The sequence below is a fragment of the Gymnoscopelus microlampas genome, assembly GCF_963454915.1.
Source record: "Gymnoscopelus microlampas genome assembly, chromosome: 19".
Taxonomy (NCBI): Eukaryota; Metazoa; Chordata; class Actinopteri; order Myctophiformes; family Myctophidae; genus Gymnoscopelus; species Gymnoscopelus microlampas.
In genome coordinates, this window is record NC_139956.1 from 38,078,200 (window position 1) to 38,222,378 (window position 144,179).

Genomic DNA, 144,179 nt, shown 5'->3' on the forward strand with positions numbered 1-144,179 from the left:
ATACAACATCATTTTGTTGCCACCTTTATTGAATACAATGGGTCATATGTTATGACTTTTTGAATACAATGGGTCATATTTTATGACTTTTTGAATACAAGGGGTCATATCTTATGACTTCGTATGGTGACTTGAATTGGAGAACTTATTCAGCAGCTTCTTTTCCCTGTAAAAATAGGAACATCATTTTAGATATTCAACATGAATCTTAAGTGAAATCTTAGTTAGAGATAATGAACCTTCAGTTCATATTGCACATGTATTATTACCTTGGAGTCACGACTTTTAGCTCTCATCTTGTTGACCTGGCCTTCAGCGATGTCAGCACGCTCTTCAGCCTCCTCCAGCTCATGCTGAACCTTTCTGCACTTGGACAGGTGAGTATTGGCTGCTTCCTCCTACAAAATGATAGAGATGGTTCACAGCCTCAATATTAGAAAAGAGCATCTTACAATTAGTCCAAACAAGACAATTTCAGGAATGTGTGGTTGTGAATAATACAGTGGCCCATGCAGCATGTTCATGAGTGCCTCGGGACCACATGAATGAGCCTTGACAGGTTATCATTGGAACGGCACAATCAAGGTTGTGTTCTTGTTCGACACCCCAAGCCAAAAAATAAGCAGCTTATAGGCAGCAAAATCTATTGCTTTCCGTAGTCCATTCAACAAATGTACTTTTACCATTAAGCCTGAAACACACAGCCTGCATCTGCAGCATGTGTGCATTGTGGAGCTACTCGCTTTTTCCTTTCAGCACCCAAGTTACAGTAAGAGGTCAGAGTTTTCACAACACCCATGTGTGCAGTGCAGTGCAGTTCTGTGGTGCACATGCTATAGACGGATTTCCGCGCGACGTCATCAGAGAGCAGAATGCGCAATCTGCGCATGCTCGGGGGAAACGAATTGTTGCGCCGTTCACTCTGTTGTTATGTTCGGGAGTTAGATAGCCATAATTCTGCTATTATAGGCATAATAGGCATAATGCTGCTATTATATACAAACAGATCCAACTTCCGACAAATCATTTTTATTGAGTAAACAAGGTATTACAAACTGCATCATTTAATCTACTTTCATTAGACCCGGTGAAGATCATTTCTTTTATGAATGGACATTTGACCAGCGCTGCTGCGGGTAATGGCGCCCTCTATAGGCTTCCCCCTCCTCTGCGCGGTCATATCCTCTCATGTTTACTAACAGGAAACCTGTCTATACTGCAGAAGCATGGCAAGCTAGAGATTCCAGTTTTAACAAGTTAATCCTTAGTTACACTATAACAACAACACTATGCCCATGGCAACCACAACAAAAAATGCATCACTATGTATATTTGTCTTACCGCTTCCTCAGCTTGCCTCTTGTAGCCCTTCACCTTCATCTGCAGCTTGTCTACCAGATCCTGAAGCCTGCCAAGATTCTTCTTGTCCTCTTCAGTCTGAAGTGAGAGTGAATTTATAACATTAGTTGTATGTTCATGCAATCTATTCATCTTGTCAATGGCATGATGGTCATTAAAGTGAACATGATATACAGTACCTGGTATGTCAGCTCCTTCACTCTCCTCTCGTACTTGCGGACACCTTTAATAGCATCTGCTCCAGATCTCTGTGCAGAGTCGACCTCTCCCTCCAATTCACGCACCTTCACAATTGAATTATACATTATCAAATGATTTCTTCTTATTTAATTCACTATAACCCGTGTTGAAGTGAACTATATCTTACCCTAGACTCCAGTTTCTGGAGCTGCTTCTTGCCTCCCTTCATAGCCAGGTTCTCCGCCTCATCTAGACGGTGCTGCAGGTCCTTGACTGTGACCTCCAGGTTCTTCTTCATCCTCTCCAGGTGAGAACTAGTGTCCTGTTCCTTCTTCAGCTCCTCGGCCATCATAGCAGCCTGGAAAGTCATTTTTGTATTAAGATAAAATATACGTTTCCCGCAAGGAAAACACATTTTGGTATCCATGCCGCTGCCACACACTTGCCGAGAAAATCACAATATACAAACATGGTACATAGATTATATTTAACCACACAATTCACATGTTGACTGTGAGACAATAGCTCATTAATTAATAAACAGATAATAGTGTCGGCCATCTGCCTGAAGCCAGCACCTCGGAATGCTTGGTTTAGAATTTTCTTTTTCTCCCCGAGCACATATTTTTGACATAAAAACTGAAATGAATGATTATTTTTTCCCAATGATCTTCATGGCTGTTTGAATAAGACATGCATGTTTAGGATTTAGTGTGAGCCTTCTAAAATACATCCTCTGTTGTACTGTAGCCTATAGAGCAAAGGTTTTCAACATGTCATGCACATGTCATGAGCGAGGTGTATTTTTATATTAACATGTCAAAAGGATGTGTAATTGTCCTGGTATATTGTATTGTATATGTTTATATTAAGCATGCCATATGGATATCTAATTGTCCTGGTATATTGTATTGTATTGTATATGTTTATATTAAGCAAGCCATAATGATATCTAATTGTCCTGGTATATTGGACAAGGGGCGGACATCCTAACTTACATCAGTGATGGCTTTCTTGGCCTTGTCCTCAGCATTCCTTGCTTCTGAAACACTATCATCCACTTCACCTTGGACCTGGATCAGGTCACTCTCAAGTTTCTTCTTGGTGCCCAAAAGGCTTGTGTTCTAAAATAAAGATTAAGTTTAGCAATGTAAGTATGCTTGACTTGTATGTTAAATATTTGATGTTTTCCATTGACTTACCTGAGAGTGCAACAGGCCAGCACGTTCACTAGAATCCACCAGTTCTTGTTCAGCCACTTTGCGGCCTCTCTCTGTCTGTTCCAGAGCCACTCTCAGCTCCTCAATCTCCGCGAGCATGAGGCCGTTCCTACGCTCCACCATGGCAGCTTGCTCCTTCAGATCTTCTTGGGCTCTGAGAGCATCGTCAAGGTGCAGTTGGGCATCCTAAAATAAATCACATTTAAGGTGGTCATGTTAAGAGAAACATCAGAATGTGACCAGTCATTGTTCAGAGCAGCCCCGCTGTTTGGATATGTGTCTAACTACTATGTTTTTGCACCTTAAGCATTCCCTGGACGTTCCTCAGCTGCTTCTGGGCCTTAGCAGCCTGGCGGTTGGAGTGACTCAGCTGAACCTCCATCTCGTTCAAGTCTCCCTCCATCTTCTTCTTGATCCTCAGGGCATCGTTCCTGCTCCTGACCTCAGAGTCCAGATTGTTCTGCATGGAGTCAATCACCCTCTGGCTGTTCCTCTTGATCTGCTCCATCTCCTCATCCTTCTCTGCCAGCTTCCTGTCCACCTCACCCTTGATCTGGTTGAGCTCCAGCTGGACACGAAGAATCTTGGCCTCCTCGTGCTCCAGAGTACCCTAAAATGTAATACAGGATCAAAAGGTTGTAGGACCTTTTAATGTAACATTGATCATAATGCTACACTGTTTGAATATAAACATGAAAGAAATCCAAGGTAGAGACAATTTCATTCTTCATCTAGAACCTAAAGGTTTTACCTCAGCCTCATCCAGGGCTGTCTGGATCTCTGACTTCTCTGTCTCCGTCTGTTTCTTGGACTTCTCCAGCTCATGGATGCTCTTTCCAGTCTCACCGATCTGTTCAGTCAGGTCTGAGATCTCCTCTGTAGTTGATAAAAATAGGCAATGAGGAACTTTTCAATCAGCAATTGCATTTGAATTAAGTTGGTGTGGCCTAATCCACTCATTGATCTTACATTACATTACATTACATTACAGTCATTTAGCAGACGCTTTTATCCAAAGCGACTTACAATAAGTGCAATCAACAAAGGTAGGGAACGAAAGCTACTAATCACCAGAGGTTATAAGTGCATTTTCTGCAATAACAAGCAACCAAGAGCATACCTAGCGCTAAGGTAAAAGTGCAGTATATCAGCTACCTATTTCCTTAAACAGATGAGACAAAATAGCTAAGTCAAATGAGCAGGAGCTAAAAACAAATAATTGTATTGACTAAACAAGATCCAATAAACAATTCAACAATAAAACAAGCATTCGTACAACTAGTTAACAACAAGTAGGCCAGGCAAAGAGGAAGGGTAGTGTTTCCTGAAGAGGTGGGTTTTCAGCCTGCGGCGAAACCCACCTCTTTCTTACTGATCTTGAACATTTAATGAATTTCTTACTGTTATTGAAATAAATGTGTAGAGAAAAACTCACGTTGCAGGTTCTTGTTCTCACGCTTCATGGTCTCCAGGTGGTCCAGAGACTCCTCGTAGGAATTCTTCATCTTAAACATCTCAGTGCTGAGAGAACGAGCCTCTTTCTGAGCTCCTTCCAGCTCTGCCTGTCCCTCTTCATATTTCTGCTTCCATTCTGCCAAGACCTGCACACCGTTTGTAATGAAATGTGTCATTTACCTCCACTTTAAGGACCTGCACACCGTTTGTAATGACGTGTCATTTACCCCACTTTAAGGATCTGCACACCGTTTGTAATGAAATGTGTAATTTCCCTTCACTTTAACTCTTTGACTGCCATTGACGAGATTTCTCGTTTTTCTCCGCATGGCTCAGCCAGCCGTCGACGAGATTGACGAGATTTTTGAAAAAATTAAAAATTTAAAATATTTTTTTTTTTTTTTATTTTTTTTTTCAATTTTTTTTTTTTTTTATCACAAAGGAAGCAGGAGATAACGCGATACGAAGATTTTCTGCTCCATTCACTTCAATGTTAAAAAATAAACGGAGACAAAATTCACAGTTTACCTATTTTTGCAATGTTATTCTCTGGCAGGGAAGGGGGGTAGATGTGTAAATACTCTGGCAGTCTAAGGACCTGCACACTGTTACCCCACTTTAAGGAGGATTATTTCGTTTTTTAAATGATGAATGTCAAAACACCTTATCAAAGTTCCTCTGTTTCTTGTCAAGGTTGGCAGCCAAACCGTTGGCCCTCTCCACATCAATCATGAGGTCTTCCACTTCACCCTGGAGTCTCTGTTTGGTTTTCTCCAGAGAGGCGCACTTGGAGTTCACAGCCTCAATTTGCTCCTCAGCTTCCTGAAGACGCTGGGCGAGCTTCTTCCTGTTGGTCGGTTTTGAATGGAATCAAATTATATTATGGGCAGTATTTTGTATAGTGAGTGGTGTCTGATAGTGTAAAACATTAGTTTCCCCTAGGGGTCCTTGGCGGGTTCCAGGGGGGAGTCCCCAACAAAATGTGTTAATAGAGCATCACAATCAATTTAACCACTTTATCTATTTATATATTGGCTATTCAAAAATAGCAGATTTACAAGCTCACAGCGTGTTTGTGCAAGCGTTTGAATAATGAATAATGAATTAATTGAATAATCTTCTCTGCTGGGGGGTCCCTGGCACAAAACATTGAAAGACGGGGGGGTCTGCAGCCAAATATCAATTTGTGGGTCCTAGGCACAAAAAGGCTTTAGAACCACTGGTGTAAAACCTTGACCACTTACTTAGCTTCCTCCAGCTCCTCAGTGCGTTGGACAGCATCAGTCTCATACTTGCTCCTCCACTGACACACCTCAGCGTTGGCCTTGGACATTCCACGCTGCAGTTCAGCCTTGGCCTCCTGCTCCTCCTCAAACTGCTCCCTCAGAAGGTCACAGTCATGGCGAGCTGACTGCACACCATGAGCAAGTGCATTCTTTGCCTGTCAAAAGAAAACAATGACAAAATAATGTCCGCTGGTTAAAATGACAAAAAGGTACAAATTAGGCCTATTTGTGAAAAAAAAAGAAAGCTGTTCCTTACAATTACAATTACAATTTAGGCATTTAGCAGACTCTTAATCCAGGATGACTTATACAACAAATGCATAGACATGGTATTGTAGGATCATCAGTATAATATAAAGAAATATAATAATCTGTTCATTGAAACCATACAAACTATTACTATAGGATGCCAGATCAACAAATGACCCTGGCGTCTGTCTACATAACATGCCATCCAAATGACATTTTAACCTTTGCATAAGCCTGCAAGGTCATTAAGGCTATAGGGAAAGTACTACGGTCTAAGGGGGAGTCTGAAGAGGTGAGTCTTCAGATTACAGCGGAAGATTGGGAGTGACTCTGCAGTTCTAACTGCTTACCTTAACCTCCTCTTCAACATGTCTCTTCAACTCCTCAATCTGCTGGGTGAAGGCCTGCTTGCCTCTGGTGAGCTGAGAGACGAGACCTTCTTTCTCCTCAAGTTGACGACCAAACTCACCTGGTTAGAAATTTGAATATTTGTTTCAAACATTTAGATAAATCTTTGTTGAACACCTGGGATAGTTGCTGATAAAAGCATTATCTCTAATTAGGGAATTTACCGTTTTCTGTCAACAGTCTTGCTCTCTGAGCTGAAACATCATTTATCTGGCGAACATTCTCATCACTCTTGGCCTTGATTTCACCAAGTTGGTCCTCAAGGGTGCGGCACATCTTCTCAAGATTTCCCTGTTAATTAACATTGGGACATTTTCAATCACTGAAGTAACCTATCTGTTTGATCATTGTGTGTGAATTGTCATGTCGGTTCATTGTTTGTTACATGAAATGGAGAAGTGTCCTGTAAGTCCATATAGGCTGGGCTTCCTTGGAAGCATTACACTTTAATAAAGAAAATCAATCAATCATTCATGTATTCCCTAATTTTTGGAGGTTTTGCTTCATTGAACCAAGTATTTTGTATTACCTTTGCCTTAGCGACAGCTTCCATGTTGCTGGACAGGTCGTCGATCTCCATCTTGTATTCACTCTTCTCCTTCTCCAGTTTCTGCTTGACTCTCTGGAGGTTGTCGATCTGTTCACCCAGTTCAGCCACGCTGTCGGCCTGTTTCTTACGAAGACCAGAGGCAGTGGCCTCATGCTGCAGGGTGGACTCTTCAAGGTCACGACGCAGCTTCTGGAACTCAGCCTCACGCTTCTTGTTCATCTCGATCTGAGAGGCGGTGGCTCCACCAGCCTCCTCCAGCCTCTCACTGATCTCTTCAAGTTCCCTGGAGAGGTCAGCTCTCTGCTTCTCAACCTTGGCACGAGCAGCGCGTTCCGCCTCGATCTCTTCCTCCAGTTCTTCAATACGAGCCTTTCAAATTTATGATTTTAGATTAACATATTAAAATCCTAATATACATACTTATTATTAATGATTTTACAGAAAGGAAAACAAAATACCTGGAGTTCTTTGATCTTCTTCTGCAGCTGGGCCCCCAAAGATTGTTCATCCTCAATCTTACTCAGAAGTTGGCTTGTTTCGAAGTCCTTCCTGTGGAATACAGTACATCATATTTGTCATTCTACAGGTATACTTTTGGCATTTAATATTGTTTATTCATTATTATTATTATTATTAGGCAAATTATGAATGAATTATTCATATTGTGGTCCACGTTACTTCTTTATCTTCTCATCAGACTGCTGCTTTTCATTCTCCAGGTCCATGATGGATTCCTGGGTCAGTTTCAGATCACCCTCAAGCTTTCTCTTGGCTCTCTCCAGGTCCATGCGGAGCTTCTTTTCTTGCTCCAGAGAACCCTCCAACTGCACATAATAATATTATTGTTCTTATTATTCATTCATTAACAACAATAAACATACAGTGTATGTTCACTTCTATGAACTCACATCGTCGACTTGCTGTTCCAGTTTGGTCTTGGCCTTGGTCAGAGTGTTGACTTTGTCTTCCTCTGCCTGCAGGTCATCCAGGGTCTGCTGATGTGCCTCTTGGAGGGCTTTCTTCTCCTTGGTCAGCTTAGCAAGTCCTTCATCCTGAGAGGCCATCTCCTCAGTCAGGTTCTTCACCTAAATGAACCCAACATAGACAGTGTTTATACGTCCTTCATCCTGAGAGGCCATCTCCTCAGTTAGGTTCTTCACCTAATTAAGCAGAACAGAACTTGTTGTCATGGAATAGATCATTATTGCACTTGGTGTCTGTCGTGTGGAAACCTCATTATGTCCAAAACGGTTACTTTTCAGGATTCACGTCCAAAAATACCAAAAGTAGCAGATCGACAAGCCTGTAGATCTGCTACTTTTGATGCTTTTGTGTGACGCTGTAGTATGATCAAGTAGGGAGTTAATTTACCAAAAAACACAAGTTCGAATATGGAGATAGGAGGTTTCTGCCCGACAGCAACGACTACTAACTTGACAAAAACCCCAGAGAGTGTATGATCACAAACCTTGTTTTCAGTGGCGTGTTTCTCCTTCTCCACTTTGGCGAGGTGAGCTCCAGGTCATCAATGTCCTTCTTGAGCTCAGAGCATTCGTCTTCCAGCTTCCTCTTCTTGGCGGTCAGTTCCGCGTTGATCTCCTCCTCGTCCTCCAGTCTCTCGGTCGTCTCTTTGACCTTTGCCTCCAACTGGATCTTACTTTTAATAAGACCCTCACATCTCTCCTCAGCATCATTCAATGCTTCATCTCCCTGGTTGTCAATGAAAAAGATAAGTGAGGGAACTTGTTGCAGCATTTGTTCTGTGTGAGATATATGAGATTCGTTTTGCAGCTGCTTCCTGGGGGGGGGGGGGGTACATTAACACAAGGGACATTAACTGACTGAACAAGCTGGTGAAAAAGGCAGGCTCTGTCATTGTTAGACCCTGGACGGTACGACATTGAGTCAGGCCTTTGTGCTGGTAGCCATGTAGCTATACAATGATGCCAACAGCCGTTCGACCACCAGACATTCTCTGGCATGGTCTACATCTACATTCTACATTAGATAAAAGATTTTAGATAGGATGATAAACACTATGAAATATTATCAACATTTCCTGTACAAGTGTAGCTACTGTACTTACTGATGCCGCTGACTGTGCAAGGTTATTTTTCTCCTGCACCAGAGCCACCATCTTCTCCTCCAGTGTCTTTTTCGCGGCTAGGGCCGCGGCCAGGTCGACCTTCATCTTTTCGTAGTTCTCCTTCATGTTCATCAGCTCCTTCTCAGTCTCAGCGCTCTGCAGAAGAGGCTTGATCTTGAAGTACAGCGCCATCCATGGCCAGTTTTTCACATTGCAGAATGAGCGCACGTTGAACTGGATGGAGTAAATGGCCTCTCTGTGGAAAAACGGTTCAAGTGTGTCATGATTGTGGACAGTGATGGAAGAAGTATACTCACATTTGTTACTTCAGTAAAAGTATCAATACTGCAATGTGGAAATACTCAGTTACAAGTAAAAGTCTGGTATTCAAAAGAAGAAGAGGTAAAAGTATTGAATATTGGAAATACTCCAGTAAAGTAACAAAATACTTCAACATTGTACTTAAGTACTTGAGTACATGTACTTAGTTACTTTCCACCACTGATTGTGGAACACTGCCGAGCTGCAGATGGAGGGTATCCATGATATACGACTGCAGGCTGTTATTATACAGCTGTTACAATGTTGTCATTATAGTTGTTACTATTGGTGTCGTTATTATTGCTGTTGGTATTATTGTCGTTGTCCTCTTCTCCCCCCGCCAAGGTAAAGGCCAGATGGCCGCCCACCCTAGAGCCTGGTTCTGCTCCAGGTTTCTTCCCCCGTTAAAGGGGAGTTTTTCCTTGCCACCGTCACCAAAAGCTTTTATTAAAGTGATTTTACATTATAACAAATTTGTATTGAAAAGTAATGGGAAAAGTGTACTTTATACTTTACTATAATACATTATTATTATTACAAATTATACTAAATAATGAATAAATGATGTTTTCAAAGTACCGTCTCGCCATCATCTTGACAAACTCCTTCCTCATGACGTAACCTCGTGCCAGAGCCTGAGTCATTGTGACCAGAGCAAACAGCTTTTCATCTCGCATCTCCTCAAGGACACCCAGCAGACCAGCTTTGAAGAACACCTACAATACAATGTTACAATGTAATTGAACAACTGTAGAATCAACCTTTAGTCTTCTGTCGATAACGTTAAACCAGATTTGCAGTGTGTTTACCTTGGTGTGTCCAAACTTGTACTCATCCTGAGGTACGTCAATGGACCCAAGCAGCTTCTCTGAAGCTTTCTTGTTGTCCATGAACGCGCCGTCGGGACATGCGCTGGCATTCAGTACTTTGTACCTGTTTTGTAAAAGTTCATGGTCATTTTGCGTTAATGGGTTTGGAACTTAAAGCTGCTGGAAAAAGGAATGAATACCTCTGCTTGAAGTCAGCATAGGGAATTCTGCTGGGGAAGCCCTTCCTGCAAATCCTGATGCCCTCCAGCACACCATTACACCTCAGCTGATGGATGACCAGGAAGTTCTCCATCAAGCCTGTAAATATGTTGCTCTATTATTATTATTATGACAGAATAGTTACACACTGGCCAAAGTTGCATTACATGACCACCTCACAATCATTGTTTACATTTGTATGCTGTTGGGCAGAAACCAGCTAACTCCAAAATGTTCATTTTTCAGGAAATGAAATAACAAAACAAAAAGTGGAGTTAGGAGGTTTTGTATATCATTGATAAGAACAGCTGAATGGACCTCCAAGCTCAGAATGAGGTTGGAGGTCAAAAGGCGGTGGAGCCTGGAGTCAGCTAAACCAGTTAACTCCACCCCCCTTTGGTGGAGTTAGCTGATTTAGCAGAAAGTTTGAGGATCCAATGGAGTTAGCTGGTTTTGTCAGAAGTTCTTTTTGGGTGTTTAATAGCATTTATTTATGAAAAAAGAATTAAAGCTCAAAAATTGAGTTAGCTGGTTTCTGCCCGACAGAAACGATATTTATATATTTTTTTTCTTTTTCTTTTTCCTGTGTTTACCTGGAGTCTTGGACTCGTTGGGAATGAGGCAACGCACAAAGTGAGGATGAGTGCTCCTCAAGTTGGTCATCAGCAACCCCAAGTTCGCCTATTGAGACATAAAATAGCCAAGTAGGCTTATTATTAGTAAAAGTGATATTGTACCTTTTCCCCCTCTACAATTATTTGAACACTTTAGATACTAGTTACTTTACAGATTTAGATTGTTCTAAAACATACATTAATTAAGCCCTATTTTAAACTTCAGCCATTCAAAGACAGCTGCTCTACAAGCTCACAACTTGTGATACAGAAATTGTTTAATTCCAACATGAAAAGACGTGCCTATTTCTTACATGGATAATGTTGATAATAATAATGCTTCATTTTTACAGGAATATAATGTTGATAATAATGAATAAATATTCTTACCCTGAAAGCACTAGACACAGTCTGCATGGAACCACCCTTCTTCTTGCCTCCCTTTGCTCCAGCCACTGAGGAGAACCGGGCAGAACAGGTTTTTGTGACAGGTTTTGGTGACAGAGGTTTGGGGAATTATAGGAGGATTATTATATTAATAAACATACCTTCAGGCTCAGATGGGGGATAGAACACCTTATATTATATTAATAAACATACCTTCAGGCTCAGGTGGGGGATACAACACAGCCAGCAGCTTAACTGTTGACTTCTGGTACAGCTGCACCACAGAGTCGTTCAACGGGTCTTTGTTCTTCTCTAGCCAGCCTGTGATGCTGTAGTCCACAGTTCCAGCGTAGTGGACCAGGGAGAAGTGGGCCTCACCCTTGCCTTTGGCAGGTTTGGGCTTCTCAAAGGCCTTGTTCTTCCCAAGATGCGTGCCATGCAACTTGTCGTTGAAGGTTTTGTCTGAAGCCTTTGGGAACATGCACTCCTCTTCAAGGATGGAGAAGATGCCCAAGGGCTTTGTAAAGGAGACAAAAGAGACACGTCACCAAAAACAAAAACTTAGTGACAATGTCCATTAAAGCACAAAATAATTGTATCCCTTCTCAATGAGCTCAATGCAGACGGCCAAGTCCATGTACCTACCTTCTCAATGAGCTCAATGCAGACGGCCAAGTCCATGTACCTACCTTCTCAATGAGCTCAATGCAGACAGCCAAGTCCATGCCAAAGTCAATGAGATCCCAGGGGATTCCCTCTTTCTTGTATTCCTCTTGTTCAAGAACAAACATGGTGTGGTTGAAAAACTGTTGCAGTTTCTCATTGGTGAAGTTGATGCACAGCTGCTCCAGGGTGTTGAACTGTGAGTGGAAATATCATTAGTCTAATCTATTGTAATTGTGTAATTTTGACAAAAATAACTAGTTTCCCCTTTAAAAAAGTCCATGCTTACATCAAAGATTTCAAAACCAGCGATGTCCAGCACACCAATGTAGTAGTTTCTCTGCTGCTTGGTGTCCAGCATCTCGTTGATCCTAATGACCATCCACAAGAACAGCTTCTCATAGATGGACTTGGCCAAGGCACCGACTGAGTTCATTACCTAAGGAAATAGGAACATTATTAGTATGTGTTAATTACACAATTTACAATTTAGGCATTTAGCAGACGCTCTTAATCCAGAGTGATTTACAGTAAGCAAGGAAAACACAAGATAATACATCAAATGCATAACAATAGTAATCTAGGATCATAGGTAAACCAAGAAGCTATCATCAGTCTAAACATAATCTAAAAAAAATCAATAATCTGTACATTGACACTATAGGATGCCAGGTCTACAAATGAACCTGGCATCTGTCTACATAACATGCTGCTATTTAAATTACATTTTAGCCTTTGCATAAGCCTGCAAGGTCTTCAAGGCTAGGGAAAGTGCTACGGCAAGTGCTACGGGCTAAGGTGAAGTCTGAAGAGGTGAGTCTTCAGATTACGGCAGAAGATTGGGAGTGAGGGGGGGGTTGTTCCACAGTTCGTGACCAAGAAGGAAGAAGAGTCTGTCCCGGGTGTTTTAGGGAAGATTCTGACAGCTTTGGTTGGATACACAATGTGTAATGTTTTTTTCACAGGTATAACAATACTGTTAAAATAATATGTCAGAGGTGCATGGAACTGCACATGTTTCTTCAGAGTGACATTTTTTGTTTGCTCGACATATATTAAATAAATAAATAGAAATTAATTTGAATAATGTTGGAGGATCATTTTATTTACAGAAGCTGATTTAAGACTGGTTTGGACACAACTCAAAAATATATTGCTGTGTTGAGAATATAAGGTGTGTATGAAATCAGAACATGGAAATAATGTAACTTACTCACCTGTGGCACAGTCTGTCCCTTAGTGACATACTCGTTTCCGACTTTCACTCTGGGGTAGCAGTATGCCTTAAGCATCTCTGCTGAGTTCAGACCCAACAAGTAGCAAATCTTGTCAGCCTCTGAAATGTTCATACATTTTGCAATTTAGGCATTTAGCAGATGCTCTAATCCAGAGAGTGACTTACAGTAAGAAAGGCAAACACGAGGTGATTTTAAAAAAAAAGAGTGCCATTTCTTCTTAGGCCTTTCACGGCAATCAGACACTGCTTTCATGATTTGAGAAATTTTGTTCCAGAAATGTGTTTTGCTAAATTAGACCTGCTGGTGGCGCTATAACAGGCCAATGCGAAAAGGATGGCATTTCTTCCTCGGCCTAGTGGGAATGTCCATGCAAAGGTTCACGGAAATCGCATGCTTCGTTCATGATTTGAGGCATTTTGTTCAAAACGAACTAATCTTGCAAACTTTGGAAGCCAATCTTTGCCAATCAGGATGGAATATGGAAAGAGATCTGTGTTGATCACATGACTATAGAGATACTGTGTACCGATTTGGGTGATGTTTGAAGAAAATCTGTAGGAGTAATATTAAAAAAAAAATGTTAGCAAAAATCGGCCTCCTGGTGGCGCTATAACAGTCCAATCTGAAAAATTGGCATCCAGGGAGTGTGTGTGCACAGTTTCGCAGCGACCGGGCCAACGGTGGCGGAGATTAGCTGGACACACGGACGGACAGGGTGCAAAATATATAAATAAAGCTGCAGCTCACCCTCCGTGCCATCAGGCTCAGCCTGCTCCTCACGCTGCTTCTGTTTGAACTTCAAGACCCCATGATGCATCACTGCACCGGTGAACTTGTAGATGTACTGTTTCTGCTCAGCGTCGAAGCCCAGGATGTCAATAGCATCCTGATGTCAATAAGCAGAGATGTATTCAAAATATTGAGATCAACCATTAGATTAACAAACATCCTTTAAAACTGTGTACAACTCAACAGTAAACAAACCAACATACAGTATACAGTGTATGCAGGGTATCTGCACATTTCTAAAGTGACAATTTAAGGACTTTCAAGACCTTTTAATACCTATAAAATAAATAGATAAAGATAAAACAAATAAGACTATTACTATGTCAAAAGTAATCGACAAACTATACAATGCAAATTGTCAAACATAGGCAAAAATGCTTAATATTAAGAAAGAGGCAAACAATTTGAAAACATGTAGATCGGCTATTTTCACAATATTTATCTGTGGAACTGAGTCAAATGCCTCAACTGTTACAATTCCAAGTGCTTGTCAGGGTGGGGGTGGGTCCCCAGTTCAAACACTTTATACACTTTAATTCCATTGTATGAATTGAGGTTACATTCAGAGTTGGGTAGGTACTCAAGTAAAAATATTGTTACTTTAAAATAATAACTCTAGTAGATGTAAAAGTACTCTTCCAAATAATTACTTTATTAAGAGTAAGAAAGTATCTGGTAAAAGTGTGAATTATTGTTTAAATAATCACAACATTATTTAAATGTCTAAATAGAAATGAATGAACAAGAGCAAATCTGGCCAAACTATATCACTATAAACAAAACAATACACAATCAATCATTTAAATGTCCACTCATTCTTATGTGTGTGTAACCTCGGATCACGTGTGTAGCTATGTGGCACTATGTACGGAGTCATGATCCAAATGAATAGCTAACATTGTCTAATATATTTATATGACTATGAATAGCCAACATCTGTATAACATTTATATGACAATGAATAGCTGACGTCTCTAAAACATTTATATGACTCAGTATGAATAGCTAACATGTCTAATACATTAATAGGACTATGAAGGACGAATGAAGTCTCACTTACCACGAAATGGAACTCTGAACTCCTCTGCAATGAGCTCTGGGTTGGCCCGTCTCAGCCTGCTTTATATGAGGTGTTTAATGCATGATGTGCAGAAAGTAAAAGTAGGAGATGCCTTTAAAAGGTCCGTTCATTCCTATTGACATTGCAATAATATCCATGTACACTAGCCATTAAAATTTTACATTTCAAATCTATTAATAAAATTGTAAAGTTATACTTCCAACATCCACATGATACTTCTTAGCAATGTGGTTTATGTCATGCCAGTGGCTATAAAAATCATCTTTAACAAACATCCTTTAAAACTGTGTACAACTCAACAGTAAACAAACCAACATACAGTATACAGTGTATGCAGGGTATCTGCACATTTCTAAAGTGACAATTTAAGGACTTTCAAGACCTTTTAATACCTATAAAATAAATAGATAAAGATAAAACAAATAAGACTATTACTATGTCAAAAGTAATCGACAAACTATACAATGCAAATTGTCAAACATAGGCAAAAATGCTTAATATTAAGAAAGAGGCAAACAATTTGAAAACATGTAGATCGGCTATTTTCACAATATTTATCTGTGGAACTGAGTCAAATGCCTCAACTGTTACAATTCCAAGTGCTTGTCAGGGTGGGGGTGGGTCCCCAGTTCAAATATGATTATTTTGGGGGGGCACAGCCTGAAAACTTTGAGAAGCACTGCTTTAGGAAAGACATTTTGCAGAGTAACTGACTGCAGCAGCACAGTGAGTATTAGAACGATTAAATAATGTTCACTGACATCAGTAGCGTCCAGCTCCTCTTTGTCATTAATGCTGGCCACAGTGATCTGACCCATGCTGATCAACGGGAAGTCGTAGGGGTTGTTGGTGATCAAGCACATTTCTGAAAAGGGATTAAAAAAGGGTGACATTGTGTTTTTATTAATTCATTTATGTTCTTACTGTATCATCGGTAATTCCACTTACGAATAATCTCAGGTTTGTGGTCAGTCATCATCTGGAAAAAGATGTGGTAACCTCTCTCTGCAGGAAGCTGGTAGGTCACTCTGGACTTCTCCAGCAGATCTATATGGGTTGTACATAACTCATAATAATAATGATAATGATAATGATAATAATCTATATGGTTGTTAACTAACATAACTGAAAATGTAATCCTAAAATCAACACGTGTATAATGTATAATGTGTGAACTTCATACTTACATGTCTCAATATCAGCACTGGACAGTTTACCCGTTGTGTTGAAATGGATTCTGATGAATTTACCCTGTTTGATATGGCACAATTTGTTGCATCCCTCTACATTGTGGAATTATTGCAGGCATTCTCATAAAATGTCATTATTTATACTTACAAAGCGAGAGGAGTTGTCATTCCTCACAGTCTTGGCATTACCATAGGCCTCCAGCAAGGGATTGGCTGCAATGATCTGATCCTCCAGTGACCCCTAGAATGTTTTAGACGTCGCCCAATTAAGAATTTGGTCAGAATTCTTTCAAATTGAATTGTTATATTGCACATAAATGCTTTATGTTCAAAAACATGTATTTGTTGAAGTTAAAAACCTGTACATGTACTGTATATACCTTGATTTTACCGCTGTCGGCCGCTTTTTCTCCACTTGCAGAACTAGCTGTTGCAAAGTACTGGATGACACGCTTGGTGTTCACAGTCTTTCCAGCACCGGATTCTCCACTGGTTATAAATGCATACATTCAGAGAAATGCAATTAGTGAATGTGTGTACAATGTTCTTTTTTTAATGCCTAGTACAGTAGATGGGAAACTTACGTGATCAGGACAGACTGGTTCTCTTTATCTGTAAAATGTAAAGCAAACTTTTAGTCATGGATACGACACAAAACCATTATAGCTGTATATTTTTGACATTGTCCTGACTAGTACGTACCCATCAGCATGAACTGATAGGCGTTGTCAGAGACAGAGAAGATGTGGGGAGGAGCCTCAATACGCTTCTTGCCTCTGTAGGCATTTACAACCTCCTGGTCGTACACTGGGAGCCACTTGTAGGGGTTCACAGTTGCACAAAACAAGCCAGAGTAGGTCTGAAGGGGAGAAGAGAGTGAACATATTAACATCATAGAACATAGCACTGAGCATGCCACATATCTGGGACAACGGATCACTAGAGCTGGGATTACAGTCACGAGTTGCAAGTGGCATCAACTAATGAGCAAGTTAACGTCAGAACCATGAGTTTGTTTGAATTTGTTATTCTGTTTTTTCACTTGAATGATGATATAACTTGTGCTCTGTATTTTTCTTTCTTTGCTATCGACAGGTGCAATGCTGTACTGTTCTCAGCATGCAGAAAACCTTACATAGATCATCCATGCTGCATAACGCTCTTTGAGATTATACAGGACGGTGGCTTCAGTGAGGTGGGTCATCATGGCCATGTCCTCAATTTTGTCATACTTGGGAGGGTTCATAGGGGTGACATCAGCCTCAGGTACAGTTCTTTCCTACAAAAGAAAAAAAAGCACAACTCCAGAATGTATTGTGATTACAGTTGTACTGTTCCGCTATTTGATCTTAGATACACCTCTACCTACCATCTTATCCAAGAGCGTTTCCACAGTGACTTTGTCACCGTCCTTCTTTATAATTTTACACTTGAGGTACAGCTCAGCCTTATCGGCCACATATGCAGCAGTTTTGGCATCAAAGGGCGAACTTTGAGCCTCCATTCTCTCCTTCTCTGGCTTACGGAGGTAAATGGCGGCCTTGCCGTACTGCTCCATCTCTGCGTCCGTACTCATGGTGGCGGTTTTCTGTAGACGGACAAATAGATAGTGTTGATGCCTTTGCTGACTTGAGATCTGAGCAGATAACTGTAGGACTATGTAGGACTATTCTTATGGTTATAGCTTATTGTAGGTTTAATAGTAACATTTTCAACACTCACTTTTCCCCTCTACCAGTAGCAGTGAAACCTTGTGTGCAACCCCTAAGTGTGGGGAAAAAAACACATGATTTTGAGCACATTAACATGGGTTATACACTGCTATTTATAATCACAAATTAAATTAGATTATATGAATCCTATAATGTTCATTCTCGCCACACACCACTTCGTAAGAGAGACCTTTTTTTTTATTTCTCATTAGTTCCACATCTAAAAAGAATGATCCATTTTAATATTATTTAAATAAAATTATACTTTCCAACTCTGTTTTGTTTGGTTTGTTTGTTTGTTTGTTTGTTTGTTTGTTTTTAGGGTTTTGCTTATGCTTAATTTACTCAAATTATTCTTTCTTTTTTCCCCCATTACAGCCATGTTTCTTGTTTTTTGAATTAGTTGTGAAGCAATGCTAGATGTTTTTTCTTATACACTTTAATTCCATTGTATGAATTGAGGTTACATTCAGAGTTGGGTAGGTACTCAAGTAAAAATATTGTTACTTTAAAATAATAACTCTAGTAGATGTAAAAGTACTCTTCCAAATAATTACTTTATTAAGAGTAAGAAAGTATCTGGTAAAAGTGTGAATTATTGTTTAAATAATCACAACATTATTTAAATGTCTAAATAGAAATGAATGAACAAGAGCAAATCTGGCCAAACTATATCACTATAAACAAAACAATACACAATCAATCATTTAAATGTCCACTCATTCTTATGTGTGTGTAACCTCGGATCACGTGTGTAGCTATGTGGCACTATGTACGGAGTCATGATCCAAATGAATAGCTAACATTGTCTAATATATTTATATGACTATGAATAGCCAACATCTGTATAACATTTATATGACAATGAATAGCTGACGTCTCTAAAACATTTATATGACTCAGTATGAATAGCTAACATGTCTAATACATTAATAGGACTATGAAGGACGAATGAAGTCTCACTTACCACGAAATGGAACTCTGAACTCCTCTGCAATGAGCTCTGGGTTGGCCCGTCTCAGCCTGCTTTATATGAGGTGTTTAATGCATGATGTGCAGAAAGTAAAAGTAGGAGATGCCTTTAAAAGGTCCGTTCATTCCTATTGACATTGCAATAATATCCATGTACACTAGCCATTAAAATTTTACATTTCAAATCTATTAATAAAATTGTAAAGTTATACTTCCAACATCCACATGATACTTCTTAGCAATGTGGTTTATGTCATGCCAGTGGCTATAAAAATCATCTTTAATTGGCAGGGTGGTGGGGTGCTCCTGGGTTAAATTCATTTGGCCATTACAGCATATCTTGTCAGATAAATTATTTGGAACATGTTAATATTCCTTATATTTCTTATATAATTATAAGTAAATAAGTAAATTCACTCAAATACCACACTTGAGTATAACTTTGAGGACTTTTTACTTGAGTATGTCCATTGTATGCTACTTCCTACCTCCACTCCACCCTGTTTTTTCCCTAAATTTGACAGCTTTAGTTTTGATGTTTGATGGAGTGTCACAGGTCAGATGTCTATGACAGTGGTTCTCAAACTTGTCAGGCCGCGAGCCCGCGACCCACCAAAATAATCATATTTGAACTGGGGACCCCCCACACTGACAAGCACTTGGAATTGTAGGAGTTGAGGCATTGAATCTTGTTTGACTTTTTGATAAAAATAGTGAAAATAGCAGATCTACAAGCTATTTTCACACCTCGATCTTTCTTATATTATTTGACAATATGGCCAATGTTTGACCAGTTTTTATAGGATAGTTTGTTTATTACTTTTGATGCAGCAATTTTTCTTTCTTTTTTCTTCTTTTTTAGGTAGGCCTATTAAAAATGTCTTAAATGTTTTTAAGACAATTTAAGGTCTTATAAGTCCTTAAATTGTCTTCTTCACTGTCATCTGGGTCCCGACCCACTGTCACCCCTGTTGAACAGTGCCAACAAATAGCCTGGCACTGGCTTTATCCCTGACCTTAATAAAATGGTCTCGCCTAACGGTTATTTCCATTCCCTGTACACATCGCATATCATTTCAGCGTTATACATTTCACCATAAATGCATTCATTAAGAGACTATGTAATTGCACACACAGCTTCTCTCACACAGATGATACAGTCCAAGGTAGTGGTCACATCCAATCAAGCAGATACAAAGTAGCCTAAAACCCAAATCTAGTGGGTTTAATGAATAGACTATAGTCAGGGCTGAGCCCAGAACTACAGCTGAGCCGCTAAAAAGGTGCAAAGTGAATGAGCCCTAGTACTGCCAAGGGGTAGTTCACCCCCCAAAAATATTAGTTTTTAATCAATTACTCAGCCCATGCAGCCTTGAATTCAAGGAGATGTTTGTGTTTTTGTCGCATTCCTGATCCAATTGAAGTAAATAGGAGGCCAGGGCAGAACTATATAAAACTGCACAACTCCAAAACAACTCTCTCTAATCACTGGGAGGCCTAAACTACTGTCAGGTTATGAGCACATATTTTAAATATAGTATTGCGCTAGTTAAGATTGGCCTCTTATTTACCTATAAATAATGATAAATATGGGAAAATTGTATCAGGAACGCGGATTTACGACGCAAATTGTGAGCTTGTAGATCAGCTATTTTCAAAGATTACATAATGATACCTTGTGAAATGGGACATATTCTGCATAACTTACTTTTGGTACTTTAAGTAGGCCTACATTTTGATACCAATACTTTTATATTTTTACCCAAGTAAGTTTCGAATTCCAGACTTTTACTTGTAACAAAGTATTTCTACATTGCAGTATTGATACTTTTACTTAAGTAAAAAATGTCCACCACTGGTAAAAGCTGCATTCATGTTTTGGAGAGGGCACTTTTTGTAGACGTTAAAAGGGCAGGGACTTGAGCCCCCCCTTTGAGCCCCCTTCTACACTGTATGTGTGCACGTGCCTACCTGGTTAGAGCCAGAAACAAGGACATGGACAATGTGAAAAAAGAGGTGGAAAAACGTGTCGGCACTAGTCTGAACTGTAGTTATTCCTGTGCAGATAACACATGGTGCCTACAGGAAAATTAAAGATATGAAAAAGAGGTAGCAAGGTTGTTTTTAATTATACTGTATATTTATAACCTGGCAATACTTGCCCTTTGAGAGAGACTAACTGGCTAAACATGGATGGCTTTATAAGAGGCAAGAGCTGGTAGGAGCTGTTACGTGTGTGTGTGTGTGTGTGTGTGTGTGTGTGTGTGTGTGTGTGTGTGTGTGTGTGTGTGTGTGTGTGTGTGTGTGTGTGTGTGTGTGTGTGTGTGTGTGTGTGTGTGTGTACCAACAGCATTCCGGAGTGAGGTAAGGTAGTGGATACTAAAGTGGTGATGAGCATTATTGATCGATTGACCAGTAATAGTCAGTAATATATCATTGTGGTCTTAAATGTTATGCCCGCGACTCGCCCCAGCCCTGCTCGCCCCCCTGGGGCGAGGTCTATATGAGTTGGTAACAGTGCCAACAAATAGCCTGGCACTGGCTTAATGGGACTGGCTTTACTTCACACCTTATTTCCATTCCCTGTACTCATCGCATTTCATGTCGGCGTTACATTTCACCATAAATGCATTAAATAACAGACTACGTAATGTATAATTGCACACACAGCCTCTCTCACACAGCTGATACAGTCCAAGGTAGTGGTCACAGCTGGCCCATCCAATCAAGCAGATACAAAGTAGCCTAAAACCCAAATCTAGTGGGTTTAATAGACTATAGTCAGGGCTGAGCCCAGAAGTATAGCTGACCCCAGCTCACCCCAGCTCACCCCAGCCCTGCTTCTCAGCACTTCGCCTATAAAGTGTAAGTAAACTTACACTTTATAGGCGAAGTGCTGAGAAGCAGGGCTAAGTAAGTACATGTTATTTGTAGAGCACATTTCACAGACACCAGAGTCACAAGGTGCTTCACAACAATAAAAGCAAAATAAAACATAAAACATTCGGCATTTAACCAATCAGTCGGTGAAAATCAAGTAATCAAGAAATCAATACAGGATTGTGTTACAACACAACATCTGTAATCATAAAAGGCTATGTAAAGGCCTGTTTGAATAGGTGAGTCTTTAAAAGTTTTTTTTTAAAAGGTCCACATGAGGCCACAGTTTTTAGGTGGAAGGGGAGATCATTCCATAGCCTGGGGGCAAAACTAGCAACGACTCGATCACCTTTAGTTTTTAGTTGAATTTGTGGGAGGAACAACCAAGCAGGACTTATGGGATGAGGATCTCAGAGACCTTCTGGGCACATAAGGTTGGAGCAGGTCACATAGATATGGAGGTCCCCAGTTCAAATATGTTATTTTGGGGAAGATTCAAAAGTAAGCCTATTAAAAATGTCTTAAAAGTGTTATAAAGGGGAGACCACTAATTTTCAACATTGAACTATGTCTTTAATACACCTTAGAGCCGTTGTGTGGAAATAAGACCCCCCCCCATTCTGTGTTGTATTTCCACACAACAGCTCTAAGGTGTATTAAAGACATAGTTCAATGTTGAAAATGAGTGGTCTTTCCCTTTAAGACAATTTAAGGTCTTAAAAGTCCTTAAATTATCACTTCACTGTCATCTGGATCCCGACCCACAGTTTGAGAACCGACTGGTCTATGAGTTGGTACTGTAAAGGCCCCTGCATGCTACCAAATGAGGTGATCACCCTATCACCTAAAGGTGATAGCATGCAGGGGCCTTTACAGCGCCAACAAATAGCCTGGCACTGGCTTAATGGGACTGGCTTCACTTCACACGTTATTTTCATTCCCTGTACTCATCGCATTTCATTTCAGCGTTACATTTCACCATAAATGTTTCACCTTTATGTGAGCTAGTAGATCAGCTATTTTCAAAAGTTTGCATACGATACCTTGTGAAATGGGACATTCTGCATGATGAGTACTTACTTTTGGTACTTTAAGTACATTTTGATACCAATACTCTTACATTTTTACCACAGAGGCCACAGTTTTTAGGTGGAAGGGGAGATCATTCCATAGCCTGGGGGCAAAACTAGCAAAGGCTCGATCACCTTTAGTTTTTAGTGTTGTGGGAGGAACAACCAGGCAGGGCTTATGGGATGAGGATCTCAGAGACCTTCTGGGAACACAAGGTTGGAGTAGGTCACATATATGGAGGTGCCTGGCCATGGAGGGTTCTGTGTGTGATTACAAGACGAGTCTTAAAATGTATTCTATAGCCTCCCCCTGGCCAGCCGGGGCGCCTGATGGAGGGGAAGGGAACTGGTTGGAATAACGTGTCCTTCCACGCGCTACGTTCAACCAGGGAAACTCTCCCCTGTCAGGTGACAAGAAGGTCAGTTGGCTCTCATGCATTGAAGGAGGCAGGAGCTTGGCCCTGGCCTCCCTAGGTTGGCAGAGGGAAGGTAGTGCCCAGGATTACATAGACAATTGGCACTGGGTGTAAAAAATAGGGTTACAAAATCGTGGGATAAAAAATGTAAGTAAAAAAAATGTATTCTATAATTAACTGGGAGCCAGTGCAAAGTGCGATCCACTGGACTAGCAACAGACAGGTTGGGAGTTAGGAAAGGGTCGCATCCATTTGTAACAGCAGCACATGGTATTAGGCCATAGTATAGGCCTTGTACTGTTATCCCCGGAACTACTTGACAGTTAGCCTCGATCTCCAGGCTTTTATTGTTTAGTTTTGCTAAAAAATGAAAGCCTGGATCAGCGCGTCGGTGTACCCGATATAGGAAGTGTTTCATTTCCCCAACCAACCAGAGTGCAGTGGGCGTCGCTCGTAATGTTGTGTTGACGGGGCGGGGGCTGACGGACAGATCGGTGAACCAATGGGATCACACGGATTCTCTTGCCGGAGATATTAAACACGCCCCTTTAGGTCAGAAAACAGGAGCGCTGGTGCAGCCTGCTTGACAGTTGACACAAGTGGCAGCAGCCCTATGAGCAGTTCCACTACAGCCTCTAGAGGGAGGTAGGGAGCCCAAGAGCCCAGTAGCCCAGAGCTCTGCTGTAGCCAATAATGTAGTCTGGCAGTTGTTTTCTTTGGCAGGGTATACCGGGTATATACCCTGTATACCTGTATACCCTGTATACCCTGTATACGTGTATACAGGGTAGCACATTTCCAAAGTGACAATTTAAGGACTTTTAAAGGAATAGTTTACTCGAAAAACAACATATTTTCGATCAATTACACATTTGATGACCGGCTGTATTTCCGGTAGGAGACGTCTTCTACCGGATACATTAGCGTCTTTCCGCCGGTAATCAAATTATTGGCTCAGGAATGTGACAAAAACAAAAAAATATCCATGTATTCAAGGCTTCATTCATGGGGTGTGTAATTGATAGAGAATAAGTCATTTTTTTGGGTGAACTACTCCTTTAAGACCTTTTTAATACCTCTAAAATGAAAAATACAATTTAAAAAACGAATAAGACCATTACTACGTCAAAAGTAACCAACACACTATATTATAAAACATTGTCAAATATTACGTAAGAAAGAGGCAAACATTTTGAAAATAGCCGATCATAACACCGGCCTCACATTGCGAGGCGTTGTAAGCTTGTAGATCAGCTATTTTCACAATATCTGTGGCACTGAGAAACTAAATGTAATGCCTCAACTCCTAAAATTCCAAGTGCTTGTCAGGGTGGGGGGTCCCCAGTTCAAATATGGTTATTTTGGGGGGTCACAGCCTGAAAAGTTTGTGAACCCATAACCCATATTCCTGGGTATAACTGAGATCACCTTCCCAGACCAGACATAAAGATCCTGTACCTGATGGCAAGGAGGTAAATTAATATGTATTTAGAGGATGTATGGGGGATACAGTGTTTGAGTTGATAAAATGTTTAAAAAAATGTTGCGTTGAACTACAAGCGTTGGGCTTGTAGATCAGCTATTTTCAAATAGCCTATATATATATAGTATTAAAGTGGTTAACAGATTTTTATTTATTTTTAAATGGGTTTATTAGACAAACAAACACCCACTTGAAATTCCTCAACCAGTAGAATGAGGCAGATTCCAGTCTCATACAGTAAAATGTACTTTTGTACACATGTTTTTCTCATACTTGCAAATAAATTATAATTACTTATCAGGTTTTTTGGTTCCAAAATGAATTTTATTTTCATGACAAATTTCATGGTAGTGTAGTAGTACTAGTAGAGTAGGTGTCACACAAACGGTGGATATTTAATTTGGAAAAAAATCTCCAAACTGTCATCCTGTGTCGTCTTCATACACATTGGTCGCTGGGCAGGTGTTTATGGTCAGGATTCCAGGTATTGTTGCCGAAGCACTCTGCAGCCTTCCTGTCACACTCGCAGATAAACATCTCACATTCGTTGTTTTTGCCTGAGGATGGAAAAGTAAAATCCTCTGTTAATTCAGAATATAGAAATGTGGTCAATATACAGTACAGTATATATATATATACGTATATATAATATCACTCATAGCACCTTTAACCAAAACAATATCACTTACAGCACCTAAAAGAATCCGAACAGTTGCTCAGACAGACAGGTAAACATATATTTCACACTATGAGCCAGGGCCAATCTTTAAACAGTGGTTAGTTTACCCTCCACTACCTTTCTGGGAGGCAGTTTATCATAGATAGGGAATTATAAATTAACTGTAGAGCGATACGCTGGGGTCGACAGAGACCATGGATTTCAAAAGTAGTATGTCACTGTCACTGAGGATATCATCTAGTCAGTGTCTGTGGCAACACTTTAATGTTCAAGAAATGTATACAGTAAAGGCCCATTTATACTCCTGTTCACATTTAGTGTATTTACTTTTCATAACTTGGAAAGTTATGAAAATAAAGTTTTCCAAGGACACAATAAACTTTGTTTTGGTGTGTGAAACCTTGCACATACGCTCTTACCTTGCCATAGGAAAAACTAAATTGCGAACGGTAATATATCCATGGAACTTTAGGTTAATAATGTAAACAAGACCAGTCTCAACCTTTTCTGGATCAGGGCCCACTTGGAAATCTTGAAAGTGTTCCTGGCCCACCCATCTGACCACTAACACGGCTGTCGTGTTAAGTGGTCAGATGGGTGGGCCGCGAGCATTTTCAGTGTTTATGTTGATGGTCAATCAATCAATTGAGTTGAAAAATGGAAACACATTTTTCAAGATTTTAAAGAAAAAATATCATGACATTTTGTTACATGAAGCATAGCGTTAGTTCATGCAGGACACGGAAGTCGTGCACGCCAAAGCTGTAACCAGCAGTCAGTCAGCTGATGTGAACATCAGCTTTCTATTCCCCATTCACAGCCCAGCTGGTCATTACATCACACACTCATTATCCAATCACAGCTCATGCTTGAGCAAAGAGGTTCCTATAAATATGGCTTCATATTCTCTAGGTCTTTCTTGGTTGCTGAACCAATGCATTTTGCTAGCTGCTGCGAGCTTCATCTGCTGCTCATCTGCTGCTCATCTACTGCTTTGTGCGCTGCTCTATGATATTTTGGTGCTATATGAGATGAGTCTGCTTATGATGCTGACTTTACCACTGCTACAGCAGCAATGCTTCTTCTATTATTGCTGCCAAACACTAATGTGCTCATAGCTTAAGCGAATAGCATGCTTGCTGCCATGTAGAAATTAGGAATTGTTTGTAGCACAAAGCTAATACAGCATGCTTGCTGCCCAGACAGTAGAAGCTTGATTTGTTTGTAGGCTACTCTCTTCACCATGTGGTAAGTTGAATTGTTTGTAGCTTAAAGCTAACATAGCATGCTGCTGCATTTAGAAGTTTGTTTGTTATACAGCACTGCACAGTTAACATGGCATGCTTGCTTCCCATGTGGAAAGCTTCAATTGTTTGTAGCTTAAAGCTAACATAGCATGCTGCTGCATTTAGAAGCTTGGTTGTTATACAGCACTGCACAGTTAACATAGCATGCTTGCTTCCCATGTGGAAAGCTTCAATTGTTTGTAGCTTAAAGCTAACATAGCATGCATGCTGCCATGTGTTTAGAAGCTGTGTTGTTATACAGCAATGCTCAGTTAACATAGCTTGCTTCCCATGTGGAAAGCTTCAATTATTTGTAGCTAAAAGCTAACATAGCATGCTGCTGCATGTAGAATATTTGTTGTTATACAGAACTGCACAGTTAACATGGCATGCTTCCTTCCCATGTGGAAGCTTGAATTGTTTGTAGCTAAAGCTAACATAACATGTGGAAAGCTTGAATTGTTTATAGCTTAAAGGTAACATAGCATGTGGAAAGCTCGAATTGTTTGTAGCTTAAAGCTAACAGCATGCTTGCTGCCATGTAAAAACTTTGATTTGTTTGTACAGCGCTGCAAAGTTAACACAGCAGCTTGCTCCCCATGTAGGCTACTTCCTTTTATTCCCAGCAGAAGACATTTCAGTGGTTTTAAAGAGCTTTAATCAGGTAATGAAACGTGGCTATTTTAGCATTTTATGGCTTCAGGTATAGGAATATATGGAGCTACATTTTTGGGCCGAAAGTTTGATTTTTCCAAAATAAGTACTGCTTCTAAGTTCTAATGCTGTTCTGCTGAGGCACTCTTGACTCTGGGAATACCCACAATACATGGTGCAGTACCATCTAGTTGGCTGAAGCTTCAAGCAGAGCTTCCAACAGTTGTAGTGCTCTGCTAGCACAAATGCTTTTATAATATGTTTATACTTATCAAAGCTGTCGTAGACAATCTGTGTGCAACGGGGCATAATATAAGACAAGAAGTCAAAATTTAGACATGTATTCAAGTCAGGAAAGGAAATCACAGCATGTGTATCAAATCAGTGTTGCCATGTCTGCTTATTATAAGCGACTTTGGGATTGTGTTCTGTTAAGTCACTAGCAAATATGATTACTAAACAGGGTTCATGTGAAGGAACCCCATATTCATATGTAATCATGGTACAAAAAATGTTTAATATTCTAAACACTTGTTTTGCGACTTGTTTTATAGACTTGGCGCTTGTTTTTCTTACAATCTGGCAACACGCCGTGGTGGTGTCACGTGACTACTCCTTGGGAGTAATCAGGAAGTCTCATACAATACAGCATGCATCTTGGGTATTGTAGTCTATGCAACTGACACAGTCATATCATGGTCAATTCAGTTCAATGCTACCGTGTGAGAATAAGGTGAAGGCAAGGGTGTTTTCTTTCTTAACTGGTCATGTGCAGGCATTATGGCAGTGTAACTGTCATGTTAAATAAGGTACACAACTATCATGTCATGTTAAATAAGGTACACAACTATCATGTCATGTTAAATTAGGTACACAACTATCAGGGGATATTCAAGTTAATATAATCCACTCAGTGAAGCTGTTATTTCTGCATTCCTGTTCTATTCACTTAATTTATCGCTCAAGTTCAGGTAACTATTATGTGGGTGGATTAGTTTGCAGATGCTTAAATATATAATTACTTCATGGTGGATTTAAAGTCTTGTGAAATGGGGCGATTGCTTCAATTGTAGTGGGTTGTCCTCCAGGGGGTGCCATTTAGAGGGCAAGCAAAGGTTAATCTGATTCTCTGCTGCTTCAATTCTATCAGCTTATGACTTAGATGCAGGGAGCGGATTCATAGTGCATTGAATTAATTGCATGTTACTTCACTTTTAGCTAACCATGTCATTGTAAAGGGATATTCATTGCTTGAATTCACACTGCTTCTGTTTTGTTTATGAGCGACTGCTATTATGGTGATCCAAGGCTTTTGATGGCATGACCTTCTTTCCATCACGGATGCCGGGAAGGTTCAGGTTGGGTTGCTGTTAGTTCTAAAAGTGTGAGATACTGATTCTACTACTAAAAAGCTACTTATACTTGCTGCTAACATTACAGCTATAAATCATGCTTTGGCTAAATGCTGCTACTATTTTATCGTGCTACTCATTCTACTGCAGTTGAGCTGCTACTACTATGATGAGGATACTAATGTTAATCATGCTACAGGAAAAAGGTTACTGCTACATAGTAACATAGTGTCAGCAGTGGGCAGACAGAGGGAGTCCTGCTGACTGAGGCACGTTATCTAGTGCATTGCTTATTTCTCACAAAAATATTTTCAGATGCATACTTTGTCGGTTTAAGTACTAAAGGAAGTGCGCACCGTCTGGCCACATCTCGAGTTGGACAAAAAACACAGCAGGTGAAAGGCGGAAATCATATAATAGTCATTATTCATTGCAAGGATAAAGGGGGTTTACTTGTCTCTGACTCATACAGGTGCTGCTGGGTTAAGTTTCATTGGATGGTTGCAGAAAGAAGAAAACTTATGATGATAATTGCAATTTAAAATAATTGCTTATTGCAAACAAAGTCTTAAAGATGCATTGCGGTCTGCTTATTGCAAACGGTACAGCTACAGTACTCTTCAGCTGCTTGATTCCAGCATTCACAATGAAGCAGCAGGTTGCCGGTCTGCAGCCATGAACGCTACTACGTTCACCATGAGTGAATGAGATAATCCAGCTGTTTGCTTACAGATCTCCACAGCGTCCAGACGAGAAGGCTTGCATGCTTGCTCTTGTGTGTGTCTTTCCAAAAGTTCATCTAGGTGGTGTTCTGCATGCTTGTGGAACTTGAAGCTTTTGTGGATCGCTATCTACGTATCTGAGATTGACATCAGGCATAAGTATGCTGCTGAAAGTGTTGGCTGGGTTCCACTGCACTGATTTGGGTAGTATGATTCTGTTTTGTATTGCATTTCTTCATCTGTGCGTGATGGGTAAGGTCCGCAGTATGCTTACTGCTGCATATAGTTATTACATTTTACACTTTTAATTTAGTTTAGCTTGATGAATTCATTTCTGAGGTCTGCAGCATGCTGCTGCTACACATAGTTTCACACTTTTGTAGGATGAACTTAACATCTTAAACTCTTAAACACTGTAAATCAGACAGGGGGGGGAAGGTGCAAACGTCATAATTTCTAACCCTAACCCTAACTAAAACCATGTTTTGTCTCTGTTCTCCATGATCCAGTATCTGCAAAGACGTCCTCTGGCGAGGCAAGACTAATGTTCTTCCTGACCGACAAGGGAAAGCCAGGGTCATGGTTCACGGCCCGGCTCTGTCTCCTCTACAAAAGATGTGGACTGCTGCGCAGCTGTATACCTCTCACTCATTTCCGCATTGCATTGGTGCAGCTACATTGGTCTAGGCTTAAACTTGAAGTTGCTCAAAAAGCAATGAGTGGCATGTACTGTATGAGGAGACGGTTAAATAGAGTCTGCATTCAAAAGTGGTTGGCAATGGCATGGGTTCATTCTGATGAAGATAGTTGACTTTTACGGATGCATGCTTGCATCCCTCTTATCTGAGCGGATAGGGAGTTACAGCACGCTGCTGTTACACACATATGTTATTAATCAGTGGTGATTACAGGGGCGTTCCGTTGCTAGGGGCAACCAAGGAATCTCAACCCTATAGTACACTTTCTGGTTAAGTAGGCTACACTCCTGAAGTACAGGATCAACATGGCTGTTGAACACACACATAGTGTATATATACGTCATTAATTGTAGGATGACCTCGTTTTAAGATGCATGCTTGCATTCTTTTAGTATAGCTTAACAATCAAATGCTGAGGTCCACAGCAAGCTGCTGTTACACATAGTTAGTACACTTTATTTATCATGAATGATAAACATTAGTTATCATTCATCATAGGATGACCTCATATACATATATATATTTATATATATCAGATTTCTTTAAAAAGAAATAGAATGTCCTTTTCGAATCCTATTCGCGGTGCAACATAGCAGTGGGCATCGCTTTACGATACCGTCTAGGACTCCTGAGTTCAGGAATCAACAGGTTTCTGCATTCATCAGGCCTGTTGAACACATAGTCTTAAGATGCATGCTTGCATTTGTTTAGTTTAGCTTAACAATCAAATGCTGAGGAACTCCTGAAGCTCAGGAATCAACAGGGCTGTTGAACACACAAATGCATGCTTGCATTTAAAGCACTCCTGAAGTACAGGATCAACATGGCTGTTGAACACACACAGTATATATCTCATTAATTGTAGGATGACCTCATTTTAAGATGCATGCTTGCATTCTTTTAGTATAGCTTAATAATTAAATGCTGAGGTCCACAGCAAGCTTGCTGTGACACATAGTCTCTTATCACATAATTTGTAGAATGACTTCAGGATGCGTGCGCATTCTATTTTAAGTCAGTAGCAGGTTTGCTACTTCACATAATATAGTATGACTGATTAAGGCGTTTTTTAGGCTTGGCGTTGGCTTCCGTGTGTTGGGGGGGAATTCTGTTATGCACTCTCTGAGTAGCCTAGCTGCCGCTTGGCTGAAACCAGAGAGTATGCATTTATTGGTTTTGGGGGATTTGCTAAAGCATTCTCTGAATATATGCTTAGCAGGCTGCTTCGACAAAATTCAGTGAATATTCTCCCAAGAGTGGAGCTTTAACGCCAAGCTTAACTGTATTCCATTTGTGGCAATAAATGGTTCTTTATCTACTAAGACGAGAGTGTTTCTGATTGAAATGAAGCATAGCGTTAGTTCATGCAGGACACGGAAGTCGTGCACGCCAAAGCTGTAACCAGCAGTCAGTCAGCTGATGTGAACATCAGCTTTCTATTCCCCATTCACAGCCCAGCTGGTCATTACATCACACACTCATTATCCAATCACAGCTCATGCTTGAGCAAAGAGGTTCCTATAAATATGGCTTCATATTCTCTAGGTCTTTCTTGGTTGCTGAACCAATGCATTTTGCTAGCTCCTCCTCCACCCCAGCCTCCACCTTTTGATTAGAGTCTGCCATAGGCTCAAATACTTGTGATTATCATGTATATCTGCTTTGTTTAGAGTCTGGCTTAGGCTCAAATACTTGTGGTTATCATGTATATCTGCTGTTTAAAATCTTGCTAGGCTCAAATACTTGTGTTTATCATGTATATATGCTAATTCTAACTAATATGTTAATGTATTGCTTATTGTTGTCATTGTATCCCTATGGGGGATTTGCTAAAGCATTCTCTGAATATATGCTTAGCAGGCTGCTTCGACAAAATTCAGTGAATATTCTCCCAAGAGTGGAGCTTTAACGCCAAGCTTAACTGTATTCCATTTGTGGCAATAAATGGTTCTTTATCTACTAAGACGAGAGTGTTTCTGATTGAAATTATTTTTTTATCAATGTTATGATGTTATCAATAAAATCTTAGCGTTTGCCAATTATTTTGGGGCTCGCGTGCAATATCCTCATGGAGGTTGAGAATCGCTGAACAAGACGTATTTTACTATGGGACTCAGCCTCAGCTCAACTAACTGAACTAAAAATTAACATTAACAAGAGTTTTTTTGTTGTTTTTTACAGCAAGAATGTGTCAAATAAATAGTAATCTCTCAAGAACAGATTCAGAGCTGAGTGAAAAATGCTGGGGTCGCTGTTTTTCCTTTTTATTTGACCTGGGATGCCAGAATGAATAAATAGGGACCAGTTCAAGTGTGGCCTACTTACTTAGACAGGTTGGCTTCCTATCGTGGTCGCAGCTCCAGCGGTAGTACTCGATGTAAGGGTGGTCAATGAAGTACCAGCACTTAGGATGCCGCTGAGCATCATTGTAACAATGGTCATGTACCTGACAGCACCTACATTTCAACAAAAGAGACAAATTTGTAACAACAATAGTCATGCACTAGTCTCGCATAGCCAGACTCTCCACAGCTCCCCCTACTGTCGGGTAGGCGGAGCTGTGGAAGAGTCTGGCTATAGGAGACTAGTCATGCACCTGACAGCACATGAATGTCAAAGAAAGAGACAAAATTGAGACTTCTGAATCTGAATCAGCTCACTGGCCAAGAATGTTCACACAGATGTATTGTCTGATGCACCTGGTGCAGTGGTGTGAAGCAGGGCTCGCCAAGTACCAAACTTTTTCTAAGCCATTAGATGGTGGGCCACAAGAACACAATCGATGGCTAATTTAGGACCTGGAACTTTACGACCTTATGTACAATTGTTATAAAAGTTAATAAATAAAGATGTGTGTGGTAAAACAATTGATAGAAATGCGTGTGGAATCAAACGTTACAGGTGCATACAGAAATGCTTAATGCGTAATCTTTTTGTGCAGGCCTCATCCTTGAATGTGGCACTTACAGAATATTTATAGTTCATCAAAAAGTTTCAAAAGAACATTTTATCTGGAGACAAGGAGTCACACTCCTTTTTGAACAAGAGATCTTTCATGGTTTAAGGTCTCTTAGAATGGAGAGAAACAATGTATAATTTAAGGCATGTGAAACAAAGCTTTGGTTTGTTTTTTTAAACGTATGAAGTTTTGAATCCAAAAGTCTCAAAGAGGAAAGTTGACAGTGAAAACATAACATTCAAAGAATGGAAAATATAATGTTAATCTTACTCGGTTTCATCAATGCAAAGCTATCGCTGTCCATATCCTACCTGGACCGTCAGCCATTGTAAATTATTTTGGCCAGAGATTATCGCTAGCGGGGCAATTCTGGCCCTCGACCCACCTTTTGCCTACCACTGGGTAAAGTAAGATTTACTCTATTTGAGGTACTTTTACTTAACTTGACAACAGTTTGAGAACCACTGTTGTAGGCTGTTCATCACTTTGTGGTGGTGAGAGGGCACTGACCTGTCCAGTCCGTCCACGGGGGTCCCGGAGCCCCCCCAACCACAGTAGCAGCCATAGTCAGTATAGTCAAAGATGGGCGAGCTGTCCGGCATCACACACAGTATCATCTCTCTAAACGACCACAGGCACTTCTGATCAAATGCCTGGGCTGGAACAGCACAAAACACACAGACGTTTACCATTTATAACTCTAAACCTGAAACTGAAAATAGCCGATCTACAAGCTCACCACCACTTGTAGATTGGCTATTTTTGGTGCGCAACTAAGTATAACACAGGCATAACTCCAAACTCCAACCCCTTAACCTAACCTCTTGCTTGATTCTAATCCTAACCTGAATATTTTCCTAATTGTAAGCCAAACTCTAAAATTATAATTTGTTTTAACCATAAAACAACTATTTATCTTGTGAGGACCAGACCAGCACATTTGTCCTCATAATGTCTATTTCTCAAATTCTACTACTAATTCTATTACTTGTGGGGACATATGGACATATGGATAAATATGGTAATACAAGTAAACACACACAATTAAATATCCCCACATGAATGCATATACAGTACACTCAAACAGACACACATATTGAATGTATGAATGAATTTCCTGTAATATCTATAGTTCATATGACCACCATGCTTGTATAATAGTCAAACAAGTCATGGTCAGCAAGTACTGCACTTAAGCACATTTTTAGCGGTGCCAACCGCTCTCAACTTGACTTTGTCCGTATGTCCGTCCGTCCGTATCAGCACGGGATGATGAGCACGGGATTTTACACAGCTATAACTCCAGTTTGCAGCATGCCACCAAGTAAAAATATGGTATGTGGACTTAGACCACCAATAGGGACGAGCATGAATTGCTGAAGTTAGCAAAGAGGGGTCCAGGGACCCCCAGCGTATGTTATGTTTGTCCGTCCGTGGAAGCACGGGATGAGCACGGGATTTCAAACAGCTATAACTCAAGTTTGCAGCATGCCACCAAGTCCAAATATGGCATATGGACTTAGACCACCAATAGGGACGAGCCTGAATTGCTGAAGTTATCAAAGAGGAGTCCAGGGACCCCCAGCGTATGTTATGTCCGTCCGTCCGTGGAAGCACGGGATGAGCACGGGATTTCAAACAGCTATAACTCCAGTTTGCAGCATGCCACCAAGTCCAAATATGGTATGTGGACTTAGACCACCAATAGGGACGAGCATGAATTGCTGAAGTTATCAAAGAGGGGTCCAGGGACCCCCAAGCACGGGATGATCACGGGATTTTAAACAGCTATAACTCCAGTTTGCAGCATGCCACCAAGTCCAAATATGGTATGTGGACTTACACCACCAATAGGGACGAGCATGAATTGCTGAAGTTAGCAAAGAGGGGTCCAGGGACCCCCAGCGTATGTTATGTTTGTCCGTCCGTGGAAGCACGGGATGAGCACGGGATTTCAAACAGCTATAACTCAAGTTTGCAGCATGCCACCAAGTCCAAATATGGCATATGGACTTAGACCACCAATAGGGACGAGCATGAATTGCTGAAGTTATCAAAGAGGAGTCCAGGGACCCCCAGCGTATGTTATGTCCGTCCGTCCGTGGAAGCACGGGATGAGCACGGGATTTCAAACAGCTATAACTCCAGTTTGCAGCATGCCACCAAGTCCAAATATGGTATGTGGACTTAGACCACCAATAGGGACGAGCATGAATTGCTGAAGTTATCAAAGAGGGGTCCAGGGACCCCCAAGCACGGGATGAGCACGGGATTTTAAACAGCTATAACTCCAGTTTGCAGCATGCCACCAAGTCCAAATTTGGTATGTGGACTTTAAACAGGCATAAGTCAAGTTCACAGCATGCTAGGGAGTACAAATTTTGTACATGGACTAAAACCACCAATAGGGACGAACTGTAATTACTAAAGCCCCGCCCCCTCTGTCTGCCCATTGGCTGGGCTTTAAACAGCCATCATTCCAGTTTGCAGCATGCTACCAAGTAAAAATTTGGTAAGTGGACTCAGACCACCAATAGGGACGAACTGAAATGAGTTAAGCCCCGCCCCACAGGCACCGCTTCCTTCACACAGGGTGTGATTTTATGCTATACTTATGGTACTTCACTTCATTATTTCCAGTGATGGACAGTAACTATATCTACTTGAGTATTGTACTTAAGTCAAATGTGTGAGTATCTGCACAATATTTGCCTCTGAGATGTAGTGGAGTAGAAGTGAAAGTATTGAAAATGGGAAATACTCCAGTAAAGTAAAAATACCTTAAAAGTGTACTTAAGTACAGTACTTGAGTACATGTACTCAGTTACTTTACACAACTGCAGGCGCGCAAGGCTCTACTCTATCTCTCTTTCACTCACACAAAAGGCAGAGAAGTATGCGCTGAGTGACTCAATGAGTCTGACAAATAAACCAGAACACCCATATCTCAAGTCAATGTCTAAGATTTTGGGAATGAGAAGAGGTTCATTTATTTTCAAATGTCTACAGGTTTACTGAATGTTTACAGGGTTTTCCTTTTTGTCAATTTCATTTCTATGTTTTGTGTTTTTATAGGCTTTGTAGTGGTTCTACATGCAAGTCATTAAGGTGGTGTATAGAGATTTACAATGTCCTATAAATGTGTTGTGAAAACATTACAACAACGCATTGATACTAACATTTGCTTTTACTTTTGAATACGTAAGTCTTTTAAAAAGCATGTACTTTTGAATACGTAAGTATTGCTTTTACTTGTATTTCAGTAATACACCAATCATTTATATTTTTCAATACTTTATACTTCTACTCCACTACATCTCAGAGGCGAATATTGTACTTTACAAGTAACTTTTCAGATTTAGATTATTAATACTAAACATACATTAACCAAACCAATGAAGCCCTATTTTTTACTTTGGCTGTTCAAAAGCCAATCTATAAGCTCACAATGCCTTGCATTGATTTTGACAAATTGTGAAAACCTTTGAAAAAGAATGTGTAAAATCTATAGTTCACATGACCACCATGCTTGTAGTCATGAGCAACAACATTTGTAAGGTGCTACTCACCAATAGAGAGGGCTAAAGCCACAAGAAACAAGCTCTGTAGGGTCTTCATGTTGTGAGTGGGCAGACGGTCAGCCGGAGATGGAGCTCTTCAAATCCTGGGAGCGCTTCCTTTTTTAAATATCTCTTATAAATAAGAGTTAAGTTATAATAAGTTATAAATAACTCGAAACGAACAAATGAGTGGGGCAGTGTGAATTAACACAGGATTGACCCTGGCAGCATATCAATGATACACGTGTGTTACCTGTTTATTAAGCTACTACGATTTTTCAACCACATCTAATGAGACAAGACATCAGTTGAATGAGTTTGGGAATGAATTGCAGTAAAGTGAAGAAAGGGAACTTGGAGAGACACTTTCTGACAAACCATATATCATTTGACTAGGCTTTTCCAGCAGAAACTGACAAAAAGGAACTGAAATCTCAGCCATATCACCATACATGGAACTGGATAGCGCTCTCTCATCATTATTCTACTCTATAAGTATTTGTCTCGTCAGCAAGAACTGCTCAGTGATGGCGAAGAAAGAGAAAATGCGGAAAAACCACACATCATTTGACTGGACATTCCCAGCAGACAGAGAACTGAGAAAAATGAATAAACAAAGGAACTGGAATTTCAACGATTGCCATATAAAAATATCAAGTCAAATGCAATCAGTATGTTAGTAATAAAATAATGTTTGTATTATTGTTTGATGTGCATTACACTTTGTTTTCATAATTATACATAATTCAATTATTTACTTATTCTCTTTGCATTATTTGAATTAGGGGTCTATAATAAGGCAGTGGCTAAATAGATATCATGCTCACATTGAAACTGTTGGGGCACAGAGGGGGCCCTTAACCTTCTTGAATTGGCACTCACGTCACAAATGTGTTTCGTTGTGAGCTTGTAGATCGTTTTCCGAATATATAATGGCTTTGTATTTGTGGCACTAATGTTTATGCAGACGTACACATCTAATAGTTTTAACATGTGTAGCAGACTGGCATAGACACTATAGCACATTACGAGTCCTAGTTTACATTTAGCGCTAGTTATTTGGGTTTCTGGTAAAAATATTGACCAGTTATTTTGTATGTCCGCGACAAAAATAAAATATTGATCAAAACGTCCGTCACAAGCTGGCATGGTGATGACCCCTGTACTTGAGCAAGAGTACAAATGTATTGGCATCAAAATATATTTACAGTACCAAATATAAAAGTACTTGTTATGTTATTAAATGTTATGTTGTGAAAAAGGCCTATTTCACAATCATATTATTGGATTGTAATTAGTAATGCATTCATGCATTAATGGGATCATTTGCACACTGTTAGCTCAGAACCTGGCAAAGCAAACTCTCCCCTCTAAATAAAAATGACTGTTTAAAATAACTCCAACCCATAAACCTAACCTCTAAATGTTGTATTTTGTCTGAGCAATGTGCGCTGATGCAAACAGCCCAGCGTGCGTGTGTGTGGCTCAATACCAGAAACACGCGTGCGCGCATGCGTGCGTGCGTGCGTATACTACAATGAATATGAATTCATATAATACAGTTGTGTGGTGAATATATTATATCAACAGTCTATCAACAATCATATATTAATGAAAATGTACAGTCTATCAACAATGAATATATTAATGAATATGTACCAACAGTAATCCAGAGTGAGGTAAGGTAAATATAACAGCCATGTAGTAGTGGATACTAAAGTGGTGATGAGCTTTATTGATCGATTGATCAGAAATAGTCAGTAATCAATAATTGTGGTCTTTCTTAAATGTTAAGCCCGCGGCTCACCTCCAGCCTTGCTTCTCACAATTGGCCCAAGTTTAAGTAAGTAAGTACATTTTATTTGTAGAGCACATTTCACAGACATCAGAGTCACAAAGTGCTTCACAACAATAAAAATGTCAATAATAAAATAAGAAGACATAAAACAAATCGGCATTCAACGGTGAAAATCAAGTTATCAAGAAATCAAATACAGGATTGTGTTACAACACACAATCTGTAATCATAAAAGGCTATGTAAAGGCTTGTTTGAATAAGTGAGTCTTTAAAAGTTTTTTAAAAAGATCCACATGGAGGACCTTTTTTTTAGGTGGCAGGGGAGATCATTCCATAGCCTGGGGGCAAAACTAGCAAAGGCTCGATCACCTTCAGTTTTTAGTTTTATGGGAGGAACAAGGAACAAACAGCTTGGGGATGAGGATCTCAGAGACCTTCTGGGCACATAAGGTTGGAGTAGGTCACATAGATATGGAGGTGCCTGGCCATGGAGGGTTCTGTGTGTGATTACAAGAATCTTAAAATATATTCTATAATTAACTGGGAGCCAATGCAACGTGCAATCCACTGGACTAGTAACAGACAGGTTGGGAGTCAGGAAAGGGTCGCATCCATTTGTAACAGGAGCACATTGACAGGTATTAGGCCATAGTACAGTATATAGGCCTTGTTATGAGCAGTTCCACTGCAGCCACTAGAGGGAGGCAGGGAGCCCAAGAGCCCTGTAGCCCAGAGCTCTGCTGTAGCCAAATACATTGTAGTGTAGAACAGTGGTTGTCACAGTCAGGCCCAGGGACCCCCTGGGGTCATCGAGGGGGTTCCAGGGGATCCACATCTAAATGATTGATAGCTAGGAACCAAATGGACCCTTACAGGTCTCTAACTCTGAGAGTGTACAAATGGAACCAAATGGACCCGTGAGGGTCTATTAATTTGGTTCCATTTTGTAGTGGAACCTCAACCTGTAGTGGTTCCATTTTGTAAAGGAACCTCAACAATAACAAGTGACATCAGGGGTTAATTGATATGGCGTAAACATGCTGATGAATTGGCCCAAGTGAAGTAATTGCATTCAAATGAGTGTCGAGCAGCGGCTATCAACATGGGGTCTGAAGACCCACAGGGGTCTACGGGGGTCCCAGCTAAATGATTGATAGGAACCAAATGGACCCTTATGGGTCTGTAACTATGGCTCTTTACATAACCCATAACCTGAAACTGTACAAAACCTGTGAAGTTCTGTGATTTGTTTCCATTATAATCAGAACCAGCCGAAAAGGGGGAGGTATGTCATGAACAAAACCTCATAAAAAAGAGAAAATAGACGTTCTATTTAAATGATAAGTTCTGAGTAATGGGTTCCCAGAACTCAGGGTAGTGCCACCTCCAGAGAGGGGCCCATAATTAGGTTCTGAGAACCTTCTCTGAAACCAAACCGTAGTGTATGGAAACAAATCCAGAACCTGTGAAATACGTCTCAGGGTAAATATCACTTTGTCTAAAAAGGAGCTTTAGGGCGCGCTCCCACCGCACTTTTATTTTACCTAAGGGGCGGAATCTGCCAGTGCTTTGTCAATGCAAATGTGTGGATTCTTGGAAAAAATCTGCAAGAACATGAATCCACAGCATTGGCAGATTCCGCCCCAGAGGTAAAATAAAAGTGCTGTGGGAGCGTGCCCTTAAGAGTGTACATAGTGTACATTAGATTTAAAATAACTCTAATGGTGGTCTGTGGCCTAATGCATATAAATCTGTAATTAAAAGGAAGAAGAGAATCTCTGGTGTTGAACACTAAAGCTCCACTTCAAATGGGTTTATTAGACAAACTCCCACAAGATATTCCCAGTAGAATGAGGATTCCAGTCTCATACAGTAAAATGTACTTTTGTAAAATGTACTTGCAAATAAATTAAAAATTACTTATCATGTACTAAGGTTTTTTGGTTCTATCATCATCCAGTAAGTAGGTGTAGTAGTAGTAGTAGGTGTCACACAAACGGTGGGTATTTCATACACATTGGTCGCTGGGCAGGTGTTCATGGTCGGGGTTCCAGGTATTCCTGCCGAAGCACTCTGCAGCCTTCCTGTCACACTCGCAGATAAACATCTCACATTCGTTGTTTTGGCCTGAGGGGAAAGTAAAAATTGCAAACGTTGATATATGCATGGAACTTTAGGTTAATATTGTAAACAAGACCAGTGGTTCTCAACCTTTTCTCAACCTCATGATATTTTGTTACATTATTTCTATATTAATGTTATGATATTATCAATAAAATCTTAGCGTTTGCCAATGGTTGAAAATCGCTGAACAAGATCTTACAATACTCAGCCAATCTGAATCAACTAACTCAACTAAACGTTTTATAAAGATGTGGGTTTTTTTTACAGCAAGAATGTGTCAAATAAATAGGGACCAGTTCAAGTGTATTTACTTAGACAGGTTGGCTTCCTAACGTCGTGGTCACAGCTCCAGGAGTAAAGCTCGATGTAAGGGTGGTCAATGATGTACCGGCACTCGGGATGCTGCTGAGCAGCAGCGTAACAATGGTCATGTACCTGACAGCACCTAGATTTCAACGAAGAGACAATAGGCTCTATTCACAGCAGCCATATTATGAAGACATTCACAGGTGTTACCAATGATACTAATGAAGGCTCTGTTCCATTTAGTGTAGCACAATGGTTTCCACGACCCCCATAACTCTGAGAGTGTACAAATGGAACCAAATGGACCCCTACGGGTCCATTTGGTTCCATTTGTACACTCTCAGAGTTACACACCCGTAAAGGGCCATTTGGGAGTGTTTCCAGTGAGCCAACATGCACAATATCAGCACCCTGGCTCTGTTTGACCAGAATGGAACAGAGCCTTCATTAGTATCATTGGTAACACCTGTGAATGTCTTCATAATATGGCTGCTGTGAATAGAGCCTATTAAGTAACAATAGTCATGTACCTGACAGCACCTACATTTCAACGAAAGAGACAAATATGTAACAATAGTCATGTACCTGACAGAACCTACATTTCAACAAAAGAGACACATATGCAACTAGAAAAAGTGCTCCTCGGAGGTAGGTTCTTGTGGTCTCCTGGTGGCGCTATAATAGGCCAATGTGAAAAGGATGCCATTTCTTCTTAGGCCTTTCACGCAATCGGACACTGCATTCATGATTTGAGGCACTTTGTTCCAAAAATGTGGTTAGATAAATTAGACTTGCTGGTGGCGCTATAACAGGCCAATGTGAAAAGGGTGGCATTTCTTCTTCTGCCTAGTGGGAATGTGCGTGCAAAATGTCACGTAAATTGCACACTGAGTTCATGATTTGGGGCATTTTGTTCAAAACGGACCTATCCTGCAAACTTTGGAAGCCAATCTTAGCCAACGAAGATGGAATATGGAAAATCGGACAGATTTGTGTTGATCACATGACTAAAGAGATACTTGTGTACCGATTTGCATGACGTTTGGATAAAATCTGTAGGAGTAAATGGGTTTTGCACAAATCGGCCTCCTGATGACGCTATAACCGGCCCATGTGAAAGCAGAGGTTCTGAATTGGCATCCATGGAGTGTGTGTGCACAGTTTCGCAGCGAGCGGGTGCAAAACATACTCTCTTGCCATGCCTTTCGGCCTGGCGGAGAAAATAATAACTACATTGTTATAAGAGTTAATAAATAAAGATGTGTGTGGTATAACAATTGATATAAATGCATGTGGAATCAAATGTTACAGGTGCATACAGAAATGCTTGTGTAATCTTTTTGTGCAGGCCTCATCCTTGAATGTAGCACTTACAGAATATTTAGTTCATCAAAAAGTTTCAAAAGAACATTTTATCTGGAGTCAGGGAGTCATACACCTTTTTTGAACAAGAGCTCTTTCAAGGTTTAAGGTCTCTTAGAACGGAGAGAAACAATGTATAATTTAAGGCATGTGAAACACAGCTTTGGTTTGTTTTTTAAACATAAGAGACGTTTTTCATCCAAAAAAAGTTGACAGTGAAAACATAACATTCAAAGAATGGGAAATATCCATTTGTTCTTCCTACCCGGTTTCATCAATGCTGTCCATATCCTACCTGGACTGTCAGTCAGCCATTGTAAATTATTTACAAAATAATTTGTCGGACCATGAGTTTATCGCTGGCGGGCCAATTCTGGCCCTCGGGACACATGTTGCCTACCACTGGGTAAAGTAACTAAGTAAAATGTATTCTATTTGAGGTACTTTTACTTAACTTGACAAAGTTTGAGAACCACTGATGTAGGCTGATCATCACTTATTGGTGGTGAAAGGGCACTGACCTGTCCAGTCCGTCCACGGGGGTCCCGGAGCCTCCCAAACCGCAGTAGCAGCCATAGTCAGCATAGTCAAAGATGGGCGAGCTGTCCGGCATCACACACAGCATCATGGCTCTAAACTGGGCCAGGGACTTGTCATGATCAAATGGACCTGTGATATCGTATGGACCTCACAAATATAGTAATGCAAGTAAACACACACAATTAAATATCCCCACATAAATGCATGTACATTACACTCAAACAGACGCACATATTGAATGTATGTATGAATTTCCAATAATATCTGTTCATATGACTGACCACCATGCTTGTAGTCAAAAAAGTCATGATCAGCAAGTACTGCACTTAAAGGGATATTTCACTTTAAAAAGAAATCGGTAATTTTATCGTCTACTCAGGCTTTTGTGAACACCCTAGACAGTTTTTAAGTTGCTTTATTCAGTATTTAGATATTTGATATTCATTTTATCAGACACACCCCCTCAAAAACCTACAAAGTAACTAGTAACTAAAGTTTTCAAATAATTGTAGTGGAGTAAAAAGTACAATATTTAAGTACAAAATACAAGGCTATCCATCTCTACTCTCTCTCTCAGGGGCGTCAATTGGGTATGGCAAGGTATGGCAGGTGCCATACCTTTTTTTTTTAATAAAAAAATCATGAACAGTAGCCTAATGCAGGTGTAAGCCCATTGTGTTTGTATTGTGTTATAGTTATTATGCATAGTTTTCTATGCATTTCGGAGGTTTCCAAACAAATTTTGGGCCGCGGGGCTTGGCCGCACGCCCAGGATAGGTGTCCCATAATTTAATCTCTGGGAGTTGGCAACCCTAACCTTGCCATGAAGCCACTGCTCTCTCTTTCTCTCACACAAAAGGCAGAGAAGTACAGTACGCGCTGAGTGACTCAATGAGTCTGACAAACCAGATAAACCAGAACACCCATATCTCAAGTCAATGCTTAAGATTTTGAGAATGAGAAGAGGTTCATTTATTTTCAAATGTCTACATGTTTACTGAATGTTTACAGGGTTTTCCTTTTTGTTGTTTTTATAGGCTTTGAAGTGCAAGTCATGTGGTGTTCAGAGAGTAACAATGTTCTATAAATGTGTTGTGAAAACATTACTGCAATGCATTGATACTAACATTTGCTTTTACTTTTGAATACCAAAGTCTTTTCAAAAGCATGTACTTTTGAATACGTAAGTATTTTTTAGCAAATTTTACAACATTTGTAAAAGTGCTACTCACCAATAGAGAGGGCTAAAGCCACAAGAAACAGGCTCTGGAGAGTCTTCATGTTCACTGTGCAGACAGTCAGCCAGAGCTGGAGCTTTTCAAATCATGGGAGGGATTCCTTTTATCAAGTCAGGTGTGACACGTTGATACCTGCCCCCTACACAGTCAAATCCAGAGTGTTGTTTTAACTGAGCAGTGGAGGAAGAACTCAGGCTTTTTACACAAGTAAATGTAGCAACACCACAATGTAAAATTTAAATTCATATTTTTCTTGATTACTTGAGCAAGAGTACAAATGTATTGGCATGTAAAAGTGCTCGTTATGCAAAAAGGCCCATTTCGCAATCATATTATTGGATTGTAGTAATAGGAATCGGATTAAAAATGCACATTTGCACACTGTCAGCTCGGAACCTGACAAATCAAACTCTCCCCTCTAAATATAAATTACTGTGTTTAAAATAACTCCAACCCGAGCCCATAAACCTAACCTCTAAATGTTGTATTTTGTCTGAGCAATGTACGCTGGTGCAAACAGCCCAGCGTGCGTGCATGCGTGTGGCTCAAAACGAGACAAAGTGCATAAAGGCATACTTTCAACAGGTATTGTCGTAATTCTGAGTTTGTGTCAGTCTTTATATTTGTCACATTGTAACGCAAAGTGTAGCTCGGTCTCCACCTCTCCTTGAGAGCAGAGTGAACACAATCTCTTCTCTAGGCAGCCAGTTCTGTTTGTGTCTGCCTGTTTCTACTGCCAGGTGGTCGCTGAGTCTGTACAAAGTCAAAGTCTTCCTCAGTTTTGGATCAGTAACACTGTTAAGTGTTACATGTTATTAAACAGAACATGCATTTTCAAGTTCGGGATACCAATTTTGAAGCGGTTCCCGTAGGAGACAGAAAGGAGACTCTTATGTCTCCTACCAAATCAAATTATTGGCTTAGGAATGCGACAAAAACAAAAAAATATCCATGAATTCTAGTCTCCATGGGGTGACTAATCCATAGGAAAAAAAGTCATTTTGGGGGTGAACTATCCCTTTGAAGCTGGAAACGCATCTGTGTCATTTTAGATTTCTTTGGCTTTTCAAAAATAGCAGATACACAAGCTCATATCTGCCATCTTTGAAAAATCGTGACTTTGAATGCAGTACACCTATTGTTTAAAGCAAACATTTTCAACTCAAATCTTTGCTTCTGGGGGGTCCCTGGAACAAAATATTTGGAGATGGGTCTCTGCGGCCAAATACATTTTGGGGGGTCCTTGACATGAAAAGGTTTGAGGACCACTGACATGGAAACATACGTTTTTCAGAAAACTGTTAGGATAGTAGAATCGGCCTCAGGTGTTAATGGGCTAATATGAATGAACAATCATACAGTCGATTGTGGTTGAACTACCTTGCAATCTGGACACAGGATGCTGTTGTCTGCCTCCATGGAGTTGACACAGGCGGTGCAGAAGATGTGTCCACACAGCAACACCAGGGGCAGGTTGGCATTTGCTCCATCCTCTTCTACAGGACAACACCAGAACACAACCAGTGGTGGAAAAAGTACTCACATGTTTTACTTAAAGCTGCTATAAGCACTTTAAGTAAAAGTATCAATACTGCAATGTAGAAATACTCTGTTACGAGTAAAGGGCAAATGTTTAAAATGTTACTTGAGTAAAAGTACACAAGTATTAGCATCAAAATATACTTAAAGTAACAAAAGTTAAAAATGTTTGAAAATAGCAGATCTACAAACTCACAACGGTATGCTGGGGCTTTTTGTGTTATCCTTTTAGCATAATATTTGACTGTAGGCCTACTACTGCTAATAAAGCATTCAATCAACAAAACAAAAAAACGAAGAGAAAATAACATATACATTTTGGTAAACAATGGTACTTTTACTTGAGTAAAAAATCTGAGTACTTTTTCCACCACTGTTGACGCCTTACGTAGATATCACATCATCTCCATTTGGACCGCTGCTGGTCCCCGGACCCGAAGTTGAGAAACCGTGTTCTAACAGTGTGGTTATCAACGCAAGGTTGCCATGGTTACACAACTCTCGCGAAGATTTCAACTGACAGGTGGGAACTGACGTCACCTACGTGTCCCTCTAATGTTGCCAGACTTTACGAGAGAAATAAGCAACCAGGTCGATAAAAACAATCCCAAAAGACGCAACCAGTTTTACAACTTGAGCCCTTATCAGCTTTTTGAAAATAGCAGATCTACAAGCTCAAGTTGTGAGCTTGTAGATCTGCTATTTTCAAAAATAATCTTCAAAGAAATGTAAAAAAGGTTCAATGTTGTGAAACATTTTAACAACCCCAATCTTGTCCTTCCTTGGCACAAAATTGTTTACAATTAATTTAATAAACACAATTTAGAAACGAGCCCAAATAATCAACTACACTTCAGAAACAAGCAAAAAAAAAAAAACGTAACCCGCAACTACCAATATTTACAAGCGATGTAACAGAAAAACAAGCCCAAAGTCGCTTATAATAAGCGGACATGGCAACGCTGTCCCTCGCGTGTAACCTGGACCAATCAGAACGCTCGTTGACAACGGCGCTTGAAGTGATGATTTTAAACCCGAGCAACGTTTATGAAAGCCACATTTTGAATTACTGCACGTGATTGGACGGAGGACGGTATATAAACAGTAAAAGTATCAAACGTGTCTCATTGCTGATCAAACTACTGAACTAAGAGCCACAGTATTTTTGCATCGACCCTCTGTTTGAACCCACACACCCGTCTGACGTTATGACCAAACAAGCGCGGTGCCAACGGTCCGCCGGCAGGCGGCGCGGTGCCCCCTACACCAAGCGGATCCAGTGCAACTACGAGACCCTCGACAAGTGTCCTCGGCGACACTGTCCCTTCCGCCATGATGATGATGTCCGACTGCCAACGTTAAGATCCTCTCATCAGCATCATCATCATCATCCTCTTCTTCCCCGACTTCCCGTCGCTGTGGTGAGGCTGGTGAGACTGGAACACACTGCCTGGAGGATACAGCCAGCCTGCTTACAGAGGGAGGTAGTTCATCAGGTCTACTCCTCCACCAGTGCTGCTGAGACCACCACCACCATGATGGAGACCACCGGTACCATCGCCAGCATCCTTAAAGAGTCAGAGGAGCTCCATCAGGAGGACGAGGACTTTGGGAAACTCCTGAAAGAGTTCCTGGAAGCAGAACTTCCACATTTCCTCAGCCACTGCATGCAGGAAGAGGAAGGTCAACAAGCTCGTTGATGCTCTGATCTTCTAAAAGACAAACGAAACGGGTCAACACTGCTGCCTTGACCGACTCAGTCCGAGTGCCACTGCTGAGAGGTTTGTTAGACCATACCTGACTGGTCCCAGGTTAAGAGTCCAGACAAACAGCAACGTCTCTTTTTTATGTATTCAGGGAGGTGTTTCACTGAGGACAATGTATGGACAGGAGCGCTCTTATTGAGGACAATTTATGGACACAAGCTCTTTTATTTGAGGACATGAGCTCTCTCCTTGAGGACAATTTATGAACTGTACATTGATGCCACAACACATGCACTTTGCAGTCCTGGAGTGCACACACAAATCATAAACATTTTCTCATACAATGTACATATTTATATTCATCTTATTTGTTTACGTTTTTTAGGTATTACATAAAGATAGAGGCATTTTTTCCATTAAATGTATATATGTATATCTTTTTAAAATGTATTAAATAAAATGATTGACAGAGTATGCAGTCTACTGAACATTTTTTAAATGAACCAATGTTTGCCCTGTGAATATACTGCATGTGGTCGATAAACTAACAAGATTGACCTCAGAGCACTTCAAAACTATTGGAATTATTCAGCATGACTGGTAACAGAGGCAACCATTATTACTGGTATAACTTGTACATGTAGATAGATTACAGGAACAACAAACATACATCACTGGGATAATTCGTAGATTATGACCGGTATTAAACCACTTGACAGCATCATCTGTGTTTAATCACTTTCAACCTGGCATCCCTATTTTGGCCATGTCATATTTTTGTGCAATACCATCATTTGACAAAATATAAAATAGGGCTAAAGCAATCAATGAAGACACCAACTCCAGCCACACATTGACATCAAATGACTTGAGAATGTTACAGTAATGGAAGCAGAACCTCTGCTTTGCAATTGGTCCAGCTTGAAGGTTTTTTTTAATCTCATAATATGGCATTTAAAACATACTGTAACTACTTAACCGCGCCCCCAGCGCAATACTATTGGCATTCACTGCTCCCTGTAGTTTCAGGATGGGTAAAAACAGAGAACACATTTCATGTAGGCCTATGTGCATATACAGTGACCAAAAACACCCCAAGGAGTGGGAACCATTTTCTATTATTATTATTATTATTATTATTATTATATTACCTGTGACCTCACCAATCACTGTAGCTCAGGACTTGGTCAAATGGCGTTGCCATCCAGGAACTGGGAGTGCTAGGCAAATTGATATTTCTGACCTATTTTCCACAAATGTGAAGGTATTGACATGGTTCTACAGAATGTCAGTAGTAAAAACAGGGTTGTACAATTATATAATGTGAAAAAAAATCTTAAATCAAACTGTCTACAATGGGAAGTTATTTACATAGAAAGTCATTGACCCTATATACTATGCATACCTTTGCTGTCCAATGATGGTACCAAGTAGATCCAGTTCAACACTGGGTAGAGAGTTGTCCACACAGACAGCCCAAAACAAGAGAGTAACCACACCAGGAGGGCACTGATTTGCATATTTCTTTCACCAACGTTTTGGTTATTTTGGTGAAGCAGGAAATTCAAACCCTCTCCAAAACTGCATTAGTTATTTGGAAATGACACAAATAAGAGTATTCATACGAGGTTGAGCTTGTTCATGTTCTCACTCAGTCCAGGAACAGTCACAGTACGATGATCCTAGTAAACAAAGCCTTGTACTGTATGGACAGCACAGAAAGCAGACCTCCAGGTTTATCTGAGGCTATTTCAGCTTCTTGTGTGAAAACATTCATTTTGTCTGTTAAGAAAATGTTTTTTTACACAGATTTTCTTCGCCGATTGTACATTGTTTGTAGAGTTAATGTTAGATTTTCTTTTTTCTTTTGGAGACAAAGATCATTAATCTATCACTAATAGTTCAAGGCTCTGAATGATGCCTGGCACCACAAATAGCCGATCTACAAGCTCACAACGTGTCAAATTCGCAATGTGTTGTGAGCTTGTAGATGTACTTTTTTTATCACACAACACCATCATATGACACAGTATAAATGGGGCTTCATGCTCCCTAGAACATTGTACTACAGCACTTCATTCTGCATAATGGTTTTGATGAACCCTGCTACCTAAGTTATTACATCAGATTAGCTTTTTGAATGTGAAGATCCAACTCTGAAAAAACAAAACATTCCATATCAATCAACAAAACTGACAATTTTAATCTGTTGTTAACAGAAAATAAACATTTTTGTTCAATATTTAAAAGGTGAAAATAAACTATACCTCTGTACATTTATATACAGAGAAAGTAGGCCAAAATAAGGTTAATAAAATAAAATCTATCTGTAGGCAAATGACAGATAAAACATTTTCTATATTGAACTATTTGAACATAGTAGTAGTTTCAATCTGCCTATACATAGAATAAACATATTCAATAAATGAAGCAGAAAAAACGAAATAATATGCACTGTACAAGAACATTATGTACACTTAAACTAACTGAAAAGCATCCGCTTGAAGCACAACATCAAGCTGGATGAACGTGTTGTTGCACGTTTCTAGAAGAGAGGGAAGATATCAATAGATTAATTTAAGACGTGATAAAATACAGAAGAAACAACAACAACTTTCACTTTAGGAAGAGTATAAGCCACAAACACAATGCTTGAATTACCACTTATTGTTTAATGCAAGCAGCGATCTACAGGGCTCAGAGAGTTTGACACAAAGTGAATAACAACACAGCATTGAGTGTGTGGCTTGTCTCTCTTTCTAGGGATGAATATTAATTATGTCTTTCACATGAACCAAACGCACCAGACTTCGTGGTGTGTAGCCTCTGTTCTGTCAAAGTCGGCCAGCAGTCTGTTCACCAGAGTCAAGTGGACCGGCTCTCCCTTCTCATCATACAACAGAACTGTCAGTTCTGGCTCTCTGGCCTGGAGGGATGTACGGGAGGGAAGAAGGGACAAAGCCATTAACTAGCCACTGTATTTGACATAGTAAACTCTTGACGTCATACTGCGTGACAATCATTTTAGTAGTCTTTTTTTTGGCAACATTTCTGGTCTGCTAAATAAAAACTGCAATTCCCCGCATTCATTTAGAAACAAAACCACGGAAGTGACGCTTCAAACCGAATGCTGGAGGGTCCTAACTCCGACGATATTTTAGAATGCAACAGCATCATTTTCGTAAATGGTATCTATCAACTTTAAAATACATAAATACGTTTCTGGTACATTTCCGGTGCCTGCATCGTTTTGACGAGGGAAAAAAAGCGTTTAGAGTGGCTTTCAAAAAACAAATAACTTTTCTTTCATTGAAAAAGTTACAGTCACACAGTATGACTAAGTATTGTATTCCATTAAGCGTTGAGTTGCTGGACGTAGTTTTAAATGCCTAATCGCCACAGAGCTCCAGAAAGAAGCAGTTTGAACCCTTTAGTGAAGTGTGCACACGTTTCAGCCAGTGTGTGAAGTGGACTGTGCTATAAACATGCATCAATGAAACATGAGCGTGCGCGCACCACGACTGAAGCAGTGATTTTCCCGTGCAGCAGGTCGATCATGACCTGCGCGGCCTTGACGCTCCACTCAGGTCTGTAGGGCAGCATCTCCGTCTCCAGGTTGACCCTCGGAGGCCTGAAGCCACTCAGATGCACCTTCAGAGCACTGGCAGGAAACATCAGCAGCTCAGCAGGCATCTGACGTAGCCTGTGGAGGAGGGTACGGACACGCACAAAACAAATGAATAGGGAACTATGTACCCTGTATATCAGTGGTTCTCAAATCTTTTCATGTCAAGGACCCCCAACTTGACACTCAATAGCCCACGGCCCCCCTTTTGAAAAGATATGCCAGGGACCCCCATAAGAGAAGATTTTTACGGCTCTAGCAGCGATTCTCAAGCATTTTAATTTCAAGGACCCCCAGTTTGACATGCATTAAGCTACGGACCCCCATTTCATGGCCTTTCTATCTCTGGGACCCCAATGTATATTATAAAATCAATGTTAATTTAACTCTGAGAGTGTACAAATGAAACGGGTCCATTTGGTTCCATTTGTACACTCTCATAGTTACGGACCCATAAGGGTCCATTTGGTTCCTATCCATCATTTAGCTGGGGACCCCCTGGAACTCCCTCAAGGACCCCAGACCCCACTTTGAGAACCAATGCTGTATATAGTATGTCGAATTGATTTTACTTTTAGTTTTTATAGCTCTAAATGGATTAGTTCCACAGTACATCACTGATCTGCTAACTCTATATTCGGCACTCAGGTCTTCATCTCAACAGCTCCTCTGTCCCTCAAACACGACTAAAAAACAAAAAGGTGACCCGGTCTCCCATCCCACATTAAATCCTTCCCCCACAACAGATGTTAAATCAAATCTAAAGACTCACCCTCTTCTAACCTTCTTTTAGTTCTGTGTGAGGATGCCCCAATGGTTTATGTCTACTCTGTCCTTCCACTACATGCATTTTAACGTGTTTAACTATTTTTTTATAGAATATAGAATTTACTGTGAGTTTTCATTTTGCTTTTATATGGCTATCATGTTGCTGGTCATCCTTGATTGGAACACACTTTGGGTCAACAGCTGTTTTTAAATGTGCTATATAAATAAAGATGACTTGTCCTGACTTGCACAGTGCTGTGAAAAGTAAGTAACTGAAAACCTTTGTCCTAATGAATCTTTTCAACACTATTGACCGTTAAAGAGGAACTAAACATGCCATTGTAGCTCAATCATGCCTCCTTCATATATTTGATCAGGATGGGGTCTAATTAAGACATGGCTTCATGTGGATCTTACTTGCTGGTGGGCACGGTGTCGTCCGACCCATAGTCTACATGTTGCACCAACAACTCTGGTGGGTCTACGCTGCCAAAGTCCATCAGCTTGGAGCGGTAATACCTGCCATCATTGTACTCTGCCAGACACACACCTCCTGAGCACACACACATTAAACAACGTGTCAATAGACCTGAATGATCCACGCATTCATGCACACAAAAATTAACACAAATTACGGCGCCATCAAGGCACCGCCAAAATACATTTAGTCGACTAAATCAACTGTAGATTTTGTCGACTATAATCTTATATTTAGTAGACTAAAACTAGACAAAAACTAAAACATTTCAGATGACTAAAACTAAATGGAATTTTATTCAAAAGACTATGACTAAAACTAAATCAACATTTGCTGTCAAAATCAACGCTACCCTGATGTGATAATTAGTGTAAAATTATTAAAGTCCTTGGCCTAAGGACTGGGTAAAGTGCAACAGGCTAACAGAGACATACAGCAGTGAGTGTGTAGAGACACTAGACTACACAACAGATCTGCATTGTGAACCAAGTCACAACAAGGTGTTTTACCTAAGGGGTAGTTGGAGAGGTGTGACAGACTGTCTTTATTTGAATTAAGTTTGTTCATGGCTTCTTCCAGAGTCTCTCCATTCACCAACACAGCACCGGCCTCCACAGGCACCAGGAACACCTACAGAGTACACCTTATGCATGTCATCATGTCTGTTTAATCTGTCCTTTTCTCCTTTTGTTGTGACTAAACATTCTTACACAACGGGAGCAAGACCAAATAAATCAGAAAATGCCTCAGGAATATTTCACTTCAAACTGTTAATTTGGTGATGCCTCATTCATACAGGGTGATACTTTTATCTGCTGTGAAAAAGTCAGCCTCGTTTCGAAAAGAAATGTGTTACTTTATAGCTGTGAAATATTAGTAATGTAAGTTCTGTGTGGATGTACTCATGTTATGACACAAAACCGTTTAAATGACCGCAAATGAAGCACACAAAATAAACACTTCAGGTGTGCGAGAAGCTGGGCTCACGTTAAACAATTCTGGTTGCATTGCCCACACATATATGGATGATCAAGGGTGCATCAATCCATCCCCAGTTTCAAACCCCAAATCTCAGCTCCCTGATCATCCTTTAGAGCCTTGGTTCTCAAAGTGGGGTCCGGGACCCCCAGGGGTCCTTGAGGAAGTTCCAGGGGGTCCCCAGCTAAATGATGGTTAGTAAGGAACCAAATGGACCCTTATGGGTTTGTAACTCTGAGAGTGTACAAATGGTCAAATTATCATTGATTTTAGGATATAAATTGGGGTCCCAGAGATAGAAATGTAATTAAATGGGGGTCTGTAGCCTAATGCATGTCAAACTGGGGGTCCTTGAAATTAAAATGGTTGAGAATCACCGCTAGAGACATAAAAATCTTCTCTTATGGGGGTCCCTGAGGCATATCTTTTCAAATGGGGGTCCGCGGGCTAATAAGGGTCAATTTGGGGGTCCTTGACATGAAAAAGTTTGAGAACCACGGCTTTAGAGTGAGTGCAGCTTAAGGTTGTCCTTGCAGTAAATGTATAACGTTACACCATAAGAACACAGTGGTGTCTGGTACGGTACCTCGTTGGGGGTGCAGAGATGTTTCACCCGGACCCTGAAGGGCTCTCCGTCCTTGGGCAGATTGGGGTAGGAGAAGGGACCCAGCACTGGTTCATGTGCCATCTCTAGACCCTGGGAGGTTAAAACAGCATCACTTAACCTTCTCCTGTCACCACAAGCAGTGTGTTCAATACCAAAGAAAAGGTATCTGACTGCTGCAGGACTGCAGCGCAGCAGATATTCTCATTAACAGAGACTTACAAAATGCGAGGTCAGAATAAGTGCCATGAACATTTGTCAAACAACAGGGTAAGGGAATTAAGAGTGGCAAGCATGTGAATCAAAGTAATTAGATTAACAATTAACATTTTAATTAGCACTGCCACAGTAGCTCAAATAGTGTTAATATTAGTGTTAGTACAGTACCTCAGTGTCTATATCCCACTCATCCAGGGAGACGTCAGTGGATGTGGTGAGATGTTCCTACAGTATACAGAGACACAATCCTGTGTCAACTATTGGGTCAACTTTGCATTTAGAGGAGAGCTTAAAGTACCATAAGTGCTGCTGTCAATACAGTACATGTCATTTTGTATTGTGTTCATACAGTAGCTTCGAACAATATTACACTTTTTCTGTGAATTTATATCATGCAGGTTTATTTATCAGTTATGCAGGTACTAAACATACCTGCATAACTGATTCAATGTTGGCTAAACGTCATTGTGCTGTTAAGTAATGGAAGATTGAGATTCCTTCATAAACAAATCTTGTCACCAATTACCATTTTTGGCTGGAACTTTCAAGTCAATCCACATTTTACAACACATTGAAATGTAACAATAACTGACACAAAAACATGCAATGAAATTCAGTTAGTTGAAATGCATATCTCAAGCATTACCATTACCAATGTCAAATCAGTAGATGATGATGATCACACACAAACACTGATATACACACACACACACACACACACCTCCTGTAAGGGAACAGCCGTGTCCACAGTGGCATGCTGATGGTGGCACATGATCCGACTCAGACTCAGTCCATCCAGGAAGATCTGAACTGTCACACAGCCACGTGATTCCAACGGCAGCTCCTAGTGCACGCACGCACACACACACACACACACACACACACACACAGACACACACACACACACACAAACACTTAATAACTACAGGTTCATTCCAACAAATGTTAAGGTAGCTCTGTCTCCACCGCACTGACGTCGGCAGCGGTAAGCGTTGGAAAGCATCTGTTGCCATAAATCTACTGTTGAATGGGCGGTAGGTACACTTTCGGTTTGCAAAATTGAGGAGAAAAAGGGGTAAAAGGAGTAAAAAATGATTGGCTACTCTAAAAAAAAAAGAAAGGAAAGTATGTCAAGCCATAGTCTATTTTTAGCACGTCTGTGTCGGCTCTCAGGTGCATTCAGCAACTTTTTTTCACACCTTCCAACCGACTAATCTCCCGACTTCATTCGACTGCCAGTCTGTAGTAATCTGTAGTAGTCGTTGTGGAGCTGCTAGGACCTTACCATGACCTGCATGTCAAGAGAACGACCCACCAGCAGGTTCCTGAGCAGAGCCACTGCATCAGGCTGCCACTTCCTGCCCACCTAGAGAGAGAAACACACACTCACAGCTCAATGTTGTACTCACACATATCAATAATGAGATGTCTACATCTAAATGATGCTGTGTCAGTGGCGTAAAGTAACTACTGTAAGTACATTTACTCAAGTACTGTACTTAAGTACAATTTTGAGCTACTTTTACTTTAATGGAGTATGTCCAATGTTCAATACTTTACTCCACTACATCTCAGAGACAAATATTGTACTTTTACTCCACTACAATTATTTGAAAACTTTAGTTAGTAGTTACTTTTCAGATATAAATTATGATGTTATGAAACATACGTTGACCACTTCAGCCCTATTTAATACCTAGGCTATTTGAAAATAGCCGATCTACAAGTAGATCTGCTATTTTCAAATATTTTAGTACTTTTACTTTTGGTACTTTAAGTACATTTTGATGCCAATACTTTTGTACTTTTACTCAAGTAACATTTTGAACACAGGCCTTTTACTTGTAACAGAGTATTTTCTACATTGCAGTATTGATACTTTTACTTAAGTAGAAAATGTGAGTATGTTTTCCACCACTGTCACACACACACACAGTCTTACTGGGATGAGTCCATACAGCTGGCAGGGGATACAGAGCTGAGGGACTTCCTCACACAGCAACTTGGGATACACATGACAGAATGGAAAGCTCTCTGCTTGACCACTGTCCACATAACGCACCTGAAAACACACACACACACACACACACACACACACACACACACACACTCTGAGAATCACAATCATTTTTGTTGCCAGATATGTATGCATGTACAAGGAATTCGTCTCTGTGAGGTTGGTGCATTGCACTGAAGCAACAGTAAAGAAACGGTTTTATTCAAAATAGCACAGATGGTTAGAAACTATGTGATATACAATAAACAATGTACACTAAAAGCCGGTATACATGTGGCAAAAATAATTTGCATATAGATTCCACAATGCACTAGTATGAATACACAAATGAGTTACTGCATTTGTCATATTGAGTACACATCAAGTATACTTGCAGGTATACGCGACGTGTTGTGAGCTTGTAGATCTATTTTCAGTGCACCGACATGCTTCCATAGAACATCGGTTCTATGGATCCCTGAGGGAGTTCCAGGGGGTCCCTGAGGGAGTTCCAGGGGGTCCCCAGCTAAATGATGGATAGTTTGGAACCAAATGGACCCTTATGGGTCTTTAACTCTGAGAGTGTACAAATGAAACCAAATGGACCCTAACGGGTCCATTTGGTTCCTCTAATGCATGTCAAACTGGGGGTCCTTGAAATTAAAATGGTTGAGAATCAGTGCTAGAGCCTTAAAAATCTTCTCTTATGGGGGTCCCTGGCATATCTTACCAAAGGGAGGTCCGCAGGCGAATAAGTGTCAATTTGGGGGTCCTTTTGATTGATTGATTGATGTACTTTATTTAGTAAGACATGAGAACAGTACATGACAGTACATAACAGTACATGGAAGTACAAATTCGCAATACAAGGTCTACTAAACTGGATAGCTCATTAAGCACTTAGCTTGTTTAAGATGAGATCCCCATGCACACAAATCATGATGAATTGACATGAAAAGGTTTGAGAACCACTGCCATAGAAGATAAGCGGCTTACTTCTATGGAATCCAAAATGACTGAAATTGCTTGTGACGACTGAGAACGTTAATCCGCGTAGACATGTGTACGGCTACGGTATACAAGCCTGACCCTGATCTGTCCGCTGATGACCTCCAGCAGCTGTCCTCGGTGCCAGTGCATGTCTTGTCCCATGACAAGACAGCCCTGGACGGACCTCCAGCCGTGAGGTTTGTGTCTGCCCAGTGTCTGCTGCTGGAAGCTGAATGTCTTCATGAGCTGCTGGATCCTGGATTTCAGCTGCTCCAGCTGGTGCACTGACACACACACACACACACACACAGTTAACGTTAGGCATGATATTCCCTTACCTCGTTAGGCAAACGATATCCTCAAGTGAAGTCCGACAACCTTACCTGTCCCATTTAATGGGATACTTCACTTTCAAACATGTTTGGGGTAATTTTATCGTCTACTCAGGCTTTTGTGAACACCCCAGACAGTTGTTAAGTTGCTTGATTCAGTATTTAGATATTTGATATTCATTTTAACAGACACACCCCCTTCCTATACAAACCCATTATAACTTCAAACTCCATTTTAACCATGATAGCTTCATTGACATACGCCCTTGGTTCTGGTGACTGATATTGTCTTGTGTTTTTTCAATTACTTTTTTAATTTATTTTTTATATTTGTTGGGGAAAATTTAATAAATTAAATAAGATAAAAAAATAAAAAAGTAATTGAAAAAACAGTACCAGAACCATGGACGGTATTTTCAATGAATCTAACACGGTTAAAATAGTGTTTGAAGTTACAATGGGTTTTTATGGGAAGGGGACGTGTCTGTTAAAATGAATATATATATATAATATATATAACAAATATCTATATACTGAATCAAGCAACTTAAAAACTGTCTGGGCCTGGGTGCTATATTCTTTTCCATTTTCCACTTTCTCTCACTGTAGTACCTCCATAAACCCCTAGGGGGCAACATACCCCCATTTGAGAACACTGGTCTAGCAGATATTAAAGACTGGATGTCAAATTACTTCCTTCAATTTAACTCTGACAGAACTGAATTCCTCCTGATCGGCCCGATTACTTTATCCAACAATTTCAGATATGTTGCCATAAGTCTTGGTGTCTTATTTAAAAGCCACATTAAAGGTAGGGTAAGTGATTTGCGTTGGTTAAAATAATTGTTAAATAGCTCTATATTCTGATAGTACTCATTACTATAGTGTTTGTTCAGTATTAGGAGTCTCCTTGTCTCTCCACCTCTTTATTAAACAGAAAATTCATTTTCGTTTCAGTTCCAATTTTATCCAACCAGGACAGAGAACTCAATCAGGATACAGAATAAACAAGTGAAATTGGAAGTGATGACACTAAGCAATTCGATTGTTAAGACGTGACGTTGCGCCCCGCTAGAATAACTTCCGGGTCCAAGTGTTTTAATGTTAATAATAATAATTAGGGCTGGGACTCGATTAAAAAAATTAATCTAATTAATTAGAGGCTTTGTAATTAATTAATCTAAATTAATCGCATTTTAATCGCACATCAATATTTGACCTGAGAACAGTGAGAAAATGTGTTTTCAAATGGATTTTGGTAAACGTCTTTAAGTACATGTTCTCAAGTACTGCACTTAAGTACAATTTTGAGGTATTTTTACTTTACTCAAGTATTTCCAATTTCTAATACTTTTACTTCTACTCCACTACATCTCAGAGTCAAATACTGTATTACACTTATACTCCGCTAAAATTATTTGAAAAATGTAGTTACTAGTTACTTTGTAGATTTTGATTATTATTATTACAAAACATACAGTAACCACTTCAGCCCTATATCGGCCATTAGAAAATAGCCATCTACATGCATTGTGAGCTTGTAGATCTGCTATTTTCAAAAGATTTGAGTACTTTAACTGTTGGTACTTTAAATACATTTTGATACTTTTATACTTTTACTCAAGTACATTTTGAATTCCGGACTTTTAATTGTAACATAGTATTTCTACATTGCAGGTAGAGTGTGTTGTCACTGTTGTTTTATCGTCTTTTAATTAATTAATTAATAAAAATAATCCGCGCGCATGTGACCCGCACCGCATCGCATCGCAACATTATCAAGCAGGCTATCGGGTGCGCCGTCTTCATTCATGCACTGCGTTGCCTGCGGTTTGTTGTTGTCTGAGACCAGACGAGACCCATGCATGTTGCTTGGTGCACCGGGACAAACGGTCCGTCTGAAACTCGTCCCGTGAGAAACGTTCCGCGGGGCAAAAATAAGTGCGATTAAAATGCGTTAATTTTTTTAACGCGATAATTTTTCTGTAATTAATTGATCGAAATTAACGCGATAAAGTCCCGGCCCTAATAATAATGTTAAATCATAATAATAAATAAATACTTTGTACTTCTATGATATTAGCATTAAGACCCTTATTAACCCTCAATGGTTCATTTCTGAAAAAGGAGGTTATTGTAAAAAGATTTACGGGTTCCAACATGTTGTTTACAATAAAGAGTGGACGGCGCTGGTGCCTTTTGGACCCGGACGTGACATCGGACTACAAAATTACGTCAGACTTAAGAACCGAATGAGCAGGCAAAATTGGAACTGGAACACTATACAAATTAAGCTTAAAAATGGGTACTTTCTCCTGATTGGCTGAGATTTTGACACCTACCGAAAAATGTATTTTCTGTTTATTAAAGAGCTGGAGAGACAGGGAGACATCTGTTACTGAAAAAAAACACTCTATAGCAATGATTACTATCAGAATATAGTATTTTAACCTTTTAACAAAATACTTTTGGTTTTAACCAATTGACCCCAGGGTCTTTAATGTTCCAAAAATGACTAAACATTTCTACCTTGTGGGACCTTTAAAGACACTTTCAAGTCACCGTGTGGCTGTGCTAGCAGCAGAATGTCTAATGTATGAAACAGAAGAGATGTGTACCAGCGTGATACGTCCTGGCATAGATGACACCATCGTCCCCCACAGCAGAGATGCTCAATCTGATGGGACCATGACACGGCAGCTCAGGAGGCTGATACGATGTTGTCTTCACCTGCTCATGGTGCACGCACGCACGCACGCACGCACACACACACACACACACACACACACACACACACACACACACACACACACACACACACACACACACACACACACACACACACACACACACACACACACACACACACACACACACACACACACACACCCCTTATGAATTCTCAAAGAGAGATGAAAAAACACCTTGTTCAGAGATCCCATAATCTATGATAAAGATTTGGGACAGATCAGACATTCATGATTTGAGATTGTTTTTGCCAAATGGGCCCTTGGGCCCCTCCCGCAAACTTTGTAAGCCAATCGTTGCCAACCGGAATGGAATATGAAAAAAATATGTCTGATACAGCTTGTTCACATGACTCCAGGGAAATTCTGTGCCGATTTGTGCGAGTTTTGCACAAAACATGTTGGTAGGTAGAAATGGCCATACGGGTCATTATCCAAGAAATCCAGCGGGAAACATTGTCGATTTTATGACCTTCAGTTCAAGGGTTATAGACCAAAATATGAAGCGGACAGTTACTGTATGGCACCACCATGAGGCCAATTTGAAAAATAATTGGGGTGGAGGTTCTTTCTTGGCCTATGTGGGAGCCCAGGATTAGCTGTGCACAGAAAGAGACACATGGACAGGGGCGAAAACATAATCCCCGCCCCCTGCCATTCCGACCTGACAAAAAAGAAAAGGCAAAATATTGTTGTTTCAAAGGGGGGTTTCAATTTGAACGCTTCCTTAACTCATTCAGTGCCAAACTTATTTCTGGCTTTATCATCCCTGTGCCAAGGCCAAAAATACATTGTAAAAAAAAGTGCTCAGGAGCCGAGATACAGCCTTTTTCAATAAGAAGTTAAAGAAGAAGTGAATGGAGCAGCAAATCTTCAAATCATGATATCTTGGGTTCTGAATTTTTTTTCGGAAAAAATGAATAAATATATGTATATATTTTTGTTTTTTATGACGTTGGTGACGTCATTGCCACTCTGGGCACAAAGAGAGTGTGTGTGTGTGTGTGTGTGTGTGTGTGTGTGTGTGTGTGTGTGTGTGTGTGTGTGTGTGTGTGTGTGCATGCTCACCTTCTCAGCAGTCAACGCAGTGCGAGGGGCAGGCTTGGGTGCGTGCTTGGGAATAACAATAGGGCTGGAGGGGGCTGAAGAAGGGAGTGGAGGAGGAGGAGGAGGTGGTGTTGGTGGAGGAGTGAGGTTGTCATCAACAGCAGGGACGTCCTTTTGAATCTCACCATCTTGGGGCCCTGAGACACTGTCCTCTGTCTTCACCGTGGAAGTCTCTCTGGAAGTAAAACTTACAGTCAGGGGACCACATGGCCCATTTTACCTTAGGGCCACTAAACAAGAAAAACTATAGAGCACCGAAGTCTGACGTAATTCACTCATCCTACCTGGGTCGCGCCCCCCCCCCCGTTCTGAATTCCCATAGACGTGTTTAATATCGCGTCAAATAAGAACTGTGTTCCAAAAATAAACAAATGACCCCGGCGGTTTCACTCTTATGGATATGAAGCATCAACTGACGGTGAGAAAACGCTAATGTTACTTCCGACGAATTAGTTACATTTTCGCCAGAAACAGACTGGTTCAAATATGAGTGACTGACTATCATAAACGATACAGAGCCACCTCCTCCCTGACAACATCGCCGAGACAGTTTGTTTATTTTTGGACCAGAATTCTTATATGAGATGATTCTAAGATGACCCAATGTTATTCTCCATAGCAAAAATACTTTACGAACCAGGGGATGGACGAGTGACGTCAGGACTTCTGTACTCTATTGCAAACATATGATGACAGGTATGGAGGAGACCAAAGGGCTGTAGAAAAGTACTTCCCTAACTTTTTAATTCCAGGGACCCCCATAACTCTCAGACCTGTAAAGGTCCATTTGGAACCCCATCAAGGGACCCTCAGCGTTCCTTGATGGGGTTCCACAGTCTTCAAATACGAAAGAAATAATTACTTCCTGTCAACAATGTACAACTAATATAGCAATGATAATTGCGCTGTGCCTAGAACCACCAACGTTTATAATCCTGGGTATCATCATGGTAAACAGACAAACTGGAGATACTGTAAACCGAGCGTATTAATGTCAGTTTTAGCTCCATTACACCCCAACACACCTACCTTTGTTTCCTCTCCTTGAGGGCGAGGCCCTCGCTGACCAGGAAGTCTGCAATGCAGACGTATTTTCCTGCCTGGTTGGGGCAGGACAGAGAGACGGGGACGGGACGCAGCTCTGTCAGCTCCTGCAGAACACCGCATGAAATAAACACCAGAGTCACCACAATACACACACTATTTGACCATTTTCTAATTTGGAGATGTTTCTTAGTGATGTCCGCCCCCCATGAGCCCTGTTAATCTGCACGAATGACAAGTGATTTTTCTTCATGCTAAAAGAACAGATCTACGAGCCAACACGTCACTTTGTTTGCTTGTAGATCACTTGTTTTTGACAACTGATACTGCGATGCAGCGTTAACTTAACCCATTAAATAGTGCGACACTTCGTGCCGTGCTATGACCTTGTAGATCTGCTATTTTTTTTTTAATTATGAAATTGTGTGCAAATCTTTGAACATATGTATTTTTAAAGCACACATTTTTTACTCAAATCTTTGCTCGTGGGGTCCCTGGAACAAAATATTTTGAGATGAGGGTGCGCAGCCAAATACATTGTGGGTGTCCTTGACATGAAAAGGTTTGAGACCCACTGATATAGAAATACCTCTAATCTTTTCTCTCTGCTCCATACAAGTAGTTAGTGTCTTAGATATGATTTGGATTGCGATATTAAATATATAACAATAATATTAAACTGAACATGCTGCTCTAATAAGCACAGACAACAGACACTCAAACGTTTAACAACTTGAACCCCAGCATCCATATTCTTGGGGGAACATTAGCTAAAAATGGCAGATCTACAAGCAATGCGACGCGTTGGGAGCTTGTAGATTATAGGCTGAGGAGAGAAGAAGGGAATGGATACTCATTGCTTTAAGTAAACCATTAAAACCGGGAAGGCGTTTTAGATTTTAGCGTTGGCTATTCAAAATAAGCACATATACAAGCTCACAGCGCGTCACTTTGTGCCGCACTGCGGGCTAGTACATCTGCTATTTTCTAACATTTTGGAAAAAATGGTCTACTGGTTTAGAAGGCAATTGTAGAAACCGCCTCAGGTCTTAATGGGTTGATTCAGCTTATAGTAGGCGGACTAGAGAGATGAAGAGATGTGAGGAGAGAGACAGACCTTTATGGTCATGGTGGCCATGGCTCCGGTCACATAATAGGACATGAAGTCACAGGCGGTGGCAGTCCATGTGGAGCTACCTCCGGCTGGCCTGGGGGACGGAGACAGAAATTACATGGTGACAATTAAAGCTTCGAGAGAAGCATAATAAATGTCGCTGTCGGGCAGAAACCTCATATCTCCATATTCTAACTGTGTTTTTTCGTAAATCAACGCCCTACTTGATCATACTACAGCGTCACACAAAAGCATCAAAAGTAGCAGATCTACAAGCTTGAAACGCTGCACGAACCCAGGAAGCGATGCGTTTTGAGCTGCTACTTTTGATGCTTTTGAATCCTGAAAAGTAACAGTCTTGGACATAAGAGGTTCCCACCCGGCAGAGACAGTAAGCTTCATGAAACTTCATGAAATCTGAAATATTTCGGACACTTCGTTATACCAATTCCTGTGTCCATATTTGTTGAAATGACCTTTGGGACAGTGTCCACAGTAAATGTTTCTTTTTTTTTTTTTTTGTAGCGAAGCAGTTTGGATATCATGTCGGGAGCACGACTACACATGCACTGAACAAGACACCTCTGCTCAATGATTGTGTGGGCATGTCTCGCCAACCCTCTGCATAGGAAAGTGACATCGATGAGCCGCACTCCTCTCCCAAAAGTTGAACTATTTTCTGCTTCTGCTTGAGGTGCCCAAAGCGCTCTAGCAAAAAAAACGCAGAGCGTGCAGAAAGTTTGTGTCCACTGACCTGATGTCGCGGAGGGTACACTCTAATGCCAGGGAACCAACGAGGGAAGCCTGTAGGGGCCTCAGGTTGCTGATGTGCACAGACACTTTGTTGCCATAGTCACAGCGTCTCACCTAAAAACACCCAGAGACAGACATGTTAGTTATTAGTATTTATAATATCTGCAAATAGGTTCCTTTCCATTATCATTTAGATGAGTTTGTACTACCAGTAGAATGTATCCCACATCACTTTATTTCCCCACCCCACTCATATTAGGAACACATTTGATTAGCTAAATATAGACACATTGAGATGTGATACATTCACATTGGAAATACACATGCACCTTAATAGTACATGCAATATCAGTTTAAGTGGAATCCTATGGGTCTTTTAATGCTTTTGCCACTTATTTTAGTGTTACTTATAGTATTGATTTGAATCATTCCTGAGTTTATTCTATTCTATTTAAGTTATGGTTCTGAATTGTGGTGTTTTTAACGGAGCCACTGCAACGTAACTTCGTTCAGCTGTGCATCTCTGATGTAAAGTTATGAATGACAATAAAGAGAGACAAAGCAGCAATCAAGCCCCCAACTCTGACAGTATTTAAAAACTGTTTTGACAAGAACCATGGGATGTCAGCACAAGGCTCTGTGTCTTTGTCTAGGACTATTCCTATTGTCTAGGACTATTATTATATGAAATGGTTCCAGTGGGAATGGAAGCTCCATCGCTGACAGTGTTCTGCACAAAGAGAAGAGACGTGACCAGAAGATCAGAGATACCTCAGCCATGTTGGTGGATGCAACAGTGTTGCAGATCCGTCCTCTCTCCCAGCAGCCGTTGATCAGGACGGCACAGAACATGTCTGCCTCCCACTGGATGTCCTGGGGCTCCGTAGAAACACAGTCCTGCTTCAACAGCTCAAACAGTCTGGAGAGAATAGAACGCAGAGGGTTACCCCCCGCAGAGCACTAGGGTTGGGATCCGGAACCGTAGGAACCGGACAACCAAAGGGCGTGCATTAGGCTCTATGCACAGCAGCCATTTTGGAGAAAATTGGGCCTCTTCTGACTTCCTTCACAGGTGTTACCAATGATACTAATGAAGGCTCTGTTCCATTCTGGTCAAACAGAGTCAGGGTGCTGATATTGTGCATGTTGGCTCACTAGAAATACTAGTGGGTCTCAAAGTGTGGTCCAGGGACCCTCATGGTTCCTTGAGAGGGTGTAACTCTGAGAGTGTACAAATGGAACCAAATGGACCCTCCCGGGTCCATTTGGTTCCATTTGTACACTCTCAGAGTTATGGGGGTCCTTGAAATTAAAACGTTTGAGAACCACTGTGCTACACTAAATGGAACAGAGCCTTCATTAGTGTCATTGGTAACACCTGTGAAGGAAGCAAGGAAGGGGCCCAATTTCTGTCCAATATGGCTGCTGTGCATAGAGCCTATACAAGGCATACTGTAGGGGGCAATAAACATTTTCACAATATAACGATAACCAAATTCCATCTTGTCATATCACAATATATAACTGTTAGTCTCTAGTGTTGCACAGCTGGTTATTTCATTACGTGTACTGTATGTCATAACGCCATGGTTTTAAATCCAATTTGTGGTAGCTGTTCGTACGTCAGCCCCTCTCAGTCTTCTACTGTGTCCGTCTCTTCACCAGTGGTGTAAAGTAACTACAGTAAGTCAATTTACTCAAGTACTGTACTCAAGTACAATTTGTAGGTACTTTTAATTTACTGGAGTATTTCCAATTGTCAGTACTTTTACTTCTACTCCACTACATCTCAGACGCAAATATTGTACTTTTACTCCACTGCAATTATTTGAAAACTTTAGTCACTAGTTACTTTGCAAATATAAATGATTACATTATGAAACATACATTAACCACTTCAGCCCTATTTTATACCTAGGCTATTTGAAAATAGCCGATCTACAAGCTCACAACGCTTCGCAATGCGTCATGTTGTGAGCTTGTAGATCTGCTATTTTCAAACATTTTAGTACTTTACTTTTGGTACTTTACGTACATTTTGATACCAACTCTTTTGTACTTTTACTCAAGTAAATGTTTAATTCGGGACTTTTACTTGCAACAGAGTACTTCTACATTGCAGTATTGATACTTTTACTTAAGTAAAACATTTGAGTACTTCTTCCACCACTGCTCTTCACCATATCGACTAATAGCTAAACCGTATGTGCCTATTACAAAATGTAAGAGGGCACAGGGGGCAAGAACAATAACAATTGTATTTGCATTATTATTATTTTACATCCCATCATGTGTATACATACATACATACACCTATATTAGATCTGATTAGGACACCCCTGTCTTCTTTTCAATAATATAGTATGTCATTTACACCGCAATTTGTACTTGAAGTTCCCTAACAGGATGAAAACACAGCACAAAAAACAAGGCAGATCACGTACGGCAATGGATATTTAACCATCAGACGGCACTGGTAACAAACATTTTATTCAGCTGCCGACCAGAGTGGCAGGCTGCTTTACAAGTTGTATTACACTACTGTCAGAATGCTGCAAAACAGAACAACAGACTAGCCAGTATGACTAAGGCTTCAACAGTCATCTTGAAAATATTGTCGATAAGACGTATTCAGTGACAAATATTGCTATTTGTAAATATGGCCCAGTCCCATTGGAGACCTTCCATAACCACTCACTTTTTGAGCTGGAAACTGTTCCGAGTGAGCTGGACGTAAAAGCTCCCGGGAGAGTTGACGTGGGTGACCCTGACTTTCAGCTCGTCGAGGCCGGTGGGGAGCTCTAGATTGGGCTGCAAAACCACAGTATCCAGGGACTGGTCTCTGAGGCTTCCTCGGTCCGACACGCTACCGGTGCCAGGCAAAGACTCCTCCTGCTCAGAGGCTATGAGGCCCTCCAGTGGAGGGTCCCACACTGGTGGCGAGTCCTCAGCACAAGGCTCTGCGTCTTTGTCTCTGACGCTGTAGGTAGGAGAGGGAGAGTAGTAGAAAGAGAGGAAAGGTATGAGGAGAAAGGATGGTGTGTGGGATGCAGATGTGGTCAGATAAAACAAAAATACTGCATCACGGTTGTATGACTCCACCAACCAGTTGCATTTTAATGTATATCCATGTTTGTCCAGACTCATGAAAGTACTTAATAAAAGGTGTATTTTTGTGTGAAATCTAAGTCATCACTATATTGACATGCATTATTCCAGTGGAATAACATGCCGTCTTCACTCAGAGATTTTTTTTTACAGAGGAGTACAGAGGACTGATGGAGAGCGTCACGTCATCACACAGTGCAATGATATCACTTGAAGCGAACCAATGAGCTTGTGGTGAACTACCAGAGGAACAGGACTGTGCTGGTTGTCATCCAGAGAGAGGAAGCAAAGAGGGTTTGATCCAAATCCATAAAGAACTGCTGGATTTGACATGACTTTGTTAAGTCTATTAGTGTGTAACTGAGAGAAACAATGCTTCAAATATGGATGTTGCTACTCTTATGGTCCAATCCAAATTGTGGCTCACAATTCCAAGTTGTGAGCGTTGATGATACCAGAATAACGGTCAATTTGGTTTGTGCCTCAACACTGCAATAGAGCCAACAATTTCAAAAAAATCGATGCTTCACATACATTTCCAACCTAGCAGTACAGAATCTATACATTCACCATTTCAAGGTGGGCTGCCAAGATTAGCGTCACCAATTCAGTATTAGGGATGGGCATTTTAGTTTCCATTTTAGAGTACTCAGATGAATGGGTGTTTTAAGTAATTTCCATATTCAAGTACTCGCATTGAATATTAACACATTGCATGCCAATCACGTAGATCTACGCGAACCTATTTATAGCCGTCACGTGCCAATCGCGTAGATCTACGTGAAATTATTATTATTATTTTTTTTGGTCCAATTTGACCCAAAGACCAAGGAGATATGATTTATCGAAGATATAGACTCCTATCCACTTCCTTTTTAACTTAAAACTTGAAAAATATTTATCTCGGCTCCTGAGTACTTTTTTTTTTTCAATTAAAAATCTCTGGCACTGGCTAGAAATTTTCAGAAATACCTCTGGCAGTTAATGGGTTAAAGTGTCATGGGATAAGTTCCTTCCCACCACTAGGGAGAGGGTTGAATCCTCCATGAGCCACCTAGCTTGACGTCCCTACAAACACAACCTGTGTTCGAGGGTGGAAAGCCAGACAGGGAGGAGGACAATCTGTAAGGTGCACTGGCGACTTGTACAGGTGGGTTAGGGCGCCTATTCAGCAGGGAGAACTAGGATGGATAGCACGCTCCTCTGCATGCGTTACTGCTGGTGAAAAGAAGCAACTGGTGACTTCATGTGTATCAGAGGAGTGCTTGTCTACACCCTCCCACATGACCAGCTGTATTGTTTAGCTAGCAGTGTCAGAGACTACACGTGTGACAAAGCTTCTATATAAGATAAGATGGAAATCGCAGGATCTACAAATGACCGTCTCACCACGTTCTGAAGCAGGCTAGCTCCTCTGCGATCAGCAATTCATTGATGTTGGTCAGTGGTCCATCGAGGGAACTCTCATACAGAGAGACTGGCAATGGCTTGGATCTGGGAGTCCTGGCTACATGGGGGACAGTTAGTGAAAGACGTTAAAAAACGTAAAACCACACGTGTGTGTGTGTGGTTTTGTGTAAAAGACACTAGAAATGACAGAGACATGGAAAATTGGAAATAGATAGACACACACACACACACACACACACACACACAGTAAAGGCATTTTCACACTGGGAGCGACCTTTTTGATTGATTGACAGCACAGCAAGTACAATTACACAAGCAATGCTTAAAGGACAACACAAACAGCCCTGAGGGCATCGTTTCCATTGTGGTCCTATTGATTCAATTAATAAATCAGGACCTGAACGCTCGCCTCTCACTGAAAATGAACAACAAGACGCGTCAGTCGATTCCCATGTGAAAAGCCTTTTGACAGTTACCTGTGGCCAGCACGGTGACCCCCGCTTTCTGGAAAGTGAGGCTGTGGAATCTTTTATTAGAGGTTTCATTCCAGGTGTCTCCATCATGAGGACGCACATTGGACAGACAACACTGAATGGCCTGCAGGGGACACAGGGAGCAGACATTAGACCTGGGCTCCTTACAGAGGTACTAAGGCTGTCATCAAGGACTACATGTGATGTGACCCAACACGGTGAACTCTATTGCACACCTCTAGGTTTTACGGTTTTTAACCCTTTAAGGCCGGGAAGGAAACGCATGTGTGTCATTTTAAGGTTTCTTTGGCTATTCAAAAATAGCAGATCTACAAGCTCATAGCGCGGCACCGAGTGCCGCGCTATGAGCTTGTAGATCTGCTATTTTTAGAAAAATCGTGTCCCTGGAACAAAATATTTTTAGATGGGAGGGGGTCCGCGGACAAATACATATTATTTTGGGGGTCCTTGACACAAAAAGTTTGAAAACCATTGATAATAATAATGAGCAACATAAGTAAAAAAATATATAAAAAAAAAACTTTAGGAAAAAAAAAATGTTAGGATTTACAAGACATTTGTATAGATTTGAGTTAAAAACTTTCGCTTTAAAAAAGTATATATATATATATATATATATATATATATATATATATATATATATATATTCAACCTAATGATTTGCACACAGTTTCACAATTTAAAAAAAAATAGCGGATCTACAAGCTCATAGCGCGGCACTCGGTGCCGCGCTATGAGCTTGTATATCTGCTATTTTTATATAGCCAAAGAAATCTTAAAATGACACAGATGCGTTCCCGGTCTTAAAGGGTTAAAGAAAAAAACTTTGCTCTAACCATGATAGGGAGGGCGAAGAACTCATCCTTGATCTTCCTCAACTCGCTGACAGAAAGGATGTCCTTGTTGCCAAAGTCCACATACATCACTTCCACCTTTCTGCCCCCAGGATGTCCTACACACACACACACACACACACACACACACACACAATTGTGATACTGTATCAAGAAAATGAAAGTCACACCGTGTTGAATGTAATATCGCCGTTCCTCATTTAGATCATCATCTTTAATTCTTGTCAACATCTGTATTTAATACGATCCCCCTGTCAATAATGGCTCTTCAAACTGTATACCTAACTTAAAAGCTAAGCCTGTTCCAACACCAAGTCTAAAATACAACCGTAAAACTGAGCACCAGCAAAGGAATTGCCTAAAAGAATAAGAAAAGACTTAATCTCCTTGAACCACACAAGTACAGACAGATGAAGAGTGAGTAAGCCCTGGAAAATGGGGACATATTGCTAAAATTACAAATTACAGTGCACACACACACACACACACACACACACACACACACACACACCCCCCCAACTGAATGAAAGCTAAATAAAATCTCATAACTGAAAAGTTTTGTCAGAGCAAGCTCTGTGATTTGTGAAACAACGTGAAAGGAGTTTCATAAATAATTAGCACAATAAATACAGTACAATTGTGTTTAGGCATTATCAATCTAAACCTGTATGTTTTTGCTATCCTACATACAGCCAACCAACCAGTTGAAATAATTAAAGATCGAGGCTTTAGCCATTGCTTTTATGAAATATCCAAGACCAATAGGGTTTTATTGAAGATGCTGCTGAACATATATTATTCTATCGCTAGTGTGATCAATTCAAACACAAACACACACACACTTACCTATGACCTTGGCTCTGTTCCAGCTCTGGTCATTGTAGCGTGCCACACAGGCCTGCTGGAGGGCAGGGCAGTAGAGCTGCAGATCATGATCTCCAGCCTCAGGCAGGCTGGAGTAGAACTCCTGAAGCTTATTGGACAGCAACAAGAACTCCATGCTGTCAATCTGGGGGAGAGAGAGAGAGAGAAAGAGACAGAAAGCTATCGTTTTATTTAGGGTAATACCTTTTCGTGTCAAGGACCCCCAAAATGATATGTATTTGGCGCACCATCTCAAAAATATTTTGTGCCAGGGACCCCCAGAAGCGAAGATTTGAGTTAAAATGTTTAAACCATTAAGACTGGGAAAGCCTACTGTATATGTTGTTATACCTTTAAAACCAGGAAAGCATCTGTGTCATTTTAGATGTTGCTATGTATATAGCAACAGGAATGTATTCAAAGATTTGCACAAATCACTAGAGATTTTTCTAAAATAGCAGATTTACAAGCTTATAGCGCAGCACGAAGTGACGCACCATGAGCTTGTATATCTGCTATTTTTTGAATATCAAAGTATAAAATATTAAGTGGTTGAATTTATTGTGACGCAATATTAACACATTTTGCTGGGGACCCCCTGGTATCCCAGAATCATAGTTACTATATAACCTGTATACCCTACTGGAAACCTGTATTGCAATATCGGCATTGGCCTATTAAACCAAAATGTCAATATCATGCAGCCCTACTATTTTTAGTAAGGGTGTAAGAATTCTCTAAATGAACTGTTCAGTTAGATCAATCAATCACGGTTTGGTTCATACCATTTGTTTATTCTTATTTAACAGAAGAAAAAGCAAAAGGTAGGGGGATCTGGGATCAACTACAATTTGTAATGTCACAAACACACTAACAATATGAAGGTAAATTACCTTTTATCAGTGTTTCTCCTATTATGCAGCTGCTGAATATCTATAGTATGTAAATTATTATTATGGCTTTATATCGCTTACGATAGTCAGTCACTCAGATTTAATACAGTCCGTTTCTGGCAAAAATCGTATGTATTTGGCGGCGGTAACGTTAGCGTTTTCTTGCCGTCAAGTCAAACCGCCGTGCTCATTTGTTTCATTTTTGGAACCAAGTTTTTATATGACGCGATATTAAACATGTCTATGGGAATTCAGAATGGGGGGAAAAAACGTGACCCAGGTAGGATGCGTAGATTACATCAGACTTCGGTGCTCTATACCAGGGGTTTTCAACCAGTGGTCCGGGGACCACCAGTGGTCCTTGAGGGGGTTCCAGGGGGTCCCCAGCCAAATTAATAGTTAGCAACCAAACCAAATTGACCCTTATATGTCTGTAACTTTGAGAGTGTACAAAAGGAACCAAATGGACCCTAACGGGTCCATTTGGTTCCATTTGTACACTCTCAGAGTTAAATGAACACTGATGATGGTGATACAGTGTAGATTGGGACCCCCAAGAAATCTAAATGGTTGAGTCCCTACTCCCTGGCATATCTTTTCAAATTGGGGTCCCTGGGCTAGTATTTGTCAATTTTGGGGGTTCTTGATGCGAAAAAGGTTGAAAACCACTGCTCTATACAATCGGTTGCGTGCTTGTGTGTGTGTGTGTGTGTGTGTGTGTGTGTGTGTGTGTGTGTGTGTGTGTGTGTGTGTGTGGGGGGGGTACCAGTTGTATGTAGAAGTCCGAGGGGTTGTTAACATGAGTGACCACCGCGTTGCATTCTCTGCCGACCTTTGGGTAGTTACAAGGGTAGTATTGCAGAGGAGTCCTACTGGAGGGTAGTGGAGTATAGAACCTGAGGAAGAGTGAGGGGCGGGGCTTTACTTACATTTGAAGCTTAGACTTTGATTTATTTAACCCATTACAACCGGGAGAGCGTCTGTGTCATTTTAGATTTTAGCGTTGGCCATTGAAAAACAGCAGATCTACAAGCTCACAGTGGGTCACTTTGTGCCACGCTGGGAGCTTGTACATCTGCTATTTTTGAACATTTTTGAAAAATCTTGGAAGTGTGAGAACTACCGATTTAGAAGACATTTTGTATTATAGGCCTCAGGTCTTAATGGGTTTTAAGTCAATGGTTCTTTCTAAACAAAAAAAAGCATATTCTCAACAAAAAGAGGAAAAAAAGAAACCCTCAAACCTGGCCACTTCTAAGAAGATCAGGTATTCTCTAACAGAGATGGGCACTTCGCTGGCTTTGTCCATGGGAGCCTTCCTGAGGTCAACCAGCAGACAGTCTTTGTCCTGTCCATACAACTGCATCTCCACCGCCGCTGAGCCCAACACATTGCGGAATTCGTAGCGAGCCTCCCCACTCCAGCCTCTAGCCTGGGAACACACACACACACACACACAGAAAATAGTAAATATTTTGTCCACCACCTCATGCACTGTAGCCGTTGTGTGGACAAACTGCCATGCAGAAATACAATGCTCTCACTACAGGATAATCAGGGTTATTCACCGTTGTTGTGCCATACAGGCTCACCTTCCAGTGAGGAGCCGCCCCCACCGGGAGGACATAGGCGGCAAAATCCCCACCCAGCTACCCCCCCCCAGTTCGGGCCATGCCTTAATTTTCAGGCCCGTTGAGAACTCTAGTTTGTATAGACGCTCGACAAATACAGATGATGGGCAATTACTTTACCAGTGTGCCACTCGAGAAAATAAGAAAGCAATTAAAAATCTATTTGATTAAAACCGATTATTTTTGTAGAATCGATTAAGCGTTGCACCCAGTGTTGTCATGTCTGCTTATTACAAGCGAGTTTGGGCTTGTTTTTCTATAAAGTCACTTGTAAATATTGGTAGTTGCGGGTTGTGGTTTTCTGGGCTCGTTTTTTAAGTGTAGTTGCTTATTTTGGCTCGTTTCCCAATGTTGTTTTTTGATGTCAAGGACCCCCCACCCCATCTGAAAATATTTTGTGCCAGGGACCCCAATGCAAGATTTGTGCTTATTTTTTGACAATAGCAGATCTACACGCTCATAATGCTTCGGTCATGATACATTGTGAGCTTGTAGATCTGCTATTTTAAAATAGCTGTAAAGTGGTAAAACGTTACATTGTTTCTTTTGGGCTTGATTGCATAGATCTGGCCGCTCGGTTCTCTTGTAAATCTAGCAACACTGGTTTGCACCCCTAATGTCAGCGTTCCTACCAGGTCAACAGGGATCAGATCCTTGAGGGAGCATTTGATGGCTTGAGGAGCGAAGTGTCTCAGCTCATTCTGCAGCAACTCTCCCACCTTCCTCAAGCGCTCATTGACAGCCTTCAGTACGGACTCATCGGTCATCATCATCCCCTTCTCACTTGGTGATGGCGTGGGTGGGGGCGGGATGAAGCAGCAAGAAAACAAAGTTTTGATTATTGAAAGAGCAAGTGCAAGGGAAGCGCTCCCAAAACACGCTCGCCCAGGGTCAAATCCAGAGACCTCGGTACAGTCGCCACCAGGTATTCCTAAACGTAACCTCAGTAAAACTATGCCTAAACCTAATCTTATTCAATCAATCAAACTGTATTTATTAGTTAGTTAGTTGAACCAAAGTACTGCACAGGTAAAAACAAAAAAAACTTAGAAAATAAAACAATACATCAAATCAGCAAAAAGGACATTTTATGATTGGATGTGGTGAAAGGCCAGAGAGAAAAGATGGGTTTTAAGTAAGGTCTTAAATATCTGGATGGACTGAACAGATCTGACGTGGAGGGGGAGATTGTTCCACAACTGTGGGGCTGTGAGGTTGCATTTATTCCTAAATGCAACCTCAGTAAAACTATGCCTAAACCTAATCTTATTCCTAAATGCAACCTCAGTAAAACTATGCCTAAACCTAATCTTATTCCTAAATGCAACCTCAATAAAACTATGCCTAAACCTAACCTTATTCCTAAATGCAACCTCAGTAAAACTATGCCTAAACCTAATCTTATTCCTAAATGCAACCTCAGTAAAACTATGCCTAAACCTAACCTTATTCCTCAACGTAACCTCAGTAAAACTATGCCTAAACCTAACCTAACCTTATTCCTCAACGTAAACTCAGTAAAACTATGCCTAAACCTTGTTGTGCCCCCAAGGGGAGAAAATTAGTTTTACATTTATTTTCAAAATTAAATCAAATTCAAACACTTTCAAGATTTCTCAAAAAATGTTCAAAAATAGCAGATGTACAAGCTCGCGTGACGCGCTGTGAACTTGTATATCTGCTCAAAAGAGAACAGTGGTTCTCTTTTGAGAACCACTGTTCTAAACCACTGCTCCACCGTTTTCTGAAAAACGTATGTTGCTGTACCTAAAACGACACAAATGCTTTCCCGGTTTTAAGGGTCCATTTGGTTACAAACAATCAATAATTTTGCTGGGGACTCCCTGGAACTCCCTCAAAGACCCCTGGGGGATCCTGCGGACACCACTTTGCGATCCACTGGTGTGTACCTTCCGAATCGGATGTTCTTGACGAAGCCGTAGTCCACGAGGAAGAGTCTGAGGCAGGAGAGCTTTGTGACGGGGCAGGAGGTCACCACTTCCTGAGTGCCCATCTGGATCAGCTCTTCGACCGTCGCCCGACACCACACGCCGTCCTTGGCATACACGCACACCACACCGCCTGGACACATGCAAATTCATTCAGTTTCTGTCCTTACATTTACGATTTTTTTGGTTCATCAAAAAGAAATGTAACTCATTAAGACTTGAGGCCGATTCTACAATTGCCTTCTAAACCAGTAGATATTTCAAGTTGTTTTAAAAATAGCAGATGTACAAGCTTGCAGTGCAGCACGAAGTGACGCACTGTGAGCTTGTAGATCTGCTATTTTTGAATAGCCAACGCTAAAATCTAAAATGACACAGATTTCCCTGTTTTAATGGGTAAATATAGTGGAAAATGTCATATATGCCTACAGTATAGACTAATCATCAAATTTAGAACAAAACAAGGTTTGAAATATTTCACTATGTGTGCAATGAATCTAGAATATATGAACATTTCACTCGATTATATTACGGAAATTATATTTTAATAGCTTTGGATGATCCTGTATGTGTGAGGACATTCCTTTGACTAGATTAATAGACAAGACTAGAAAACGGTCCTCATTTTGTGAGGACATTCCTTTCACTAAATTAACACAGATAAGATCATTCTGACTGCGTTCCAAGGCAGTCGTTTTCAAACTTTTTGTGCCCAAGGCAAACACGTTGCAAGCTTGTAGATCTGCTATTTTCAACAAATCTTGAAACAAAATATTGAATGTTTTAGAGTTCTGTCCCTCCCTGGCACAAAATATTCTCAGATGAGGGTCTGCGTCCAAATCATTTGTTTGAGTGGTTCTCATAATGTTTGAGAACCGCTTTGTACTAGGGGGACATTCAATCCTCAAGAAGATAGCAGTACCAGAAAAGAAAACGTATGCACACACACACACACACACACACACACACACACACACACACACACCGGTCTTAATTGTGTCTCTAGGAGAGAAAAGGTTCTCGCATCCACTACAGTTGTCGCCAATCTTCCTGGAAAGCAGGACGTTCAGCTTCCTCTCAGTCAGGTAGCGGACATAGAAATGGCTTGGGCTGACCACATGGATGACCTGCACCAACTGGCGCTCTGGAAGAGACAAATAGTACATGATAGGATGCTTCATCGTCTGTGTGTGTGGAAGTTGGTTACACCAGAACAGATAATACCCTGTGTCACACACCCTGTGTGAAGAGAGTGGTGCCTTTGATGAGCCCCGTATGTATTGATGTTGTCATCAATGTTTGTTTTTTGGACATACATACGGACGGACACACAGACAAAGTCAGATATAGGAGTGGTTGGCACCACTCACAAATAATCAAAAGTATCAGATCTGAAGTATAGATCTGCTACTTTGAATATTTTTGAATTTGAATCCTGAAAAGTCACAGTTTTGGACATATGAGGTCCAGAACCCTACAGAGACGATATACAATAAATAGACAACAAAAGACGATTAGAGATGATGATGATGCATTATATTCAGTAAACACATTTGTTGCCTGATTAAAGAGTATCATTCTAGTAAATGTACAGTCGATAAGACTTAGGCTTTTCAAGATAGATATAAGCTAAATTGTCTATTTAATACCTGCATCAATACCGACTACATTGATGCATTTAGTTATCAAGTCACGTTTTCAGACTAGAAACTAGCCAATCACAATGCGACAGTCCCTGTTCATTATGGTATCTATGAACTCTTGTAGCAGCATATTTTCAGTCATCTTTCATAGAATTAAAAACGACCAAATACACAGAATAATTACACAAGGAGCAGAACATTTTTAAGCTTTAATAGGCTCTATGCACAGCAGCCATTTTGGAGAAAAATTGGGCCTCTTCTGGCTTCCTTCACAGGTGTTACCAATGATACTAATGAAGGCTCTGTTCCATTCTGGTCTAATCTCTCAAGAACAGATTCCGACCTGCGGTGGAATCTGTCGGAGCGGTTCGTCCTAACCAGTGCGCATTGGCTACAAGTGGGCGTGCCTTCAGATCAGGAAGTGGGCCGCGCTTTACCCAATCAAATGTAGTGGGCGGGATTCACGTGTCCATCCACCATGATCCACCCTCCCCCCCTCGAAACTAGCCGAAACTAATTTAACAATAGCGTCCTCGGAGCGGACAAAACCACGGAAAGATATTCACATTTTAAATTACTCTTTCATCATAGAAACAAGTGGGCTTATAACCAAAACCATCCATGTTCTCTGGGAGAAGTGGTGTTAGTGTTCCGTGTAGAAATATTGTTAGTGGGAATGAAAACATGGTCGCACCAACCGGAAGTGATGCGCTATAGGCAGACATGAAACCGGTGTTTCCCTGCGCTCTAGTCTAACATTATACTCCTGCCAGACTCCACAGAATATCAGAAAAGCAGAGGTCGCTGTTTTTCATTTTCTGTGGGGTCTGGCTACGCGAGACTAATTCTGGTCAAACAGAGTCAGGGTGCTGATATTGTGCATGTTGGCTCACTAGAAATACTAGTGGGTCTCAAAGTGTGGTCCAGGGACCCTCATGGTTCCTTGAGAGGGTGTAACTCTGAGAGTGTACAAATGGAACCAAATGGACCCGGGTCCATTTGGTTCCATTTGTGCACTCTCAGAGTTATGGGGGTCCTTGAAATTAAAAAGTTTGAGAACCACTGTGCTACACTAAATGGAACTGAGCCTTCATTAGTGTCATTGGTAACACCTGTGAAGGAAGCGAGGAAGGGGCCCAATTTCTCTCCAATATGGCTGCTGTGCATAGAGCCTATTGGTCCATGCTTGTAAAAATGATATTCCATGTCCGTGTCTTCCAAGTTCATACTCTGCTGTGTGTGTACTGTGTGAACCCGCCGGGATGGGAGGGATTGCACCGTGTAGTGTTCTATGGACATATTTTTATGTTCCTTTTTTTTATTAAGTCTCCAACCAAATCTACAAGGCCGTCCGTGTGGGAATACACTGGGAGAATCCCAAATGATGTCGCCACTGTAGACACCTTATGGATGAACCATGATTGTCGCTGCCGGGTGGAAACCTCAAAATGTCCAGAACCGTTCCTTTTCTATTAGTATATTTAAACACAAATTCAAATAGTGAACACACAGCGGCTGTGCGCTGTGAGCTTGTAGATCGGCTATTTTCACTACTTCTGTGCAACACTCTTGCATGATGAAGTAGAGCATTCATTTACAAAAACAGTTAAAATATGGAGATACAAGGTTTCTGCCGACAGTGACGATATATACAATATACAGTCGTTTTTCCTCCATACCTGTCCGACATGTTTGTTTGACAGGCGTCGTTTCCGCTTTCTTTTTCCAACCGGTCTTCCCTTTAGTACTGGCCAGCCCAGGAGCAGTGGGTGGGAGAGCGGGGGGCGGAGCTACAAAGAGGACCAAAGGGTGACACATGTCTGACACAGTGACCATCACACATACATACTGTATCTAAAGATGTTTTCAGCAGTATGTTGCCGTATCAGTGGTGTCTCTGGTGTGCCAACTTGTCCATGCCAAGGACCCCCAAAATGATATGCATTTGGCCACGGACCCCCCCGTCTCAAAATATGTCGTTCCAGGGCAGTGGTGGATAGTAACTAAGTACATTTACTTAAGTACTGTACTTAAGTACAATTTTGAGGTATTTGTACTTTATTTGAGTATTTCCCATTTCCAATACTTTTACTTCTACTCCACTACATCTCAGAGGCAAATATTGTACTTTTACTCCACTACATTTACTTGAAAACTTTAGTTGCTAGTTACTTTTTATATAGATTATGATATTATGAAACATACATTAACCACTTTAGCCCTATTTTATACATAGGCCGTTTGAAAATAGCCGATCTACAAGCTCACAACGCGTCGCATCGCGACGCGTTGTGAGCTTGTAGATCTGCTATTTTCAAATATTTAGTAATTTTACTTTTGGTACTTTAAGTACATTTTGATGCCAATACTTTTGTACTTTTACTCAAGTAAATTTTGAATTCTGGACTTTTACTTGTAACAGAGTATTTTTATATTGCAGTATTGGTACTTTTACTTAAGTAAATAATGTGAGTACTTTTTCCACCACTGTTCCAGGGACCCCCAGAAGCACAGATAGGAGTTAAAAATGTTCGCACGCACACACCCAGTCTTAATGGGTTAAATAAACCCTAATATACTTTGTTGACCGGGGTCCCACAGGGCTTGGGCTCCCCTTTTTTCCCCCCCTCTACGCCAAATCTCCTAACCAAAAATAGCTGATCTACCGTACAAGCTCACTACGCATCGCAACGCATTCTAAGCTTGTAGATCAGCTATTTTGGGGAGGTTTGTCTATTATGAAATGCCCATAATAGGGAACACTAGGGTACATGTGTTTAATAATTAAAAGTGTTCCCTTTCTTTGCCATTTTCATCAATTTACATTTTAGGCATTTACGGTACTCTTATCTAAAACATGTATTCTGTGATGGTTAGAGGTCATATGCCTGATCAGAGTTGCTTTCTCTCACCTCTCAGATATTCATGGCCAGCCCAACGACACAATTCTGGAAGAAATGAAAAACATATATTGAGCGCACATCAACAACACATCCTTAAATTATTTTTTAATTACACAGCAGCTCCATTACAAAAACTAGGCCGGCAACCTTTGGGCTCAACTGATGTCTTTTCACACGAGGAGCGCAGTGCGGCCTTGCGAATCCAAGCGAGAACGCATGTGTTGTCGCTCCCCGTCTGCAGATCCCTCAAGTCAGTCCTCCGTTAGGCGTGTCACACTTATTACACGATCGCCTAATCGCAATTATTTTGCATAATCGTCATAATCGTTTCCATGTTCCATGTTGAAAAATGTTAGAACGACAGTTGAACCGTCGTCCTTAAACATCCTCGCATTGACGACACGCAGCCCCAAAAAACACACTCACCCCCAATTTTTTCGCCGACCGAGCCCGCCGGATATACCCGGGGCGAGCGTGTTTTAGGACGAGGCGTTGTTGTATTCCCTCACCGCCACTGGCATGTGATTTAATTCACTGGATTGTTTACAAGTCGAATTTGGGGAAATAAAATAATCAGGAGCTCATAAACATAATGAGAGGATACAAAAGCTATCTGTGCAAAAGCTGCAAAGTGTGCAGATTTAAGCAAGTATTTTAAAACAGTGAAAGCTACCGAGGAAAAAGAAACAGAAAGTGTTTAGACGACTCAAACTATAGCGCGATCACGGGAGTTATCATCAAATCCAAAGATTCGTTGTGAATAATTATAAACAAACAACCTCCTTGCTTCCAAGTTGGGGCGGGGGGGTTTGACCAAAACCGAAGGCAATGAAGAGGAGGACACAGAGAATGTTTCGGCCATCAGAGATCAAAGGATTTAGTTGCTGCCATTCTGATAATGTCAGGAGCAACCAGACAACACTATGATCAGGTAGGGCAGTGGTTCTCAAACTTTTTCATGTCAAGGACCCCCAAATTGACACTTGTTAGCCCGCGGACCCCCATTTGAAAAGATATACCAGGGACCCCCCATAAGAGACGATTTTTACGTCTCTAGCAGTGATTCTCAACCATTTTAATTTCAACGACCCCCAGTTTGACATGCATTAGGCTACGGACCCCCATTTAATGGCATTTATATCTCTGGGACCCCAATTCATATTGTAAAATCATGGTTAATTTAACTCTGAGAGTGGAACCAAATGGACCCGTTAGGGTCCATTTGGTTCCATTTGGACACTCTCCGAGTTACAGACCCATAAGGGTCCATTTGGTTCCTATTGATCATTTAGCTGGGGACCCCCTGGAACCCCCTCAAGTACCCCTGGGGGTCCCCGGACCCCACTTTGAGAACCAATGAGGTAGGGGGTCCGTCCAAGTGTTTCTGCAGACTGCAGTCTGCACAGAACCCTATCCATCAGATCCAAAGTAGACTCGTTTTTTTTGCAGTGGTGTGTTCTAGATTTTTTTGGAGGTAGGTTATACTATAACTATTCCCCCCCTAGTTCCTCCCATACACACGTATAATTAATTAATGTAAAAAAAAAAAAATGCGTGCACTCCGCGCGCGTTTCTGCCCCGCACAAACTCGGCCAGGCCCACTCAGGCCCAGTTTCACAGCAATACTGCGTACACTTACAATATGCTTTGTATTGATTTTCTACTGTTTCTAATGTTAATCACCCTGTAACTGTAACTCAACCACTTCAGAGCTGCTTTTAGCCTTAGATGCATTTTCATTTTTTTACAATAGAAGTGCAAGTACTGTTATACACAAATGCACGCGCGCTGCATGTGTGGCGCTCGTGCATGTGATGACACTAAAGTCTCACTCCTAGATTTTCCTGAAAGTTGGCAGCCCTGCAAATAGCAGATCTACAAGCTCATATCGCTGCACTCTGAGATGCGCTATGAGCTTGTAGATCTGCTCTTTTTGAATAGCCAAAGAAATCTAAAATGACACAGATGCTTTCCCGGATTGAATGGGTTAAAATGTAGCATAACTGAAGACTGTTCTTTCATTGCCATCAATGTGCAAGGTTTTTTTATGTGTCTAATGTGCGGAGCTCAGCTGTGTTATCATAACATTGTGTCGCCAGATGTGGGAATAACAGCATAATTAAATTTGCGGATGACACCACAGTGATCGGTTTAATAACCAACGGTGATGAGAGGGCCTATAGGAGGGAGATAGAAGATCTAACTCTATGGTGCGATAACAACAACCTCTCACTTAACACCAATAAGACCCAAGAAATCATTGTAGACTTTAGGAAGTCCAAAGGCATCCACACCCCCATTTCCATCAAAGGGTCATCTGTCGACATAGTTGATAACTTTAAATTCCTGGGCATACACATCACAGACACATTCACATGGTCACTCAATACCGAGTACATCCTCAAGAAGGCGCAGCAGCGACTGTACTTTCTGAGGCGCCTCAAAAAATTTGGCCTAAGTACAAAAGGACTAGTGAACTTTTATCGTTGTATAATTGAAAGTGTCTTAACTGGCTGTATCACAGTGTGGTACGGTAACACGACCGCTCAGGACTGCAACAGGTTGCAGAGGACCGTTAAAACAGCAGCTAAAATCATCGGCAGCACAGAATTACCCAGTCTCCGTAACATCTACACCACTCGTTGTTTGAAAAAAGCCCACAACATCATAAAAGACACAAGCCATCCCGCAAATACCCTGTTCAAACTACTCCCTTCCAAAAAACGCTACCAGAGCATCAAATCTCGTACCACCCGTCTCAGTAATAGTTTCTTCCCCCAGGCAGTCAGGCTGCTGAACAGCTGACCGTGAACTGTTTTGCACTGTATGGTCATTCTTTTGTACTTCTTTTGTGTTCTTTTTGCACTATAGATGTCTTTTGCACTATAGATGTTGTCTATATCCTATGTATTTAAGACTGAGAAAGCTCTGAGCAAAATCATTTTCATTGTATTTATACTCTGTATCTATACATATGACGAATAAACCTGAACTTGAACTTGAACTTGATAAATGAACGTCGCATTAAATGACACTTCAGAGGAATTTCAAGTCCAGATTCTCTAAACATTTCTTAAGTTTCCTCTCTCCTTGCCTCGTTTCCTCCATGAATCCTCGGTGGGAGGTACTAAGACGCAAGGAAAGGACGCAAGTGAAGAAAAATAGGATTTAATTCAGAGCAGTGGTTTTCAAACTTTACCCTCCAAAATAATCATATTTGAACTGGGGACCCCCCCACCCTGACAAGCATTTGTAATTGTAGGAGTTGAGGCATTACATTTTGTTTGATTTTGGTATTTGATTTATGCCGCTTTCTTAGGTAATATTTGACAAGTTGGCCAATGTTTGACCATTTTTGTAGATAGTTTGTCGATTACTTTTGGCACAGTAAATGTTACATTTTAGAAGTATGAAAAAGGTCTTAAATTGTCACTTTATAAATATGCAGATAGCCTGCATTCACTTATACTGCATGTCGGTTTGTTTACTGTTCCGAGTGAGAACACAATGTTGCACATTAAGCTAATCATCCAGGGGGGGGGTACCCCCCTTTTGAGAACCACAGATTTAGAGACATGCGACGCACCCTTAACCCATTGATACCTGGAACGCATTTGTGTCACTTTAGATTTCTTTGGCTATTCAAAAATCGTGACATTTTTTTTTAAATATTTTTTTCCGTTTTTTTTTTAGGATTTTGTTTTTTTTAGACGTTGCCTCAGGTCTCAGTGGGTTAAAAAAAAAACACTCCCTCTACCTTCCTCCTCCATCTCCTCCTCGTCAATAAGCTCCTCCACCAGTACATCTGGTCCGGTGTCGGCATCAACAGGACCATGGTGCCGAGCGAGGCTGGGCTTGCGGTGAGGTCCCGCCCTTTGGGTGGAGCAGCGACCACCCGCTCTACCGGCCCGCCGCCTGAAGAATTCTCTGCGGCGGAGGGGAGGGGGTTGGTACCAGCGCCACGGGATCTTTCTATTGGAGGCCTCCTGCTGCCTGGGAACCTTCTCCTCTGACATACTGACACGGAACAGAGGGGAGGAATTCATTCCAATAATTACTATCTGGGTGTTTTTGAGTGGTGCCAACCAGGGATGCAAATTATCGATCAATTCATTAATTGATAATTGATAACCTTATCAACCGATTAACCGGTTAACTGATAAGCGGTGTTTTTTTTAAATCTGAGAATCTTAATTTCAGATTTTTTTTAAAAATCCTAAAAAAAAGTGCTTAGGAGCCGAGATACAGCCTTTTTCAGTAAGTTAAACAAGAAGTGAATGGAGCAGAAAATCTTCAAATCATCATATCTTGGGTTCTGAACATTTTTTTTTTTTTTTTACATTTTTTCAATTAATTGTTAATAGTTTGATTTAATCAGATAATTTCTTAATCGATTAATTTGATTCATCGATTAATTGTTAACATCCCTAGTGCCAACCACTCCTATATCTGACTTTGTCCGTGTCCGTGTGATGTCCAATAAACAAACATTGATGACAACATCAATACGGGGCTCATCAAAGGCACCACTCTCTTCACACAGGGTGTGATTTTTATTGAATAGTTCAGTGATGTCTGATAATTATAGCAAAACTAACAGAACAGAACGAGGAATGCGTTCAAAAATAGCACAGGGCAGGTTTTTCGAATGTAAATTTGGCACAAATTATGACTTTGATTGACTTGGTGGTTCCCCACGTCCTGACTAACAGGAAACAGTTCGATCGACTCTACTGACCCAAGAATTATGTTCATGTGTGTTTGGGAACTCACGTTTTGGGTTCATCTGCATGGAACGTCAAAAACATGTTCATGCACGTGTTCACACTGTCTGCTTGGAGTACACAGCTGGAACACACACACACCCACACTTATTAACTTTGTGTGTGTGTAGTGCATAAATACAAATACATACAATACATACACACAACTTTTAGAGAGGTGCTCCGCTCATCACTGTCACTTTTTTCAACCAACCATTGCGAACAATCAAAATCGAGGGTGAGGCAAACAAAAGTCAAGAAACATCGCAGAGGAGAGGCTGCTGTGCGTTCCACACTCGTACCCGTTCTCCTGAAATCGGGGTCTTCAACGAGATCCGCCAACAGAACAGTCGCAACAAAGACTAGGTGTCTGCCATACATGTTTACAGTTATTACAGCTATTCGTACCAATCATACCAAGCACTCTGTGAGCTTTGGAAACATTCTGGAAATGTTCTGTGGACATAGCACCTTACACAACACAAAACAGTGTTCATGGGAATTGTCGGATCAGGACTAGGATTTCAGCCTGCTTCAGAAAGATGCAGTGATATTTAGACCTTGAGTTTCATATATACACACACACACACACACACTTCTCATTATCTCTAATAACTCACCTCAGTCCAGAGTCCATATTAATGCAGGACATGTCAACATTCTGGCCATCCACTGGTCTCTGCAAAATCTCCAGCACCTGAGACACATACACACAAAGGAAATTGATCGATATACAAAAATTAGTTTCAAAGTCATGAAAAATAAGCTGTAGTTGTTCTGCTAATGACCGTGGGGGAAGGGGGGGGGGGTCCACTGTAGGCAGTGAAATCATTATTTTAGCCAAAAGATGGTGATGCAGTCTAGGGAAGCATGACACACTGGCCAAAAGATGGCGCTACTATCACTATTATGCAGTTATACAAAGCAGCATCCCATACCGTTTCCACGCTGCAGTAGCTCTCCAAGACAGGGCAGCGTTGCACCGCTCTGGCTTTCTGCATGGCAATCTCCAGGTCTTTAATCCTTCTCTCCACCAGGGACACCTCCGTGTTGGTGGCCACGAAAAAAGGCTCCATGTTGGCGAGGTCAGACAACAGAGCATCCTTCCTGTTGGCCAGGAAATTACATGTATACCTTTTATATAAATAAATAGAGCTTCTGTCAATACCCCTTATTGTTGCTGCCGGACCAGAATGGCAGGGGCGGAGTATGTTTTCATCCCGCTGCCAGCAGGCAACCCCGAATGTTTTAAAATTGGCCTCATGGTGACAAGTTACACAAAAAAATGGGAAAAGTGGACTTTTTTCATTCAGCCCATGGACAATATATAAAAGAAATGTACTAAAGTAATAACAATTTTAGAACGCAGCCTTTTTGTATTTTTTGTTTGTTTGTTTGTTTCCTTTCTTTTGTTTGTCTCTTGAAATCTTTTCCAATAAAAAATGGGTTAAAAATGATAAAGAATTGGCCTCATGGTGGTGCTCTAACCTAATCGTAGGTTGTACAGTAGATTAAAAATGTTATTTTGAACTGTACCTCTTATAGATCACATTAATGGTCCTGTCGATAACTTCATTGATCGCCTTCTGCAGCCGTGCTCTCTCCCTGGTCACCTGCGCCTTCCGGCCAGTCAGCAGAGTCTGAACAAAGGGCAAATAGAACAGTAGAATACACAGTACACAAAATGTTAGCAAAGCCCCCCGAGAAAAGGCAGATCACTCTAATTGAAGGTGCCTCTATGAAACTACTATGTGTAGTCTATGAGAGTCTATGTGAAATAATGGCTGAGAATTCAACAGAACAGAACGTCCTACAAGGACACCATTGTTGGACTGCCGTGGGTTCTCCGTACAATTATAAGAGAAACACTGAAATATATCAATATATCGATATCATGAAATGACAGTAGATTTTGGATTATGTAATATTGTGATATGGTACTGTCTACTGTTAAGTCTTGTCCTACAGTACAGACGACCCAGCCGTACTGCCCTCTCTCTCACCTGGTGGATGTGCTCCAGCTGGGTCATATTCTCTGCAGCCTGGGCCAGTCCTTCTTTCAAGGCCTTCTCTATTTTCTCCACGGCCAAAGGCTAAAGGAAACACAGAAAAGAAAAAAAGAAAAAAAAGGCTAATGGACCATAACTATACAAACAACGATAATTATGTGGGCATCATACTGATATTGTCTTTATAGTTGTGGTGTGGACGGTCAAACTAACATCCCTATTCTGGGTAGCGGTATGTCATAACAGGCAAAGAATAGGCAACCATCTGGCACAAATAGACAAGCATTTGGTGGAAATAGCCAAACTACAAGCTTGCAATGCATCGCATCAAACCTAGAATCTGTCTGAATAACAGACTATAAATAATATTTATATTATAAATGTATTTATTTTCAACCCCTTTTCTGCGTGTTGTATCCTGCTGGCTCACCCGTCAACTGAGGATCCCCCAACTAGAGGACGTAGGGTCTCCGTCCCACTCCGTCAAACACTCCCTGCTGACAGGTGCCTCCACCAGCCCGTAGGTGAACGTGCAGTGACTATATCACCCTCCCCAAACACAAGCCAATTGGCTCTATGCACAGCAGCCATATTGGGAATGAATTGGGCCCCTTCTTACTTCCTTCACAGGTGTTACCAATGATACCAATTAAGGCTCTGTTCCATTTAGTGTGGCATAGTGGTTGTCTTAGGCCTTGGCTACACGTACATGGATCTTTTTGTAAACGGACATTTTTGTGTGCGTTTGGGCCTTTCAGCCACACGCAAACAGTGTTTTTGGCCGCTAAAACGGATATTTTTGTAAACGGATAAATAAGTGAAGGTTTTCCAAAACATGCGTTTCAGTGGATCTGTGTGGACATGTAATCCGGAGATTTTGAGAAACGATGACGTCATCACGCATTCGCACATGTCATTATAATAATACATAATATAATAATACATAAACACCGGACCGCTCATGGTCATTATAATAATAAATGAAGAGAGAGAGAGAGAGAGCAACACTTAGAGCAACACTTACAGTCTATGAAACAAGGCACGCTCATTTATGGCAAAATAATGTCATAATTAATAATAAGACAGTGGTGGGAAAAGTAGCTCATTCACTGCGTGACGAAAAACCTCTTTCTCTGCGCCAAGTAGAACACACGGCGCGCACACAGATTGAATGTGGGGGGTCTGTCGTCCTAAAACACAATCGCCCCGGGTCAAAATCCAGCGACCATGGAGCGGCCGCGGGTGGCCCGCTCAAAAGGTGCGTGGGGCGGGGAGTTTTTTTGGGACAACCGGCCATGGAATGAATCGATGAAGTAAAACTCAGCCCTGAAACATGACTGTCATACCATGACAGTCATGGTGCCGAGAGTCCCTGCTTTATAGTGGTGTTCGATGTTTTTACATTGCCAACTCTGACATGTAGGAAACGTTCCGATTTCAAATATAAATTGCTTACCCCCGAGCCACGGACGTTACAAGGCGATCCGGACCGCGATAAGTACCCGTATCTCCCGTATTGTTCAATAAAAAGCATTTTAATCTGATCGCCGGCCATTTTCTCCAAATTTTCTCCGATGCTTTCAACCATGCGACACCAATGGTTGGGAGGTGTATTGCACTCCGATACATTACCCAAAAGAAAGAAAAGAAAAAGAAAATGGCCGGCGATGGGATTAAAATGCTTTTTTATTGAACAATACGGGAGATACGGGTACTTATCGCGGTCCGGATTGCCTTGTAACATCCGTGGCTCAGGTATAAGCACTTTATATTTGAAATCTGAACGTTTATGTACATGTGAGAGTTGGCAATGTAAAAAAAAAAACGAACACCACTATAAACCAGAGACTCGACAGCGTCATGTGAACCATGGCTATACTGTTTGCGCTGCAGCTGCGCCCTAATAATGTTGTTTTCGTTTATGTTCACGTATGCTGTTCACGTATGCTATTAAAATAATGCAGCTATTGCAGTATTGGGCCTTAACACGTGATTACAAATGTATTTGTATTTGGCCCCTCATATATATAATTATAAAATAAATGTAAATATAAAATCTGATATAAAATTGAAAATTGCAGCTGATCGATGCGTTTCTGCGTCTACGTGTGGACAGGGATTTGTGTTTATCTTTGTCATGTGGCCAGGGATTCTTTTTAAAAACGGAGGACTAAAATATCCGTTTAGTAAAAGATCCATGTACGTGTAGCCAAGGCCTTATTTTCAAGGACCCCCATAACTCTGAGAGTGTACAAATGGAACCAAATGGACACACACCCACCATAAGGGGCCATTTGGGAACCAAAATGGAGTGTTTCCAGTGAGCCAACATGCACAATATCAGCACCCTGACCAGAATGTAACAGAACCTTCATTAGTATCATTGGGAACACCTGTGAAGGAAGTAAGAGGCGGCCCAATTTCTTTCCAATATGGCTGCTGTGCATAGAGCTTATTGTGTCCGTACAGACGCTTGACAAAGCCGAATGCACCGGGGTGGATTCAAACCCCCAGACTCTGTGGTGGTTGGCAGGTACTTTAACACTGCGCCACCCGAGCGCATTTATCTTATATATTTCCAGTATTTACAGAATATAGCATTTGTGGACGTGCAAACAGCACGTCTAAATGGCACAGACTATGTGAACAAGTACCCATCATACGTCTCGGTTACATACATTAACATCCATCCATGTGAAAAGGCAACAAGTAATAACGCAAAAATAAAGGGTGCTTCCTCTGTCCCTCATCCCCTCCACTCTCTGTCTGTTTCAATGTCAAAGGTATTTCATACACCCAATATACATCTATGGCCTAGAACAGTGGTTCTCTCAACCTTTTCAGGCCGTGACCCCCCAAAATAATCATATTTGAACTGGGGACCCCCCCATTTTGTTGGACACCATTCCACAGATAAATATTGTGACAATAGCAGATCTACAAGCTCAAAACACCTCGCAAAGCTTGTAGATCGGCTATTGTCAATTTTTTTGCCTCTTTCTTACATTATTTGACAATTTGGCCAATGTTTTATAGTATAATTTGTTGATTACTTTTGGTGCAGTAATGGTCTTTTACTTTTTATTTATTTTTGAGGTATTAAAAAAAAAAGGTCTTAAAAGTCCTTAATGTCACTTCACTGTCATGTGGGGACCCCCTCAAAATCCGAGTCCCAACCCACAGGTTGAGAACCCCTGGCCTAGAGACCTGTGACTGCTCCTTGACGATAGGCTCTATGCACAGCAGCCATATTATCACTTCCTTCACAGGTGTTACCAATGATGCTAATGAAGGCTCTGTTCCATTTAGTCTAGCACAGTGGTTTCCACGACCCCCATAACTCTGAGTGTACAAATGGAACCAAATGGACCTGTAAGGGTCCACTCTCAGAGTGTACCAGAGTTACACACCTGTAAGGGGCCATTTGGAAGCCCATGAGGGTCCCTGGACCCCAACTGTAGACCCACTGGTGTAACAGAGTGTTTCCAGTGAGCCAACATGCACAATATCAGCACCCTGACTCTGTTTGACCAGAATGGAACAGAGCCGTCATTAGTATCATTGGTAACACCTGTGAATGTCTTCATAATATGGCTGCTGTGAATAGAGCCTATTCATTTTATTTACCTGTGGTTTACTTGGCTCCTCTGTAATGGCGTTGTCCTCCGTCGCCGGTGAGGACCGGCCATGTCTGTGATGTCTGCTTCCTCTGGGGTGTCTGCTCCCTCTGTTGCCACGGCCACTGCAGCAGTTTACAACACACATCAAAACTGATAAAGGCCACACAATGGAAAGACACTTATTACAAATAATGTATGATCAAAAACTGAAATGTAACTTTCATTCTCTGAGACGTTATTCAAAAACGAATTTTAATACGTAATGGCACATTGTGTTCCGTTCGTAAATTCAATATGAATGCTATATACTGTGATTAGACTATCATGTTGGTTTGTGTATCTACCTGATATTGGCTATTATCAGAGTTGTAAAGTAACTAAGTACATTTAGCGCGCGCTATGAGCTTGTAGATCTGCTATTTTTGAGAAATCGTGATTTTCTTTGCACATATTTAAAGAAATATATTTCTCAAGCGAACATTTGTAAGGGTGCTATTTTTGAATAGCCCAAAGTGTAAAATAATGCTTTTTAGCTCAAATCTAAAAATGACACAGTTCCAGGTCTCAATGGGTTAATAGCCAAAGTGTAAAATAATGTTTTTTTTTAGCTCAAATCAAAAAACAAAAAAGTGACACAGATGCGTTCCAGGCCTTAAAGGGTTAAAGTGGCGGTAAACCATACCGCGTATCCAGGCAGCGCTCCTCTGTAAAAGGTCGGTAATGTAATACAGTAATGTATGTCACAGTCAAGACATTTCACCTGTACTTATTTTACACGATACCTTTTCTTCTTGTTCATTCCGGCGGTGTAGATGAGGCCGAGAAATCTGCAGTCCACATCCATCCCACCCACGCCCTGCTCGGGCAGGTCCGATTCAACCTGGAAAGAGTGGCATCATCATAGGCGGCGGGTAATGAAGGCTAGGGTAGGCTAAGCCTTCCCAAATGTTATCCTGGACATTTTTTGAAATTTAGCAAATTATATATAATAAATGTGCGCAGCATTATTTAGGCTACTATATATTGTGTGTGCTGTCGCTGGTCAATATCTAACCCTAACCCTAACCCTAAAACCGAAATAAAGTAACCAAAAAGTAACTTTATCCACGGTAAACCCGAAACCCGCGCGCGCGTGGGAGGGGGACACATGCACGCGCGCGCTATCAGCCTTCCCAAATGTCGGGCTCACCCGCCGCCTATGGGCATCATCATTACACACCAAGTACAGATGTACCGATACAATTTCGTCCTTGCCGATACCGAGCAGATCTACAAGCTTGCACATCTGCTATTTTTGAAACATGTCTTGAAAGTGTTTGAAAAACTTAAAAATAGTTCTGTTTTTTTTTACACAAGAGGAAGAGAAGGTTTCTCTTCTGGGGGTCCCTGGCACAAAACATTATCAGATGGGGGGGGAGGGGTGGGGGTGCTCCGGTCTTAACCCTTTAATAACTGGAGAAGCATCTGTGTGTCATTTTTTGATTTGAGCTAAAAAAAAAAGCATTCTTTTACACTTTGGCTATTGAAAAATAGCATATACTGTACAAGCTCATAGCGCGGCACCGAGTGCCGCGCTATGAGCTTGTAGATCTGCTATTTTTGAGAAATCGTAAAAATGTGTGCAAATCTTTGAATTATATATTTTTTTCCAAGCGAACGTTTGTAACTCAAATCTTTGCTTCTGGGGGGTCCCTGGAACAAAATATTTTGAGATGGGGGTCCTTGGCCAAATACATATATATATTGGGGTCCTTGACATGAAAACGTTTGAGAACCACTGACATGGTAACATACGTTTTTTTCAAAAAAGACATTCTAAAAACAGACATTTTGTAGAATCGGCCTCAGGTCTTAATGGGTTAATGGGCTAAAATGAATGAACAATCATACAGTCGATTGTGGTTGAACTACCTTGCAATCTGGACACAGGATGCTGTTGTCTGCCTCCATGGAGTTGACACAGGCGGTGCAGAAGATGTGTCCACACAGCAACACCAGGGGCAGGTTGGCATTTGCTCCATCCTCTTCTACAGGACAACACCAAAACACAACACACACTTGAAACCACAACTGGACCACCTTGCGCGGGGATTTTGTGTTGTCCTAATTAGCATAACCTTTGACTGCACTACCTGCACTGCTAATAAAGCACCGTTTCCCCAAATAGTGGGTCGGGACCCCTATGTGGGTCGCGGACCAATTTTTATGGGTTGTGGGTAAATATATATATATATTTTTTCTTTATTTCTTTTTTCCTACATTTTGTTTTTTATTATCATTTCAAAAGATTTTCAAAAAAAATACTTTTTTTGTATGCATTAATTAGAGGGAAAACAGCAGATCTACAAGCGTGTAGATCTGCTATTTTCATTAGTTTGGGTCCCAGGGATTTCTCTTATGTGTTTCGACCTAATACAATTGGGAACCACTGTAATAATACATGCAATCAAAAAAGAATAAGGGAAAAAAAAAAGATGTAAGTGTGGACCTAAAGTCCACAACCAGTTGCAACCATTATCCCCAAACTGCACCTGTCTGCAGTACATTTACTCAAGTACTGTACTTGAGTCAATTGTTTTGCCATTTTTACACTTTACTGGAGTATTCAGTCATTTTACTTCTACTCCACCAAACCTCAAAGGCAAATACTGTACCGTTTACTCCACTAAAAGCATTTGTGAGTAGGCTACTTCTTCTTCCACCAGTGCTAGCTGCATAGGTCATTGGTTCTCAAAGTGGGGTCCGGGGACCCCCAGGGGTCCTTGATGGAGTTCCAGGGGGTCCCCAGCTAAATGATGGATAGTTAGGAAACAAATGGACCATTATGGGTCTGTAACTCAGAGAGTGTATAAATGGAACCACGGGTCCATTTGGTTCCATTTGTACACTCTCAGAGTTAAATTAACATTGATTTTGCGACATAAATTGGGGTCCCAGAGATACAAATGCCATTAAACGGGGGTCCGTAGCCCTAATGCATGTCAAACTGGGGGTCCTTGAAATTAAAATGGCTGAGAACCACTGCTAGAGCCCTAAAAAATCTTCTCTCATGGGGGTCCCTGGCATATCTTTTCAAATGGGGGTCCGTGGGCTAATAAGTGTCAATTAGGGGGTCCTTGACATGAAAAAGGTTTGAGAACCTGAGAAGAGGTGTGGACTGGGCTTCAGCCATATTGGTTCTCTAAGTGCACGGATCCGGGGACCCCCAGGCCCACCAGGGGGTCCGCGGCCAAATACATATTAATGTGGGGGTCCCTTGACATGAAAAGGGTCGAGACAACAACGGTGATATATACATGGTTTAACTTAAAAGTGTTACTTAACCAATTCAAACAACATCTTCGGTCAATTTACTGCAAAAATCCGCCATTGCCTGGTTTCTGGCCCTGAAACATGACCCTCAGTCATGGATGAACCTCAACCCGGTGTTTGCGCTTTCTCCATTTACGGCCTGTACATCTACATAAACGTTCACATTTCAATTATAAAGGGCTTAGCCCATGGCCACGGATGTCACAATTATGTACGGGCTATCAGAAGTATCCGTATTTTTCGTATTGTTCAATAAAAAGCATTTTAATCCAATCGGTGGCCATTTTTTTCGAATCCTCCGTATGCTTTCAACTACGCCACCCTATCGGTTGGGAGGTGTACTGCACTCGGATACACTATAACTCTGTGAGAAAATGACCACCAATCGGATTTAAAATGCTTTTTCATTGATTAATACGGAAGATACGGGTACTTCTGAGGACCCGAACATAATTGTAACATCTGTGGCCATGGGGTAAGCACTTTATATTTGAAATATGAACGTTTAAGAAAGTAGATGTACGGGCCGTACATGGAGAAAGTGCGAACACCAGGTGGAAGTTCATCCATGACGCACCGTCCGTGACGTGTGACCCATGGCTATAATGGCGAATTGGCGATACATTATTAAGGAAAAATCCACGAACTACCAGGTAAAATGTAGCCTAGTCCACAGAAGTTGCAATTCAAGTTGTCCGGCGTTTCGTCCATCCTCTTTAGTTGCTTGTTGCTGTGAGGAAAGTGTTGAAATAACAGCTTAAAGTTGTTGGGAGTTTCGGTTTGTTCACAATTAAGTCACTTTACAAAATGTGTTCCATCACAGCTCAGCTGTTTCTTCCAGCCGTAATGAGGAGGGTCATAATCCTGCTGCTACCTTCAGAGGGCGCTGTTCTGCAACTTCTATGTGTTGGTATTTTTGCCACATAGATAGGCCTATATATAAAGTGGTGTAAAGTAACTAAGTACATTTACTCAAGTACTGTATTTAACCCTTGCATTGTGTTAGAAAACTGCATCCATTGTGGTGTTAGCGGGTCAAATTTGACCCGTGATTTAAATCAGCCCAAAATACTCAAAAAATAATTATTTTCATTTAATTTTTCTCCCACCTCATAGCTGACTTGTAATGCATTCATATCCATGTAAACACTTTTTACGAGTTCCAGGGGGTCCCCAGCTAAATGATGGATAGGAACCAAATGGACTCTTATGGGTCTGTAACTATGAGAGTGTACAAATGGAACCAAATGGACCTGTTCCATTTGTACACTCTCAAAGTTAAATTAACATTGATTTTATAATATAAATTGGGGTCCCAGAGATAGAAATGCCATGAAATGGGGGTCCGTAGCTTAATGCATGTCAAACTGGGGGTCCTTGAAATTAAAATGCTAGAGAATCGCTGCTAGAGCCGTAAAAATCTTCTCTTATGGGGGTCCCTGGCATATCTTTTCAAATGGGGGTCCGCGGGCTAATAAGTGTCAAGTTGGGGGTCCTTGACATGAAAAGATTTGAGAACCACTGATATACAGGGTACATAGTTCCCTATTCATTTGTTTTGTGCGTGTCCGTACCCTCCTCCCCAGGCTACGTCAGATGCCTGCTGAGCTGCTGATGTTTCCTGCCAGTGCTCTGAAGGTGCATCTGAGTGTCTTCAGGCCTCCGAGGGTCAACCTGGAGACGGAGATGCTGCCCTACAGACCTGAGTGGAGCGTCAAGGCCGCGCAGGTCATGATCGACCTGCTGCACGGGAAAATCACTGCTTCAGTCGTGGTGCGCGCACGCTCATGTTTCATTGATGCATGTTTATAGCACAGTCCACTACTACACACACTGGCTGAAACGTGTGTGCACACTTCACTAAAGGGTTCAAACTGCTTCTTTCTGGAGCTCTGTGGCGATTAGGCATTTAAAACTACGTCCAGAACCTCACTTAATGGAATACAATACTTAGTCATACTGTGTGACTGTAACTTTTTCAATGAAAGAAAAGTTATTTGTTTTTTGAAAGCCTCTCTAAACACAATTTGTTTTCTCTTCGTCAAAACGATGCAGGCACCGGAAATGTACCAGAAACGTATTTATGTATTTTAAAGTTAATAGATACCATTTCCGAAAATGATGCTGTTGCATTCTAAAATATCGTTGGAGTTAGGACCCTCCAGCATTCGGTTTGAAGCGTCACTTCCGTGCTTTTGTTTCTAAATTAATACTGGAAATCGCAGTTGTAGCAGACCACAAACAGACCAGAGATGTTGCCAAAAAAGACTACTAAAATGATTGTCAGTATGACGTTAAGAGTTAACTATGTTAAATACAGTGGCTAGTTAATGGCTTTGTCCCTTCTTCCCTCCCGTACATCCCTCCAGGCCAAAGAGCCAGAACTGACAGTTCTGTTGTATGATGAGAAGGGAGAGCCGGTCCACTTGACTCTGGTGAACAGACTGCTGGCCGACTTTGACAGAACAGAAGCTACACGCCACGAAGTCTGGTGCGTTTGGTTCATGTGAAAGACATAATTAATATTCATCCCTAGAAAGAGAGACAAGCCACACACTCAATGCTGTGTTGTTATTCACTTTGTGTCAAACTCTCTGAGCCCTGTAGATCGCTGCTTGCATTAAACAATAAGTGGTAATTCAAGCATTGTGTTTGTGGCTTATACTCTCCCTAAAGTGAAGTTGTTGTTGTTTCTTCTGTATTTTACCACGTCTTAAATTAATCTATTGATATCTTCCCTCTCTTCTAGAAACGTGCAACAACACGTTAATCCAGCTTGATGTTGTGCTTCAAGCGGATGCTTTTCAGTTAGTTTAAGTGTACATAATGTTCTTGTACAGTGCATATTATTTGTTTTTTTCTGCTTCATTTATTGAACATGTTTATTCTCTGTATAGACAGATTCACTACTATGTTCAAATAGTTCAATATAGAAAATGTTTATCTGTCATTTGCCTACAGATAGATTTTATTGTATTAACCTTATTTTGGCCTACTTTCTCTGTATATAAATGTACAGAGGTATAGTTTATTTTCACCTTTTAAATATTGAACAAAAATGTTTCTCTGTTAACTTAAATATTGTTCCAAATGTTTATTTTATGTTAACGACAGATTCAAAATGTCAGTTTTGTTGATTGATATGGAATGTTTTGTTCTTTTTTCAGAGTTGGATCTTCACATTCAAAAAGCTAATCAGATGTATTAACTTAAGTAGCAGGGTTCATCAAAACCATTATGCAGAATGAAGTGCTGTAGTACAATGTTCTAGGGAGCATGAAGCCCCATTTATACTGTGTCAGATAGTGTTGTGTGATGAAAAAGTACATTGTGAATGTGGCGCGTTGTGAGCTTGTAGATCAGCTATTTGTGGTGCCTGACACAATCGTACGATAGGGAAAAACTTGGGCATCATTCAAAGCCTTGAACTATTAGTGATATAATGATCCTTGTATCCAAATCCTAAGGAACATTTAAATTAACTCTACAAACAATGTACAATCGGCTAAGAAAATATGTGTTAAAACATTTTTTAACAGTTAAAATATATACATTTTCACACAAGAAGCTGTGAAATAGTGCTGTTCATACAGTACAAGGCTTTGTTTACTAGGAACATCGTACTGTGACTGTTCCTGGACTGAGTGAGAACATGAACAAGGTCATGGTACGTGATTTTCAACCTCGGATGAAAATGATTTGTGTCATTTCCAAATAACTAATGCCGTTTTGGAGAGGGTTTGAATTTCCTGCTTCACCAAAATAACCAAAACATTGGTGAAAGAAATATGCAAATCAGTGCCCTCCTGGTGTGGTTACTCTCTTGTTTTGGGCTGTCTATATGGACAACTCTCTACCCAGTGTTGAACTGGATCTACTTGGTACCATCATTGGACAGCAAAGGTATTCATAGTATATAGGGTCAATGACTTTCTATTTAAATAACTTCCCATTGTAGACAGTTTTGTTTAAGATGTTGTTTCCACATTATATAATTGTACAACCCTGTTTTTACTACTGACATTCTGTAAAACCATGTCAATACCTTCACATTTGTGGAAAATAGGTCAGAAATAACAATTTGCCTAGTCCTGGATGGCAACGCCATTTGACCAAGTCCTGAGCTAGAGTGATTGGTGAGGTCACAGTATAATATAATAATAATAGAAAATGGTTCCCACTCCTTGGGGTGTTTTTGGTCACTGTATACTGTATGCACATAGGCCTACGTGAAATGTGTTCTCTGTTTTTACCCAGTGAATGCCAATAGTATCGCGCAGGGGAGAGGTTAAGTAGCTACAGTATGTTATAAGTGCCATATTATGAGATACCTTCAAGATGGACCAATTGCAAAGCAGAGGTTCTGCTTCCATTACTGTAAAATTCTCTCAAGTCATTTGATGTCAATGTGTGGCTGGAGTTGGTGTCTTCATGGATCGCTTTAACCACTTAAGCCCTATTTTATATTTTGTCAAATGATGGTATTGCACAAAAATATGACATGGCCAAAATAGGGATGCCAGGTTGAAAGTCATTAAACACAGATGATGCTGTCAGGTGGTTTGTTAATACCGGTTATAATCTACAAGTTATCCCAGTGATGTATTTTTGTTTGTTCCTGTAATCTATCTACATGTACAAGTTATACCAGTAATAATGGTTGCCTCTGTTACCAGTCATAATGCTGAATAATTACAATAGTTTTGAAGTGCTCTGAGGTCAATCTTGTTAGTTTATCGACCACATGCAGTATATTCACAGGGCAAACATTGGTTCGTTTAAAAAATGTTCAGTAGAATGCATACTCTGTCAATCATTTTATTTAATACATTTAAAAGATAAGATACACATATATAGCCTACATATATACATTTAATGAAAAAATGCCTCGATCTAATACTTAAAAAACTTAACAAATAAGATGAATATAAATATGTACATTGTATGAGAAAATGTTTATGATTTGTGTGTGCACTCCATGACTGCAAAGTGCATGTGTTGTGGCATCAATGTACAGTTCATAAATTGTCCTCAAGGAGAGAGCTCATGTCCTCAATAAAAGAGCTTGTGTCCATAAATTGTCCTCAATAAGAGCGCTCCTGTCCATAAATTGTCCTCAATAAGGGAGCTCATGTCCATAAATTGTCCTCAGTGAAGCACCTCCCTGAATACATAAAAAAGAGACTTTGCTGTTTGTCTGTATTCTTAACCTGGGACCAGTCAGGTATGGTTTAACAAACCTCTCAGCAGTGGCACTCAGACTGAGTCAGTCAAGGCAGCAGTGTTGACCCGTTTTGTCTTTTAGAAGATCAGAACATCAACAAGCTTGTTGACCTTCCTCTTCCTGGCTTCCTGCATGCAGTGGCTGAGGAAGTGTGGAAGTTCTGCTTCCAGGAACTCTTTCAAGAGTTCCCCAAAGTCCTCGTCCTCCTGATGGAGCTCCTCTGACTCTTGAAGGATGCTGGCAATGGTACCGGTGGTCTCCATCATGGTGGTGGTGGTGGTCTCAGCAGCACTGGTGGAGGAGCAGACTGTCTGTGTGAGCTGTGTCCTCCAGGCGGTGTGTTCCAGTCTCACCAACCTCACCACAGCGACGGGAAGTCGGGGAAGAGGATGATGATGATGATGCTGATGAAAGGATCTTAACGATGGCAGTCGGGCATCATCATCATGGCGGAAGGGACAGTGTCGCCGAGGACATTTGTCCACGGTCTCGTAGTTGCACTGGATCCGCTTGGTGTAGGGGGCACCGCGCCGCCTACCGGCGGATCGTTGGCACCGCGCCTGTTTGGTCATAACGTCAGACGGGTGTGTGTTCAAACTAAACAGAGGGTCGATATAAAAATACTGTGGCTGTAAGTTCAGTAGTTTGATCAGCAATGAGACACGTTTGATACTTTTACTGTTTATATACCGTCCCTCTGTCCAATCACAGGCGAGGTGGTAACGTACAGTAGTTTAAAATATGGCTTTCATAAACGTTGATGGGATTTAAAATCATCACTTCAAGCGCCGTTGTCAATGAGCGTTCTGATTGGTCCAGGTTACATGCGAGGGACAGCGTTGCCATGTCCGCTTATTATAAGCGACTTTGGGCTTGTTTTTCTGTTAAATCGCTTGTAAATATTGGTAGTTGCGGGCGGGTTACGTTTTTTTTTTTTGCTTGTTTCTAAAGTGTAGCTGTTTATTTGGGCTCGTTTCTAAATGTTGTTTATTCAATTAATTGTAAACAATTTTGTGCCAAGGAAGGACCCCCATACAAGATTGGGGTTGTTAAAATGTTTCACAACATTGAACCTTTTAAACATTTCTTTAAAGATTATTTTTGAAAATAGCAGATCTAAAAGCTCACAACTTGAGCTTGTAGATCTGCTATTTTCAAAAAGCTGATGAGGGCTCAAGTGGTAAAACTGGTCGCGTCTTTTGGGCTTGTTTTTATCGACCTGGTTGCTTATTTCTCTCGCAAAGTCTGGCAACGCTAGAGGGACATGCACGTGACGTAAAGCAAAGCAAAGTAAAGCAAAGTTTGTTGTTTACCCAGGGTGTCGGACTAAGCACGAAGCTTGTTTCCAGCCGGACCCTGCATGGAAGCCTTGCTCAAGGGCTATTCAGCGGTGATTCATGATTGAATCACCATGATTGAATCAACCTGTCAGTTGAAATATTCGCGAGAGTTGTGTAACCATGGCAACCTTGCGTTGATAACCACACTGTTAGAACACGGTTTCTCAACATCGGGTCCGGGGACCAGCAGCGGTCCAAATGGAGATGATGTGATATCAACGTAAGACGTCAACAGTGGTGGAAAAAGTACTCAGATTTTTTACTCAAGTAAAAGTACCATTGTTTACCATAATGTATAGAAATACTCTTTTACAGGTAAAAGTCTGGTGTTCATCATTTACTTGAGTAAAAGTACAAAAGTATTCGCACTAAAATATACTTAAGTACTGAAAGTAAAAGTACTCATTTTGCAGAATGACCGGGCGGTTTCACAAGTTTTCAAATGTGAAAATGCTTTGAAAGCAGATTTGCATGATGGGATACATTGTGAGCTTAGATCTGCTATTTTCAAATAGTATATAGGGCTGAAGTGCTTAATGTAGGACCTATGTTTTGTAATAATAATACAAATCAAATAAAAGTATCTTAAAAAAATGGAAATACTCCAGTAAAGTAAAAAAGTACCTCAACATTGTACTTAAGTACATTTACTTAGTTACTTTCCACCACTGGCTATACTTAGCTTCTTGCATATGTTTTGTTAACTCTATGGTGAGCAGCATAGAGGTATAGGTTAGCAGCCATGCAGGACCACATGAAACGAGGCTTTTTGTGTTATCCTGCAAACTGTTAATATTAATGTTATATAGTATTCAATCAATCAAGCACAGTGATTCTAACCTTTTACATTTCAAGCCCCTTCCCCCAATTTGACATGCATTATTTATAATATGCCACCATTTTGATCTTTTTTGTATTTATCTCCAAGAACTTGTTAGACATGGCCCAATAGACATTTGGCCCAATTGTTTTGTAGACAGCAGCTAAATGACCAAATCACACATCATGATTTGGTCATTTAGCTGCTGTCTACAAAACAATTAGGGTATAACAAGAAGAATAAATGCTCCTCTGTCCAGTGGTGTAAAGTAAGTACATTTACTCAAGTACCGTTCTTAAGTACAATTGAGGTATTTTTTACCCTACTGGAGTGTTTCCAATTTTCTGTAGCCTACTTTTACTTCTACTCCACTACATCTTAGATAAGAAAAAACTTTGAAAACGTGTGCAAATCTTTTTTTAAGCGAATGTTTTGTAATTCAAATCTTTGCTGCTGGCGGTCCCACCCCGGGGAGGGCCTTCCCTCACCCAGGCAATAACACCCACCCCCCCACGGCACCGACACACACACACACACACACACACACACCACAGCAAGTCCACAATGACTACTCCTTCGCATGCAACATCCTGCCCCCGTGACTTTTTTTTTCTACTATGGTGAACTCTGCACACGTTATCCTGCTAAAAACCACAAAGTCTGCTGCAATGAAAGTAGCAGTAAAGATGGACATAGAATAGATAGGACCTGATGAGGCCTACTGTGTGAGCTGAAACATGGTGTTGAAAACAAAGGTTTTGCAATATATTGTGATTGATATTCTTTTAGTTTAAGGTCAGGAGGATTCACTTCTACAGTAATAACCGACCACTGTAACAATCACACAGCCTTTTACGTGGTTGGATGTCTGACATAATAACTATATAAAGTATGGTCTGACCGTGTTCCACATTTACCATGATAAAAATCACGTTTCATCTAATAAAATATATTGCTTTTATATTTACTACTACGTAGTAAAATGCTGCACACCAGTCTTCCTGTCCTCTCTGTTCTTTAGTTTCCACCAACGGAAACTAAAAAACTGTGACCACACAGAGGTGAGAACTGAAACTTTAACATGAGCCTCGGTTGAGCCTGAAAGGTGTAAAGCAGGGGGAGGTAGGCACGGGGAGAAAGGAGTTTTCTTTTCAAATAAAATGTTTTTTTTAAATGTAGTCAATTAAAGTTCCCTCACATCTGTATGTAAATGATATCCTGCACATAATTCTAGATTAATTTAAACTCTGAACTCTGACTGGGGAGGGAGTCTGGGAGATAGTTGGGTTATTGCTAATGATCCGAGTCTAATGATCATTACCATGTCCTGATGTGAAAGAAATTATTTCAAAAGAAGAGGTTGATAATGTATATTATGGAAAATCTAAATCTGTTGGAAATATTTTATTTTGATGTGGTGTCATAATTAAACTTAAGGTTCGAATAAGTGGGTGAATATAATCCACGTTGTAAAGTTTGCAGAAGACAGTTTGCACAGATACTATTATAAATAGACAAGTACCATGGATGGACACATTCATCTGAAAACCAGAGAGAGAGAGAGAGGGAGAGAGAGAGATAGAGAGAGAGATAGAGAGAGAGAGAGAGAGAGAGAGACCTATATCTACTGTAGCCTATTAATAGCTAGCCTGGTAAACCCCCCTCCCTCCGGAAATCTCATTTGCATAGGCTGTGAAACAAATGTGTGTCGCAAGCTTCTTCCATTTGATGGTGTCAGGTTAATTAATAGCGCCATTTGCTCTTAATAATTAGGATGGGTAAGCAGAGGACACATTTCATATACAGTACGCAGTGATGGAAAAAGTCCTCAAATGTTTTACTTAAGTAAAAGTATCAATACTGCAATTTGGAAGTACTCCGTTACAAGCATAAGTCCGGTGTTCAAAATTTACTTGAGTGAAAGTACAAAAGTATTGGTATCAAAATGTACTTAAAGTACCTAAAGTAAAAGTACTAAAATATTTGAAAATAGCAGATCTACAAGCTCACAACGTGTCGCGATGCGACACGTTGTGAGCTTGTAGATCGGCTATTTTCAAATAGCCTAGGTATAAAATAGGGCTAAAGTGGTTAATGTATATTTTATAATGTGATCATTTATATCTGAAAAGTAACTAGTAACTAAAGTTTTCGAATAAATGTAGTGGAGTAAAAGTACAATATTTGCCTCTGAGATGTAGTGGAGTAGAAGTAAAAGTATTAGAAATTGGAAATACTCAAGTAAAGTACAAATACCTCAACATTTTACTTAAGTACAGTACTTAAGTAAATGTACTTAGTAACTTTCCACCACTGACAGTATGTGCAAAATACAAAAAGTACACAATAAGAGTTAAATTAGTCAGTTAGGGTTAGGTGTCTTGCTCACGGACACTTGGACACATGACCTTTTGATTACCAGATGACCTACCCACTAAGCTACGGTCGCCCCAAATTGATGCCTCCTCAGAGATGTAGTGACCAAGCTAAGAACTGTCCACACTGTGTTAATGCTAAGAAGAGTTTTATTATAGAAAACGTGGTCTGTACATCACACCTCACCTCACATTGTTATTCTCACACATCTCAATGGACACTTTTTTTTAAAAGTCAAACCTAAAGTAAATTAACCTTTGAATAATCAAATCAAATAAACTTTGATAATAAGTAATACCATTATGTAATGATAGTAAAACACAATTATAGTAAGACAATTCGAGAATACAATAGCCTAAATACATTTTATTTTGTTCATAAAGCCTGTTGAAAAAGTAACTATTTTCTGGTCATGTAGATCACTGTTTCTCAAACAGTGGGTCGGGAACCATGTCTGGGTCACAAGTAAGTATCCTTTTTCGGTTTTATCCTGTTTTAAATTATTATTTCAAAATATATTCCCCAAAGAGTAACATTTTCAGAATTTAAAAATACACTTCAAACATTTTTCAAGAGAATTTCATGAATGAAAGAAATTCCATGAAAAAAAAATCACTTTTAATAAGTAGTGAAAATAGCCGATCTACAAGCTCACAACACGTCACATTGCTACGTGTTGTGAGCTTGTAGCTTTCACTAGTTTGGGTCCTGGGGAGACAAATGTCTCTTTTGGGTCTTGAGGTGGTGTAGATGATTGTTAATGTGATGAGGAGTATTTTCTGGTCATGTAGATGATGGTTAAGATTAAGATGAGGACAATGCAGAGCACAATTCCAATTCTGCTGATGGAGAGAAACGCCTGAATACTCATCTGGTGACAACAGTCACCTTCCTCACCTTCCCCACCCATTATATCCCCACATGAAGCCACAGCATAGTTGTTACCAGCAGTGTGGACCGTACAGTTCAGAGAGTCTCCAGGTTGGACTGACTTCTCTGGAGGATGCTGGACAATCACTTGGATGCTGGATGAGGAACCTTTGACATGGAGCATGATTCCCTCTTGGAACTCAATTACACAATTGCACACGATTCCACAGTAATACATTGCAGAGTCTGGCAATTGCACATCCGAGATATTGAGATGATTTATTCCATTTCCTGAGACCACAGAGAAACGGGGATCGTTCTTAAATTTCTCTGATAAAGTATTTTCCGCTCCGTAGGAGTACCGGGACACTAACAGCTCAGGTTTATCTCCAAGACTTTGCTTGTACCAGGTTATAAACCCACAACGAACAGTTTTGTCATATTCATAGAAACAGTGCAAAGTCACTTTGTTTCCAACATCAGCCGTCATGAAATCCTTCCGCGGTTCCAGCACAGATAACTGAGCAAAATGACCTGGAAACAGAAAGGAAATATATATAAGGGTGCGCACTGCGGCCTCACCGAATTAAAATTCTGCTTATGCAGCGGATTCTGCCAATGCTTTTCAATGGGAACGGAGTGTTGTTGTTTTTTTTGCGGAAATCTGCAAATGGCAACAAAACGCTCTGTTCCCATTGTAAAGCATTGGCAGAATCCGCCACATAGGCAAAATTAAAGTTTGGTGTGACTGCACCCTGAATCTATAATATAATTCAGTTAAATGATTATTGGATTATTGGTCAAATTATTAAAGGTATTTTACCTTCTCTCCATAGAAGTAGACACATGAGATGCAGGATGATCTTTGATGCTGCCATCCTCTTCAAGTTTGTCTCTTGAGTGGTAAATGCATGGGTTACCGAGGCTACTTGAATGGAAACAGTTTACGGACATAGACCACCTCTTAAGAGGGGTGGCTGTTTGTGATTGGCCAAAGTGATTGCTTTGTCTTGCAATGATGTCACGAGAGACTGACAACAAATACTGTATATTAGTGACCCAGGCTACATTGTTCTTTGAACATGATGGGTTTAAGCATGCACTATCTATGATTATGGTTGAGAAATCAGTATTGTTCTATTATTACAGCTGTGTAGGGACATAATCTGCAACTCCACCACATAATTCTAACAGCAAGTGCATGTGCGTGCTGCTAGCACTGCGTCACGCTTCACGTGACTTCCAGGTAGGCTATAGTATCACAATACAGGGGGGAGGGGGAGTTTGTGGTTACACTGATGTCTGGCTAAGATGTTGTCTGTACCATCTTAAACAATACTTCACCTAGCCACCATAATCATTTTTCATGCGTCACATCATATCATTTGTTATGTATCTGTTCGTTTAGGCCAGGTCGCACTTGTAAAAGAGGTATCGAACCTCGATGTGATTTTCCTGGTAAAATAAAAGTTACATGCCTACATACATTACAGGTCTCCCTAAGTGCAGTACATGCCAGTGACGTCAACACACCAGCATTTGTGGTTGGAAAGTTATATACCTGCTCTAAAGATATTGACGTGTTAAAGGCATGTGCTTCACTTGAGCAGTGAGGTTTTAACACCTTTGTGTTCTTAGAAGAAACAAAGCTGTTTCCAGAAGCTGCTCACATTACTTATAAAAGCTGAAAAAAAGAAAACATACAGAGTAGAACACGTACACACCCACTGTTGACCTTTCTTTTCTGCTCCCTTGATGATTAATTCATATATTGTAAACTTAAATATGTAAAATAAAGGGTATTTTAAAGACATTGTATACAGCTCCAACTCAACTCGTCCTGTATATGAAGCATGAACATACAATCTCATTTGGCCTATAGACCTACCTTCTAAGAGACATGCATCTCTCATGACTGTAAGGTACTTGGTGTTTTTGTGAGAGGGACTCTCTTGTCAGTGAGCATGGATTTTGGTCCCCGTCTCCACACACACATATTAGTGCTGACGCATACACAGGCCATTCATAGTGCAGGGTCTTATATTGTGGCTCTTAGATTGCAGTTGTCAGTGTATGACAGATATATGACTTATCTATGACGCCATGTTGGGTTAGGTTTCAATCACAATAAAACTAGAAAAGTGCATTCCTCACAGCGCAGATCTTTGACAGGCCGGTGTTGCCTACCCAGGGTATCAGTTGTGTGGTTGCAGCCGTCAGGACACGAGGAATCTGTGATAATAGAGTTTACCAGTCAGCTAGCTGTAACACTGTTTTCTGGCTGGCACAACTCAGCTAGCGACTCGCTATGGCTCTTTTTCTTTTTACACTCGATGCTTAGAAGAGGTACAAGAATTAAAGGTAGGGTAAGTGATATTGACGTGTTAAAACCACACTGCTCAAGGGAAGCACATGCCTTTAACACCTTTTGTGTTCTTAGAAGAAACAAAGCAAAGGGACCAGAATTACCCTGACATTGTGGTCAGCTTTGTTTTCAGAAGTTGCTTTCTTTTCTGCTCCCTTGATGATTAATTCATATATTGTTAACTTAAATATGTAAAATAAAGGGTATTTTAAAGAAATTGTATACAGCTCCAACTCAACTTGTAGTCCTTGTACTGTAGTAGTATAATGAAGCATGAACATACAATCCATCTCATTTGGCCTAGACCTACCTTCTAAGAGACATGCATCTCTCATGACTGTCAGGTACTTAGTGTTTTTGTGAGAGGGACTCTCTTGTCAGTGAGCATGTATTTTGGTCCCCGTCTCCACACACATAATAGTGTGTGTGGAGACGCCCCTTCCTTGCTGAGAAGGCAGCGCAGGTGCTCATCCAGGCTCTTGTCATCTCCCGCCTGGACTCCTGCAACTCCCTCCTTGCTGGTGCCCCGGCGTCTGCCATCAGACCTCTGGAGCTTGTTCAGAGAGCTGCAGCTCGTCTGGTGTTCAACCGGGTGCAGTACGTTAGTCCGACAGCGCATTCCTCCGACAGCGCAGCGCTCCGACGTTTCAATACTAAACCCGAACCAAACCCGCACCCTAACCCTAACCGCACGCGGATGCCACATAGTCGGAGAAAAGGTCTGTCGGATTATCGCATGCCTCCCGTTCAACCGCCCCAAGTTCTCTCACACAACTATACTTCTCCGTTCTCTACACTGGCTCCCCGTAGCGGCTCGCATCCAGTTTAAAACCCTGGTGCTAGTCTACAGGGCAGTGAAAAGGAACAGCTCCTTCTTACCTCCAGGCTATGGTCGAGGCTTACACCCCTGCCCGACCACTTCGGTCTGCCGCCTCGGGGCGACTGGTTGCCTCGTCACTCAATGGTCCTTCTAGACGATCTACACGGTCACAGCTTTTTTCTGTTCTGGCCCCACAGTGGTGGAATGAACTCCTCACGGATGTCAGGACTGCAGAGTCACTGCCAATCTTTCGCCGCAGGCTGAAAACCCACCTCTTCAGGAAACACTACCCTGACCCTTCCTCTTATCCTTGCCTTGTTGTCAATTATTCGAACGAGCTCTTGTTTTATTGGATCTTGTTTATTTGATACACTTATTAGTTTTAGCTCTTGCTCATTTGATTTTCCTATTTGTCTCATCTGTTTAAGAAAGTAGGTAGCTGATATATTGCACTTTTACCTTAGCGCTAGGTATAATATACTCTTAGTTGCTTGTTTTAGAAGAGAATGCACTTAAGACTTCTGGTGATTAGTAGTTTCCTTGCCTACCTATGTTGAATGCACTTATTGTAAGTCGCTTTGGATAAAAGTGTCTGCTAAATGACTGTAATGTAATGTAGTGCTGACGCATGCACAGGCCATTCATAGTGCAGGGTCTTATATTGTGGATCTTAGATTGCAGTTGCCAGTGTATGACAGATATATGACGCCATATTGGGTTAGGTTTCAATCACAACTAGAAAAAGTTCTCCTCGGAGCACAGGTCTCCGCCAGGTCAGGTAGGTTATTGTGGCCTCCTGGTGGCGCTATAATAGGCCAATGTGAAAAGGTAGCAATTTCTTCTTAGGCCTTGCACGGCAATCGGACACTGCATTCATGATTTGAGGCATTTTGTCCAAAATTGTTTTGCTAAATTAGACCTGCTGGTGGCGCTATAACAGGCCAAAAAGGGTGGCATATGCTCCGCAACATAGTGTGAATGTGTGTGCAAAGTTTGACCACAATCGGATGCTGCGTTCATGATTTGCGGAATTTTGTTCAAAACAAGCCACTACTGCAAACTTTAGATGTAAATCTTAGCCAATCAGGATGGAATATGAAAAATCAAACACATCCGTCTTGATCACATGACTATAGAGATCATGTGTACCGATTTGCGTGAAATGTGGATAAAATCGGAAGGAGTAATATAAAAAAAATGTTTTACATAAGTCGGCCTCCTGGTGGCGCTATAAAAGGCAGATGTGAAAAATGCAGGGCAAGGGGTTTTCCTTGACCTCTAGGGAGTGCGCTCACAAAGTTTTACACAGATCGGTGCAGTTATAGGTAAAAACACGAATCGGCCTGTTATAGCGCCACCATGAGGCTGATTTGAAAATGTTCAATTGGCCTTTCTTCCTCGGCATAGTGGAAATGTACGTGCAAAGTTTCAAGGTAATTGCATGCTGTGTTCATGATTTGAGGCATTTTGTTCAAAACAAAGCACTCCTGCAAACTTTGGAAGCCATTTCTAGCCAATCAGGATGGAATATGAAAAATCTGAAAGACCAGTTTTGTTTAATGACTATAGAGATACTGTGTACCGATTTGCGGGATTTTTAGACAAAATCTGTAGGAGTACTGTCAAAAAATATATTTTGCACAAATTGGCCTCCTGGTGGCGCTATAAAAGACCCATGTGAAAAAAATTGGGCAGAGGTTCTTCTGTGGCATCCAGGGAGTGTGTGTGCACAGTTTCACTGCGAGCAAGCCAACGGTGCCGGAGATTAGCTGTACACAGACAGAATGACACACGGACACACGGACGGACGGACAGGGGGCAAAACATACTCTCTCGCCATGCCGAAACGGCCTGGCGGAGACAATAAAACTAGAAAAGTGCACTCCTCACAGCGCAGATCGCTGACAGGCCGGTGTTGCCTACCCAGGGCTGTGTCAGTTGTGTGGTTGCAGCCGTTAGGACATGAGGAAGCTGTGGGGGAAATAGAGTTTGCCAGTCAGTTAGCTGTAACACTGTTTTCTGGCTGGCACAACTCAGCTAGCGGCTCGCTATGGCTCTTTTTCTTTTTAAACTCGATGCTTGGAAGTGGTACAAGAATTAAAGGTAGGGTAAGTGAAATGTTTAAAAAAAGAAAAAGGTTAACTCTTTCACTATACATTAATAAATGCATGTCCATGGCGACCCCAAGATTTTCACCCGTGAGGTAACTTTCCATGTCGCAGCCACGCTGAAAACAGCATATACCGTCAAAAAATGCACGTCTTTTCAACCTCCCCAGCTGCCAACTGGCCACAGAACATTATATATATTCTGATCGCTTGTCAGACCGCTGGTAAACACAAAGGGGATCACTGCTCGTTGTCCAGAGAAAAGAAAATATAACCGGAGCTGTCCCTTCGTTTGTTAGACCACATTGAAACTACGGTGCCTTGCCGAATCCAGGGCAAAACAACTCGAGATACAACTATATCCAGGAAACCAATAAACAGTGGACGGTGGTGGAAATCTTCGGATGACGTTATTACTGGATCCGGGTGAGTGGAAAGTGAACCTGATCACTCGGGTGACAGAGAACAGCGTGATCTTTTCTAAGACAATTAAACAACAAAGTATCGTCCAAACTCGTCCGTGGCAATCTGATCCTTTGCAAAATCGGACAAGAATTCCCGTCCATGGCAATGAAAGAGTTAAAGTACTATATTCTCCTCCTCCACGTCATCAGCACCCATACCCTAGGTGGGGTTGGCGAAAGGGCCCACTCTGTGTGGAGTTTGCATGTTCTCCCCGTGTCTCTCAGGGTAGTTGATACCATAGATATATATAAAGGCTAGATGACTCACCCGCGCTGCTGGCCAATGGAGTACGACGTCGCCACATGGCGGCCATCTTGGGACGGTCATTCATAACATTATGTCTATGGTGCATATACTTTGAAATAACCATAGCGTGCTCAATTTTCATCCGATTTTCAAACGGTTTGGTGTTTTGTAAACACCAATGATGTAGTTATGATATTATTGTATTAAAAAAAAAAACATGATTATAATTATAAGTATGCAGTATCATAACTACATCTTTGGTGTTTACAAAACACCAAACCGTTTGAAAATCGGATGACAATTGAGCACGCTATGGTTATTTCAAAGTATATGCACCATAGACATAATGTTATGAGTGACCGTCGCAAGATGGCCGCGGTTGAGCTACGCTTGCGCCGCCCCCTTGAGCCATCTAGCCTTTATATATATCTATGGTTGATACCCTCACAAAAACATGTAGTAATCCTGGTCACTAAACTCCTCCCCCATGACAGCCGGGGCGCCTGATGGAGGGGAAGGGAACTGGTTGGAATAACGTGTTCCTTCCACGCGCTACGTCCAACCAGGGAAACTCCCTCCTGTCAGGTGACAAGAAGGTCAGTTGGCTCTCATGCATTGAAGGAGGCATGAGCTCGGCCCTGGCCTCCCTAGGCTGGTGAGGGGAGTGTAGTGGCCAGGATCACTTAGAAAATTGGCACCGGGTGAAAAATAAGGGTTACAAAATCGTGGGATAAAAAAAAAAAGTACTATATTCTGAAAGTAATCATTGACCACTGCGGTTCCAGGGGAGTTCATCCCCAATGCCGCGGCTCCCAGGTTGGTTTTCCATCAGTGATCGGTGGTCTTTGGTAAAGCCACTGCTTTCGCAACAATCCCAACTGTACACCATGGCCTCCCTCACTCTCATCATGTCCCCATACTCACTGCAGTTCGTGTCATGGAGTTCGGGCCAAAGGAGTTTGTCGTGGATGACGGTGGAAAGTCGGAGCATCTTTCCGTGGATCGCCTAAAGCCGGCTCTCCTAGATTTGGACCGGATTTCTTGAACTGGCACAGCCCCCGTGGCGAGGACTCCCTCCAACCCTGATTCCCCCCATCCCCCCGATGATTTCCCCGGCCAGTCATCCCCTCCCAACCCCCACAAGGTACTCTTTTGCGTGCAACATGCTGCATGCAACATCCTGCGTCCCCTGCGTCCGTGACCACCCGACTGTTTTTTTTTTCTTTCTACCATGGCTAACTCTGAATAGCCTACATGACTGCTTTATTTTAGAGTAACTCAAACGCGCATTGCTGCTAGGTATGGGTTAAATAATTGAATATACTAATGTATTCCTTTTATGGAATACGTTTCTATATTAAATTATGATTATTTGGAGTTTCTTCCTGGAGGCTGAAATCTTGAGGGTCAAACGTGCCAATAGAGAAACAGCCCTCCCTTTAGTGACATCACAGAGCCCCCAAAAAACATACCCTCCCCCTCATTATCATAACACAACAGGTGTGGGCATGAGGAGGAGGAGGGACTAGGACAGGTGGGTGGTGCTAAGGTGAGAACCAGGCATACTTAATGAACTGGAGGCGTGTCCACATAAAAACATTTTTTTAAACAATTTCTGTACACTTTTTTTTTGGGAAAAAAAATCCTTACATAATAATAATACCTTATGATCAGGTTTTAGGGTTGAAAAATATCATGGCACTCCATCTTCAAGTAAGATTGTCCTGACTTTTACTTGTAACAGAGTAGGAACAATGTGATATTGATACTTTTACTTAAGTAAAGAGAGTACTTTCTCCACCACTGTCGCTATCTTGGCTAGAAAGACTAAATCAGCCTATTATGTAAACACTAGTATACAGTAACAATGATAACCACTGTATGATGATACAGTAACAATGATAACCACTGTATGATGATACAGTAACAATGATAACCACTGTATGTATGATGATTCAGTAATAATGATAACCACTGTATGATGATACAGTAACATTCATTGCATTTTGAAACATATACAACACACTGTTGAGGAGGCTTTAAGTACAATCATTTCTGCAATGTTGTCACAGCTGTAGGCCTATTGTCAGTGCATGTGAAATAAAACCTTTACGGTTACCTTACAGTGATTCATTAATAACTATTTTGATTGTAACTCAGCTTTTTGTGAACTTGTAAACTGGGCACTTGAAAACTTGGTCACAACAGTACAGAGTTGGCCCATGTTGCCATCTAGTGGTTACTGGTGGTATTGCTACATAAGGTCACCAGGCGAAAAACAGTCCAATGTGACAATGTCAAGTTGAATGGCTCATAGAGTAGAGTCTACTCTAATCATTAGATATCACCACAACCATTCCTATGGAAGCGAATAGATGCCATACATTACACCCCTGTAAGGCTGTGAGATATTTAGCAGGAGAAAGCAGCCCGCAACATTCCAGATTAAGCAAAAGTCTCAGGTTGCCAACAATATCATGAAACTGAGAAGATGTAGATATTTAGCAGGAACCTCTACTGATCCACCTCTTGTGTTTATGTGAACTACATGCTATATTAATGTGGTGTGGATAATCATGTTAAACCAAATGCATTAGCTGGGAGCTCATTTGGATGTGACACAATATAGCTAGTAGCCTCCATGTGTTTTTTTATATAGTATTCGAAAACTTAGTGTGAGATCACTTTATTCATCTTTAGAAACAAAAACTACGGGATATCAAACACGCTCACAGACACAGTAGATCGATCACTCCACGAATGAACAGTGAAGGAAAGACTGCTTTCATCATCTACGCCCCCAGACAAATGGAACCAACTCCAGAACTCTCTGAAACTGGATCTATTGGTCTAATATTATAGAGACATTTAGGGTGCTACTTGAGGATGCATTATATAGGACTGAACCTGCTATGTGTAGCCCTTATGAGTCTGCATGATGATGTTTTTTTGTTCATTATATTGCACTTTATTTAAAATGGTATTGTTTTTTTGTATGTTGGGATCATGTTGTAATCAGGGCATCCTCTCTCAATGGTCTTATCAATATCAATGAAATGCAGGCCAAGGCCACATCCAGGCAGAGGGGTGTAAGGTAGCAACACCTGAGTTAAGGCCATTTATTATACCTCGTAGTACAATGTGTCGCCAGTGGTGGATAAGTACATTTACTCAAGTACTGCATTTAAGTACAATTTTGAGGTGTTTTTTACTTTCTTCAGTATTTACAATTCAATACTTTTACTTCTAACCCACTACATCTGAGGCAAATATTGTACTTTTACTACAATTATATGAAAACATATTACATTACCACGTAAAATAAATTGATGCATAAATGACAGCACTAATCGACCGAAAACAGTTTTTTCAATAAACAATGTCTTTTATCACTGCCATTACACACCAAGATCTAGATAACTCTCAAACCAACGTATGTTACAGTTCATGTGGGAAATCAGTAAGATGTCCCACATGAAAAGAAATCTCTTTGCCGAAAAATAGTCGATCTACACGCTCACTAAGCGTCGCAATACAACGCGCGGTGAGCTTGCATATCTGCTATTGTTGAGAATAGTAACTGTATGCTGGGGTGGTTAAAATTAAACTTTGTAACTCCTGCTGATCTAGAAAAAGTAATCGGCACATTTATCTCATCTCTCATCTTACAAAGAAAAACAAATCTCTCCAGTTTCAAGACCCCCTCGAAAACGAGATGCTACATCTCAAGGGGTTATTCCTAATAAAGAATTTTAATCATCATACAGTTATTTCAGCAGCAGCCAGACTAACCAAAACCAAATGATGCCGGGCAAAGTACACCAATTTTACCCTCCCTTCATTGGTTACATTCGTTTTAGAAATTATTTCAGTATTTTATTGATTACTTTTAAGACATGACATGGTCTAGCCCCTTCCTACATCATAGACTGAAGACAAAAGGTGACCAGGGCTTCTGGACTTTGGAATGACCTGCCTGAAGGGATCAGTCCAGGACTCCAGGACATTTAGTTTTCTCTTTTAAATCACTTCTCAAAACACACTTTTCGACTTGCTTGTTTTTATCTGATTAGTCGGTTTTGTGTTTTCCCTTTTATCTGTATTATATGTCTTGCACTCTTGTATTCTTTTATGCTCTTTTACTATGTTTTTTTCTTTCTTGCAATTTTTATGTTGTATATTTAATGTTGGGTGAAGAGCTTAGTAACTGATTTAAAAAGTGCTATATAAATAAAGTTGTAGTGAGAGCAATGAGCAGTTAGAGGAACATCTAGAGAGGTGGAGATATGCCCTGGAAAGCAGAGGAATGAAGGTTAGCCGCAACAAGACAGAATAAATGTGTGTGTGAATTAGAGGAACCCAAGTGGAACAGTGAGGTTACAGGGAGTAGAGGTGAAGAAGGTGGAGGACTTTAAGTACAATGGAGCAATGGAGAGTGTGGAAAAGAGGTGAAGAAACGAGTGCAAGCAGGTTGGAACGGGTGGAGAAAAGTGTCAGGTGTGATAGGAAAGTATCAGCAAGAATGAAAGGAAGGTGTACAAGACGGTGGTGAGACCTCTATGTTGTATGGTTTAGAGAAAGTTGCACTGAGGAAAAGACAGGAAGCAGAGCTGGAGGCAGCAGAGACTAAAATGTTGAGGTTCTCTCTGGGAGTAACAAGGATGGATAGGATCAGGAACGAGTACATCAGAGGGACAGCGCATGTTAGATGTTTTGGAGATAAAGCCAGAGAGGCCAGACTGAGATGGTTTGAACATGTACAGAGGAGGGATAGTGAGTATATCGGTTGAATAATGCTGAGGTTGGAACTACCAGGCAGGAGGCCTAGAGGAAGACCAAAGAGGAGATTTATGGATGTAGTGAAAGAGGACATGAAGTTAGTTGGTGTGAGAGAACAGTAAGATGGAGGCAGATGATTCACTGTGGCGAGTTCTGGCGACCCCTGAAGGGGTTTGATATTATTAACTACTCTTATTATGGGTATAGATTTGATATGTATGACCCTGCAATGAAATGCTGTATTTGTTTGGTAAAAAGAGCGAAGTGCATAGCACATATTTAGGATTTAGTACCCATAATTAGAAATGACAGAACTTAAAAAAGTGGCATTAGTAAGTCTAATAATAATAAAATTAAAACAAATTTGCGCATCTTTGCCACAAGGGGGCAACAAATAATGCTAATATACTGTATATTGTGCAGAACATATTTCAGTCATAGGAAATGACTCATAGCTCTGCAGTTAAGCCCAATCACATGCTAAATGAGGAACAGTTAAAAATGTCTCTTAAGTTTCAGTGAAATCTAGGAAGGAAACCGTTTCACTCTTATTTCCACTGTTATCTCAACACCTTCGGTATATGTACAGTTTAGAGACAGTTGTAGAATTCTGAAACTAAACCTAACAACAAACATATTCTGTTCTGGGATCCCAGGCAGAAATGGGGGCCCGCTGCTTAATGTTTGGGGGTCCTTGAAATAAAAAGGTTTTGAGAATTACTGGTCCATGACCATGTCACAGCCAGGTGAACTCAAAGAAAATGAGCGCTCCTTTTTCAATCAGACTGGTTTTCCAATCATACTGTAACATATATACCCCCCTGTTCCCAGTGTTACTTTGTCAGTTCCTCATCATAGTCATATAGTGTTCAGTTGTTTATTCCTAGTTACAGATTTTCCCTGTGTATTCCTAGTATTTGAAGTTCCTAGTGTTTTGTTCTTGTTTCCTCGTGTTTGTTTTCTTATAAACCACCTGCATTTGAGCTGCTCTGCCTTGGTCTGTCTGTCATGTGCTTGGGTCCTACACCTCTCTGCCTCATCCCACGTGACTGTGTGAAGGGATATAGATGTGCCTCTATTGTTCTATACGCGCGTGTTCTATACAAGGAGTAATGTTACAGGCAAGAACAAAAGAAACACAGACACAGAGAACCCAAAATGACCAGAGACTGTTTAAAAAAAAAAGGGGCTGCATGTCCAGTTCCTCATTTAGGCCCTTTTTGGGTGACATGGTGTTCAGAGCGCTTGAGATGCCTGACAAGGCTTTCAGAGCCCTATATGAGGACATGGACTGATACTCTGCACCATAATCTCATGTACAATGCGCTGATTGTTCTTGCACCTTAATGTCTATATCATGTACAGTACCTGCTGCTATACTCATGCACCTCATGTCTAACCTCATGTACCGGATGGATATGCTACGTGTAAATATGTAGATACCTTTTATTTATTTATTTTCCCCCCTTGCTCCCCAATTATGGTGGGTGAATTATTGTTTCCTTTAAGATAAGTACAATCATTTCTGCAATGTTGTTTAAGATGAGACAATACTTTAGACACGTCAGCGTAACCAAACACACAATGCCTCCCTCCTGTATTGTAGCTCTATACCTGGAAGTCACGTGAAGTGCGATTCAGTGCCAGCATGCACTGCACCACACCCATAGATTAAATACACTTGCTGTTATAATTAGAGTAAGTTGCAGAGTATATCCCTACACTACTATTCATAATAGAAAAGTACTGATTTCTCAACCATCAACATGCACACTTGCACACAACATGCACACTTGAGCCTGGCATGTTCCAAGTGCAATGTAGCCATGGTTCCTTTGTTGTCAGTCTCTCATGACATCATCGCAAGACAGGGCAATCAGTTTGTCCAATCACAAACAGCCACAGTTAAGCTGTGGTCTACACCAGAAACTTTCTAGCCTGGAGGGGTTTACCAGACTAGAAACTTTCCACTCTGGAGACAAACTTGAAGCTGATGGCAGCATCAAAAAACATCCTGCATCTAATGTGTATACTTCTGTGCGGAGAAGGTAAAATACCCCCATTTATTTAACCTACAACCACAATAAACATCCATAATAATAATAATACATAAGATTCTAAATGTGTTTTACTGTATATCTATGTTTTTCTGTCTCCAGTTCATTTTGTTCAGTTATCAGTGCTAGAACAGCCGAAGGGTTTCATAAAGGCTGATGTCGGAGACAACGTGACTCTGCACTGCTTCTATCAAGATGACGACATGAACGTATACTGGTACAAGCAACGTCTTGGAGATAAACCTGAGCTGTTAGCATCCCGGATCCAGTTTGAAACGAAAGCCCGTTTGTCAGAGAAATTTAAGAATGATCCCCGTTTCTCTGTGGTCCCTGGTAAAGGAATAAATCATCTCAAGATCTTGGATGTGAAAATGTCCGACTCTGCAATGCATTACTGTGGGATGGGGCAGTATAATGAAATTCATTACAAAGAAGGAATCATGCTCCATGTTAAAGGTTCCTCGTCCAGCTTCCAAGGTATTGTCCAGCAACCTCCAGAGAAGTCAGTTCAGCCTGGAGAATCTGTGAATCTGAACTGTACCGTCCACACTGCTGGTGCTCATTCTGCTGTGGTCTCGTGTGGGGAGATAGTGTCTGTAAATGGAACTAGACTGGACATTGAGGAAGATGACTGTTGTCAACAGATGAAGATCCATCATCTACATGAGCAGAAAATATTCCTCCTCACCTTAACCATCATACCTATATGACAAGAAAATAGACCTACACTGATTTGTCTCTCACTTGTTTAGCTTGCTCAATCATCTCATAATATTTATATATATAATATTTGTTTCACAATGCTTTATAATGCCGGTATACCACTATTATAATTCCATTTGGATTCAAAATAGATTTACTTTTTCAATAGGCTTTATGAAGCTTTTCACTTATTACGTTTTACTTCAGATGTGACTTTAAAAGAGAAGTGTGCTTTGACTTGTGAGGGAAGTATGCTTTGACTTGTGAGGCGTACCACATTTCCTGTGTAATAAACCTATTCTGAGTTGGAAAGTACCTAGTGGTCTCTACACCTGAAAGGGGGCTGCTAAACTCTGCAGCCAACTCTGCAGCCAGCATTTTGATAATGTGGTAGCAGATACTGTATATGCAGTTTATTAGAACAACATTCACTCATTTTAGAGCTGAAATAAGGGACAATTGGTCCTGGAAAAGGGTGCTCCTTGAAGTGCAGAGCTCCTTTTTTTTCAGATTCCACTCCAATTGGCTATGACTGCCTTCCAAATTCTCGGGCCCTGGGTAAGCAACCCGACCTGACAGAGACCTACGCTACGAGGAGCACACTTTTATAGTTTTAATTTCAAAATGCACAAACAATAAGGCATTTATCGTTTAACTAATCAGCAAGGCTGTTTGCATCTCTCTCTATCGCACTATTGATGGTGCCTGGCTGCAGTAATTTGAACAAGTTGGAGGTGGTTGATAGATTTCTGCCATCAAGGTGGCATTCTGTGACAGTGTGACATCATCAGTCAATGTGTCCTGTAATAACTGTAGTGATCAACAGAGGTTCTTGTGCATTCATACTGTGCTTATAGTTGAATTCTCAACTGCACAATTACAATCCTCACTGTTGCTTTAACTGAGGGTAAAAACAGTAATAGAAGGTATTGTTGTGGTCTACTAACTAAACAATACAGGATCTCACATCACAAATGTATTTTGAATACATTTCAAAATAATGTCAAACCTCTCTTCTCTCTCTTACTCACAGCTCTCACTCTCCTTCCCTTTCAGTTTCTCTCTCCCTACCCCCCCCCCCCTCCCCCTCCCCTCTCTCTCTCTCTCTTTTCAACAGCGGGTCTTCAACAAGTTTCTGTTCTGTGTGGTCGCAGTTGTGTAGTTTCAGTTGGTGGAAACTAAACAGCAAGGATAGGAAGCCACAGGATCTCACATGCAGCGTTGCAGACAATGAGATGAAATGAGATTTTCACATTAGTGAGGTTAAGGTTATCATGGTAAATGTTGCACATGCACTGAAATTTTCTGGCCATAATTATCATTACTTAGTAGCTGGTCCAGGTTTAATTATGTCAGATGCTAAATATCCATACGGGTAAAACGCAGTAGACCTACCTACTGTATGTGTTACTGCACTGTTATCAGTGTAGAAATTAATCCTATTGACTTAAAAAAAATAAAAAAATGAACATGGTCCAGGTTTACCACTTTAACCCTATAGACATTGACTATTTGAAATAGTGAGGCAATTTGTACCTACTTTGTTGAAATAAAAAGCAAACATGTTTTCTGCAAGACACAATAACATTTGTAGGATTTGTAGCACCCCCTATGGGTGTAAACACGTTTTTGGCTCTGGTTTGAAGAGGAGTGGTTCTTATATTTGTATACATACATTTGTATGCATTTGTCCACAGACCCCCATCTCAACATATTTTGTGCCAGGGACCCCCATACAAGATTTGTATTTTGAATATTGTACAATATTCAAAATAATATTTAATATTGTTTCAAGATGTTTTGAAAAGAGATCTACAAGCTCACAACGAGTCACATCACCAAAGACACAAAAAAAGAAAGACATGCCATCTCCGGTTTACTTCCCATATCTGCGTGAAATAGGTGGCCACCTCTTTAGGAGAGCGGAAGCAGATTGGAGTCTATTCATTTCAATGGAAGAGTGAACGTGAACTCAGCTTCTGAACCATTCTTTAGACCCATGGTCACTGAACTAAATATTGGACCCGATCGTCACAAGCCACACAATCTTCCCAAGATGTTCATACTAAAATGGCTTTTTCTGAGAGACAAATCAGGAGTAAATCTACTTTATTATCGACCGTCTGATCTGTCCCAGCAACACACTCTCTTGGGATCTAGCACCAGTAAACATAGGACGTTCGCAAGGTTAGACAGCACCCACTTAGCCATTTCGACCATCTTTGACATTGCGATTCATTGTGAGCTTGTAGATCGGCTATTGTCAGGTGATTAACAAATTTGGCTGGGGGACCCCCTGGAACCCCTGGGGGTCTCCGGACCCCACACTAAGAACCACTGGTTGTCAATGGAGGCCCTTCAAACCTATTATAATTCTAGTAACCTCACGGTGGTGGTTGGGTGGTGGTTGGGTGGACTCTTGATCAAACTGCGCATGCGTCGTTGCCAGGTTTCGCGAGAGAAACAAGCAGCAAGGTCTATGAAAACGAGGCCAAACCAAACGAACCCTATAACACCAACATTGGCCCTAAAGCGCTTACAATACGCGGACATGGCAACACCAGGCTGCAACATAGACCCCGCCCACTCTTTCAGTGCACTCTACGGCCGCTCGGATCTACACAGTACACACCAGACTTTTCAAAGCGAGCGTATGCGTTGTGCGTACCGTTCGTTTAGATTCAATTGATTATCAATGACACCGGCTACACGAGGCGCGCGGATACGTGCATCCCCCATACGCAGACTTTTAAAATAGGACTGGATCTAAAAGTGAGCGTGTGTGCGTCAAAAACTCTGCTGTGTTTCGTGTGTGTGTGTGTGTGTGTGTGTGTGTGTGTGTGTGTGTGTGTGTGTGTGTGTGTGTGTGTGTGTGTGTGTGTGTGTGTTTGCGACGACGGGGGGGACGGGGGGGGAGTAGCATCGTGCCTCCGTGGTGTGTGTGTGTGGCTGGGGGGGGAGATGATCGCCCGTGTGTGTTCGGTGTGTGTGTGTGTGTGTGTGTGTGTGTGTGTGTGTGTTTGTTTTTGTGCGCGCTTGCGACGGCCGACGGCTCCGCCTGTTATATGCGCCGGTGTGTTCTGTGCCTCCACGACAGGATGTGCACCCGTTTGTGTGTACACACGACTGACTACACCAGTGGTTCTCAAACGTTTGCTATCAAGGACCCCCAAATTGACACTTATTAGCCCGCGGACCCCCATTTGAAAAGATAAGCCAGGGACCCCAATAAGAGACGGTTTATACGGCTTTCTAGCAGTGATTCTCAACCATTTTAATGTCAAGTACCCCCAGTTTGACATGTATTAGGCTACGGACCCCCATTTAATGGCATTTATACCTGGGGCCCGAATTTATATTATAAAATCAATGTTAATTTAACTCTGAGAGTGTGCAAATGGAACCAAATGGACACGTTAGGGTCCATTTGGTTCCATTTGTACACTCTCAGAGTTACAGAACCATAAGGGTGCATTTGGTTCCTATCCATCATTTAGCTGGGGACCCCCTGGAACTGCCTCAAGTACCCCTGGGGGTCCCCGTACCCCACTTTCAGAACCAATGGACTACACAGTACAAACTCACTTTCGATCCCTGATAAACTCTCTGTTCTCAGCGCATAAGCCAAACTGTACACTTTAGGTGCTCATATTCCCCAACGGGTATGGTCTAGTAGTTAAAATCCCAATACTCAAATGTCTGCCGCCGTCTCTGTCCTCCAGCGTGAACATAATCTTTTCCATCCCAAATGTTAATTTGCTTTCATGATTTTTGTAAAACAGCCCCGTAACACAAACTTTGTAAGGCAATCATATCCAATCGGAATGGAATATGAAAAATATAGATAATGTGTACTGGTTTGTATGAGTTTTGGACAAAATCTGTAATGTTAGTAAAAAAAAGTGTTTTGAGGAGCAGGGTTCCTTCCTACACAAAGTTTGACACCGATCGTTCCACCAGTGTCCTTGATTAGCTGTTCACACACAGACAGATGGACTGACTCAAAGACAGCTGGACAGGGGCAATAACATAGTCTTCGCCTCCCGGGCTGTCAGCCTGGTGAAGACACCAGTGACAATATGAGACTTGCAACGCACACAGAGATGCAGATTAAACAGGACAGGTAATGAATGCAAAGAAAAACAGCACTGCAAAACAAAATAGGAAACATTATAGAAAATGTCCCAACGACAATATAAAAGGGGAAACAATAAAACATTACCAGGAGAATTGTGGTGTACGTGGTAAATGAGGAGCCAAGCAGTGATTATTCCAGTCTTCGTTTTGTTTTTACTAATGATCAGTACCAGAATCAGTATCAAAAACATTTCACTCACATTTCATTTGTCATTCATCACAGGTACTAACATACAGAGGGGAAGACAATAAGTAAAGAAAATGACAAAGTTTTATAATAACAATTTCATCATACCTTTTTCATTATAATAGCGAAATGTAATGTGATACTTGGTGTAGAGGGAAATACTGTGTAGAGCCTTGGGTGACTCTGGTCAACTAGGTACAGGGTGTTTAAGGACCACTTCAGCCATTTTCAACCCATCTTCATATAATTGGTCCTCACTAATGCTATCTGACACACTGCAGTGTTTCTACCTGACTCTACACAACACATCATGCCACTTTAACCACATTATCCCTGGTGTCCCCAAATGTATTTGACTTATTTCAAACTGTTCCATTTTCATTAGTAGCTTAATTCATAATTAATAGCTTATATTCATAGCTGAATGGGTAGAGATAGACAATTAACCCCTAATTTCTCCCCGGGCGCTGTAGTAAATGTGGGTACATGCAAATTTCATTTATATGCAAAGGTTATTATTGTGAAAGGTAGGGTAAGTGATATGTTTGGGTTAAAACAAAAAGTATTTTGTTAAATAGTTAAAATAATATATTCTGATAGTAATCATTGCTATAGTTGTTATAAATTCCCTTCTCTTTTGTCTTGAGTTTCACGTTACGTTCGTTTTGTTCAGGCACCCTTTTGGGCAGCTAAGTTTTCCACTTCAGTCAGGCTTTTAGGTAGCCCTGCAAGTGTTGGGGTCCTCATTGTTTACACTGAACTCACGTTGAGACGGTCCGCAGCGTCTCACGTCCCTTTATTTGTATGAGTGCGTTCATGAAGAGTAAGTTACTACAGTATTGCACAACTTGTATTAATGTTTAATGCTGCTATGTGTAGAGAATGTTGTGTAGGGTACATGACGTTTTGAGGCCATATGTGTGTGCATTTCTGTGCTGCTGAGTTGGTTAGCTCACATGCTAATTTAAGCTAGCCTGGCCAGCTAGTTGTGGCCATTCTATTAATTGTAAAGGCATTTCATTACCCTGTGAATTGTTTGTACATCTTAACTAAATGTTAATTCACATACATGCTGTACATTATTAGTGATGTAGCTAATTCGTTTATTGTGATAATTATTTCCAGTTGAAATAATTGTACATTTGTTATTTTATTCTGTTTACAGAACTACCACTCAATTACAGTCCTTTGCTAACGTTCATCCATCATCCATCTGCCATTCCCATGTACTGCTGCAAATCTTTATATAAAGACAACCAAAAGACATTCTGGAGTCCACGTGTCTGCTCCTTTACCAGAGTATCTGTCCTGGGTAGAGAGATCCCAGCTAAAAACATTCTACACAGAGTAATCTCCAATATTGGTCCTTCCGAACCGGAACATCTTTATCCACGACGGTGCCATGGACATCCAGAGAACAGCAGCAGCAGCCGGAGACGCAGCACAAGTACAGGGAAGACTGCGACAGTTTCCAGCATACCTGCAAGGCTATGAGGTTAGCTTGCCACAGTCCCTAATGCCTAATATTGCCTCTCCTAAAGACGACAGCATGAAAGCCAGCGTACAGCAGCTGCGGTCACTCAGCCTGCAGACCGAGTTTGCAGCTACAGGTGACCAGCTACACACCACGCCCGGGCCATCTACCTGTCCATCTGCACTAGGAGCAGTCAATAGGACAGGTGAATGGGACATGGCATCATGTACTATTAACATGCCCAGCCTGCAGAACAGGCATGAGAGACTCCAATCACCAGCCCCCTCAGAACAGAGCTGCTACAGTCAGAACCTAACCGAACACAGCTTCAATACAAGCAGCTCTGGTTTACACCAAGCAACAACAGCCTCGATGTCAAGCCAAAGTCAACAGAGCCACATGTTGGCTCAGTCCATACCGCCTACAATGACTTTTGTACCACTGTTCAGAGCAGCACCTACGTCGCCAACACCCACCACGACTAGTATTGTTATGGTGCAGTCTGACTACCAAACAATGCAATCAGTGGGCCACATGGGTCGATCAATGTCGACAGCTTCAGGGTACCAGCCTGCTTACCAGCCGAACCAGCCTGTGTCACCAACTACAGACATCACACACGGTAGTGCCATGATGGGCACACAGACTCTATATCAGCCTATGCTGCAACGCGCACACCAGTCACCCGCTGCTCCTGCCATCTCGCCAGTAGGTCAGCACCTAGCAGCGACGCCTCAGCAGCATCAGCTCACTCTAGCCATGTCACAGTCACCTGCTGCACGTGCCCTTCAGACAGTAAGCCAGCAACCAGCGGCTATGCCTGCACAGTACCAACCATCCACCTGGGTAGCAGCACCTTCACCACACCTACCGGCAGCGGTCCTGTAACCAGCGCACCAGTCTACACCAGTCATCTCCGCACAGCCAGCGTATCAAATACCTGAGTGCCAACAGAGCTACCAGTCTCAACCAGTGTATCAGCACCAGCCTGCTCCAGTAACCCAGGCGACTTATCAGCAGGTGTCTCCAGCATATGGCCCGGTACCGTCCCAATCAGCATCTATCCTCCCAGCCCAGCCAGCCTATCAGCACTTGTCTCCAGCATATGGCTCAGTACCGTTCCAACCTGTATTAGCCCAGCAAGTCCAATATGACTATCAGCCCTATCCTGCTCCTGCCCTTCAGCCCCAGCCAGCTCTAGTGACTCAGCGAGCCTACCAGCAACTGTCTTCAGCACCCCGGCCAGCACCGACCCAGCCTGTAGCAGTCCTGCCAGTCCAATATGCCAGTCAGCTAGCCTATCAACTCCATCCTGCTCCAACACTTGGCCCAGTGCCATACCAACTTGTACCAACGCTACCGGTCCAGTATGTTCCTCAACCCTTGTATACGCCACCACAGACGCCATACGCCTTCCAGCCCCACAGGCAGCCAGTTCCCATACCTCAACTGCCCAACCTGGTGCATGATAGTGAAAGAGAATTCACTGACCTGAAGATGGCGCTGGACCATCTACTCAGTCCCCATACTGAACTCTCTGAACATTACAAGTACCGTGTGCTCATGGAGCACCTGGTTCTGGATGAAGCCAGGCTAATAGCCCAGTCCTGCAGGCATTATGCACAGCCCTACACCGCCGCCATACAGGCCTTACAGCGGCAATATGGGCAGCCACATCAACTTGCACAAAGCGAGATTGCAGCCATCCTGAACTCGCCTGATCTCAAAGCAGGAGACTGCAAAGCCTTCCAGAGTTTCGCCCTTAACATCGAACTGCTAGTGGCAATGCTAACGTCGCTGGAAGGGCCCAACGGGATGGAAGTGATGTCGACCGGCCATGTCGATCGGCTCCTGAGTAAGCTCCCCAGCCAATCGAGGGACAGCTTCGTGGAGCATCTACAGGCTCAAGGTCGCCTGAACACAAGCAGCCTAAACCCGTACAACCTACGAGACCTCTCAGAATGGCTCAAAGCGAAAGCTGAAGCTCAACGTCTATCTGCGAAAATGGCACAGCGCCATCGGATTGATGGGCCACAACCCCCCAAGAGAGACAAGCAGGTTCCCCCACACAGGCCTCACAACCAGCCTGTCTCAGTTTACCACGGTGCTGATGAGCTTGAACCGGACAGCAATCAACCTTCAGAGACATTCAGGTCAGAGGCTAAGCAGCAGTGGTCCAAGAGGACGTGTCTCTTCTGTAAGAACACCGAGCACTACCTCTCAGAGTGTCCAAACATCGGCCAGCACTCACCAGAAGAGGTTGAGAAGTGGATAACAGACAGCAAGCGTTGTCGTAAGTGTGGTCGCACCAACCACGAGCAAGACGCCTGCACCCTAAAGAAAACATGCAGTGAATGCCAGGAGGTTCACCTCAGAGTTCTCCATGCCATAGCCAAGCCAGGTCCCCACGTCTACCTCATCACACCAAAGGATCGTGCATCACTCACCAACTCCCAGCAAGGGGGGAAGGTGTACCTCAAAGTGGTGCCAATCCTCGTAAGCCATGGAAGAAAGTCACTGCACACATACGCAATCTTAGACGATGGGGCTGAGCGCACAATAATACTGCCAGCTGCAGTCCGACGCCTGGGCCTCAAAGGTGAAGCTGAGACGCTCTCTCTGCGCACCATCCGCCAAGACGTGGCTTGCCTCACTGGTGCGTCAGTCGACTTCAAGGTGGCCTCCCCGATGCAGCCTTCAAAACAGTACCCAGTTAAAGGCGCTTTCACAGCAGGTCGACTGGCCTTGTCAGAGCAATCCTACCCAGTTACTTCACTCCAACAGCGCCACCGTCACCTGCGAGGCCTCCAGCTGCAGAACTTCAGTAATGTGCAGCCGCTACTACTAATCGGTGCAGATTGTTCCCACCTGATCACAGCCATGGAGCCTGTCAGGTTTAACCCCAGAGGTGGACCCGTAGCTGTTCGTACAGCGCTCGGCTGGGCAATCCAGGGTCCGGATGGTCTCCCACCTCATGCTACTTCCTGCTACTTCACTTCACTCAAGCCAGCACAAGATGACCTCCACCAACATGATGAAGGTCACAGGCAGCTTCTGTGTGAACGTGAACAGCTAGCAGCACCGTCCTGTCCAGACCAAGAAGCTGTGAGCAACCCCAAAGCATGCACCAAGTGGGTGAAGGACAGCGATACACTCCGGAATGCCACCCCTCTGCTCCGTGTTAAGGATGTGTCATTACTGAGAGCAGCTCCCGAAGCAATTATGCTCAGGCTCTGCAGTACAGAGCGACAACTACTAAAGGACAAAGCCAACAAGCCGACCCGCGGCAAGACCCTGCCGGAGCTAGAGGCACCAAATCGCTGGCTTCAAGGATCACCACTCCCCCGTGATCTGCCTGACGAATGGCCATCACTTACCACCTCCACAGAGCCAGAAGATGAGCTCAAGCAAAATATCGGCCTCACCCAGATAAGTCTGGCACCTCAAATACCAGACGTCACTCAGTCCAATAGTCGCACAGTCCTGGCAAAGGCAACTCAGCAGTTCCCTCACGGGGCGGCAGCTGAACCCTCTTCACTTCAGTCTGACCTCAGATACATTGCAGTTCCCCTGCTGAAGGCCAGTCAAGCGGACTGCTTTCCAGAAGAGACTCAATTGCTCAGGGATGCCAAACCAGTGCTGCACAGCAGTAAGCTCAGTATGCCTTCACCAGAGATGGATCCTGTGATGCTGAACAGGTTCCTGATGAGGCGGCGGGACGCTTTCCTGCTAAAAGTAACTTACACTCTAGACCCACTCACCAGCACTCACCTGCAACCAGTAGCACATCTGGTCCAGTTGCCAGCCGTTCTTAAGGACAGTACTGACACAAGGACTGATATACCACCTTGAAGAATTTATTTGTCTTTACTTTATAGCCATGCTATTCAGGGGGCGGCTGTTATAAATTCCCTTCTCTTTTGTCTTGAGTTTCACGTTACGTTCGTTTTGTTCAGGCACCCTTTTGGGCAGCTAAGTTTTCCACTTCAGTCAGGCTTTTAGGTAGCCCTGCAAGTGTTGGGGTCCTCATTGTTTACATTGAACTCACGTTGAGACGGTCCGCAGCGTCTCACGTCCCTTTATTTGTATGAGTGCGTTCATGAAGAGTAAGTTACTACAGTATTGCACAACTTGTATTAATGTTTAATGCTGCTATGTGTAGAGAATGTTGTGTAGGGTACATGAGGTTTTGAGGCCATATGTGTGTGCATTTCTGTGCTGCTGAGTTGGTTAGCTCACATGCTAATTTAAGCTAGCCTGGCCAGCTAGTTGTGGCCATTCTATTAATTGTAAAGGCATTTCATTACCCTGTGAATTGTTTGTACATCTTAACTAAATGTTAATTCACATACATGCTGTACATTATTAGTGATGTAGCTAATTCGTTTATTGTGATAATTATTTCCAGTTGAAATAATTGTACATTTGTTATTTTATTCTGTTTACAGAACTACCACTCAATTACAGTCCTTTGCTAACGTTCATCCATCATCCATCTGCCATTCCCATGTACTGCTGCAAATCTTTATATAAAGACAACCAAAAGACATTCTGGAGTCCACGTGTCTGCTCCTTTACCAGAGTATCTGTCCTGGGTAGAGAGATCCCAGCTAAAAACATTCTACACAGAGTAATCTCCAATAATAGTGTTTGTTCAGTAACAGGAGTCTAAAAATCTCAGCCAATCAGGAGAAAGTACAATTTTTTAAGCTTAATTTGTATAGTGTTCCAGTTCCAATTTTGCCTGCTCATTTCTTAGTGTCATCACTTCCAACTTCACTTTAATCTATATCCTGATTGAGTTTTCTGTCCTGGTTGGATAAAATTGGAAATTAAACTGAAACTGAAACAAAAATGCATTTTCTGTTTTATAAAGAGCTGTAGAGACAAGGAGAATCCTTTTACTGAACAAACACTCTATAGCAATGAGTACTATCAGAATATAGAGCTATTTAACACTTATTTTAACCAAAGCAAATCACTTACCCTACCTTTAACTAATACAATGAACAATGTAAAGTGCCAAAACTATAATAATCTTAGTGTGTGCAATGTAACTTGGCCAGTACATACCCCCAAACAAGTGGACCTATTATTATTTTTAAAATAGCAGATCTGCAAGATCTATTCTATAAGCTCCTCAACTTCTTTGTGAATCTATCTATTTGGAACAGAATCAGTATTAAAAAACATTTCACTCACAATTCATTTGTCATTCACATATACAGGTACTAGCATACAGAGGGGAAGACAATAGGTAAACAGAGAAAATGACAAAGTATCCTGACCCGTTTTATAAAAAATGAAATGTAATGTTGTGATACTTGGTGTAGAGGGAAATACTGTGTAGAGACCTGGGTGACTCCGGTCAACTAAGTACATGACCATCATTTTCAACCCATCTTCATATAATTAGTCCTCACTAATGCTATCTGACACACCGCAGTGTTTCCTGACTCTACACAACACATCATACCACTAACCGTGGTTTCCCTACTTTTATGGTAATAAAATAATAGCTTTTTAGCTTTATAGCTGAATGAAAAATAAATGTAAATGGGTAAATGCAAAGGCCAAATTTCATTTATGTGCGAAGGTTAGTATAGTAATTATTATATATAGTACTAATACAATAATGAATATATATAATAATGAATAATGAAAAGTGCAAAACTATAATAACCTTAGTGTGTGCAATGCAACTTGGCCAGTACATACCCCAAAATTATTATTATTATTTAAAAAATGGCAGATCTACAAGCTCCTCATCTTCTTTGAGAATCTCTCTCTTTACAGAGTTGCAGAAGCAAGCAAGCACCTTGAAGACAAGATAGAGGATTCATTTGATTATTAAATGGTACAATTATATGAATAATACAATAACAAAATAATATATTAAAGGTTTCGGCTTAGTGGCCTTCATCAGAGGCTCTGTTGAAGGCCACTAGGCCGCAACATTAGCAAACATTGGCCGCGTTTCCCAAAGAGCTTCGTAGAGATGCTGCGTAGAGATGCTGCGCAGGTCCTACGACGGGTCTTACGTGCGTACACACAGGCTGGAACGTACCTTAGCAGGCACGTAGATTTCAGGTCATGCGTAGCCTACGCAGCTTGCGTAAGAGCCTCCTACACAGCTGGGACTCGGCGAAACCTACGCTTTACCCTCATTAGTAGCAGGTGGTTGTGCCCTACGTGCCCTCTAAACTGGCTTCTGGAGACACCATCGTCGTATGTTCTCAAGTGCACAGAGTTACGTGTCTGCTAAAACTACATTCGGGAGACAGCATGCACGTAGCCTACTCCTGGGAGAGGCGTAGCCCTGAGTGCTGTCCTACGCAGCAGTTTGTTACGAGCGCCCTGGGGCATTTATACACACACATACATGTATGTATGTATGTATACTGCGGTGCTTCGTCCTCTATGCATGAACCCGAAGTTTACAAATCGTACTCTCACGGATGATCCGATCATCTAATAAAAATATTAAGCATATGCCAAGTTAACTAAAGGTATATAAATGATGCTGAGCTAAACATGTTTCCTTAATTTCGAAGTTTTATAGTTAAACGTTATGATGAAAGTCCCCAGTTCCTCTCACGAAGTGACAGCTGTTGCGCTCGCCATGTTTATGAATGGTTAAAACATCTTTTGAAAATAGCAGATGTACAAGCTCACAATGCGTCACAAGCTTGTAGATCAGCTATTTTCAAAAGATTTTATGCATAAACCTGCCCGATAGCCAGGTCTATTGCACGCCACTTCTGGCTAATTTGACTGTGGGGGCTACACATAGAACCAGCGCAGCAGTGTGTGTATATATTAGAGGTGGGCATAGATCTTTTTTTTTTAATCTAGATTAATCTATCTGCAATCCTGGAGTTAATCTAGATTAATCTAGATTAAAATGGCTCATTTGAAGTCTGCCGAAGGCATTCAAAATATGTGTGTTCTACCCAAATAATGACCAGAAGTAAGTCCTTGCTTTTTCTTTCCTCCTTACGTTTCTCAGGCCAGGTGGCCCATTACACCATGAGCCCATCTCCCGTTTCCAAAATGCATCACAGACTGTTTGAAAAAGCTGTTTTGCTGTGATAATTGGTAATGAAATATCAAAATAATGTTCAATAAGATGTACTTGTGTTTAATAATTTGTTTTACTTTTTATTTATTAAGAACACAAATAATGTCACCAGTACAGTCACTCAGTACAGTAGCTATATGACATGACATGACTTGACTCAATCAGTCCAATCTCTACTTCTCCTTCTTCCACCAGTCACTCAGGCAGACCAGCTTGTTCACATTGGCTGGTGACTAGGGCTAGGACAAAATTTCATATCACGATATTTATGCCAAATATTGCGATATCGATACGATATACGATATTACCGTTAAAATGTCATATTCTATATTTTAAGTGTTGCAACGTCAAATTATTTAAAAGAAAACTGTCAATATCACTATTTAAGTGCTATTGGGTTCCCACACTTGTTATTTGATATTCTAAGTGTAGCAACATTGAAAACTAAGCATTCTTCATCTATAACAAGTCAGTATCACTCTTAACTTTAAGTATCCTATTTTTTTAGTTCACACTTTTTATTTGATATTCTAAGTGTAGCAACAATGAAAACTGAGCATTCTTCTTCTTAAAACAAAAGAAGCAAGTCAGTGCACTCTTATTTTGAATTTCTCTGACCTAAAGTAAAACGGGACATACGCTCTTATTTTGAAGGCCAACCGTCCGGAATCAAGTGTTACTGTCGTTTGACTTGACGGACATTTGAGTGAAAGACAAGTCGCGGAAAATCACTGAGTTCAATAAAACGAACGTCAATCCGACGAATGGACATAAAAAGTCAAGCTTATCATACAGAAGGCTTTAGGCAGCTTGTTACATTAAGGACATTCATTTTCAATGAGAGGCGAGCGAGTGCAGCTCCTCTAACTCTAAGCAGCAGGTAGGAGGAGCAGTCTGACACACGCATGTATGCTCGTCACACAAACACATCGCTCGCGCGCGCACACACACCCACTTTCAACAAGTTGAAATCAACGCTACATGCAGAGTCCCCCCCCGCTCGCACACGGACACACACACACACACACACACACACACACACACACACACACACGGACACACACACACACACACACACACAGAGTAAAGCTAATGTAATTGGCTGGCTCCCAGACCCAACTTTGAGAATAGATTAACGGCGGTAATTTTTTTATCGCGCGATAAGAGTCCGCCGTTAACTTAGCCCGGTAACGGCGTTAACGGCCCGGCCTTAATATATATATATATATATATATATATATTTATGTGTGTGTGGCATTTTTATGATCCATTTCACTGTATATATTCGCAAAGGGTGTTTAAACTGCTGTGTAGCGTTGGACAGCACTACGTAGTTTACGTAGGCTTTACGTAGGCTTCGTCCAGTAAGTCTTTACGTGCATGTTGTCTACCGAATGTAGTTTTAGCACACACGTAACGCCGTGCGCTTGAGAACCTACGACGATGGTGTCTCCAGAAGCCAGTTTAGATGGCACGTAGGGCACACACAGCTGCTACTAACGAAGATAGTGCGTAGCGGGGTTGCTACTGCGCAGCTGCGTGGAGGCTCCTATGCAGGTTTTAGGCTACGCACGAGCTGAAATTCGTTTGGGAAACGCGGCCATTAGCAGCTTCTTGACATGGCCAGAATAAATTGATATTAGTTAACTAGCCTGAAGATATGTGTGTGTGCACATTTTTAACTTAGGGTATTCAATGTTGGAACTATTCAAAAAAATATTTGGGCCACAAACAATATATTGGGAATTAATTTCCTTTCAAAGATCTAACTACTGCAGAATCACACTGTGTGAGCATTCAGACCAAATGACCTTCATTGTATGGTGATGTTTGTCGTTTCTGCCAAATAGATTTCTTATTTGTTGTCAATAGAACAAGTATTAAGCGTATTTTACAATGTTTTGTTTGTTTGTTTGTAAAGCTCTATAGATTGCTATAGTGTTTGTTCAGTAACAGGGGTCTTCCCATCTCTCCAGTTCTTTAACACATTGCCTGCCTAAGACGTATATATACGTCATTTAGAAATCAGCTGTTGCCTGCCAATGACGTATATATACGTCTTTGGAAAAAAGGGGAAAAAAAAAAATTTTTTTCAAAAAAAATTTTTTTTTTTTTTTTTTGCATTTTTTTATAATTTCAACCCTTGTCGAATTATGAACAGATTAGGAGCTAAAAATGTTCGAAGATTTGCTGCTCCATTCACTTCAATGTTAAAATTCAAACGGACAAACAATTCACTTTGTTTTTTGGTTTAAAACTACTGCTTTTGAGCTATATTGAAACATCAACCAAACATGTCAACGAGGTCAAAATGACCTCGTTGACATTTGTGAAACCACACCTGAATCTCATCTGTGATTAGAAACCATCTGGGGATCAATCATACTGGAGGAAAAAAATCTGTGGCTACGCGAACAGGTACCAAAAACATGGCAAAACCCTGGCAGGCAACAGCTAAAAATCTGAAAAAACTCTGGCAGGCAATGTGTTAATAAACAGAACATTTTCAGGTGGATTGACAATTTCTTCCAATCAGGAAAGAGTACCCATTTATCCGTTTTAATTTGATAGTGTTCCAGTTCCAATATTGTCGGTTAATTTCTTTGTGTCATCACTTCCAATTTCACTCGTTTATCCTGTTTGAGTTATTTCTCTTGATTGGATGACATTGGTATCCCAATCATATTTATTTTGTTTTGTTGGCGAGACAGGGAGACCCCTGTAACTGTGAACTAACACTCTATATAGCAATGATTACAATCAGAATATAGAGCAATTTAACAAAATAATACCACTTATTGCACATTTAATATATAGGATCATGGACACACACAACATTTGAAAATATAGATAGACTTACTATCTGGATGGGACATTCCATACAGTCTTTCTTCACTCGAGAGTCTTCAGCTGGGGTATTTTCACCCACTGCAACACAACACAGGGACATTTAGTCATGTAGCCACTACATATTTTGTTTTATGTAATACATTAACACAGAGCTAAGCATGGAGCCAAGTCTATTCTATAATCTGTGATGGCTTCACCATTCATAGTCAGATGTGCTGGTGAGCACGAGGGGAAACGCTTTTCAACATGACAGTGGCCTGAATCTTCTGTGCCATGATTTAGCAAGTGCGTAGTCACGGAAATGATTAATCAATCACGCGTTAATAATTCATGATTCCACGTACCCAGAATAAGGTTGGAGGGTGCATTTTTCACCCCTTTTCCCAAGCTGAAATCTGCACTTAAACTGCAAGGCTGCATGGCTGTGTTGTTGAACACATACACAGCTTAACGTCTGGGAAAGTTACACGACTCACCCGCCCAGGTAGTGACAATACTACTAATCACCGTAATTGTAACAAAAAGGTGCAAATCATATAAAACAAACAAATGTACAAATCCGAAGTGATCTGATGCTGATGTGTTGACGCAGATGGTTACTTTGGCATGGTGTATCCTGAAGAGATTTATTATAAACATGTTAATAGAAACACATGTGTAGTTTAGGCTGTTCATATTTTGATACCGTATGTGTTATGGAGACGAGACAGTCTTCTGTAACTAAAACTTCTAGAGCCCAAGTTCCTAGTTCAACACACCAGAAATTCAGAATCACTGCGCTGCCTGTTTCAGATTCTGCACGTTAAAGTATATTCATTCATCTGTTTGTCTATTTATTAACTGCTACTATATGTAGTCTTACCGCGCAGCATATGAAAGCTCCTGTCCGGACCGGTGAAAAATGATAATGATGTTAAAGTTGATTGAGTTGGATACTGTTTCTAACCAGTGGACTAGCCAGTAGGCTGCGTTTTGATGCATATGATCAACTGTAGAACACTCGGACACACCTCAGCTGTAGCCCACCACCCCCCTTTTTCATTCACTTAATAAACTGAGTGAAACCAGAATTACTGTAAGTAGCATCATGATCACAAGATGTTTGAAAAAGTAACATAGACTTACTTGTTGGAGGAAGCCATGGATCACTCCTTCCTCTCCTCTTCCGTCGTAAAGTGGAGTCTATCTTCTTTCTACAATCTGCAACACAACATAAACAGTAGATTTATTGCAATAGAAAAAAGGGGGACTATTAGATTATATTGAAGTAATGTTACAATCATTTTGTATCGTTTTAAATAAACAGAACTACAATGACAGGTTGAAGATTTACAGTTACATGCTTTAAACATGCTTTCAAAGGGTAGCCTGCTTCTGTTACAATATGACTCATATTAAAACATAAATATAACTATATATTACATTATATAAGCATATCAGAATGAGTGTTTGTAAAGTCAAGGATGGGGCCCCGTAAGACCCCATCTGTGATCCAGAATGCCATGGGGAGAGGTGTCCCAGAGAATAAATAAAATAGACAATAAGTCTACATGAAATATATGCAACTTAAATCCATGTTTAGCAAATAGTATCACTTTCTAATGAAACAAACTAAATAAAAACTAAACAAATAATGTTTTAGTTTAACTTATATGAAATATATTATATTATATGAAGCTAATCATTAAAATCCCTCGGGTGCTTGCGTGCATGTGCATGTATGTGTGTCTTACAGTAACACATTCATTCTGAACTTAATATATTTAAAAGCAAAAACTTTAAAACCATGGGTGCATATTTACAAATACTGTTCTAAATACAAAGACATGGTCTAACAAAGGATACGATATAACAAAACTGTATTACAAAATATGCATAACATAACTAAACTAAAGGACTAAAGGGGCTGCATGAACAGCAATGGGCATTTGAGACAACTCATACAAGACAATGCGGTAACCCCCAGTCTCTAACTGACAGGCAGTCTAGAGATCTAGATAAGATTTGAATACCTCACAGAGTTTAAATGGCAATACAAAACCCACATGACAGCATCAAAATAGACAGTTGGGGCGTACATTAAAGCGACAGGTTGAAATAACGGTTTAAATCGCTTATTTAGTATTTAGTTAGCATGTGTCACGTTTACTCATTCAACACCCGACCGCAGGGGCAACTTCCTGCAATGGGAAAACATGGTACAGGTAGACTAAATAAGTGATTTAAAAGGTTGTTTCAACCCTTCACTTGAATTTTCTTTTGCGCGAAAATTACAAATGTCTGTTTGCGTGGAGGGCTACTTTTTCGTTTTTGGATACAATGTGCTTAAAAGGTAATAATATGGACCATTCACCGATCCCACACTCCGCCGGAAATTCTGATACAGAAGTGGAACCTCATCTCAGAGATAATAGTGGAGAGTGAGGTTCCAAACGGAGCAACAGAATAACTAGATTTGGATACTTGGGTAGTATGCCTACACAGGATGAGATGGTTCGCTTTCTCGATTTTGACTTTCAGATACAAAATGGCAGATAAAGAATTATGGGCGGGGTTAAATGTTGACGACCGGTTATTGGCGAAACATAACTTCCAGAGTAAGGTCATGTCATCAGGTTAGGCTACCACTGATTCATTGATTAATGCATCTTGACAGAGCAGTTTATACCACAGCAATTTATATACTTACCACCTCTGGTCTCTGGCAGGCTGGTGGCTGGCATGTCTCCTGTATAAAGAAAAACAGGCACATTACCAAATGTAACTTTCATAACATTATGCGAGATACAAGCTCTGTATCCTTGGATTGTGACTTCTCAGCAAAGGCTCAATACACCCTGCAGTTGAGGCAGAATGCGGGTGCTAGACTCATCACTGGTACAAGGAGATCTAAACACATAACCAGGGCAGGAATTTCATGAGGCCATGAAAGCAATGGCCGTTGTAGCCGCTCAGTTTGGCCTTCCGCCCCTCCAAAAAAATCATATGCCCATACTAGTGGCCTTAATGCCACAGCTGATTGTACCATTTTCTATAGAAAATGAAACAGCACCACATGCTGTAGGTCCTATGTTAAGCACCACCATGACATTTGGGTTTGAGAGGTGTCCATAATGTGGTTAGTGGGTGTAGATTCCAGTTTAATGGTAAATTGTATTTAATATATGGAAAGTAATATTAATATATGTATGATATTTGACCAGTTGAACTGGTGGTGCTTAACATAGGACCTACGGCAGGTGGGGTCTAGGATTGCCAACCGTCCCGTAAAATACAGAATCGTTCCTTATTTGGAAACTAAAAGACGTGTTCAGTATTGAACTGTTACGGACGCACTATGTTCCGTATTTTGGGGTTGTGGAATGACGCCGCGATTTTTATATGAGAGAGTATTTCTCACTCACACTCACACACACACACACACACACACACAAACGAGACAGGGCAGCGCAGCCGTCCTCCTGTCTCTTCTCTGTGTTAGTGAGAGCTCAGTGCGGTTGTCAGTCAGTGTTGCCAAGTATAGTGAGAGAAATGAGCCAGCCGACCTACAAAAACAAGCCAAATTTTGTTCCAGGGAAGTTGCGGGAAATAAGCAGACTTGGCAACGCTGGCTACGAAGCCATTGTCTGGGAGTGCGCTCAGCAGCCCATTGGCTCATTACTCATAACACGACCAATGAGAGTTAGCGCTTTCACGTTGCAAGGATACGTTCTGCCCTAGGCTGCGCTGCCTGTGACATGGTTCAGCGCGCACGGTGGACTGGTTGACATCAGACAGCATGCCTCAGGAGAACAATATTCCAAAAATATAAGAACCCAAAGGACCCAAGCACAAGTGTCACAGTTCTTCATTACTAAAACATCTCCTGAGATCGATTCGGTATGGGATATTACATCTTATTTATCTTGTTGTGTTTATTAGCAAGATGTCAGTATTTCTAATCTATTTACCTGCCCTGGCAGCCTACATATTGGCTGCTGATGTGGGCATAGTCTAGGCTATTTCAGTAGACTAATATGGTTGATTGTTTATTAATGTTGAGTTTTTAAAGTCTAATAAATAAACATTTATTTAATATATATGAATCAATATAATTAAATAGTGTGCCCATTTAAAGAATAACTCATATATATTAATCAATATAATTAAATAGTGTGCCCATTTAAAGAATAACTCTTATGTTGTTATGCTCATCTGGAAAACGGAATTCTTCATAATGGATTACAGTTAATAAATACATAAATAATATAATTAATATATAATAATTCAATATAATTCATATAAATTTCATAGATTTTTTTATTTAGATTTCATAGATTTCTATGCATTTCAGGAGTTTGGGGGGCTGGCTCCCCCAAAAGAATTAAATAGCTCTAACAACCCTAAAACCGAATTAAAGTATAAAAAAAACTCCCAAAAAAAAAAGAATTAAATAACCCTAACAACCCTAACCCTAAAACCGAAATAAAGTATTAAAAAAACTCCCAAATCCACGCAAAACAGTTCTGCAGCAATGAACAAGACCACTTTGCTCGATATGTGTAGCCTATGTATTGAAAACAAACAAAAAAGTGGTGGAAAAAGTATTCAAATGTTTTACTTAAGTAAAAGTATCAGTACTGCAATGAAGAAACACTACGTTACAAGTAAAAGTCCAGAATTCAAAATTGACTTGAGTAAAAGTACAAAAGTATTGGCATCAAAATATACTTAAAGTACCAAAAGTACGTTTTCAAAAGTATAAAATGTGTTAAAATGATTTGAAAATAGCAGATCTATAAGCTCCCACACGTCGCAAAGTGAGCTTGTAGATCGGCTATTTTCAAATAGCCAAATGATATAGTGCTGCTGAATTGATTAATGTATGTTTAGTAATACATTATCTGAATGTAGAAAGTAACTAAAATTTCATATCATTGTAGTGGAGTAAATGTTGTGTTTTTTTGCCTCTGAGATAGATGTAGTGGAGTAGAAGTAACAGTACTGAAAACTGTAAATACTCCAGTAAAGTAAAAAATACAAAATTATACTTGAGTACAGTACTTGAGTAAATGTACAGTACTTTACACCCCCCTAAAAAGGACTGCAGTTATCTTGCCGTTGCAAAGATAGCAGCATACTAGCCCTGAAACATGACTGTCATACTATGACAGTCATGGACCCACTTGTTCCTGGTTTTCGTTTTTTTTTACATTTACAACTCTCACATCTACATAAACATTCAGATTTCAAATATAAAGTGCTGACCCCCATGCCACGGATGTAACAAGTTGAGCTGCAAAGGGTCTAAGTACCTGTATCTGCCGCATTGTTCAATAAAAAGCATTTTAATCTGATCGGCAGCCATTTTATATTATCTTTTTTGTTTGATGGTAATGTATCAGAGTGCAAAACATTTCTCAACCGGTAGTGTCGCATAGCTGAAAGCATCGAAGAAAATGGCCGGCGATCGGATTAAAAAGCTTTTTTATTGAACAATACGGCAGATACAGGTACTTAGACATTTGCCGGCTCAACTTGTTACATCCATGGCATGGGGGTCAGCACTTTATATTTGAAATCTGAACGTTTATGTAGATGTGACAGTTGTGAATGTTAAAAAAAATCGCTAACCAGGAACAAGTGGTTCCATGACGCTTGTGACAGAGGAGCGTCATGTGAACCATGGCTATGACGAAGCGAGCTCCGCCCCCTTCCTGAAAGTAAAATCTGAGTTCAACCTATTTTTAACTCTATGGTTCAACCCTAGTTGAACTACTAGCAGCCATGTAAATCCGAATCCGTTATGCACGTTATTCAGAAGTTGCAGAGAAAAAGCACATTGAAGTACAGTTTACAATACAAGGTCAACTATAAATGGATCGCCCTGGAAACTCCGTGACTCCCGACAGCCAAAACCAAATGTACAGAATGAGTCGTTCTCCCCCTAAATGGTTTAAATGGTTCGATGGCCTCAAAGCTAATAATTAGCCACTTAGCACATACGCAGCGGTTTAAAGTAACTAAGTACATTTACTCAAGTAATTTTGAGGTACTTTTACTTTACTGGAGTACTACGTCTACACTTCTACTCCACTACATCTCAGAGGCAAATATTGTACTTTTACTCCACTACTTTGAAAACTTTGGTTACTATAGTTACTTTGCAGATTATAAATTATGACATTATAAAACAAACACCCCTTTAGCCCTATATCTACAAGCTCAAAGCGGGCGTTGTGAGCTTACATTTTTGTACTTTTACTTTTGGTACTTTTAAGTACATTTTGATACCAATACTTTTGTACTTTTACTCAAGTACATTTTTAGTTCTGGACTTTTACTTGTAACAGAGTACTTCTACAATGCACTATTGATACGTTTACTTAAGTAAAACATGTGAGTACTTTTCCCACCACTGCACATACGCACCATTGCATTGCCACACACAAAGTCCCAGTGTGTGCTAATATGACTCATGTAACTCTGCAACTATACTCAACGAATGTACACTTTACCACCACCAAATCTATATGCATGCAGACAGTCACATACAGAGCAAACTAAATACTGACACTTTTGAGCCGTACATAGCCTACCTGAGATGAAAATAAGCCACGCCATAATGGTGCCCACGGTTACCGTGGTTCTGGTGTGAATGAGAAATATGGTGACGCTGGCCCATATTGTTTTTTTTATCGTTAGCCACTATCCGGTGTTGCCAAATTCTGAGAGAGAAACAAGCAAGCATCTTGCTACCATAATTGACGGCCACAGTCATGGAGTGTACACGAGTGTATGTGCTCAATTGCCAAGCAGACACATGGCCCAACTAACTCCACATTTCCCCCCAAAATTCCTCAATATTCTGCCTGTGACACCAGCTGCTTCGCATCCCATCACTGTACTTGCAGGATGTACAATTAATATCAAACGCATTATGCTCCAATACTTATGCAAATCACTTCGCCAACACAAAATTCACGTCCGGGTGTTTCTTTTCACCAGCCAATCACCTTTCACGTTGCCACGTCCGTTGCCACGTCGCGCTGACGTACGCTAAACAAGCGCTGCCGTGCGCACAATGCAAACGAGCCCAAAGGCGCGCAAAAATAAGCCGACCATTGCTTAGACACAAAGTCAGACCTGGCAACGCAGCCTACGCCAATCATGTGTGAGAGATCTACAAGCTATGGGGCAGAGACGCCACCGTATCTTAGCAACAACTACAGCGCCCACTCTCATTGGTCGTGTCACGCTAAGAGCAGTCTCCAGACAATGGCATCGCAGACAGCTTGCTGTTACTGCTGTAGCCATCACAGGCAGTTGCAGCACGACGGACAGGGCGCTGTGATAGCTGCCATGTCGCTAACGCTAACGTGGTTGTCATGCCTGCAGCGGCTGTGCAATCACTTTGTCAACAATGCACGTTCGTGTGGTGAATGTCAATATTGCTGCTCAGTTCGTCCATTGTAGATGGTGTATGTTTGTGTGTGTCTTCTGGAGAACTATGTAGCTCCACAGCAACTACAGTAACTAACGTAATGGCAGGACCGCCCCGTGCAACGCATGTTAGGCTGCATTATGGTCATGTAGTAATTTCAGATAATTTCGCTCCAATTAGAGCAGTGCTTATCAACCCTTTCACGCCGCCGCCCCCCCCCCCCCCCCCAAATACACGTACTTGATCTGGGACCCCCCCCATTCTGTTTGACTCCGTTCCACAAGTAAATATTGTGAAAATAGCCGATCTACAAGCTCGAAACGCCTCACGTTGAGAGGCTTTGTAAGCTTGCAGATCGGCTATTTTCTACATGATTGCCTCTTTCTTACATTCTTTGCCAATGTGGCCCATGTTTTCATAGTATAGTTTGTTGACTACTTCTGTTGCAGAAATGGCCATTTCCTTTACTTTCGTTTTTTTATTGTCTCCGCCAGGCCGAAAGGCATGGCGCAAGACTATGTTTCACCCCCTGTCCGTCCGTCTGTGATAGCTAATCTCTCACATCGTTGACTTGATCGCAGCAAAATAACAGCCCGATGTGGAGAGTCAGTGAGAGCTGGATAAACGAGGTAAAATGTGTCAAAAGGAGTCTGTACGGCTGTCGATAAATGAACACATGACGTCGGTGGGAGAGGAGATATTGTGTCTTTTGGACAAACAGCAGCGTGGTGCTGATGTTTGTTGTGTGAAGCAGCTTAATGTCAGAGTGTTTGTGTTGGAGCGCCTCAGTGCGGCTGCAGAGTTCATGTGCAACCTCTTCCAGAGAGACACAGAGACACTAGAAACTCTGCCGGGGAAAAAAAACACTGCTGGGCATTGACTTTCATATGGACATTGATCTACACACTGCAGGTATATCTGCTACACACACAACATCAAACTACACACTGCAGGTATGATGCAGCGTTTGCATTACAGCCAGCATGCCAGCGTAGTTCCCATATGGTTTCAAGGTGGGCTAAACCATATGGACCCCATGTCAGCAATGTCAGCGGCATCCACTTCAGTCCCAACTGCGATGCCCATGCAGGCTATAAGTAGCTTCTACCTGGCCCTTAGGTGGGCCCCAACTAGCCATGTTTATGTGGGACCAAGGCGGGTCCTAACTGGGTTTGCCCATGCAGGCTTTAACTGGGTTCTACCTGGGCCCTAGGTGTACCCTAACCAACCACAGTGCAGTGCCCATCGCTCCAATTGTTGTGACGTCAGGGCTCTCAATACTGCACATTGGTGGAGGACGAGGGGCCGCAGGGCGACCGCACACATCGCTGAACCAATGGTAGCCCACGGATGTTTCCTCTGGGGATTTACAATCTGCCCCTCTATGCCACATATCATCCGCACTACAGGGTCTTCACTGACCGAGCCACGGCCCCACTGACCCTCATGACGCTACGCCACTTATATGAGTTGCCAAGTGGCCGCGGGCGCAACGTGGGCGTGGCCGCGGGCTAGACGCTCGCCCCCGCGTAGCGGGGGCGAGCTTCTAGTATTAATAACTTGGATATGGGGTTTTATGTCACTTTGTTGTTGTTCTTTATAACTATGTAAGTCATTTAGTAGTTCACTTGTGTATTAGAATTACAAACCTCCAGCTGTTTAGGTGCTGAGTAGAGAGAACAACAAACACACACCTCGACCGACTGAGAAGGGATCCTGGGGGTTTTTATGTAGCGCCTCTGCTGGAACACTCCGTCGTGCACTTCCTGATAACACTGCGCATGTGCAATACCCCGGTACTACGCTGGGACACGCCCCTGTAATCCAGCCTTCTTATTTATTCTAGCTAGTAACCAAGGAAGTTTTTGAAAGGAAAGGACAGAGTCCGTCCGTTCTCTAGATATATGACGTGACACTCACGGGTGGCAAAATCGCACCGGAAGTTCGATGAATAACATTGCAGTGGATGGAGCCGGCTGGAGCAGCTCATGAACAAACATTATTTGTGAATGATTGAGACCATTGTGAAATAATCGCTTCAGGAAAATAAAAGAAAACATATCACACATTTTTTCTGCTGTCTTGTTTTTCCATTTACACTCTACATCATTTTATGTAGGTATCCAAAGAGCAGAGAGAGAGTAATCTCTCATAGAACAAACAGCAGAGGTCGCTGTTTTTCATTTTCAGTTGGGTCTGGCTACGCGAGACTACAGAGAGAGTAAAATTCTCACTGGGCAGCTCCCAACTCCCGGGTGTTCATAGATTGATTGACAGGCATTGATTGACAGCTGTCTGCCAATCAATCAGTCAACACCTAATCACAGCTAATACATTTTCAGTAGGAGTTTATGTAATTTCAGTAGGAGAGTAGGAGTTTCACAAGCAACAAAGTAAGTTGTCCTATTCGTAATTGTGTTATGGAAATGTTTGTAAATACATATGAAATTAATTTAAAGGACTGACCTGCAGTGGCAACTATAAGCACATTTACTAAGGTCAATTCATTGTTTTTAAATCTATGAACACCCGGGAGTTGGGAGCTGCCCAGTGAGAATTTTACTCTCTCTGTAGTCTCGCGTAGCCAGACCCAACTGAAAATGAAAAACAGCGACCTCTGCTGTTTGTTCTATGAGAGATTACTCTCTCTCTGCTCTTTGGATACCTACATAAAATGATGTAGAGTGTAAATGGAAAAACAAGACAGCAGGAAGAAATGTGTGATATGTTTTCTTTTATTTTCCTGAAGCGATTATTTCACAATGGTCTCAATCATTCACAAATAATGTTTGTTCATGAGCTGCTCCAGCCGGCTCCATCCACTGCAATGTTATTCATCGAACTTCCGGTGCGATTTTGCCACCCGTGAGTGTCACGTCATATATCTAGAGAACGGACGGACTCTGTCCTTTCCTTTCAAAAACGTCCTTGCTAGTAACCAGGAAGTCACATACAGCCAATGCATCATGGGTACTGTAGTCTATGCACTACTGATACAGTACAGATGCTACTGATGGAAATTAGCTAAATGTGGTACAAACTACAAAGCAATTTTCTCTTTGCTTTAGATTAATGTATTGTGTAGGCTACTTGTTCCCTGGCTGCAACCCAAACTAATACATGAAAGTAAAACTAGGTTCTCAGACAAGGAATATACGGTTCCTGCAGTGATAGAGAGGTGAACATAGGAAAAGTACAATAACATGTGAGCAAATACACATACACACAGGCACACCCCACACCATACATGCATAATAATATATGCATGAATAATTTGCAGGATAAACCCAAACAGAATGTGAGGCTGCTTTGGGGTTCAGGATGATAAATGTGACACATGAACTGATGATGTGTGTCAGTGATGTGGTGATCAGGAAGCAGACATGAGATTGAAATGCAGAAACACTACATAGAGAACGCTGCTGATGTTAGGATGGAAGTGTTGTTATCCTGACACCATGATGTTCCTCTCTGTAAGCTGTCTAAT

At 41.2% G+C, this 144,179-nt stretch overlaps 3 protein-coding genes and 1 pseudogene across 7 annotated transcripts in view; all 4 read right to left on the reverse strand.

Annotated features, from left to right (window-relative positions):
• LOC311035336 (myosin heavy chain, fast skeletal muscle-like) overlaps positions 1-17,868 on the reverse strand; it is a 17,881-nt pseudogene extending 13 nt beyond the window's left edge. Inside the window, exons 1-40 of the transcript XR_014602937.1 lie at positions 17,827-17,868; positions 17,474-17,692; positions 17,240-17,383; positions 16,807-16,963; positions 16,689-16,716; positions 16,485-16,593; positions 16,253-16,345; positions 16,102-16,165; positions 15,863-15,961; positions 15,676-15,779; positions 13,792-13,930; positions 13,024-13,142; positions 12,096-12,245; positions 11,833-12,003; positions 11,357-11,660; positions 11,147-11,211; positions 10,736-10,823; positions 10,124-10,241; positions 9,924-10,047; positions 9,694-9,830; positions 8,794-9,049; positions 8,176-8,417; positions 7,616-7,792; positions 7,386-7,531; positions 7,166-7,256; positions 6,687-7,076; positions 6,322-6,448; positions 6,100-6,218; positions 5,459-5,655; positions 4,878-5,061; positions 4,195-4,360; positions 3,511-3,635; positions 3,061-3,369; positions 2,742-2,945; positions 2,538-2,663; positions 1,727-1,897; positions 1,539-1,643; positions 1,342-1,437; positions 270-398; positions 1-166 (exon numbers count right to left, since the gene is read on the reverse strand). The exon at positions 1-166 is cut by the window's left edge and continues 13 nt beyond it. The product of XR_014602937.1 is annotated as a myosin heavy chain, fast skeletal muscle-like (transcript). The remainder of the gene's footprint in view (positions 167-269; positions 399-1,341; positions 1,438-1,538; positions 1,644-1,726; positions 1,898-2,537; positions 2,664-2,741; positions 2,946-3,060; positions 3,370-3,510; positions 3,636-4,194; positions 4,361-4,877; positions 5,062-5,458; positions 5,656-6,099; positions 6,219-6,321; positions 6,449-6,686; positions 7,077-7,165; positions 7,257-7,385; positions 7,532-7,615; positions 7,793-8,175; positions 8,418-8,793; positions 9,050-9,693; positions 9,831-9,923; positions 10,048-10,123; positions 10,242-10,735; positions 10,824-11,146; positions 11,212-11,356; positions 11,661-11,832; positions 12,004-12,095; positions 12,246-13,023; positions 13,143-13,791; positions 13,931-15,675; positions 15,780-15,862; positions 15,962-16,101; positions 16,166-16,252; positions 16,346-16,484; positions 16,594-16,688; positions 16,717-16,806; positions 16,964-17,239; positions 17,384-17,473; positions 17,693-17,826) is intronic.
• A 7,101-nt stretch (positions 17,869-24,969) lies between these two features.
• LOC311035508 (phospholipase A2, minor isoenzyme-like) lies at positions 24,970-36,807 on the reverse strand. Its single transcript, XM_084043768.1, has 4 exons — positions 36,557-36,807; positions 33,498-33,645; positions 32,354-32,484; positions 24,970-25,194 (listed from the first exon to the last, which is right to left on the reverse strand). Exons 1-4 carry the CDS (start codon positions 36,603-36,605, stop codon positions 25,076-25,078), a joined length of 447 nt encoding a protein of 148 aa, XP_083899894.1. The 5' UTR covers positions 36,606-36,807; the 3' UTR covers positions 24,970-25,075.
• Positions 36,808-40,143: 3,336 nt separating this feature from the next.
• Positions 40,144-44,009, reverse strand: LOC311035507 (phospholipase A2-like). Of its 4 annotated transcripts, none has more exons than XM_084043766.1 (4): positions 43,910-44,009; positions 42,659-42,774; positions 40,781-40,914; positions 40,144-40,472 (listed from the first exon to the last, which is right to left on the reverse strand). In XM_084043766.1, the coding sequence occupies exons 2-4, from the start codon at positions 42,763-42,765 to the stop codon at positions 40,354-40,356; spliced, it is 360 nt and encodes a 119-aa protein (XP_083899892.1). In that variant the 5' UTR covers positions 42,766-42,774; positions 43,910-44,009; the 3' UTR covers positions 40,144-40,353. The 4 variants fall into 4 exon arrangements, with proteins under 4 accessions (XP_083899892.1, XP_083899893.1, XP_083899891.1 ...); XM_084043767.1 differs by having other exon boundaries at positions 42,659-42,769; positions 43,910-44,004; XM_084043765.1 differs by having other exon boundaries at positions 42,659-42,806; positions 43,910-43,977.
• A 5,936-nt stretch (positions 44,010-49,945) lies between these two features.
• Positions 49,946-93,451, reverse strand: LOC311034507 (RING finger protein 17-like; the record flags this gene model as incomplete). The annotated part of the gene is made up of 37 exons (XM_084042386.1): positions 49,946-50,086; positions 50,677-50,863; positions 51,971-52,106; positions 52,541-52,661; positions 53,596-53,706; positions 54,001-54,057; positions 54,554-54,637; positions 55,118-55,198; positions 55,775-55,834; positions 56,918-57,102; positions 59,680-59,782; positions 60,966-61,179; positions 62,034-62,155; positions 63,166-63,256; positions 63,917-64,029; positions 64,687-64,834; positions 66,614-66,895; positions 68,413-68,530; positions 68,910-69,030; positions 69,764-69,879; positions 70,628-70,790; positions 72,305-72,434; positions 72,783-72,970; positions 73,802-73,952; positions 75,080-75,251; positions 76,104-76,262; positions 78,441-78,551; positions 79,674-79,709; positions 83,422-83,681; positions 85,048-85,124; positions 85,366-85,534; positions 85,964-86,067; positions 86,431-86,520; positions 90,064-90,178; positions 90,839-90,936; positions 91,968-92,083; positions 93,430-93,451. 37 exons carry the CDS (start codon positions 93,449-93,451, stop codon positions 49,946-49,948), a joined length of 4,752 nt encoding a protein of 1,583 aa, XP_083898512.1.
• Between the last annotated feature and the right edge of the window lie 50,728 nt (positions 93,452-144,179).

What these genes read in the sequence shown, in the direction of transcription:
- LOC311035508 (XM_084043768.1), bottom strand. Translation starts at nt 36,605, where the DNA reads ATGAAGACCCTACAGAGCTTGTTTCTTGTGGCTTTAGCCCTCTCTATT. An exon ending in CCCGTGGACGGACTGGACAG is followed by an intron (nt 32,485 to 33,497) that starts GTCAGTGCCCTC and finishes GTTGAAATGTAG; the next exon opens with GTGCTGTCAGGTACATGACC. An exon ending in TAGGAAGCCAACCTGTCTAA is followed by an intron (nt 25,195 to 32,353) that starts GTAAGTAGGCCA and finishes TTCCATCCTCAG; the next exon opens with GCAAAAACAACGAATGTGAG.
- LOC311035507 (XM_084043764.1), bottom strand. Translation starts at nt 43,958, where the DNA reads ATGAAGACTCTCCAGAGCCTGTTTCTTGTGGCTTTAGCCCTCTCTATT. An exon ending in CCCGTGGACGGACTGGACAG is followed by an intron (nt 40,915 to 42,658) that starts GTCAGTGCCCTT and finishes GTTGAAATCTAG; the next exon opens with GTGCTGTCAGGTACATGACC. An exon ending in TAGGAAGCCAACCTGTCTAA is followed by an intron (nt 40,473 to 40,780) that starts GTAAATACACTT and finishes CTTTCCCCTCAG; the next exon opens with GCCAAAACAACGAATGTGAG.